General features: G+C 38.1%; 7 protein-coding genes and 3 long non-coding RNA genes across 11 annotated transcripts; all 10 read left to right on the forward strand.

The window, feature by feature from the left end:
- Positions 1-1,230: 1,230 nt before the first annotated feature.
- Positions 1,231-3,341, forward strand: LOC124265565 (MFS-type transporter clz9-like). The gene has a single exon (XM_046700352.1). It carries the CDS (start codon positions 1,625-1,627, stop codon positions 3,317-3,319), a length of 1,695 nt encoding a protein of 564 aa, XP_046556308.1. The 5' UTR covers positions 1,231-1,624; the 3' UTR covers positions 3,320-3,341.
- Positions 3,342-4,973: 1,632 nt separating this feature from the next.
- LOC124265568 lies at positions 4,974-5,704 on the forward strand. Its single transcript, XR_006895484.1, has 2 exons — positions 4,974-5,213; positions 5,534-5,704. It is a non-coding gene; the product is annotated as an uncharacterized LOC124265568 (long non-coding RNA).
- Positions 5,705-10,383: 4,679 nt separating this feature from the next.
- LOC124265564 lies at positions 10,384-11,474 on the forward strand. The gene is made up of 2 exons (XM_046700351.1): positions 10,384-10,939; positions 11,292-11,474. Exons 1-2 carry the CDS (start codon positions 10,472-10,474, stop codon positions 11,472-11,474), a joined length of 651 nt encoding a protein of 216 aa, XP_046556307.1. The 5' UTR covers positions 10,384-10,471.
- Positions 11,475-11,734: 260 nt separating this feature from the next.
- LOC124265570 lies at positions 11,735-13,798 on the forward strand. The gene is made up of 3 exons (XR_006895486.1): positions 11,735-11,829; positions 12,179-12,233; positions 13,745-13,798. It is a non-coding gene; the product is annotated as an uncharacterized LOC124265570 (long non-coding RNA).
- A 7,397-nt stretch (positions 13,799-21,195) lies between these two features.
- On the forward strand, positions 21,196-22,882 carry LOC124265569. The gene is made up of 3 exons (XR_006895485.1): positions 21,196-21,318; positions 21,545-21,692; positions 22,760-22,882. It is a non-coding gene; the product is annotated as an uncharacterized LOC124265569 (long non-coding RNA).
- Positions 22,883-37,238: 14,356 nt separating this feature from the next.
- Positions 37,239-66,525, forward strand: LOC124265567. The gene is made up of 7 exons (XM_046700354.1): positions 37,239-37,755; positions 38,089-38,266; positions 38,535-38,627; positions 39,024-39,078; positions 40,611-40,687; positions 41,998-42,052; positions 65,339-66,525. The coding sequence occupies exons 1-6, from the start codon at positions 37,288-37,290 to the stop codon at positions 42,048-42,050; spliced, it is 924 nt and encodes a 307-aa protein (XP_046556310.1). The 5' UTR covers positions 37,239-37,287; the 3' UTR covers positions 42,051-42,052; positions 65,339-66,525.
- On the forward strand, positions 55,310-66,525 carry LOC124265566 (cephalotocin receptor 1-like). 2 transcript variants are annotated; one of them, XR_006895483.1, is made up of 6 exons: positions 55,310-55,843; positions 56,144-56,315; positions 56,810-56,893; positions 57,529-57,580; positions 59,399-59,774; positions 65,274-66,525. XR_006895483.1 is itself a non-coding variant. In XM_046700353.1 (6 exons), exons 1-6 carry the CDS (start codon positions 55,343-55,345, stop codon positions 65,324-65,326), a joined length of 939 nt encoding a protein of 312 aa, XP_046556309.1. In that variant the 5' UTR covers positions 55,310-55,342; the 3' UTR covers positions 65,327-66,525. The 2 variants fall into 2 exon arrangements, 1 of the variants encoding a protein (XP_046556309.1); XM_046700353.1 differs by having other exon boundaries at positions 59,698-59,774.
- An 8,291-nt stretch (positions 66,526-74,816) lies between these two features.
- On the forward strand, positions 74,817-79,744 carry LOC124265577 (adipokinetic hormone/corazonin-related peptide receptor variant I-like). The gene is made up of 6 exons (XM_046700364.1): positions 74,817-75,318; positions 75,773-75,944; positions 76,203-76,295; positions 77,647-77,698; positions 78,432-78,508; positions 79,048-79,744. The coding sequence occupies exons 1-6, from the start codon at positions 74,908-74,910 to the stop codon at positions 79,143-79,145; spliced, it is 903 nt and encodes a 300-aa protein (XP_046556320.1). The 5' UTR covers positions 74,817-74,907; the 3' UTR covers positions 79,146-79,744.
- Positions 79,745-81,450: 1,706 nt separating this feature from the next.
- On the forward strand, positions 81,451-86,365 carry LOC124265576 (adipokinetic hormone/corazonin-related peptide receptor variant I-like). Its single transcript, XM_046700363.1, has 6 exons — positions 81,451-81,992; positions 82,772-82,943; positions 83,265-83,357; positions 83,847-83,898; positions 85,262-85,338; positions 86,299-86,365. The coding sequence occupies exons 1-6, from the start codon at positions 81,525-81,527 to the stop codon at positions 86,349-86,351; spliced, it is 915 nt and encodes a 304-aa protein (XP_046556319.1). The 5' UTR covers positions 81,451-81,524; the 3' UTR covers positions 86,352-86,365.
- Positions 86,366-90,332: 3,967 nt separating this feature from the next.
- Positions 90,333-97,763, forward strand: LOC124265578 (apelin receptor-like). Its single transcript, XM_046700365.1, has 6 exons — positions 90,333-90,849; positions 91,644-91,836; positions 92,417-92,509; positions 94,071-94,131; positions 96,485-96,579; positions 97,446-97,763. Exons 2-6 carry the CDS (start codon positions 91,764-91,766, stop codon positions 97,535-97,537), a joined length of 414 nt encoding a protein of 137 aa, XP_046556321.1. The 5' UTR covers positions 90,333-90,849; positions 91,644-91,763; the 3' UTR covers positions 97,538-97,763.
- The last annotated feature ends 5,587 nt before the right edge of the window (positions 97,764-103,350 follow it).

The raw sequence follows: 103,350 nt of genomic DNA on the forward strand, positions 1-103,350 counted from the left end.
CCTTTGCCTTTTTGGCAAACGCAACCATCACTTGTTCGGTTTGTGTATTTGAAACTAGTGTTGCTGCAATGGTTGATTTGAACGTTTTACTTTGTAAGCCGTTATTACTGGTGAGTGATCTCTAACTATGTTAAATATCACTGACAGAAATGAGTATACCGAATGTTATGTTATGTTTAGATTTTCTGTCTCGTTTCATTTCAGTTCTACTTTTACCAGCTAAGATCCATGGGACACAGTAACGAGGCATATTATTGCGGTTCTGGTTCAGCATTTGGCTATGCGTTATTACCATTGGTGGACATGGCGGCCTATTTCTTACTTCCATTTCTAATGATGTTACTTTTGGGCTCCCCATCTTTGTTTGTATGGTGCTGTAAAAAGGTAAACAATAAGGAAATACAGTTTGAACTTTTCGCGTCTTTCAAAATTACTTTTCTTTGAGTTTAGTACAGTACTGTTTTGTCACATAACTTAAATCTGTAGAGGATATTCAGAGTGCATAGTTTTGCTGTTTCACGATATTGCATGATTATGGAATTGGTAGACCATATAGAAGTCAATCCTTAAAAGATCTTTGATATCTCGATACGTCGTTTAAGATGGTGTGAAGTCTAGTCTAGGTTCATGGAATAATGTTTGACAGATTGAGTGTTGATCTTTCTTCAGGAACACTCAGCTATGAGAAGATGACAAGTGATGATGACTCCTCCACAGACGTTCAGTTCATTGGCAGAGATATTGGAATAGTTTTGGCATACGGTATGGATGACTGACCTTGTTAACACAAACTAAAAATCAGGTTTTCCGTTGGTTTTACTACAACCCTAACCTTCTTGAAAATGTTGGTGATGAGGCTGGACACAGAATACGTCAAACATAAAGATATCTGGCATCGCTGTACTTTGTGCATTTGAATATAGTGAGGAGCGGAGTCTTGCATGGCTAGGTTCAGAGTAACATAAACAACACTAAAAATCAGTTGTTCCTTCGTTACAACTATAGTCCCCTTTGAAAGTGTTGGTGATGAAGCTAACACAGTTCAATATCACTGTGAAGAGTATTGCAGTTATCCCACCGTCATATGTTTTCGTTCGGAATCGGTTTTCGGTCAGCCATTTTGTATAAGTTTTTTCACGATACGCTACGAGATTTCGCGACATCAGGCAGATACATTCAGCCGAGAGTCGGAATTTTATCGCTCGACTACGAAAAATGCTTCGTGTCAAGTTCAGCAAGGTAAATATCAATAAATAGATGTGAAACTCCTATTTTACGACTGAGATTACTAATGTAAAAAAGTGACTTGCAAATAAATGCTACATCTTGATAAATCATAGCTTGTAAATTACACAGTAACTCGTCGTCTGCTTGTTTACATCTTGTCATCATTTTGTCACATGATATATCACGTGACATTGCCATCGTAAAAAAAATCTATGGAAGATGGGAAGGGTCATCTCTTATCGTTTTTCGAAAAACAGCAAATCGTTGTTTCTGAACAGAGATTAATAGCATATATTTTGTTTAGGTTTTGACGAATGGCCAGTATACTGGAAGGGGACAATACCGCCAATATTCATCTGAGGCTTTGGAAAATGCTTATGAAGCCGTTATTGACGGAATGTCTGTTAGGAAAGCTGCTAAAAACTTTTCTGTTCCCTTTGCTACTCTCCGTGACCGTACTAGTGGGAATATTGGAGTGGAGTGTTTAAAGTCTGGTCCTGAGCCTTTGTTGTCAATCGAAGAGGAGAGAAATCTTGTTGTTCATATTCAAGCAATGGCCGATTTTGGCTTTGGATATACACGTTCTGAAGTTGCCGACCTTGCTACTGATTTAGCAATTCATCTGGGGAAGAAATCCAAAACCGACAAACCACTGTCTATGCAATGGTTTTATAATTTCTTGTCGCGTTGGCCTGATCTCAAAGTCCAAAAACCAAGATCACTTGAGTTACAGCGTGCGAAGGCTACGTCCAAGGAAACGGTCGGACACTACTTCAAAGAACTTGGACAGATTCTTGACAAGTACAACTTGAAGGATAACCCACATCGGATATACAACATTGATGAGAAGGGAATTGTGGAAAACCACACTCCTCCGTCTGTGGTATCGTCAAGTCAGGCCACCCCATATGCTGTCACCTGTCCGAGATCTAGCACTACTACGATTATAGGGTGCGGTAGTGCTTCAGGCGCCGTAATACCCCCGTATTTTGTTTTCAAGGGGAAAAGAATGCGTGAAGAAAACATGACAGGATCGACACCAGGAGCAGCCGGAACCGTTTCTGATTCTGGATGGTCGAATTCCGAAATATTTCGTCAATATCTTGAACACCATTTCCTGAAGAATTCCGTCACAGCGTCTGTTGATCGTCCCTTGCTTATTCTCTATGATGGACATAGATCGCATGTGTCATTATCACTGATAACCTGGGCTCGTGAACACAACATTATATTGTTTGTTTTACCGGCGCACACGTCACATGTCTTACAACCTTTGGACGTCTGCTGTTTTGGACCTTTTTCCAAGATTTACAACAATCTCCGACATAAATTCATGAGGAACAATTCCATCGTTGCTGTTGCAAAACATTCCGTTTGTGAACTGGCATGTAAAGCGTACTCCTTGGCATTAACTCCATCCAATCTACAGTCATCGTTCAAGACGTGTGGGATTTATCCATTTGATAACAGTACTGTAAGTCGCATTAACTTTGCCCCTTCAACTGTTTTTCACACCCCATGTGAAGACGCTGATAGATCCGAACGTGTCGACAATTCTAACGACAAAACAACAACATCGTCTGTCAAGAACTTTCTTTTTTCAAAACAAAGCGTTTTGACTGATAAATCACAGTCTACAAAGAAGAGGAAAGTTCTTAGTGCGGTCGTCGGTGGCAAGGCCATTACAGAGGATTCAATTATGGAGAAAGTTAGAGAACATCAAGTTAGCAATCCCCCTGTGAAGAAAAGAAAATCTGCAAATAAAACACCAAAATCGAGACAAAACATCATGACAGATAAATCATCGTCTCCTCAGCCAGGTACATCAGGCATTTACTCCCGTAGAATCGATCCCGTCGTTGATTCTTCTGACGAAGAAAATGAGATCACAGATGATGAACTTTGCTGTCAGTGTCACAGATTTACACCACAGGAACTCGAAGGATGCCAGAGCATCGTGTTTGTCTCATGGGCAGAATGCACACACCCATCGTGCAAACACTGGGTTCACCTGAAAGTATGCACACCCGTAAGAGTTGTTCGTGCCACGTCAGAATTCTGGTGTCCGTGTCATGATGAGAAGGAGGAATAACTTGTGAAGATTATTTATCATGCCAGTGATGTACATGGACTTTTCTTGTGAAATATTTTTGAATTATTCTTTTCGTTTCTGTGTGCGACGAATGTTAACTTGTATAGATATGGCTGAGACTTTTGATTGACACCAGCATCCTATAAAATTATGTCCCTGCCACACCGCTATACCGCCTCCTGTAAACCTTTTAAAACAGCCGACCAATCATTTGAACGAAAACTGATGACGTCACTTCAATGCAGCGATGTTTGGACAGCAAAGTTAGCGGCCGACAGAAGTGTTGAAACACGAGGTAATCTTATCGTATTTATTTATGTTGTCAATAAATAACCACTTTCAAGGGTAAGATAGACAATATCAAGATTTATTATGCATCGTCTGAAATACGCGGCGGGATTTTTTATGTGACCGAAAACCGATTATACGAGGATATACTTGTTTATCTGAATACAATTGGAAGATCACTTCCTGTTACTTAGATATACAAGAAAAACTGACCAATAGTGGTACCTTAACGTACTGATCTTTAGTAACCCGTGTTTGTCGTAAGACGTGACGAAGGGGTTCGGGTAGAAACATCAAACAACCGTCAATATACATTCCAGCTCGACGTTTTGTGATGCTTGATTCTGATTGGCTGAGAGCTCACCAAAACGTACTTAATTGGCAGTTAAGGACCGCTAATTAAAGTAACCGATTGTCCGCGTATGAGTACAATGAACTCGTTGACCCTTTTGTTTGTAAGCAAACATGTCGAGACATCGGCGCTTTCACCACCGTTACGCTGGGGTTGAAGCAAGGGAAATAGTTCAGATTACTTGGCACAGGACTGAAAACTGCCAGAATTTGTCATCATATAACACTGATTCGTCAGCAGCGCAAACGCGGCTGTATTCCGCCATACTTCAAACCGGGTTTAGATCTAGTGGGCATGACATCGACAACACACGTCATAACCTTTCCGCTTCCGTACCAGCCGTAATGCAGAGGGATTCCACTTCCACTGTCCATCCTTCCCACATAAAAGCTGGCATGTCAGTTTTTTCCAAATTGGGAATAGTAGCGTTATCAACAATCACTGCAGTGCCACAGTCACACACCTTCGAATAAGAGAGTTGGGCATTTAACTCATGCAAGTTGTGTGACGACTGTGGTACAGCTTACACAGGAGGAAATTCCGAAGTATTGCATCTCCTGTCTGAAGGTTGACCCTCGAATACTAAAATCTGTTCATGTTAGCAGAAGGTAACGTTAGATTAGAGCGAGTTTGGTGTGAAGCCAAATTTAACTAAAACAAGTTGTATCAAATTCTTAGAGGAACTACTGCCAAAAAGTGACGCATGTCTCAGTCGTTGATAACTGCTACAAAAACATGAGCAGGTATAAGGCTCTGACAAACCTTCGTCTGAAGGAGGACCCTTGAATTCCTAAAGCTTTTCATGTTAGAAGAAGATAGCGATGTTCGGTAACAGCTTTGGCATTTTTAAAACCTCATTAATAAAACGTATAGGACCGACACATAATTCACTATATGTTGTTTTCATCCAAAGTGTGATTTTTAATGTGACATGTTAATATGTATTTTTTCTTTTCCGCACCACAGACAGTCTTAGCCTCACCTGGAGACTGCAAACCCCTGTCTTAACCCTTCGTCATGGCTTTACATACGATGATATACGATCATGTACAATTAGAAATATGAATTGCTCGGTAACAGCTTTAGCAGTTTTTAAACCACATTAATAAAACGTATACGACCGACACACAGTTCGTCATATGACGTGACTTGTTAATATCTATTTTCTACTCCACAGATGGCATACAATAACCGTCTTCACAATCTTAGGCTACCTGTGGGTAGTAAACCCCTGTGTTAACCCCTTCATATATGGTAAGTAACATAAGGGGTATTTTTAACACAATATTATCTATTTTCTTGTCCTTAATCGCCAAAGGGATACACGCAGTTTAAATATATCTTTAGAGAAAATATTTATTTTCAGTCACGTTTTCGCCTGAAAAACATTTGGGAAATTCAATATTGTCCCCACAGTAACAAACAAGCATTTGTTTTCACCCTACAAACTGCATTACGAAGATGTTTTTTTGGTTACAATAAGTATGGTAGTTACATTGGGTATTTATAAATGTTTGACAAATTAATCTGGGTTTTGCATCTCCAAATTATTTTATGAATTCTTGTATTTTCAGCCATATTCAACTGCATTGGCAGACGGAGGAAAAAACGTCTCCTGGACTGTAAAAGTCAGAATAGTCAGAATCCCAAATAATGACCGGAACGAAATGACGACCGATGTTTACATCTCAAATCTCTTTTCTCTTTGTGGAGCTTCTTCTATAACCCTGATATATATTCATTCCGATAGAACATTACCTACTGGAAGCTTTGTACATACATGAGTATCTTTTGTATCAATGAAGACGTTTGTGCTTCACCGAAAGCATCCTCCAAAGATGTAACACCGCACACAAAATCCCAGCCATATGTAAAACGTCGAGTCCTGACTAGATACTCCAATGAGCTACGATGTCAAGCTTCATCCAAGTCAGATTACCCGATCCCGTTTGTGATCTCTTATTGAATGGCTAACGGCCTATTCTAACACGGATTTGTACAAGCTTCGACGATATACAACTACAACTACAATACCCATATTCCCATGGAATTCTTAGTGTGTTAGACCCGTGAAGGTCCGGGTTCGAATGTTGATATTCAGCAACCCATGCTTGTCGAAAGAGGCGACTAACGGGATCGGGTGGTCAGCTCTCGCTGACTTGGTTGACACATGCCATCGGTTCCTAATTGCGGATGCTGTCGATCACTGGATTGTCTGGTCCAGACTCGATTATTTACAGACCGCCGCCATATAGCTGGAATATTGAGTGCGGCGTAAAAGTTAACTCACTCACTTAGTGTGGTACGACACACAAAAATATTTTATTTGCATTGTGATAGAAACACCGTTTCTTTTATGGCAACATGTTCGCCTCAAACAGATGTTCATATGTTTTTATTTTACTTTTCCTATGACTATCTGTGCTGTGTGTTGATGAAAGATGGTGGAAATGTTGACAAGTGCATCCTGGGCCAACTTACACAAAAAGGGCTACTTCTATGATATTTGCCCCACCTTGATATGCCCCATATGTGTAAAGTTTTCTTGACGTATACATGACATGCCCCTCACTCGCAATGTTCTGTATACTGAAAGACCTGCTCTGTGTCAACATAGTATGATACCACGATAACGTCTCCATGGAACCATAAGACAAACGGTTGTATACATGTATAGTTACTACTTTCACTTTAACGTCTCTTACAGCCTTTCTTAGCAATAGATCTGCATACTCTCTGTTTCCTGGCCTGGATTACGTATATTTACGCTCTTTCAAATCAATAAAACAATCAATTAATGAAATAGAATTATAGTTTCACTGCTGAAATAACATACAACATACACGTCAGTTGTGACCACTTGTAGCGTACAGATCATGTCAAATCTGTTCATTGTATTCCTTTTCAGCTGGCCTGTCAATTAGATTTTATGTTTGCATTGATAGCTATACATTCTTCAAAGTTTTGTCCTATTTTGTATTCATGATTACTTTTACTCATGCTATATTACAACAGCTAAATTATTCTCCTTCTTATTGTACTTTTTATTGTTTCAACTTCTCCACAGAAATAAACATACATAGTTGCACACTGCGTTTTCATATTTCACAGAATATCTTCTCCATGTTTGGAATATTGCTGAGTGTGGCGTAAAACAAAACTCACTCACCTCATGTTTGATGGCCTATATAAGCGTCTAAATCACATACAATTTTGTGTTTGAAGACAACCAATTTTCGGTGCGTCTAGACTAATCAGTTGGTTACTATACTATACTCAAAGGTAACCTAACACCATGTGCACTAAACAACTCGAAAAACAAGCGTGTTTCTGTTAATGGTGGATTTTGAAGAACGAAACTGAAACTAGAAGCGCCAGTAATGCTGTAAAGTGAGTGAGAAGTGGTAGGGGTGGGCACTACTGACTGTGTGTTATTTTACTAAAGGAGAAGGAAATAGTGATAGTTCACATGTTTGGTGAAACCACGTTTATAGGTACTATGTCGAAAAAATCAAGGATTATAATCAGGGCTAATGATCCATCGAACAAAACATTATATAGAATACGCTAATGAGCTCAACGCAGGATGCCCCATACATATGTTCTGGACTGAAATTATTCCTAATTCATTGAATATCAGAAAATACTTTTAATCTTCTTTGAATGACGAATATAATTGTATGACAATATATTATATACTCTCGTTTACATGCACATATACAAGACGTACAAACCATATTCGCGTTGGTTCATTTCCGCAAAATGGAGACATCTCCCGATTGAATACACCACACCTGTACTAAGCAGCGTGTTGCTGTGAAAACATGGACGTCCAACATCAGTTCTTCATTCCCAGTCCTTGCATTGCCGACTTCCTTTACCTTGTCTTCACTTTGGTATCTATATTGCATGGGCAGCGACGTTCGCGTGGACTTTTGGAATGTGGGTTGCATCGATATGCATGTTCCCGATGTTTGGGGAAGACATGGCTCACTACTTGGGAATCATTTAATGTCAACAACGCCGTCACCATATGCTGTTATAAGTCGTCGAATCCTGTTTGTTGTCTTCATCTTTGCTGCTCTGTGTGCATTTATCTCAGAGGTCAACACTGGAAAATGTTTCTGTTAAAGTGAACATTTCACTTTATGTTTGCAACAGCGTTAGAAACAAATAACTCCTGCTTGCTCAAACCATACATTTAGAGTTCTGGCTGTTTAGCAATCTACTTAGATGAACGTTAAAGAAATATATAGCGGTTCATCATGTGCTGTATCAACCGTCTGACGTTTAGATATTCCTAATCCATTTGAAGTTATCCTCAAAATGGGGTGGGTGGGTTACGGTACTGTAAATTATTTGTCCCCCGAGAGGGGTAATGTAAGTCCCAAACCATTCAAGTTAATTAAAACGTTCCACTTTTTAATCGTAGAATACGTGTCTTTTTAATATATGGCTAGATTGCTGAATTGCTAAGGGCTGAAGGGACGGTGTAAATCCAGCTAGGGTCCATGCAGGAAGCAAATGTACTGTAAGTCCCCATGGTACCTAGTATGGTTATCTACATTCAGTTGTTGGCAATATATAGCCTGTTTTATATTGTATTGTCATGTATAGTTCAATATTTTAGATTTAATTACTAGTTTTAAAGTTATATCTGTGATAACCTAGTTGTCTACTGTCCTGCATGTTATAATTCATTTTAAATTGTGAATATATTTACAACTTGATTTAGTCATAATATGGCTGAAATACTGCCGATGTGACTTAAAATCTTAACTCACTCACTCACTCACCACTCACCCTATTTGAAGTTTATATGAAAGGAGGAGTTAATATTTAACGTCACATCGGTAATATATCAGCCATATCGTGACGAAAACAATTTATACAATCAAAAAGTGAAAACCTCTTGATTAAAACCTGTCGACGATGAACAGTAAATATACTAGAGAATCACATATATGAATATAAAACTAGCGAGTAAAACTAAAACAGTTTGATTAAATAAGACAATACAGTATGAAACAGGGTTATAGATCGCCAACAACTGAAGGTAGATCACAATGCTAGGAACCATGGGGACTTACATTACTTTTGCTACTTGCATGGACCGTAGCTGGATTTTACACCATCCCTTCAGCCACTGGCGATTGTAGGAAAATTTAGCCGACTACGTTTAACATACTACGTTTAAAAATGTGGTAAGTTTATTTTTTACTTCAAAAGTTTTGGGGACTTACGTACCCTCTCAGGAGGACAATAATTTTACGATACTTTAACGTCATTTGAAAATTAACCGTGGTAAACAGATCCTTAACTGTTTTCAAATTGAAATATTTATCCCTTATGATCGAAAGTTTATATGGAGCAACAGAATTCGTTCTGAAGGACATTATGCACATGGAGGTGCTGTGTGTTATGTTGCAGAGCAAAACATGATGCAATAATGACGCTTTGAAATCTCAGTGGAAGGCGCGTGTGTGATGGAACCTCAACGTTGTGAAGCGTAGAGACCAAAAGCCGTCGGAATATTGCTCGACATAAAGGCAAAATTGCCTCTGTATATCAGTCGAGTAGTTTTGGAACAATGTTGTTATCATGTTATTTCTAGCTCTGATCAACGTTTGAACAAGGTTCATGGGACGTCCTTTGAAATCTCTCTGAAAAACGTGTGCGATTGTACTGTTTCGTCCACAGGTAAGTGTTTATGACTCACTGTCATATAGTGATGACACCGACTGGTGATCGCGAACATGTCAGCTTATCCTGACCCACCAGTCGCATCCGTCACAAACATATGTAAAGGCACGGTACAAGAACATGCTTAGCAGGTCAAAATAGGGAGATCCACAAGCATACTTTTGCCACTAATTAGTCAAATTGTTGATTTTCTCTTTTATCATGCTCTACAGGTGCATAACTTACATGTTATAAGGTATCGTCACTAGAAAATCAGTGAAACCGGCTTCAGTGTTAATTGATAACGATGCAACTAAACTGATGTCCTACACTTTCGTCCAACCGTGTAGCGGGCACGGGTGGCTCATTTGCCCCTTGAGCATGCAAGATGCATCGCCACTGTGGTCAAATCCCCATTTATGCTTCTAAGTCTGTCAGCGAAATATTCCAGCTCCAGATTTCAGCAAATTGGTAAACGTCTTAGATCTGCATCAGGTTTAACTTTCCTGCGACATAATACTCATACGCCAATTCAAGGAAGAATTGAACCCAGTTCACTCTCTATATAATTCTATATTCTATTCTAGAAGCATGCGATGATAACCTTTCACACTGCAATGTAACTGTGTCGACGTCTTTGAAATGCCAAGCAAATAATTATTACCATGGCCAAAATTATGTCGTGTTTAACCCACCCAAGTATCCTGCCAACCTTAATGATCTACAATTACCTCTTGTATTTGTTAGTCATCCAGTTTGTTGAACACATTCCACACCAGAAGCGTTGAACGTTAAGAACTGCGTGACGGATATTCGTCTCGTGCTTAAACATGGATATGGAATTTGCCAACTCAAGTAACTACACATACGATTATGATTACGACAGTATTATACAGACAACAACATACACGACGGAAATTGTGGTGAACAGCGTTCTACTATACATTGGAGTCTGTACCAACATATGGATGATCTGGTCTCTCTACAAATCATGGAAGACAGGCAGCAGGATGCATTTCTATCTCCTTGCCATTTGTGTTGCTGACGTGCTGGGTTTGTGCATCCGATGCGGTGGCAACATCGGGATGTTTGCGACCGTTGTATGGAGGGGTGGATATTACGGATGTAAAATATTTTCAGGTCTTCAGATGTTTGGAGCTACTATGTCCCACCTCGTCCTAGCTGGATTCAATATCGATAATCTTTTCACCATCGCCTGCAGTCGCATCATCAAGGCGTTGCGTATCGTCTTCCTACTGTTATCCTTTGTAACTGCCTTCATTATGAGTGGCGTTAAGGTAAGAAAAATTGGAGAATGATATCGTGAAATGTATTTTCATTGCCCTATGTTGTATACAATCCATAACCCTGCGAGGTTGGGGAAAGAACAGGATTTTGACTTTGTATCCCCTAATGAGAATTGAAGCATTATTTGCAGTGTTATGGAGCGGACCTTTTGATCATTTGGCAAAAGCAACCATCACTTGATTTGTTTTGTCTATTTGAAACTGGTATTACAGTTGATTTGAACGTTTAATTACGTATACAGTATTACTGGTGAGAGCTCTCTAAGTATTTTGAATATCAATGACAGAATGAAAAGTACACCGAATGCTTCTTGAGTTGACTTTCAGTCTCGTTTCATTTCAGTTCTACTTCTACCAGCTGAAAGCCATGGGACATAGTAACGAGGCATATGATTGTGATTTGGATTCAGTAGTGATCTATGTGGTACTACCATTGGTGGACATGGTGATCTATTTCTTACTCCCATTACTAATGATGTTACTTTTGGGCTACCATCTTTGTTTGTATGGTGCTGTAAAAAGGTAAAACAATAAGGACATTTTAGCTTTTCGTGTTTGTAAAAAAAATTTTCTTGGAGTTTAGTACAGTATTGTTATGCTCCATATCTTAAATCTGTAGAGGATATTCAGAATGCATAGCTTTTGCTGTTTCACGATATTGCACGATTAAAGAATTGGTCTATCATGTAGAAGTCAATCGATAATCGATCTCCGATATCTCGTCGTTTAAGATGGTGTAATGTTGTGAAGTCAAGGTTCAAGACAGACTGTCTGGTGATCTTTCTCAGGAACACTCAGCTATGAGAAGACGATTAGTGATGATGACGCCTCCACAGACGTTCAGTTCATTGGCAGAGATATTGGAATAGTTTTGGCATACGGTATGGATGACTGACCTTGTTAACGCAAACTAAAACCAGGTTTTCCGTTGGTTTTATTACAACCGTAACCTTCTTGAAAGTGAAAGAAAGTTAAGATAACTGGCATCGCCTTAAATTTGTGTACTTGAGTATAGTGAGGGAGGAGTTATTGAGTTAAATGCCACTGTGAAGAGTATTGCAGTTATACCATGGCTTAGTTCAGAGTAACAATAGTAAAAATGATTTTATGGTATGATATGCAATCATTTTAATGTATTTGCAAGAACACGCAACTAGATCGGATTATAACATACAGATGTTGTTTTGTTGATGCTCGAGAATCTAAAGAACATGCAAATATATTTTTCAGATGTGGTATTCCTCCTCTGCATTGGCCCCTTCATTGTGTATTATTGGTTCTTTGGGTAATGTGGCGTTTTATTTATCTGAAAACATTTGGAACATAACTACCTATTACTTTGATATATAATTTAATTGACAAATAAAGATACTTTTTAGAAGTGATCTATTGCAACCCCTGCAACCCGACGTACAGCATCGGATAGTCTGAACCTCGGGTATCATGTTATCGTAACCCAATTCCGTAGATCAAGTAGATAGTTTGGTCTAGATTCGATTATCTAACTGTCTAAACTCTCTGATGAAGATCTGGGTAAAATGATCGCTAGCGAAGGTTCGAAGGTTTATATTTTCTCAACTTCCACCGACGGTGGTACATGAGTGAAGTGAAAAACGTTATATACACATATACACCAAGATGGCATCGGAGAGATATAATTGAGGTAGGATAATGCACAATACAATATACATGTACATACATATTCAAATGTACAAGGGTGTCATTAGAGAATGATACAACATTCAATTACATGTATTTATTTCTAACCTTCTATTGATACATTTAATAAATTTTGACAATTCTTTAACATATTAAGCTTTCTTTGAACAAAGTAATCATTTGAGTGTATAAAGGTTGGGCCAGGTATTGACATACTGAGTATGTACAGCTGCCGCTGTTGGTGAAGAGTTTGGCACCTGAAACGATAGTGAAACTCATCACCGACAGCGGGTGAGTTACACAATGGTCAACCCACGGTTGTCTTGACACGCGACTACCGCGATCAGGTAATCAGGCCATCGGATACAGGCTACAACGGTAACTGTGGTAACGTGCAGTAAACTTGGACAAAGTACTGTGACTATATGGCTGCATGAGTTGTGTGATCCCCAGGGAGTTGAGATTGAAAATACGATGCGCTGTTGAGATTGACATCCATTGCTCGAGGAAAACAAAGCGCCTTTGAGCAGATGAGCTGGATGTTGGTGCTATACAAATATTACTATGTGTGTGTGTGTGTGTGTGTGTGTGTGTGTGTGTGAGAGAGAGAGAGAGAGAGAGAGAGAGAGAGAGAGAGAGAGAGAGAGAGAGAGAGAGAGAGAGAGAGAGAGAGAGAGAGACAGAGAGAGAGAGAGAGAGAGAGAGAATAAGTTATATTTATGGAAAAAACAAACACCTTCCAATAGGCGATTTGTGTGTGATGCCGCATTTAACTTATGTGCATCTTCACGGGTTTCAATCTCAAAGAGGAAGGGATGCCAGAGGTGACGAATGTCTGTCGTTGATCACTGTGGTACAAACGGTGAGCACGTGTATGGCCCCTAAGTTTGTCTGAAGGAGAAGCCATGAATTCCTAAATCGTTTCATGTTAGAAGAAGATCGCGATGAATATAGTCATGGCTTAATATACGATCATATATAGTAGGAAATATTAACTGTTTGGTAAGAGCATGGGTAGTTTTAAACTTCAATAATAAAACGTATGCGACCGACACATAATTAATCATATGTTGTTTTCATCCAAAGGGTGAATTTTAATGTGACATGTTAATATGTATTTTCTATTCGGCACCACAGATTGCTTTCAATAACCGCCTTTACAGTCTTAGCCTGCCTGGAGACTGCAACCCCTATCTTAACCCCTTCATATATGGTACGTAACATAAGGAGTATGTTTTGTAACACAGTATTATCTATTTTCGTGTCCTTATTCGCCAGTGGGATGCATGCATTTTTAATATATCTTAAGAGGAAATATTTAGGTTAAGTCAATTGTTCGCCTGAAAATAAGTTTGAAAAAACAAGTTTGGAAGCTTCACTTAGGCCTTGCATGTTATAATCTTGATGAGTCAGAGTCAAAGTCGTGTGGCACTCTGATTAATACTATATCTATACCCACCATGTTAATCCTTAAGCAATCTCATTGAGATGGTCCCTAGTGTGGTGATCTACCTTCAGTTGTTGGCAATATATGGCCTGTTTTACCTTGTATTGTCATCTATAGTTAAACTGTTTTAGATCTACTTTACTAGTTTTAAATTCAAATCTGTGATAATCTAGTTATTTTACTGTCCTTCGTTGACAGGTTTTTACAACTTGCCATTAATTAATATGTATAAAAATAATTCTTCTCGTCACGACATGGCTGGAAATATTGCCGATGTGACGATACATTTTAACTCACTCACTCACTCATTGACCATGAGATGGTGTTAATAAGATACGGCCGCCATACAGCTGGATTATTGCTGAGTGCGGCGTAAAACTGAACTCACTCACTCACTTACTCACTAAGAGATCACTTAGGGCATTGACCATCAATGGATAAAGTGGTGCCTTATGCTCGTTAGAAACATACATGGAAACAGTTGACCACTTGAGTTGATCACTTTGATCCAAAGTTCCCCAATAACTACATGCAACAATTTATAGTTAGTCTCCCCCTGTACAAAGTGTGATCATAAATACGAAATGGTCTTTGACTTGTAATATGTGAATGGCGGAGAGCACTCATTTGCAACCCAAAGGTTGCAGGGGATAATAATGTGGACAGTACATTTGAACACAGTTCTGTCAATCTCTTGTTTGCAGTGAAAACGTACCGTTGAATTTCACTTTAAACAAAAATGTAAATCGAATACAGTGAATTTAGATTAGAATCCTCATAATTCTACCTTGCCAATTCAAAATTATCTTAGATTTTTTTTCAACTTAGAAAGTTGTTTAACAAACAATCATTGTTTCAAATCGCTTATATTGGTTTGTATTACAAGGGGTAAGCGCAGTAGTTGGAACAGTGAAACAAATGCACGTGTGGTACGTGATGAGCGTTAACTTAGACCAACCCTCCTTGTTCTCGGTGTTTCATTTAATGTGCATAACCCTTGTAATGCAAACCAATAATACCGATTTGAAACTATGATCGTTTGTTAAACAACTTTTTATCCTAAGTTGAATAAAAATCTGAGATTTAGATTTGAAATGGCAAGGTAAAATTATGAGGATTCGCAATCTTAATTTCTCTTTATTTGATTTACATTTTGTTTAAAGTGAATTTCATCGGTACGTTTTCACTGCAAACAGACTATAACTACTCTATGAAGATATTTTCTGGCAATAATAAATATGGTAGTAATATTGAATATTTATGAAGCGTTGACATACTAATCTGTGTTTTACATCTTTAATGTATTTCATGAATTGTTTTGTATTTTCAGCCATATTCAACTGCATTGGAAGACGGAGGGAAAGAACTTCTGGACTGTAAAGGTCAGAATGGTCACAATCCCAAACAATGACCGGAACAAAATAAAGACCGATGTTTACGTGTCAAATCTTTTTCTCATAGTGGAACTTCTTCTATAACCATGATATATATTTATTTCGCATGGACATTACCTACTGAGATTTCTCACGGAATGGCCAATGGCCTATTCTAACACACTCTAATACTGGCTTCAATGATATACGACTATTAACTCAGTATTCACAATCCCATGGAATTCTCAATGTGTTATGAAACAAACAATAAATTGTACTTTACATTGTGACAGAAACATGATTTGTGTCTTCCTACACATCTGCCTAACACATATCTTCATATGTTTACCCTTTCAAACTATCTGCAGTGTTTGTTGATGAAACATGGTGGAGATACTGGCCTGTGGATCCTAGGCCAACTTGCACCAACACGGCTGCTTTTATTGAAGCTGCCCAATCGTAACAGGTCGCATGAGTAAGTGTTTTGACGTATACATGACATGTCCCTCGCTCTCTGTATAGTGTCTGTATAGAGAAACATCTGCTGGTATGCATACATATACATGTCCACCCTGTTGATTGTATTCCGTGTCAGTAAGACTGTCAATTAGATTTTATGTTTGCATTGATTGATAGTATATATTCTTCAAAGTTTCGTGTCCGCCCGGAGAGCGGAAGGTCGCGGGTTCGATCCCCGACCGCGTCATACCAAACGACGTTAAAATATGGTACTTGTTGGTCCCTGCCTGGTGCACGGCATTAATTGGTACAACAAGGACTGGTCGGCTCGGAGACGTATAATGTGTCTGAGTGGGGTATTCATGCTTCACTGCGGCACGGTATTTAAGTGGGCTAGCACTATAAAACCAGCTTCAGTCTGGGCTAGTACAAGCAGCCGCATATACACATACACACGCATGCACGTCGTCATATGAGCGAAATATTTTCAACCATGACGTAAAACCCAATTTCACCTCACCTCACCTCACCTCACCTCACCTCACCTTCAAAGTTTCGTCCCATATTGTATTCATGATTAGTAATATTTTGTTACAAAGCTGGGGCGGTGGGGTAGTCTAGTGGTTAAAGCGTTGGCTCGTCACGCCGAAGACCCGGGTTCGAATCCCCACATGGGTACAATGAGTGAAGCCCATTTCTGTTGTCCCCGCAGTGATATTCTTTTGAATATTGCTAAAAGCGGCGTAAAACCAAACTCAGTCAGTCAGTCAGTTGTTACAAAAGCTAAATTATTCATCTTTCTATTGTACTTTTTATTGTCTCAACTTCTCAAAAATAAACATACACAATTGCACACTGCGTTTTCATATTTCACAGAATATCTTCTCCATGTTGGGAATACTCACCATATTTGATGGCCTCTGTAAACGTGTAAATTACATACAAATTTGCGTTTCAAGACAACCAATTTTCGGTGAAATGGGCCTTCTTCATGGCTAAGACTAATCAGTTGGTTACTATACTGAACTCAAAGGTAACCACCTTTCACCTAATACCACGTGTACTAGAAAACACGCGTGTTTCTGTAAATGGTGGATTTGAAGAAAGAAAATGAAACTAGAAGCGCAAGTAATGCTGTAGAGTGAGTGAGGAGTGGAAGGGGATGGGCACTGCTGACGGTGTGTCATTTTACTGAAGGAGAAGGAAATGTTGATAGCTCACGATTGATGAAATTAACGTTTATAGGTACTATGTCGAAAAATCAAGGATTATAAGCAGGGCTAATGATCTATCTAACAAAACGCTATGAAGAAGACGCTAATGAGCTCAGCGCAGGATGCCCCAGACATATGTTGTAAATACTTTTAATCATCATTGAATGACGAATAAAACTGTATGACAATATATTCTCTACTCTCGTTTATATGTACAGATAATTTCCAAATCATATCCGCGTTGGTTCATTTCAACAAAATGGAGACACTTCCTACTCAATACACCACGCTTTAGGATAAACATCAACGCCTGTACTATCAATCGTTGCAGTACTCGTGTCGTTACTGAAAACATGAACGCCGAAACGTTGTGTGTGGACTGTTCAGGATGTGGGTTGCTCGACATGCTTGTTCACGATATTATTTGGGGAAGACATGGCTCACTACTTGGAATCGTTTAACGTCAAAGACGCCGTCACCATATGCTGTTATAAGTCGCCGAAGGTGGCCAGGATCCTGTTTGGTGTCGTCTTCATTTTTGCTGCTCTGTGTGCATTTATCTCAGAGGTAAACACCGGGAAAAGATTAAGCCAGTATAGACAAAAAATGCCAAGACTGACAGAAGCTCAACGACACAACGCCATCGGCCTTTCACAAGGAGGGGCATCACAGCATATGATGGCAAGGCACTTCCTCCAGACAGACCATCTCAAACCTATGGACCCGATACAACATTACTGGGAGTGTTATTGACAGACTCAGGTCATGTCGGCCAAGAGTTACCACCGCCGCCCAGGATCGCTACATCCGGTTGAAATATCTTCGTTCACGCACCACGACCGCAACATCCACAGCAACCCAAATCCCTGGACTGCGCCGAATCTGCGACCAGATAGTGCGCAATCGGCTACGGGAAGGCGGACTTTTTTGCCAGAAGACCAGTTCGACGTAACGTCTTGACACACAGTGCACAATGGTGCAGACAACGAGTGACATGGACGCGGCCAAGATGGAGGACAATTTTGTTCTCAAATGAGTCTTGGTTTCTTCTCAGACGTGCTGATGGTCGTTCACGTGTATACAGACAGACTGAACGAACGTTACTCCGATAACTGTGTATAGCAGATCGATAGATTTGGTAGTGAAAGTGTCATGGTGTGGGCAGGTATCCATACTAATGGCCGGACAGCTCTTGTGCACGTGGCAGGTGCATTGAACGGGGTTCTCCATAGAGACGAGATTTTGGAACGTCACGTCGTTCCCTTTATCAACGTGGATCTTACCAGCATGCCAATGCTCGACCTCACGCTGAACGTGTTTACCAGGACCACGCGTACGTGTTTGCCTCCAGCAAAACAACATTCAGGTGTTGCCATGAAATTCTCTATCACCCGATTTGTCCCCCACGCAGCACTTTAGCAAGAGTATCAAAACATTCCCGAAGACAGCATTCGACGTTTCCTTTCTTCTATGGGCCGCCGCTGCCAAGTTGTTATCGATGCTCATGGTGGTCTCACCAGATACTGACATTTTACTTTAATAGCCCTGGGTGGTTTCACATAACACTTTCTGGATAATCATGTTTTGAAAACTTGTAAAGGGATGATTTTACTGAAATTGAGTGATGATTTCATGTTTGCACTCAGTAAATAAACTCCAAAACAGCATGTCAAGTTACTCTTTTAGCAGAGTATATGTAAGCACATGTGCAAGAGTAAAGGAAAGATGACTATTAGGAAGTTCAAATTATCCGTATTGTCATACAGCCTTGTTGAGAGTTTATTTTTTGTCTGAATCTCGGCATCTTTATGCATATACAATTATGTAAATATGAAACAGTTGGGGCAGTCTCACTTATCTCCTTAATTTCAAGTTCGGGTAGATAAATATGTTTTCTTATGCACCACAGCATTTGTTAAATTATTAGCGAAATCCGAAGTATCTGTTTTGCTCTTCTTTATAAGTGCCATGTGTTTTGCTGATAGCTGAAGTGTTGGCCAGTCATGCCGAAGGCCCGGTTTAGATTCCATTACAAAGTTTGCAGCCCTTTGTTTGTTGGCCCCATCGTGATTATTGTTAAAACGGCTTAAGCCTTCGCTCTCACACGCTCACACACTGATCTTTCGCTTGTTATCTAAAAATCAGCTTGGCGAAACATACACTTCTCCCTCGCGGCGAACAGCTGATGCAAAATTGCTGACGCGGTATTCAGGAGCATTCACTCCCTATTATGGGCCGTATCAAATACTTGTTTAACGACAGAATAGTTTTTATTCTGATCTACTCAACTGTAAAGCACTGCATTTATGCATGCATCATGGATATGCTCATTTTGTCCAGCTGCAGTCATAGAGTCTAGTGATCAAAACGTAACCTTGACTGAGGTTTCATTACTCAGAATATGAGTAGTACTACAATGAATTAGGCTCATTGTTGGTGTACCCTTTCGAAACGTTGGTAGAAGAATGTTAAAGCAGCTTACAGCAACATATACGAGTACTTTCTTTTTTGTGACCATTTGTCGGGAAAATCCGAATAGCGATATTTTTGTTGATGACCATGTCTTCAATTTGGGTCTGTTTACGTTCAGGTGCAAAAGGGCAAAGCGAAACACTCTCACCTTGTGGATGCTAATCAGCATGGTGACTGTTAATTTGGTGTGGCTGTAAATACTAACTATACTTATAAATAGAGGATACTAAACTCGCTTCCATGTAATACCATTATATTAAATGAGTTAATGATTTGGCATCAAAAGAGCGAAAGCGAGTTTGATGCTAAATCTTCACGAATTTAATACAAATATTATTTCACTGAAGCGAGTTTAGTATTATTTAATACTCTCCAACATAAATTGATAGAAACCGCCTACAGTGTGTGATGACTCTCAGCTTTCCGTGAGTGAAGCAAGGTCTAATACCATTGTGACAGAGGTATTATTATTGTGACGTCATAACTAAAGCATTATCATGTCATACGTTCAGCGGTTTTACACTCGTGTAATATTGCCGTGAAATTGTTACACTGCTGTATATTCCACGGGCGAATAATAAACAAATATATTAAGGAAGGACTAATTTAATGAACACACATTCGTATTCATAGTTCCGACTTCCGAGCCAAGCTCCGCCCACCTTGGTTACTGTTGCTACGTCCCCCAAGCTTTGTGATGCCGAGCTGTCAAAATGGCGGATACACTGTCAGGCACCGTTTGTCTGTTGACAGTTCCCGACACAATATCTGTTGCATTTTTGCCAGATCATCCTACTTTGACGCAGCATCGGAAGAGAAAGGCTTAAACTATTTTTTTCACGGGGTTATATCCATGAGATACGAGTTTATAGCCGTGACAACACCTCTGACACTGATGCCATGTTCTGGCGGTCAATGTCGAAATATTGGAGCCCGCACACCCTCCATTTGAGGATTGACACACGCGCCGAGAACATTGTTCACAGCTACTATTGTAATTGTTCTTGTAAAGCTGGGTAAGTATGTCATTGATAAGAAATCGGTTAATCCTCATATAAATCACTTGAAATCAGAGTCGATAGATTAAGAGATTGTCATTTCAATGGTGCATTGACCGCTCATTTGCTCTCGTCAGGTTATGACTGGTGTCTTGATTTATTTCTAGTCCTATCGAAGTTTGGCAGCAAAACATGACGAATGTTTACACTTTTGTATTTATTGTACATCAGGTTTACATATACTATCGGAAAAAAATGAAACAGAATATTTATCCATTCAGTAATTAAAATGAACCGTAAAATTCACTTGTTCAGTTTTCGATCAGCCTCCAAATGTTACACATAGGGCTAGTAATATACGGTTTCAAAATAAACTTATTAATGAAACACCATGCCTAGCACAGAATGTACTATAAATAGATTTTAATGAAATTAAAAGTTAGAATCTACTGAAAATAAAATTTAGACTATTTGTGATTTCACAATATATGTTCATTTTGATACATTTAAAAATAAGTAACATGATTTTGGGTTACATGTTTTTCCTGATGCAATGGTATTTCATTTTGATAAAAAAAATATTTAGATTTTCTTTGCTCAACAGAGTTGCACCAGCTTCCAGCAACAGTGGCAGATTCACAGGGGCAACAAGATCAGCCCAGTGCCTATCAACCAAGTGATTGTGGCTCAACCTCTTGCCCAGTCTAGAAAAAGGAAGCCAATCATTTGTCAAGTTGAATGACACAAGGTATGGATGTTTTGAAAATAGTTTTAGATTTTTCAAAATTGTCACTTTTGCATTTTAATTGGTGAAAACTGTTTTGCACATAATCACTAAAACAGGTGCAGGTTTAAAGTTGGTCTTAATGGTCTATAAAAAGAGTATATACGCATAATGAAGTAAGGATATATATTTTTAAAATTTTCAGAAACTGTGTGTCAAATGAATAAAATGTAGATGAATATTGTTAGAGACTTCCACATGTTAGTGACGCTGACGTCAATGAGGTACAGGATCTTAAGGATACCCCACTGCAGTATGTGCTACAGACAGAAACACCCCGGTGACTGTAAACACTCTGCTCGGAGACGTCCAGCTTGGGATCAGTCTTGTCATATCAGGTAATGCTTTAATCTATAGGGACGTGGATCCTGTTCTTCAAAAAAGTTAAACATAACAATCAGTAAATCTTTTTTTCAGTAACAAGACTAACATTTCATGTAAATGAAATTATGTTTATTTCATAGAGACTAGTATCACATTCATATCACAGGATGCAACAACATAGATCTATTCTTGTACCTGCCTCGTACAGCATCATAAAATCCTGATTGATCAGTTAAGGCTTTATCTGAAATTGAACCTGTAAACAATTCAGAAACAAATGCCAATGAACCACAATGGGCACAACATACAAGACACTTTAAGGTAGTACTTGACTTATAGTCACTGTATAGCTGAGATAGTAACCCTAAAGCACAGGGTACTTGAGTCTTCAGTTCTGTCCCATCACTAATGATCAGTGATGAATTATATTCCTTTCTAAATTTTGCAGGCATAATTTGAAGTATTTTATACTTTTATGTGGCCATATACTTAACTGGCTCATTTTCAAGTACATGTGTTCAATCCAGGTATTGAATATTACACCACTTGATTGCAATGACAGTCCAAAACGCATAGCGAGGTATATTAATCCAAAACTGTGGCACAGTCGACATAGAGTCAGGAACAAGCAATCTTTAGTAGATAAGGATCTAATGTCACGGCGACCTTTCTCATAATGCAAACATGATGCATCATCACCTGGCAGAAGGAAGGCCAATAACTGAATAAGGGAAGAAACCTGACATAAGTAATGCCTGTGTAGTATTTAAACAGGCCCTTGAGTTTCCCTGATCTCTCTAAGGCACTGGTCACATTAAATCTTTGACATTTCTTAAGTTCCTCCTTCGACTTTACAATTTCCTTGTCTTTTTCCTTTAAAATGTTCTTCATGTCCTTGATCTGTTGCCCTTGATCTTCTACCTGGCATCTCAGATTATGAATTTGGACTGTCTGGCGTTGCTCAAGTGGAGTGATGACTGAAAAATAACAGGCTAAATTTTTAATTTGGAATGAAATACATAAAAAGAATGTGTCAGGGCTTAAAGTAATTATTTCGAATGATTTAATTTCTTATTTTCAGACTGAAAATCACCTGCAGTATCAACTACGTCCGCCCCCATCAAGTTTTCGAAAGTGTCACCTGTACAACTCGCTCCTGGGTATGAAGATCTTAATGCCCAGTATCAACTTACAGATCCTGGAAAAGATATAAGATCTAATCGTCTTTGAGCTTCCAACTTTGGAAAGGTTATGAACAGAAAGAAGAATCCTACACTATCTTTTCTCAACAGTCTATTTCCCAAGACTTCATTACATTCAGTATCTCTTTCCTATGGGAAGAACAATGAAGTACAGGCCAAGAAAAGATATTCAGAACACAAAATCTCAAACCATCTACATGAGAGTGGACTAGTAATCAACAATAATTTCAGTTTCCTTGGAGCCACTCCTGATGGCAAGATATGTTGTCCTGAACAGGAGAACAGGATTATTGAAATTGAATGCCTGAACTCAGCTCGACACTTTACACTTGAAGAAGCATGGGAAAAGATAACAAATTTATTTTTGCAGAAGGAGGAAATTGCCATTCTAAAACTATCCAAAAGACATGCTCATTATGCCCAAGTCCAGGGACAGTTAATGGTAACTAGGGCTTAGTTCTGTGAATTTGTGGTTAACACCAAAAACTTGTACATGAGCGTATTTTCCCAGACATTGAACACATGACATGTATAATACATGTCATGTATTCAATGTCTGGGAAAATACGCTCATGTACAAGTCTTTTTTGGTGTTAACCACAAATTCATTATGCTAGAAAAGCTTTGTACATTCTTTAGAGAACATGCAAAGCCATTTCTTGACATGTAAATTGTACAATAATTGATGGTGTTAACTATCAAGTGCTTTTGGATATTCATTGTTCACTATCCTATATCAGGAAAAACACTGTCTCCTTCTTGTTATGAAAGATCTTGAAATTGGCTTTACAACTTAAAATGTTTTAAATTGATTTAATGGCCCAATGGTTTTGATTTCCTAATACGATCAACTTCAACTGAAAAATATGCAATGAAGATTTTGCCTTAAGTGCCATAACTGTTGGCCCCCAACTGAGCTTTCCATGTTATACTTACACGATTCATCAGTCTGTGTACCTTGATTCTGTTCTACAGACACTTCCTGGGGTCATTTTCTCTATCTCTTTGAAACAGTTCTCTGAAATAACAATTTTTTAGAAAAAAGTTATTTGTAGTAATATGTGCCAATATTGTAATATATTTTTTGTAAATCTAAATTAGGTAATTTTATGAGAGTAAGTAATTTACCCTTATAGCCTGTTGTCACTTTACTTTGATATAATTTTCTTTATATTCATATATTTTCTATATATTCATCTCCATGTATAGATCTCATTTAGTTTTGACAGATTATTCATCTTACACAATGGTTTAATCTTTTTCTTTTGTTATTTTAGATTTGTTAGTTTTATTTACGGGTATATTTTGTTATCGCACTAGTCTTCTTTACATGCATCAAATTATGAATAATTTATCATAATTACACAACTTTGAGGTCAACCACTTCAGGTGTACTTCATATCAGTCACAATTAAGTTTTGTGTTGATATTTTTATGCTTGTCATGTTATATTTATATGTTGTTGTTATCGCTCTTGTTTCATAATAACATGGTTATAAGTTTTGGGGATGCATCAAATAAGTTTATAATATTTCTTCATTCACCAAATTTTGGGGTTAAATAAAATCATAATACACTGAAAAGAGAGGAGATAAATAAATAAATAAATGAGGTACTATTCTTTCGTTGTGTTGTTTCTTACGTACCGATGTTTGTGACATTGACAAACTCTTTTTTAAATAATTATAGTAAAGTTTGCAATATAAGCACAAAAACATGAAAACAACTCTTAATGGTGTAGGCATTGTATTCTTTAAATGTTAAACTGTTATATACACTTCTTTCTTTTTTTTTAAAAAATAATTTAGAGATGAATCACAGGTATCCAGACAGATCCTCTTTCTTGGTGGTAGCCCGGCTGGTGTCGCCTTTCCCCAATAGCAATCGGGTATGGGAACTCTGCTGTTGGTCTTGAAATGCTGTCAAAACAGTACATTGATTATCAAATTCTACTTTGCAGGGTCAAATGTCCTGACAACCGAAAGCTTGGGGGACTTAATGGCGCCTTAGCAACAAGCTATCCCGCGGTAACGGAAAGACGCCATCTGATTGGTTGAAGGGCGATCGGTCGGAACCATGCATTCTCACTCGTTTTAGCGATTTACATTCATCGACTGAGAGACGAGCATTTTGGCAGATTTTGCAGGAATCGGGGATATCAATGCGCTGAAACAATAGTTGTTTATAACAAACTGAACTAACGATGAGCACAGTTCTTGTAACATTTTTTTTTTGACAACTTCTCAGTTTCATAGAATAAGGACCATTGACATAATTGTATTCTGTTTTTGGCAGACTACCGTTTTACTATGCGTTAGCTTACCCACACCTACGTGTATGAACTTTACTCTGTGTGATAGGTCTATGTCGGATCGTACAAAAATATCTTTTCGTGGAGTATGCGTACGATTATCGAAGAGTTATATTATCGTCTGTATACATGTATAAACAGTAACTGTGATTAATAGGTTCATATCGACTTCCAACTACAGCGGGTGGCCAATATATTATGTACACTGTCCATATTTTTTAGTAAGTTTAGAAATTTATCTTCCTTTGAAACTATCGTGTTTGAAAACTACCACTGTAAACATAACCAAACTTAGCAAAATAGTAGAACCGAACACGCCCTATCGTCACGTGACACTCACGTGACTGACAAAGTCGTCTGCTCGCTTCCGTCTGCTAGTTTTGTCGACATGGGAAAATCCAAGACTTGCCTTCAGCCGTTAAAACTATTATTGTAGAACGATATCAAGATGGCCATTATTGTTCAGCTATTGCAAAACAATTGGGCTTGCCCAGAAGTACTGTTTATTTTTGTGTAAACCGTTTTCAACGAAGAAGCTCGATAGAAAATCGCCATCGAACAGGTCGTGTAGCCAAGGTGTCACAGAGAGGTAGGAGACAGTTGTTTCGGATCGTGAAAGACAATCGCACCGTACCTTTACATGAAATTACCAACATTTTTAATAGGGGTAGGAATTCCCCTGTCCCAAAGAGGACAATTAGAAGGGTTTTACATGAGAATACATTTCACAGGCGTATCGTTAGAAAATACGAATTCGAGAGAACAACAGCAGAAAACGTCTCGCATGGGCAAGGGAGCAAAGGTACAAAACTGTAGATAATTACTGGAATAGAGTAATATTCAGTGATGCATGCAAGGTTATTCTTGGAGTAAATAATAGTGTCTATATTTGGAGACAGCCCGGCGAAGAGTACCTACCCGAATGCATGTACCCAGGTCGGCAGCCTCGACTGAGTTTGATGATATGGGCCTGCATTACTTGGCATGGTGTCGGGACAATATAAATGCCCAGAGATATATAGACATAATTGATTCTCACCTCTGGCCTGTTGTAGCAGGTCATTTTCCTGGAAATAATTATATCTTCCAAGACGATAATGCCCCTGTGCATCGGGCCCGAATTGTACGAACCTATAGACATAAATGGCATGGTATGGCCTGCACATCACCGGATGCCAATATAATTGAAAATTGTTGGTTGATGTTGAAAAACAAGTTGGAATAAGTTGGAAATGTATTCAGTCGGCAGCTGATCTCGAGAGAGAAATCAGGGATATCTGGCAAAACACGCCGGTTAACTACATACACAATTTGTACAGATCAATTCCACAGAGAATGGTGAAAATTCTGAGGAACAAGGGTCATATGACCAAGTATTGAGGTAAGTCACCCTTTGTTTCATGCTCTATCACCATTTGAATAAACGGCCGCCATCAGTGTACGTAATATTGTGGCCACCCGCTGTATGTTGTTTAGAGTTTATGGTAGCACTACATCTCTATAATGGCATCAGATATTCGCAAACACATGCAAAAGGCACATGGGGGAAGGAGTCAAGATAAGGATCTCAAACAAACATTTTTCTCTCCAATTTGACAAATTTCGGAATTTCGAAATCTCTTCCATGACATTTCTTGAAAGCTTCATAAAGGTAAGTACTATTTTAACTCTGATTGAACAACTGTTGTGCAAATCTCATATGACGGTCTTTGAAATCTGCGTACAAGACGTGTGCGTGATTGAACTTCAAAACTTGTCAAAACTAGGTAGGAGCTGTGGGAATATTCCTTGCATAAATGCAAATAGCCTTTGTTTATAAGTCGAACTGTTTATAAGAAATGTTGCTCTCACGTTATAATATTAACTTCTTTCATGATATCATAGCGTTATAGAGTGTAATGATGTTCATTTAAAGATATGTATCTGTATATATAGGTTTTGCTTAGGGTCATCCCGTCTAATGACTCCATATGGTAGACTACTGCGTTAATAATTTTGTATACGGTATGTTTGTTTCGCATATGGTTGGTTTACTACTGGTTAATTTTCCGTTATCTTAAATCAATACCTCGTCACGTCATCTTCTTACGTTTCTATAAACACATTGTGTATTTCCTTTACATATACTCACACCCATAAGAAACGTTAGTTTTTTTTATCCAAATAGGAGACAAACTCACAGAACCCTAAACAGATATGTTTTTGGCATATAGTGAAGTCTGATGGTGTTATCAATAAGTTTTGTTTTGTAATACCCGAGTAAAAACACATCAAAAGAAGGAATCCCCAAAACGCACCATGCCAATAAACATGTGGGTATCATGCACACATTTCCCTTGCAATACACTAATTGTCACCACCATTACTAGGTATAAGACTGTCCACAAAAACTGGGCCTATTACTCCTTGTTCAACAATGCCACGCTTAACTCAAATAGAGAGAAATCAGGCGTTTGGAAGCTGGAGATTCTGTCGTGCATGTCCCCCGTCATTTCAACGTAAAAATTACACGATCAACCGTCTCCAGCATCGATACAACGCAACACAGACCACAGACGACCTTCCCTCCAGGATTCAGTCCTGATTTAAACCCCATTGTGGGATGAGATTAAAAGACGTCTGTAGTATGTGCGACCAGCCCCTACAACTGCCGATGAACTTCGCACAGCTGCTTTCGTTGTGTGCAGAAGGATCCCTAGGGCCTATACAAATCGTCTGATCCACTCAGTGGTCAATGCTAATGGTGGTCACACTAGGTATTGACTGACATGTTGGCTATTGGCGAGAACCTGTGTAACCCCTTTACCTTTCGAAAACTTAATGATGTCATCAGGCTTTTCAGCCAATGAAATGTTTTCACTCAAATGTCTGGCTATCTGACCCTGTTGGTGTATTTAATGCTGAAAATTACATACAATGTATACGTAATACTCGATTTGCCTTGCTTTTGCGTGTGAGTATATGTCCTTTCTCCATACTCCACAGGCGAACGCAAACCCAAGTGCATAGAGAGATACCGTCGCTTGATCCTGAGTGAGCACTGATGTAATTGTTGTTATTGGTTATTCTATGACTAAACGATCTCATACACAGCCGTCAAACCATGCAAGGAGCATGGATAGCTCATTCGTCCATGAACAAAACAGCAACTTCATCATGGATTTCAAATCCTGGTGTGTTTCTAGGTCTGTCAGCAACATTTTCCCATGAAACGCATGAAACTAACACGCCAGGCTATGAAAGCGTTTTACCACTTACTTAATCAAACCATATTCATATAACCAATTCTAACATCAAGACAAATGCAACACGTGCAATGACGACCTTTCACGTTGCAATTTAACTATGTGAGTGGAATGCCAAGCAAGTAATTATTAGTATTCCTGCTAACCTTTATGATCTACAGTTAGCTCGTGTATTTGGTTAGCCATCCATTTTCCTGAACACACTTCCACACGAGAAGAGCTCAACGTGTAAGGACTGCGTGGAGGACATGGACAAGGACATGGACATGGACATGGACATGGACATGGAAATGGTCATTGCCAACATAAGTCACTACATATACGATTATGATTACGACAGTATTATACAGACAACATCATACACGACGGAAATTGTGGTAAACAGCGTTCTACTATACATTGGAGTCTGTACCAACATATGGATGATCTGGTGTCTCTACAAATCATGGAAGACAGGCAGCAGGATGCATTTCTACCTCCTTGCCATTTGTGTTGCTGATTTGCTGGGCATGTGCATCCGAAGCGGTGTCACCATCGGGGTGTATGCAACCGTTGTATGGAGAGGCGGATATTACGGATGTAAACTTTTTACAGGTTTTCAGATGTTTGGAACTACAATGTCCCATCTCATACTTGCGGGATTCAATATCGATAACCTTTTCACCATGATCTTCAGGCGCTCCATCAAGGCGTTGCGTATCGTCTTCCTACTGTTATCCTTTGTAACTACCTTCATTCGGTATCGAAACTGTATTTTCCAGTGTGACGAGCGTACTATTTTTGCTATAGAAAGATTTGCCTTGAGTTTGGACATTTAAATGTTTCGAAAATACACAGGCAGAACTATTGACCGGTGTCTCTAACTATTTTGAATATCAATAACAGAATGCATGTATGCATTTTGAGTTGTGTTCAGACGTTCTACGTCTGAATCTCATTTCAGGTCTACTTCTCCCGTTTGGTGACCTTGGGATACAAACACGAGGCCTATTAATGCTGCATTGTATCAGGTTTTGAATCACTGCCACTGGTGGACACGGCGGTGTATTTCCTACTTCCACTTCTCATAATGTTACTTTTTTGGTCTCCCATCATTTTTGTGTGGTGCTGTAGAAAAGGTAAATGTAAAGAAATAATATACAAGCTGTTCTTGTACTTTTATGTGTGTATACAAAATGAATTTTGTCATTGTCAGTAAGTTTAACAGAATGCCGTTATGTTCCATGTAATCATAAGAATATATTCAAATTGAATAGATTTTGCTCTTTCTTGATAGCGCACAATTTTAAAATTGAGCAATTGTATTGGACTTAATCATTAAAAGAGGTCTGATCTGATAAGTTCGTGGAAGTGAAAGGTAAACATATGTACGACATTGTTGACTATTTTACAATGTTCAATGTTTCAGTGTTATTCTTTCTCCAGGAACACTCAGCTATGAAAAGATGACAAGTGACAATGACTCCCCTTTACAGGTCTTCAGTTCATTGGCAGAGAAATTGGAATAGTGTTGGCTTACGGTATGGATAAGCTAACCTCGATATGAATATTTGTGCGCAAGTAACGAGCATGCTTGAATCGAACTGATGGATATGGCTATTCTTTGTGAATTTCAGTCAAAATATTTATACCAAAAGCATGGTTAAGACAAATAAACTATTTGCTCTCTTTATTACGATATCACGTAAGGTAGTTTAATGTTTGGAAGTGTTGGTGATGTGACTGACACAATACTTGAACGATAAAGATTTCAGGCATCACTCTAAATCTCTGCATTTGAGTTTTGTGAGTGAATGTGTGAGTGACTTCTTGAACACTATTGCAATTAATTAAAATATAATTACAAACATGTTTCAGTGTCAAAGGATGAAATGTATTAAAAGATAACGCAACTATACCCAGAATATAACATATCGTTTATGTTTTGTTAATGCACGAGAATCTAATAAGTATACAAATATATTTTTCAGATGTAGTTTTCTTCCTTTGCTGGGCTCCGTTCTTTGTATATTGGATCTGTGGGTAATGTTACGTTTTCTTCATCTGAATACATTTGGAATATCAGTACCTATTACTTAGATTATTTGTCATTGACAAGAAAAACTGACCAATGAAATATTTTTAAAATTGATCTATTCCGACCCGTGCAACCCGACGAAAGGTATCGAGTAGTCTGGTCATTGGGTATCATGTTATCCTAACCCAATTCCGTAAGATCAATTCCCATGATGTCAGTCACTAGATTGTTTGGTGCAGAGTCCGCCATTTACAGACCGCCATCATGGAGCTGGAATGTTGCTGTGAGTGGTGTTGAAAATACAAGAAAAAGATGATCATATCATCTATATTTGTTGAGTACAAAAATGTATATTATAGAATCAAGAATAAATTACATTTGGTGTAGAAACGTAAGGACGCATATTCTGTAAAGAAGCATATACTAGCCGTTAATGTAAATAAGATTCTGTGACAAACACAAAATTTCATTGAAAGTATCGTTTTACAGGAATGTAGTGTGAATGGAAGTTTAGAGGGAAAATATTTTACTGATGCGTTTGTTTCAGAGATATTAGGGAAATTTTCGGATCTCACGCGAAGGTTTTAATTCTGGAAACATCAGCGTATTATATTTCACGACATCAATTCATACATTATAAGTGAATTTAAAACAAACGGAAAAAGTTCAGTAACATGTCACTGTTGCCACTGTCATATATGCCAAACAAACGAGTTAGTGAGTTGATGTACTGTCACATTTGTCGTGACAGCTTACACAGAGCAGAAAACCTGGATGTGATGCAGGCTAGCTATTTTTCGGAACGTTCGTAGCCCTACGAACTTATTATTAAGCCCACTCTTAACACATTAACTACGATCAAAGTTAAGATTTCTTAGGGCTACGAACGTTTCGAGACTAAGGATCCAGAGCCTAGATTTTTTTCGAAGCTCTCTTGAAGCGCTAAGATAGTCGTAAGTTAAGGTTAATGTATGGCACTTACGACTATCTTAGCAGCTAAAGAAGAACTTCGAAAATCTAGGCCCAGGTCTCAAACGTTTATTATTGTGGTAAAATCCACAGTTTGGTTCCTGAATACTTCTACAATATGTAAGAGGGAGATAGCGACAGATTATAGCCATGGTTTTATATACACGATTAGATATATGAATTGTTCGGTAACAACTTTTGGAGTTTTTCTGTAAACCTCAGTAATTATACGGTCGATTCTAAATCCATCATATGTAGTTTGCATCCAAATATGATTTTGATATGTCATAAAATAGCTGTTTTCTATTGTGTACAACAGATGGGAGTCAATAATCGTCTTCACAGTTTTAGTTTTCCTGGAGACTGCAAACCCTGTGTTAACCCCTTCATATATGGTAAGTAACATATATTGAGTAATCTTTCTCCACAACAGCAATATCTATTTAAGTGCCCCAATTCACAAGTGGGATACACGCATTTTAAATATTTCTTGAAGGAAAGATATCAGCAGCTGCTGAAACAAAAGTGACAAAACCATTTCCATATTCAAAACATTCTGTTCTTGCATGCAGACACAGCTAGTACGAATGCATGTGTGATCTTTATCTCTTTCTACTCACAAACACACACATTGTCACAAGTTCCGGATATTTTCTGCCCAAGGTTTCACACAGAACTGAACCCCTTCTTAACACTCATATCCCAACCAATGGCTTGTGCCTGTGGGTGCTCTTAAACAAATAAGACTGGCTTGGATTTATTCTAAATGGTCAAAAACATATAATTAAAGTTGCAATGGCACCTTTAGCAATTTCAGATGATGATGATTGCGAAGGGAGGATTACTTGGAACATTGGCCATCACTGAATATAATGAAGGTTTTCTTCTCGTTATATTATAATTAAAACAGCTGGTCACTTTGAAGAGTAGGTAAGGAAATACATTCAGAATTTGATAGGATGGGATCTGATGTAATGAAAACCTTAAAGAAAGGTCCAAAGGTCATCAATATCTGCTGGCTCCCCTGATTTACGGACAAGTCTTCCCTCTGTGCAAAGTTTGATCAAGAAATATTGAATGGACTTCCCTACACTTGTAATATTTGATTAACGGAAAGCTCCCATTTGTAACTCCCAAGGTTGTAGGGAATAATAATTTTGACAGCCCATTTGAGCTAAATTCAACTGTTCCGTTCAACAGAATGATAAACGTTTGCCTTCATACATGAAGGTACCCATGTGTGATTTTGCAAGACATGTATAAAGAAACACCTTTATATAAGACGTGCTCGTATTGTGTACGTATATATACTCGAACCACAAAAAGAAACGTCGCCTTTCAAAATCAAATGGAAAATTTTGTTCTTACAAGGTGGTGTTTGTCTTATGATTGTACCGTTTTGTTAACAAGTTTTTCTAATCCAAATTGACAGTTATTACCAACATCAGTGTGTTTTCTGATTAAAAAAGCATATCGACCAAACGCACCGAAAAAGGCAGACATGGTACAAGGTTCCGTATGGCATTCGTGAAAAATGAAAATGCATGCATATCGTGACAACCCTACCAATCAAATCGAGTCCCAAACTCGCCTGAAATCATTTTTAGTTTTGACACAATTTCCATGCCACGACTTACGAGAGATCAGAGGGAACCAGGTCTGGGTACGATTGCATGCTACCATATAGCAGGGTAGCCAATCATATTAATGTTCATGTTAGGACAATCTACTGACAGCAGGAGTGGTATCAGGTCACTAACAGCATCCAAGACCGTCCACGCAGGGCGACCTTCAGTAACATCACAACGTCAGGACCGACAGACTGTGCGCAAACATCTGCAGGATCGCTTCCCCAGAGCGACGGAAACAGCACGCCAGACCATTGCGACTCACAACAGACCCATCCGTGCTGATACAGTGCGTCGGTGTTTACGCGGAAGAAACCTCTGTTGTCACAGATCATATCGCAATCCTGTCATCACCGTTCATCACTGCCGAAACCGACCAAAATGGGCAACTCATTCTCGAAATTGGCGTTATCGACAATTGAGAACTGGGCTTTTATCTCATGAAAGTCGGTATTGTGTTTCGACAGTCGATGGCAGAATGAAAGTATTGTGAAGGCGTTAGAACTGTTTCCAACTCGTGGGTGGTCCAAGCATCATGGTGTTGCGTAAAATCGGTCTGAACCAGTTAGTCGACATCGTGGTGTTCCAGAATCTTGGCCCAAGATGAGGAAATGACGTGACAGGTGTTCGCTATGTTGAGCAAGTCACAAGACCCTACGTTGTACCACATTTTGGATGTTCCAGAAATCACCAGCAAATCTTACAGCAAGACAACGCACATGGCCACACAACCAGAGCAACATTGGACTTCCTGAGACAACATGGTATCCAAAACCTACAATAACCTGCACACACTCCGGATTTAAGTTCAATAGAACACCTTTGGGATCAAAAAATGAATGACCTCCAACCAAGGCCGACAACTGCGGCAGGACTCGATCAGGCATTTCACCCGTGTATGGACCCAAGTGCCTATGGCCTTCATCAACCGGCTTATTCATTCCATGTACAGACGATGCAACGCCTTCATCGATGCCCATGGAGGTCACACACAATACTGACTTTGGGGTATCCTAATAGTACTATTTCTGGTGATTTTGCTTGTGTGATCTCTAAATGTGTTTCCAGAAAAATGTGTTAACCATAAGTGTCAAGTTTGAACTAAATCCTCCGTTTTGATTGTTAAATAGAGTGCATAAAAAGTGTGTGCTTTAAGAAACTGCTATCGATGTGACATTTCTTTTTGTGGTTCAGTATATAATTGAATTACACAAATTCACGTCCAGTGTATGTATTTGTCCGTTTTCTTTCTAAAACCAACAGAATACAAATTATGCTTTGAAATTACATATTTTGAAATTCCATCAGCTCCATCAAATACACTAAAAGGATTTCAGTTTCGACATTACAAATAATAAATATCAACCATCAACAACAACAAGCAACAAATAGCTGTCTCTTATTAACAATAGGTATGGTAATGATTTTGAGTATTTAGGAATTGTTGACACACTAATCTCTGATTTACATCTTCAATGTATTTTATTAATTCTTTTGTATTTTCAGCCATATTTAACTGCATTGGTAGACGGAGGGAAAGAACTACTCCTGGACTGTAAAAGTCAGAATAGTCACAATCCCAAACAATGACCGGAACGAAAAGACGACCCATGTTTACATCTCAAATCTCTTTTCTTTTCGAAATATTTTCGTTCTGCATGGACATTACCTGTTGAAGCTTTGTGCATACATGTGTATATGTTTGTATCTATGAAGAAGTGTGTGTGTCACAGAAAAGCCGTCAATGTATAGTCACAGTCCAACCATTTATATACCGGGGGTCTGTAAAAAGTCGAGTCTTCACTAGATAATCCAATGAGGAATAGGGTCAACCATATCAAGCTTAATCGACTTAGACCACTCACTAATGCAATCTCTTATGAAATGGCTAATGGACATTTCTAACATGTTGTTTTACGGTTTTAACTATATTGAATATATACACAGTAATCACATTCCCATGGAATTTCTCAGTGTGTTATATAAACAAACAATGAATTGTACTTTGCATTGTTTGGTTCCTTCCACACATTCGAGCTTACACAAATGTGAATATGTTTGTAATCTACTGTTTCTCTGACTGTCTGTACCTTTAACCTTGTTGATGAAAGATGGGAGAGATGTTGGCTAGTCCACCCTAAGCCAACCTGCACAAACCAGCTACTTTCATTGTAACTGCCCCACCTTTATATGTCCCATGTAAGCTGATTTGACGTATACATGACATGCCCCTAGCTCTGTAGACTGAATAATCAGCTGTACACTACTAAAATGTCTCCCTGGAACCTTACGACAAACGGGTGTATGTTCTGATTCCATTTTACAGTCTCCAACAACCGGTCTTGCAATATATCTGCCCACTTTCTGTTTCCTCGCCTAATTTTGGTATACTTACACTATATGAATTTAATAAAATGATATCCATTAATAAAACGTATTATAGTTACACTGTTGACAATACATACGTAAGTAGCGACCATGCGTAGAACACAGATGCATGTCGAAAATACATACAATACATACGTAAGTAGCGACCATGCGTAGAACACAGATGCATGTCGAACTTCATATAGCCTTTTATCTTTGCATGGATAGGTAATATATATTCTTCAATGTTTTGTCATTTTCCGAAAGTCATGATTATGTTTTGTTGCAACTATGAATGTCATTTTACTAAAGATTTCTGAAGTGATTACCTCTTGTTTTATTTTAACTTTTCAGAAGTAAACATACATAGCGGCACTACGCGTTTTCATATTTCAGAGAATATCTTCTCCATGTCTGATGGTCTATATAAGAGGCTAAATCATATACAATCGTTTTGTTACTGAACCGTCTGCATAAACCTTCTTGATTTTTTAGATATACCCATTCAATGTGTGTTTAGAGCAACAGAATTGTTCGACAATTTGCACATACCGGTGGTGTCTGGTATGATGCAGAGCAAATCATGACTCAATAATGACTCTTTGAAATCTCTAGAAATAAACGTGTGCGATTGTAAGATTCTGTCCCTATTATAGGCAAGTGTTTACAATCACTGTCAAAAGTGATATAACACGTACATGTAAAAGGCAGGGTTCAAGAACATGGTTAGCCATAGACAATAAGGAAATCTAAAAACATATTTTTGCCACTATTGTTGAACTATCAGTCAAATTGTTGAATTTCTCTCAGATATCCAGCATGACACTTCTTAAAAAATCATTTCAAAGGTATTGAATGGTGTAACTCTGATCGAACAAGTTTTGAAGAAAGTTCACAGGAGACCCTTTGAAATCTCTTTGGAAGAAGCTTTGCATGTTTCCACCTCCAAATTGGTGACACCGAGAAACCAGAGGCTTGAGGTGCAGGAATATTGCAGACATCATAGAGGCAAAATTGCCTCTGTTCATAAATCGAACTTAAAACAATATAAACAATGTCGCTCTCATGTTTTAATGCTAACTTCTTTCATGATATCACAGCATTCGTTTTGTATTGGACATTGTTCTAATGATGTTTATATGTATATATAGATTGGCAGAGGACTGTTGCATCTAATGACTCTGTATCGTAAACCAGCGGGCTTATAACTTTGGATACGGTATGTATGCTTTGCACATGACTGGTTTACTAATGCACGTCTAGTTATCTTAAATCAATGTCTTCTTACGTCTTATGAACTTTTACTTCTCTCTCCATTCAGAAGAAAGTTTACTCGTCGCTAGACAATATTGACTAATGGCGTGTTGTCATTGATAATCATATACCTAAAACGTTTTGCTACACTCTCTTCAAGCTGTGTAGCGGGCACGAATGGCCCATTCATGATGTTCAAATCCCCTTTATGGTGCCATGTCTGTCAGCGAAATATTCCAGCTCCCTGATTTCAACTAAGTGGTAAACGTCTGAGATCTGCATCAGGTTGAACATTGCTCCGACAGAATACTGACACGCCAAATCAAGGAAGCATTGAATCCAACTCACTCACCATACAATTCTAACATCAAGACGCATGCGATGGTGACCTTTATGTTGCAGCTGGTGATGTAAGGGTGTCAGCGGAATGCCAGTCACGTAATTATTACCATGACCAAAATTAGGTAATGTTTAACCCGCCCAAGTATCCTGCCAACCTTAATGATCTACAATTACTCTTGTATTTGTTAGTAATCCATTTTGCTGAACACATTCCACACCAGAAGCCTTGAACGTGTTGGGACTGCGTGGACGGATATCCGTCTCGTGCTTAAACATGGATATGGAGTCTGCCAACTCAAGTAACTACATATACGATTATGACTACGACAGTATTATACAGACAACATCATACACGACGGAAATTGTGGTAAACAGCGTTCTACTATACATTGGAGTCTGTACCAACATATGGATGATCTGGTCTCTCTACAAATCATGGAAGACAGGCAGCAGGATGCATTTCTACCTCCTTGCCATTTGTGTTGCTGATTTGCTGGGCATGTGCATCCGAAGCGGTGTCACCATCGGGGTGTATGCAACCGTTGTATGGAGAGGCGGATATTACGGATGTAAACTTTTTACAGGTTTTCAGATGTTTGGAACTACAATGTCCCATCTCATACTTGCGGGATTCAATATCGATAACCTTTTCACCATGATCTTCAGGCGCTCCATCAAGGCGTTGCGTATCGTCTTCCTACTGTTATCCTTTGTAACTACCTTCATTATCAGTGGCGTTAAGGTAAGCACGATTTGAGAATGATATCGTGAAATGTATCTAATTTGCCCTATGCTGTATACAGTGCATAACCCTACGAGGTTGGGAACAGAATAGGAGTTTGACTTTGCACTCTTAAAGATAATTGAAGCATTATTTGCAGTGTTACTAGCGAACCGTTTGAACATTTGGCAAAAGCAACCATCACTTGTTTCGTTTTGTTTTTTTGAAACACGTTGGTTGATTTGAACGTTTAATTACATGTACAATATTAATGGCGAGTGCTCTAAAAGTAATTTTAATATCACCAAATGTTTCTTGAGCTATGTTCAGACTTTCTATCTCGCTTCATTTCAGGCTTACTTCTACCAGCTTATATCTTTGGGGCACAGTAACGAGGCATATTATTGTCATTTGCATTCAGCAGTTACTTATGTGTTAGTACCACTGGCGGATGCGGTCTATTTCTTACTCCCATGTCTAATGATGTTAGTTTTTGGGCTCCCATCTTTGTTTGTGTGGTGCTGTAAAAAAGGTAAACAAAACGGAAATACATTTTTATTCGTGTCTTTCAAAAAAATATTTTCTATGAGTTTGGTACAGTATTGTTATGTTCCATATCTCAAATCTGTAGAGGTATTCAGAATGCATATGGTTATGCTGTTTCACGATATTGCACGGTTATAGAATTGGTCGATCATATAGAAGTTAAACGATCTCTGATATCTCGATACGTCGTTTAAGATAGTGTGATGGTGTGAAGTCAAGATTCACGACAGACTGAGTGGTGTTCTTTTTTTCAGGAACAGTCAGTGTTGAGAATATGACAAGTGATGATGACTCCTCCACCGACGTTCAGTTCATTGGCAGAGATATTGGAATAGTTTTGGCATACGGTATGGATGACTGACCTTGATAAAACAAACTAAAAAGAAGTGGCCTCTTTGGTTTTGTTACTACCGTAACCTTCTTGAAAGTGTTGGTGATAAGGCTGACACAGAATGCGTCCAACATAAAGATATCTGGCATCGCTGTAATTTGTGTATTTCAGTATAGTGAGGGACGGAGTTAGTGAGTATAATGCCACTGTGAAAATCTTGGAGTTATAGCATGGCTAGGTTCAGAGTAACCATTATGGGAGTGGTTTTATGTTTCAATATACATGTATTTATGTTATAGTATGCAAAAATTTAAATGTATTTGAAAGAACACGCAACTAGACAGGATTATAACATACAGATTTTGTTTTGTTACTGCTCGACAGTCTAAAGAACATGCAAATATATTTTCAGATGTGGTATTCCTCCTCTGCAATGCTCCGTTCATTGTGAATTATTGGGTCTTTGGGTAATGTGACGTTTTATTTATCTGAAAACTACTACCTATTACGTAGATATATAATTATCATTTATAAGGAAAACTGTCTGATGAAGATCCGGGTAAAACCTGATCAACAGCAACCCATGCTTGTCTTAAGTCGCGAGTAACAGGGTCAGGTAATCAGGTGATCGGGTATCATGTTTTCGTATCCCTAGTAATTAGATCGATACTCGTGCTGTCTCGACGCGATTATTTACTACAGTCATAGAGGTAAAATGTTGCTGTGTAAAAATTTAATAGACACTCTAGGATAAACAGTATCATGTATATTGGTTGAATGTATGATAGAACCAAGAATAAGTTACATTTATAGAAGAAACAGCAGGTCTTTGGTCTGAAAGAAAACTTTAAAAACAACCGTCAATGTATATCGTCATTGTTGATGAAGAAAAACACATAATTTAGTTGGATTTATCGTTATAAGAGACACAAGATTCGGTGATGTCAAGGAAAATATTCTGATGTAACGGCAAACGTACGAGATATAAATCTGAAAATATCAAAGTCAATGATGCCTATTTCAAAACCTACGTAAACACGTTTAGTAACATGCTACAGTGCCAAAGTCACACATCTTCGAATAAGAGAGTTAGTGAGATGGGCAACCTGTGTGACGACTGAGGTACAGCTGCTTACAGAGGGAGGAAATCCCGAAGTATGGCAAACCTTTTTCTGAAGGTGGACCCTTGAATACTAAAATCTGTTCATGTTAGAGGAAGGTAGCGTTAGATGACAGCGAGTTGGGTGTGATGCCAAATATAACTCATGCAGGTTGTATCAAGCTCATAGAGGAAGGAATGCCAGAAGTGGCACAAACCAGTGATCAACAGCATGAGCATCGATCTACGCAATTGGGATACGATATAAGTTGTAACATTGTAACGGGGTTTTATGCGTAAAACTAACGAGAGACGCTTACAACACCTTATACCCCGAATCATAATGCTACAATCTCTCATTATGTAAATATAACATCAAAACAAACTGATATGCAATCATATCTTTTACTAACTGCGTACATGAGGTAGGATAATGACATGTGTCAACCTAGTCAGCAAGCCTGACCACCTTATCCCGCTAGTCGCCTTTTACGACAAGCATGGGTTGCTGAAGACCAATTCTAACCCGGTTCTTCACGGGTTTCAAGCTCATAGAGGAAGGAATGCCAGAAGCGATGCATGCCTCAGTCGTTGATCACTGTGGTACAAAACATGAGCACGTGTATGCTCTGACAAACCTTCGTCTGAAGGAGGAACCTTGAATTCCTAAATCGTTTCATGTTAGAAGAAGATAGCGTTGAACATGTCATGGCTTTATATTCGATGATATACGATCATATACAACTTGAAATATGAATTGTTCGGTAACAGCTTTGGCATATTTAAAAACCTCATTAATATAACGTATACGACCAACACATAATTCATTATATGTTGTTTTCATCCAAAGTGTGATTTTAATGTGACATGTTAATATGTATTTTCCATTCCGCACCACAGATTCCATTCAATAATAGTCTATACAGTCTTAGCCTACCTGGAGACTGCAAACCCCTGTCTTAACCCCTTCATATATGGTACGTAACATAAGGAGTATGTTTTGTAACACAGTATTATCTATTTTCGTGTCCTTATTCGCCAGAGGGATACACGTATTTTAAAATATATCTTAAGAGAAAATATTTACGTTTAGTCAATTTTTCGCCTGAAATACATTCAAAAATTCAATGTAATCGACAAATTGCTTGACCGAAAGGATGTTACAAATCGAAACATTTAAACAAGTTGAAAGCTTCAAGGAGGCCTTGCATGAGTCAGAGTCGTGTGGCACTCTTATTATTACTATATCTATGCTCACCATGTTAATTATCCAATCCTTAAGTAATGTCACTGAGATGGTGTTACTGGGAGAGGATCACTTGGGGCATTGACCATCAGTGGAAAATATGGTGCTTTTATGTTCGTTAGAAGCATAATTAGAGTTGATCCAAAGTTCCCCAACAGCTACATGCACCAATTTATGCCTAATCTCCCCACTGTGCAAAGTTTGATCAAAGAATATGGACTGGTCTTTGACTTGTAATATACTACTCACACTTTGCTAAGGATCACAAAAAATCGCAACTTTAATTAAACATAGATAGGAAAACAGCCGCTTTAAGCTAACCGTATCCACCTGATACAGTAACCGTAAAAATGGTTTTCGTGGCACCAACCAACCATTTTGCAAATCATGGCACGGCTCATTGATAAGTACACAATACCTGTCAAAAGCAGGTAGGGGATCCACAAGATGCAGTGGCATACTGAAAGCTTGGATCCATGTTACAACAGGCTTAGATATTTAAACCAAATTTGACACCACATCATAGTTTTCTGCTGAACCAATGATTTGATCCTCAGCAAAGTGGCACCCGTGAAGAGCCACCTCCTCGTGGTGCGTGCTGGGTAACGCTAAGCGCTCTTCAACCTCTTGTTGTGGACCCGGGGGTATATTTGGTCCACCAACCCGTTTGCCGTTTGCCCTGTGTCAGTAGAGGACGGGGGTCTGGCGGTTGAGGGCACTGGTTCCAGGAACAGCGTTCCTTTGCCCAACACACTCCAACGCTCCTTACTTCACCTAGACGGGTGGTAGAACTGGCCCGGTTCTATCAATCAATTTTCTAACCATTCAAACAGAATGATTAGCGTAACAAACACATATACACAAGCACGCACGCACGCACACGTAGAATTTAGTTACAAAGGAGAATTTTTTCACTTCTTACGAAGATGTATTTTTGGCAACACTATATATGGTAGTAATATTGAATATTTATAAATCGTTGACACAATAATCTGTTATATACATCTTCAATGTATTTTATGAATTCTTTTGTATTTTCAGCCATATTCAGCTGCATTGGTAGACGGAGGGAAAGAACTTCTCCTGGACTGTAAAGGTCAGAATGGGCACAATCCCAAACAATGACCGGAACGAAATGACGACCGATGTTTACATCTCAAATCTCCTTTCTCTTTGTGGAACCTCTTGTATAGCCCTGATATATATATTCATTCCGATAGAACATTACCTATTGAGGCCTTGTACATACATGCGTATCTGTTTGTATCAATGAAGACGTTTGTGCTTCACAGAAAGCAGCCTCCAAAGATGTAACACCGCACAATATATCCCAGCCATATGTAAAAAAATCGAGTCCTGACTAGTTACTTCAATGAGCTACGATGACAAGCTTCATCCAAGTCAGATTACCCGATCCCGTTTGTGATCTCTTACTGAATGGCTAACGGCCGATTCCAACACGGATTTGTACGAGCTTCGATGATGTACAACTACAACTACAATACCCACCATCCCATGGAAGGCTTAGTGTATTAGATCCGTGAAGGTCCGGGTTCGAATATTGATCTTCAGTAACCCATGCTTGTAAGAGGCCGCTAACGGGATCGGGTGGTCAGGCTCACTGACTTGGTTGACACATGTCATCGGTTCCCAATTGCGCAGATTGATGCTCACGCTGTCGATCACTTGACTGTCTGGTCGAGACTCGATTATTTACAGACCGCCGAAATATAGCTGGAACATTGAGTGCGGCGTAAAAGTAAACTCACTCACTCACTTAGTGTGTTACGACACACACACACACAAATTTATTTGCATTGTGATAAAAACATAATTTCTTTTATGGCAACATGTTTGCCTCAAACAGATGTTCATATGTTTTTATTTCACTTTTCCTATCTGTGCTGTGTGTTGATGAAAGATGGTGAAGATGTTGACAAGTGCATCCTGGGCCAACTTACACAAAAAATAACGGCTACTTCTATGATATTTGCCCAAAATTTATATGCCCAACAGGTGTAAGTTTTCTTGACGTATACATGACATGCCCCTCACTTGCAATGTTCTGTATACTGAACGACTCTGTGTCAACATAGTATGATACCACGATAAGGTCTCCATGGAACATTACGACAAACGGTTGTATAAATGTAAACTGATTTCACTTCAACGTCTCTTACAGCTGTTCTTAGCAATATATCTGCATACTATCTGTTTCCTGGCCTTGATTTCGTATACTTACGCTCTATCAAATCAATAAAACAATTAATCAACGAAAAAGGATTACAGTTTTGCTTCTGAAATCACATACAGCATGCATGTCAGTTGTGACCACTTGTAGCGTAGAGATGCATGTTAAATCTGTTCATTCTATTCCTTTTCAGACTGTCAATTAGATTTTATCTTTGCATTGATAGCTATATATTCTTCAAAGATTTGTCCTATTTTGTATTCATGATTACTTTTAGTTATGCTTTGTTACAAAAGCGAGATTTTTCATCTTTGTGTTGCGCTGTTTCAACTTCTCAGAAATAAACATACATAGTTGCACACTGCGTTTTCATATTTCACCGAATGTCTTCTCCATGTTTGGAATATTGCTGGTTGGTTTCTATACTGAACTCAAAGGCAAGCACTTTTCACCTAACACCACGTGTACTAAAATACAACTTGATAAACAAATGTGTTTATGTTAATGGTGGATTGTAAAGTATGAAAATGAAACTAGAAGCACCATTAATGCTGTAGAGTGAGTGAGGAGTGGTAGGGGATGGGCACTACTGACGGTGTGTCATTTCACTGTAGGAGAAGGGAGCGGTGATAGTTCACATGATTGATGAAAACCACGTGTATAGGTAATATGTCGAAAAATTCAAGGTTTGTAATCAAGACTGATGACCCATCGAACAAACGAGCCCAAGGCAGGATGCCCCATACATATGTTTGGGACTTAAAGTATTCCTGATTCACAGAATATAAAAATACTTGTAATCATCATTGAATGACGAATATAACCGTATGACATCTGTATAACTGTATGAATCTAGAAATGTTAACTCATTTTCTATACCGTCGTGACATACGCTACGCATGTTACCCAACAGTTACCTCCCTTTGTTTATATTACAGGCTGGGTACTTCTGTGGTGTTCTTATTTACCCTACGGCTATTACATATTGATAACGCTTTGGTTACCATATTGGCCACGCTATATTTAAATGCGTAATTAAGGATGGTTGGTGTGTATAGTAATACCACTTTTACTTAAGTCGTTGTCTTTTTACAAATGTTTTTCATGTCCATATTTTGAAAAAAACTTTCTCTTCAATAGGTGTATATTTCTTACAACTGTATTGTCTGACTTTATCATGAATCAAATTAGCTATATCGTTTCAAACTCATTATGGCCAACCCAAATGTAATTTCTGCAAATTGCTAGCCCATAAAACAAAACCTAAAGAAGTTATCAAGTTGTGGCGAAAGAAACATTTTTTTCTGTTATATGCTTTCAAGATACACACATACAAACGGAAAATGATACAGATTATAGCAAACTAGTGAAAGAAATATTGGAAGAAACTAAAAAGGAATGTGCTCTGGATAATATTAATACAGGCAACAGTGATGATCTCAATCTAAAGCTAAGCATTTCTGCTGAACTTTTCCTTGAAATTTTTCTTAGGAAAGTAATAGGTAAATCAATTATCTCATATATATCATATTTAAAGAAAACACAAATTGCAAAAATAAATAAACTAGAAAAGGAAATCCAAATGTTAAAGGATGAAATTAGAGAAAACTTTCAAGGTGTAAATGAGGAAAAAATTGCAAAATTAACTAAAAACATGAGCGACCTTAAAATAATACAAGAAGAGGAAGAAAAAGGCAGACAAATAAGAAGCTGAATTCAATTGTATGAGGAGGGGAAAACCCAACCAATTACTTTTCTCATTTGGAAAACAGAAATTAGAAGCACAAGACACCCTCAACACTCCTTCACTTGATAGCTCTTTTGCAAATGATTTTGACAAACTAAGTGAAATAAAGGAGCTGTCTGAAACAGTTAAGGCCATGAAAAATAATAGATCTAGATGGTTTTCCTGTGGAATTTTTAAATAGTTTTGGACAGACCTCAAGTATTGGGTCTACAGATATGTTCAAGAAGTTTTTGATACAAATCAGCTATGTTTTACTATTAACAGAGGTGTCATAACTTGTATTCCAAAAACAAGATAAAGACATCAGATATATGAAAAATTGGCGATATATTTCTCTTTTAAATACCTTGTACAAAATTATATACTCCTGCTTTGCAAACAGACTGAAAAAGACATTAGATACACTGATACATTCTGATCAGACAGGATTTATACCAGGCAGATGCATAGGTAATAATGTGACACTAATGTATGATTTCATGTATGAACTGAAAAAGAAAAAGAAACCAGGCCTCTTGATTCTGATCGACCTCGAGAAAACTTTCGATACTGTCTCAAAAACATTTATTATGAAAGTTCTAAATATATTTGCCTTTGGGCCCAAAATGGAAAAAGTGGATAAATATACTGATGTGGAACGTGTCCTCATGTGTTATCCAAAACGGCTACCTCTCCTCTTTTTTTCCCCAATGATCAGGGTTGTAGACAGGGGGACCCAGTATCGCCATACCTTTATTGCAGAAATTCTAGGTATTATGATAAGAGACAATAAAGACATCAAAGGTATTAAACTCAATAAGGAAGAATATAAATTGGACAATATGCTGATGATACTCAATTATATATTTAGATGGATCTAACAAAAGCTATTTGGATAGGTTCCATGATTGGTAGCAAAGTAAAATTATGTGCAGAACATAGACTAGACTGGCATGAAGGTATGACTGGCATGACTTCAACATCCTTGGTATATATTTTAACCCCAAATTGGAGGATTTATGGGGTAATCAATGCTAGAAAAAGACTAGAAACAATTAATAGAATCCTTGCTATTTGGAAAAAGAGAAAACTAACCTCACATGGGAAAATTACAGTCTTTGGCAGTATCAAGTTTAGTACATATGTTTCTGTGTTACCATCACTCCCAAAGCGATGTCTCAATCAACTGAACAATATGGCAAGAAGGATAAAATCAAGAGAACAACTCTATGTAGAAAATATGAAGAAGGTGGATTAAGAATGACAGATATCAAATCCTTTATAAATGCCCTAAAGTTATCCCGCCTCAGAAGGTATGTGAATAAAACTCACAATCTCAGTTTATTTCCATTTAACAAAATATCTCTTCTTGGTGCACATATTCAGTCATGCAAGGATCGATAACCCATTTTGGAGTGATGTTTTATCTATTTGGAGTAAATATTATAAACAACAACATAAGATAAATACATGTCAGCCAGAAGAAATCTTGGCTGAATCTTTGTGGTTGAATCACCAATTTAGAAATGGTAATTTCTTGATTGAAGGTTGGTTTAACAGTGGTAACCATACAATTAGAGATATATGGGGTAAAAATGTTTTTTTTGTCTTTCAATGAAATATACTGACCCGCAATGAAAACGCATAACTGAATTTGATGTGGAACAAAGCGACAAAAAACAAAGGTTTAGATGCAAAATCATTTTCAGTTTATGACATGGGTAATAAGCAATGATTTTGGTTTGGAAAAAGTTGGATATCAGCAAATGTGAGTGGTACAGATAAAGTCAAACAAGGTCACCCCTGTAAACACTGTCAGTATCTTGTGTGTCCTCCATTCGCCCTGACGCAGGCATTGAGACGTTGGGGCAATGAGTCACAGGCGAGCAATGAAGTCCATGGGAATTTTCCTCCATTCTTGCTGCAAGGCCAGTGTGAGATCTGCGACGTTGGCTGGCGGTGGCTGACGGTGGCTGACGTCGATAAACACGTCTCCCCAGTTCATCCCAGAAATGCTCAATAGGGTTGAGATCTGGTGAATACGCTGGCCAGTCCATCATATTAATTCCAGCTTGCTGAATGAATGCTTGTGTCACCCTGGCGGCATAAGGACGGGCGTTGTCATGTTGGAATGTTAGTGGACGTCGAGGGCGTTGGTGACGGCGCAGCAAAGTGACCACAACGGGCCTCAGGACTTCATCCACATAACGCTGTGCTGTCAGATTACCTTGGATGACAAGTACTAACTATACTTATAAATAGAGGAACTCGCTTCCGTGTAATACCAGTTTAATATTAAATGAGTTAATGATTTGGCATCAAAAGAGCGAAAGCGAGTTTGATACTAAATCTTTCACGGAAGCGAATTTAGTATTTTGTTTATTACTCTCCAACATAAATTGAGCTCTCAGCTTTCCACGAGACAAGCAAGAGGTATGGTTATTGTCACGTCAGAACTAAACCATTATTCGTCATATGTCCAGTGGTATTACACTCGTGTAATATTGCCACAAAAATATATAATGTTTTTATCACTTTATTTCTTTTTGATCTGGGTACAGCATATCATGCACATTTAACAAGTCAGCATTTTTGTTGTTTTATATAGGAGTCAAATTACAAAGTCATTATCTATGTAAATAGATTGAGGCAAGACGACCAAAATGTAACCAAAGTGTCGTATTTGCAGTGAGAGTATGCATTAAATTTGTGTAAGTGGCAATTGTAATTCAATTTTGGTTTCAGACCAGCGAGAGAAGGTACAATGTTTGCTAACTTTCTAGAATATATGTACTCTTCAGTTAATATGAAAATGAAATTCAGTACATCATTTCTTCTCTCTTTGAATCCGAGAATAATGGTTTCTGCGTTTAATTTCAAATGGGTGTCTGTTTCATTTTCAGTCCATTCTAGTAGATCTTGCCACAACTTTTTGACATGTTTGCATTCATATAATAAATGAATGATATATTCTATTTCAACATCGCAAAATGTACATAAAGGTGATCCTATTAGTTTGTATTTATATAAATCTTTATTGGTTATAAGGATCCTATGGAGAATACGGTATTGAAGCCCTCTGTGACTAGCACTATATGATGCTCGAAATGGTATAGCATTATGTGTCTTCCATAGATTAAGAGTGATATTTATGTTCAATTCTTATTCCCACTTACTTTGATAAAGCAGTTTTTAGTTTAGAGCTTCCTTGTGAAGAAGCATGTTATAAAATATGCTAAATCCTTTCGTAGCTTTGAGTAGTATTTCCAAATTAGGAGGAATAAAAAGGTAAATCTTTCTGAATATTAATTTTGAACGAACTCTGTTTTGAATATGTTTTCAATGAAGATAATAATCCTGTATATTCAAGGAAATTTGTTTTAACCCCATGCAGTTCTGCGAATTCTTTATAAGAAAGGATTATTATTGTCATCTTTTAAGAAATCATTTATAAATTTTACATTTGACTGTAGGTAGTGGTCATATACTACTGGTTTTCTCCCTTTTGTTATCTTATCATTTGCCCATATTAACTGTCTGCGGAGATGGTCATTATCATATTTACTTTGTCCTTGTAATTCAGACCAGGCTTCAAATACGTCGTTTCAGAATGGGCTTATGAGTTTTGGAATATAATGTGTCTTCAGATACAATGGTCCCATTTCTATGGGGTTTAGTTTGCTCACTGGTTGTGAAGTATATAAAAGATTATTTAATTTCGAGTCATGTATGAATAATCTTCTAATCCATGATATTTTCTAGAACTTAATTGTTTAAAGTATAGCTGGTACTTTTAGACCACCTTCTTGGTATGTTTTTGTTATCAGACATCGTTTCATTCTATCAGGTCTACCTTTCCAAATAGAGGAGAAACATTTCTTTTGAAGGTTCACTATCGTTTCTAATTTAAGGTTTGCTAGCGAGGTGAAAAGATGATTAAGTGTTGGTAAAATCAAGCTCTTTAGAATAGTTATTCTTCCTAAAGGTGTAAGGTCTCTCAGAGTCCACATTTTCATTACTTTGTCAATTTTTAAAATTGTATCTTTATAATTCTTTCCACCATTTCTGCTTTATTATGTTCAAATAGAATGCCTAAGAGTACAAATGGCTTTTGAGTCCAGTCATGGTTGTATTCTCTGCAGTATTGCAAACTTGAATATTGTTTCGAACCTATCCAAATAACTTTAGTTTTGTCAATATTTATTTTAAGTCCAGAGAAGGATGCGTATGTTTCAAGTACTTGTAATGTTTCCCTAAATGAGCGCTCACACCCTTCTAAAATTATAGTTGTATCATCGGCAAATTGAGTTAGTAGGTATTCTAAATCAATCATCATTATTCCTTTTATCGTTTTGTTTTGTCGTAACATGTGGGCCAGGATTTCTGCTACTATGAGGAATATATACGGCGAGAGGGGATCACCTTGTCTACAACCCCGTGTAATTTGAAATAATTCTGATGGAAACCCGTTTACAAGAACACTAGAGTTTATGCTATTGTAGAATGTTTTTAGCCAAATTTTGATAGATGGTCCGAAATTAAAGAAGTCAAGACATTTCTCGATAAAGGACTATTCCACCGAATCGAATGCTTTTTCGAAGTCTATAAGTATGAAAAGTCCTGGTTTATTCGTATATTCTGTGTAATCCATAATGTCGTTAACCAGTCTTGTACATTCTCCAATGTATCTGCCTTTCATAAATCCCTTTTGGTCTTCACTTATTATATTAGGAAGTATGTTTTTAATGCTTCATTTAATGAATTGATTAGGTATTTATTGATGTCTTTTCAAAATAGTTTATAGAATTCAGCTGTAAAACCAGATGGACCAGGGCTTTTTTTCATTTTTCATATTTTTCAATGCCGAAAGCACTCCATCGTATTGTATTTCGCCTTCAAGAGAATGGGCGTCGTTGTCAGATATTCTAGGTATTTCACTATCTTTGAATAAGAATTTCAGATCGACATCTTTGGCATGTTTACTGGTATATACAGTTTCAAAATAGGTCTTTGCATGGTTGATAATATCCTTTGTTTCGCTTATTTGTCTGACATCAGTTTCTAGCTTAGTTATTGCTTTGTTTAAGAAATTCTGTTTTTCCATAGAAAAGAAGAATTTTGTTGGTTTTTCTCCTTTTTCATACCATTTTGCTTTTGATCTCAATATAATCCCTTCTGTTTTGTATTTATTTAATTAAAGTTGCTGATCTTTATTATATTAATTTCTTGTGTCAATTTCGACTTAGTCTGTTCACTGTCAGTACTGTCTAATTTTACTTCAAGACTTTCAAGTGTTTTATTGTATTCTTCTTCTAATGTTAGTCTTTCTATCTTTTTCTGGGATGAATGTGTTATTGTGTGGCCTCGAATATTGCACATGAGTACTTCATCTCCATCTTCGTCTCAAGTGTGATATTGATCTACAGTCTCGTTAATAATACCTTGGATTTCTCGTACATATTCTGGATCATGTAACAAACTGTTCTTAAATTTCCAAAAAACCTTTCCTTTCTCAAGAGATCGATGTAAATTCAATATGTAACAATATTACCGAGTGATCTGATCTGTTACTATGTTCTATTTTAGAGCTAACGATAGATTTTTCCATATTTCTACTAACGAGAAAGAAATCTAAACGTGCTTGTTTCAAGGGTTTGGGTTTTCTCCAAGTATATCTTTTTACATCTAAATTTAATTCCCGCCAGGGATCATAAAGGTTAAGTTCATCCATCATATCAAGTACAGCTTCTTTTGAATTGGGATTATTTATATGTAAATAATTGAAAGTATCTTTTCATTGATCTTGGACTAGATTAAAGTCACCACATATAATATTAGTTTCAGTTTCTGGACTTAGTATTTTATTTTTAATTTCCTGATAAAAGTCGGGCGTATCTTCATTTGGACCATAAACATTTGTAATGCTTAATATCTCTTTCTCTGTTTTTATTTTAAGTATCAACAAGCATTGTCACTAAGGTGACATAATCCCCCGCCGCAAATGATCAAATCAAACTTATAAAGTAATGAACGTTTAAGTTAAATGTCAACAAAAACATGACCAGTCAACCTCTCTTGATGTCTTGCTCTTGAGGTGTTCAAACACACATATTTTCAAGACTGACTTTGACATGAATGTCATAGTGTATGAAATATGCAAAAATAGTACTAAAGAAATTGCTTTTTGAAAAACATTTAAGGGAAGTCTTGAAAGTCTTTGAAGAAGATCCAGTTAACTGTTTTTGAAATATCTTGCTGACAATTCAGGTTAACATGCTCAAATCTTCAGTGTCTCTGTGACCTTGAAAATTAAGTGAAGGTCACCAAAATCGACTGGCCCCTGCGCCTTCCCTAGATAAACCTTTGTATTGAATATGAAGAAAATCCAGTAAACAGTTCTTGAGATAACTTAACATGCAGGTTTACATGCTGAAATCATCAAAGTGTCGCCATGACCTTGAAAATTATGTGAAGGTCACCAAAATAGACTGGGCCCTGCGCCTTCCCTAGATAAAGCTTTGTATTGAATATGAAGAAAATCGAGTGAACGGTTCTTGAGATGCAGGTAAAACGTTAAGTCCCCTTGTGACCTTGAAATTAAGGTCAAAGTCACCAAACTTGACTTGGACCTTTCTAATACTGTGATGAACCTAGGTACCAATTATGAAACGAATGTAGTGAACGTTTCTTAAGATATTCCAATTCGTACGTACGTACGTACGTACGTACGGACGGACGGACGGAGCCTAATACTATATCCACCGCTTCGCGCTAAACGCGCGGCGGGGGATAAAACGTTGCCACTATCACTTTCTTTAATTTCTTTGAGAATTTCAAATTCAAAGTTATCTCTAAATAAGATAACTACTCCTCTCGATTGACTGGTGTACGAACTAAACCGGGCTTCTGAAGAGCCCAATTCTAATTTGATTTTTTGTTCAATACTTTCAGTAAAATGTGTATCCTGGATACAATAAATGTTACCTTTTCGTTTTTTCATATTTTCGAACACATCAATCCTCTTTTTTTTTCATTATTCAAGCCTTGGCAATTTGCAGAGATGATGTCAAGTTTATGTGCCATATCGAGTCATTAATAGTTGAGTGGTAAGTAACCTAAATCTGATCAAAATAGGATGGCATGCCAATAGCTGACCCAACATCTTTTGAGAAATGAAAGTGAACATATATGATTTAACAACATAGATATAAAGAAATGAAAAAAGGACAAGCCATAAAAATATTACACTGCAGTATCTTCCACGGGCGAGTAATAAACATTTTTTAGGAAGGACTACTTTAATGAACATACATTCATATTCTCACTCGTTTTACCGAATTACATTCATCGACTGAGAGACGAGCGTGTTTGCAGGAATCGAGGACATCAATGTGCTGAAACAATAGTTGTTTTCAATAAACTGAACTAAAGATGCGCCCAGATTCCCACTTTTTTTTTATACAAAAATCAGTTTAATGGAATATGGAACGTTGACATATTATTTTTGTATTTTGTTTTTGGCAGACTACCTGTTTACTATGCGTGTGATCACTTTATTCTGTGTGATGGGTCTATGTCGGATAGTACAAAAAGCTCTTTTCGTAGAGTATTCGTATGATTATCGAAGAGTTATTTTATTGTCTGCTCATATGTATAAGCAGTAACTGTGATTAATGATTACATACAGGCAATAATCGTCGACTTCCAACCTTTGTTGTATAAGGTTTGTGGTAGCATTACATCTCTATAATGGTATCAAATATTCACAAACACATGCAAAAAGCACATGGGGGAAGGAGTAAAGATAAGGGTCTCAAGCAAACATTTTGTCTCCAATTTGACAAATTCCGAAATTTTATTGACATCTCTTCCATGACATTTCTTGAGGGCTTCATAAAGGTAAATACTATTTTAACTCTGATTGAACAACTGTTGTACAAATCTCATATGACGGTGTTTGAAATCTGCGTGCAAGGCATGTGCGTGATTGAACTACATAAGTTGTGAAGCGTGGGGATAAATATACTAAGCAGCAAAAGAAACGTTAGTTTGGAATTTTCCTTCGCAGAAACGGATAACTGTAAACTCATTAATGTTTTGATTGTATGTTTTTGACAACATCTGCAACTTTACCTGAGCAAAGACATTCCTTCCCAAACTCAGAATGGAAAACAGAAATGGTCTCAAAAACGCAACCTGATCTCGGAGATGGTACGGTGTTCCCCATGTTTTTCATGCAACTCATGCTGCACGTGCTGTTCACAAGGACCAGCCCTATAAATTGCACCCCCAAAACTGGTTGAAACATTCACATTACAACGTCAGCAGGATACTGCGACTCACGACAGCTCAGAGGAACCAGGCGCTAGGAAGACTTGAAGCTGGCCACACTGCACAAGGCGTTGCTAATTACTTCCAGGTCAACGTTCGGACCATCTACAGGCTGCAGCAGCGTTTCCGGGCCACCAACACCACAAATGATCGCCCCCGTACTGGCAGACCAAGGGTAACAACAAGACGACAAGGCCGCCATGTTGTGCGACAGCATGTACAGAATCCCTTCATGCAGGCATCCGAAACAGCACCCCGGACAGGGGGAACACACGGAAGACCAATCAGTAAGGAAACAGTACGCCGACGTCTTAACAGCGGGAACCTCAATTGCCGTAGACGATACCGTGGACCTATCCTCACCCCTCGTCATCGGCGTGAAAAGTCTACAGTTTGCCCTACAACACCAAAACTGGCGATAAAGGCAATGGAGAACTGTTCTGTTCACAAATGAGAGTCGGTACTATCAACTGCAGATGGCAGAACAAGAATATGGCGACGACGTGGCCAGTGTTACTCAGACCAATGTTTTATGGAAAGAGACTCATGGGGAGGTGCAAGCATCATGGTATGGGGTGGAATAGGCCTGAACCAGAGAGTGGGTTCTGTGGTGTTCCAGAACCTTGGTCCAGGGAGAGGAGACGGGATCACAGCGGTGTGCTGCATCGACCAAGCTCTCAGACCCCACGTCATACCACATTCGCACGTCACCGGAACAACATTTTCCAGCATGATAACGCCCAGGCCCGTACTGCCAGAGCTACACGTGTCTTCCTACAGCACAACGGTGTCAACATTATGTGGCCAGTTGCAGCCCTTAGTCCTGATTTAAACCCAATTGAACATCTTTGGGATGAAATTCAGAGGCGACTGAATAATGTCATACCAAGCCCGAACACAGCCGATTTATTGCGCCAGGCCTTTCTCAGAGTGTGGTTCCAGGTGCCAATGGCCTTCATCAATCGATTGGTGCACTCCATGCATAGATGTTGTGCTGCAGTTATTGCCGCTCGTGGTGATCACACTAGGTACTGAAGTCAAGAGTTTGAATGGACTGCAAACGTTCGCGTAATGTCTTGAAATTGTGCCGATATATTTATTGATGTGTCAAGATAATGTGCACAAAAAAGTTTTTGATCCGCTTATTATATCCATTTCTGTAATGATTTGATTACAGTGCCTATCTAATTTTGAATTCGTACTGACGTTTTTCTTGCTGCTGAGTATAGGTACGAGCTGTGGGAATATTGCTTGCATAAATGCAAACAGCCTCTGTTTATAAGTCGAACTGTTTATAAGAAATGTTGCTCTCACGTTATGATATTAGCTTCTTTCATAATATTATAGGGTTATAGAGTATAATGATGCTCATTTAAAGATGTGTATCTGTGTTTATAGGTTTTGCCGATGCCTGTTCCGTCTATTGACTCCACTGAGTTAATAATTTTGTATACGGTATGCATGTTTCGCACATGGCTGGTTTACTACTGTCTCGTTTTCCATTTTCTTAAATCAATATCTAGTCAGGTGGTATTATCTTCTTACGTTTCTATAAAGACATTGTGTATTTCCAATACATATGTACTTTCTCCATACGCCACTGACGAACGTAAACCCAGGTGCATGGTGAGGTAGAGTCGCTTGACCCTGAGTGAGCACGGATGTACTTCTTGTCATTGGTTATTCTATAGCTAATACGATTTCATACACAGCCGTCAAGGAGCATGGATAGCTCATTACCCCCGTGATCATAACAGCAACTTCATCATGGTTTTCAAATCCTGGTGTGTTTTTCCAGCATCACTCCAAGCTTACCTAACTCATGAAACTGACTCGCCAGGCTATGAAAGCGTTGCACCAACAGTCACCTACTTAATCAAACCATATTCATTTAACCACTTCTAAAACAAAGACAAATGCAACTCCAGCAATGGCGACCTTTCACGTTGCAATTTAACCGTGCCAGTGGAATATACATATGCCAAGCAAGTAATTATTAGCATTACTAAAAGTGTATGGTGTTTTATCCGGCTAACCTTTATGATCTACAATTACCTCGTGTATTTAGTTAGCCATCCAGTTTCCTGAGCACACTTCCACACGAGAAGAGCTGAACGTGTAAAGAATGCGTGAAGGACATGGACATGGACATGGACATGGACATGGACTTTGATAGGGACTTGCAAATAGTCAATCCCAACATAAGTCACGATTATGATTACGACAGTACGATACAGACAAAGCCATACACGATGGAAATTGTGGTAAACAGCGTCCTACTATACATTGGAGTCTGTACCAACATATGGATGATCAGATCTCTCTACAAATCATGGAAGACAGGCAGCAGGATGCATTTCTATCTCCTTGCGATTTGTGTTACTGACGTCCTGGGTTTGTGCATCCGATGCGGAGTCAGCATCGGGATGTATGCAACCATTGGATGGAGAGGCGGATATTACGTATGTAAAATATTTTCAGGCTTACATATGTTCGGAATAACTATGTCCCACCTTATCCTGGCTGGATTCAATATCGATAATCTTTTGACTATCACCTGCAGTCGCTCCATCAAGGCGTTGCGTATCGTCTTCCTACTGTTATCCTTCGTAACTACCTTCATTATCAGTGGCATTAAGGTAAGCACATGTTGAGAATGAGGTTGTGCAATTTATATCAGTTGCTCTATGCGGTGTACAAGCCATAACACTGTCGAATTGGAATTGAAACAGTATTTTCAGTGTGACGAGCGTACCTGTTGACCAATTGGCAAAAGCAACCAGCATTTACTTTTATGTTTTTATTTCAAACTGTTTTGCTATAAAAATATTGATTGATTTGGACAATTAAATTGTCGAAAATACACAGGCAGTTCTACCGGCCGGTGTCTCGAAATGTATGCATGCATTATGTTATGTTCTTAATCATTCTCATTTCAGGTCTACTTCGCAGATTTGGTGACCTGGGGATACAAACACGAGGTCAATTTATGCATTGTACGAGGTTTTGATTTACTGCCACTGTTGGACACGGCGGTGTATGTCCCACTTCCATTTCTGATAATGTTACTTTTCGGTCTCCCATCATTGTTTGTGTGGTGCTATAGAAACGGTTAATTTGATAGAAATGCATACAAGCTGTTCTTGTACTTTTATTTGTGTATACAAAATGCATTTTCTCATTGTTAGTCAGTGTTTAATACAGTGCTGTTAGGTTCTATGTAATCATAAGATAATATATTAAAAGTGGATAGAGTTTGCTCTTTCTTGACATCGCACGATATTAGAATTGGTCAATTGTATTGGATTTAATCATTAAAAGAGGTCTGATCTGATAAGATGGTGGGGAGTCAAGGAAAAAGCAATATTTATGACAAATATAAGTAAACACGTCACAATATATTTCTGGACATCCAAAAGTCCAGAAACACTCTGCACAGTGGCCACTCTCTGACAAAGGATTTGACACTATTAAACAAGCAGTTGAATATATGCTAAGCATGAAAAAATATACTCTGGGGTGTCCCAGAATTAAACTTTGACGTGTTAGCACGACAATCTTGACTATTTACAGTGTCCACTGTTTCGGTGTTATTCTTTCTCCAGGAACACTCAGCTGTGAGAAGATGACAAGTGACATTGACTCCCTTCAGTCCATTGGCAGAGAAATTGGAATAGTGCTGGCTTATGGTATGGATAGCTAACCTCGTAATGAATATTCGTACGCTAATAACGCTTGAATCGAACTGAATGTTGTAGCTGTTTCTTTGTGAATGTCAGTCAAAATATGTATACAAAAAAGGTTAAATGGTTAAAAATAGTTAAAACAAACTGAAATATGTGCTCGCTTTTACTTAGATATCGCGTAAGGTATTTTAATTTCTTTGATTGGCATTGTAGAAGTTGGGTAGATGAAGAATATGGATATATATCTTCTTTATGCTGTGTAGGCGACGTTCCGACATTGATTCTAATTCTAATGACACCACTTGCTTGACAACGACATTAGAATCTATGTCGAACACGACGCCTATACAGAATAAAGAAGTTGTATATCCATAAAAATAGTCCTCATTCTTCAGGTATTTTAATCTTTGAAAGTGTTGGTGATGAGGCTGACACACTACTTGAACGATAAAGAAGTCTGGCATCACTTTAACTTTCTGCATTTGAGTTTTGCGAGTGAAGGTTTGAGTGAGTTATGTTTTAAACAATATTGCAATTAATTAATAGTATAATTACAAACATGATTTAATGTACACAGAATTAAATTTATTAAAAGATAACGAAACTATACCGGTTCTAACACATCATTTATTTTTCAGATGTAGTTTTCTTCCTTCGCTGGGCTCCGTTCGTTGTATATGGGATGTTTGGGTAAGGTGACGGGTTGTCTCCCAAAATCCATACAACCCAGAACCCCTACAGTTAGTTAAAACACCACGCAGCATTTACCTGTCCGGCATAATGAACTGACCAAAAGGAGAGATTATGGGGTGGAGTATACAGTGTGCGAATAAGCTGCATAGAGTATATAGATGAGAAGATTGTGCTGTTGTTGGTAGGGTTTTAATTATTCATTTTAAATAATTGAGATGAATTAATTGTTGAACTAGTTTGTAGGCTTCCTGGTATACATAGTGAGTAGACAGATTTAGAAAATAGTAATAATATCAGTTGTAATAGTCTTGGAGATAGTAATGAGATAAATCAATTGAGATAACTTGGAGTGGTATTTGCAAGGGGCGTTCAGAAAGTAGTCAGCCTAACTATATTCTCGATGCCCAATGTTGGAAAAGCCTCCATTTGTTAAAGAAATTATAAGCAAAGCCATATTTTAATTTTCACATATGTCGGTAATGTGATTAACGAGATATTAGTCATCACAACATATTGGGGTATAGTATTATTCTATAAAATTGAGGAAAATGAAAATATGTCATTTGGTACCTGCTGAATAATGGTATGCCTTCAGATAATATCACATAAAATATGTTCAATATATTGGAGGACTACCCGTGATAATCAACATTCAAAGATCTGGATTGCTTGATGTACATTTAGACGGGGGATGTATTTCAAGGACACCCTCATTTTAATCTTTCAAAGACATTGTGTCCAGATATTCAAGCTAGCACTGTTTACAATATATTGAGAGCTGACACTTGTGTGACCATTCAGTATTTAGTTTGAACCCTTGGCATCATATATGAATAAGTGAAAACATAAGAATAAGTAATGTCCTTATGAGTACGTCATCTGAAAGGGGGGGGGGGGTGTGTGTTCCCGTAGTATCTCCAAAACAAGCGATGATAATTTCAAATTGTTTTTTTTTATGCACTTCAATTGCAAAGTTTGATTCTAAGTTTCAAATCATTCTCTTAATTTCTAAGTGTTGGGGCTGGTCCATTGTATGAAATAGGTAACAGGCAGGAGATAAGCAATACACTGGACCATGAACTTTGTTGTTATAAGCTGTAGGGGTTTTGGGAGGTTACCATGTGACGTTTTGTTTATCTGAATACTTTTGGAAGATCAGTACCTATTACTTAGATTATATGTCATTTACAAGAAAAAACTGACCAACGAAATACCTTTTAGAATTGATCTGCTGCAACCCGTGCAACCCGACGAATGGTATCGCGTAGTCTGGTCATCGGGTATCATGTTATCCTAACCCAATTCCGTAGATCAATTCCCATCATGTCAGCCACTAGATTGTTTGGTGCAGAGTTATATATTTACAGACCGCCATCATAGAGCTGGAATGTTGGTGTGAGTGGTGTTAAAAACACAAGAAATATTTGTTGAGTATGTTATAGAATCAAGAATAAATTACATTGTAGTAGAAACGTAAGGACGCATCTTCTGTAAACAAACATACACTAGACGTTAATTAACATATGATTTCGTTGAAAGTATCGTTTTACAGAATGTAGTGAGGTTTTAAGTTAAATTTAAATGGAACTTTAGTGGAATGAATAGTTTCTTGATTCGCTTGTTTCAGAGATGTCAGGGACATTTTTCGGATCTCACGCGAAGGTTTTAATTCTGGAAACCTCAGCACACTGTATTTCCTGATATCAATGTATACATCATAAGTGAAACCAATGTAGAAACTTCAGTAACATGTTACTGTGCCACAGTCATATGCCAAATAAACGAGTTGATGTACTGTTGCATCTGTCGTGACAGATTACAGAGAGAGAAATCCAGATGTGATGCAGGTCTCAGACGTTGTAAAATCCACAGTTTGGTTCCTGAAGGAGGACACTTGAATACTTCTTTGTTCCTGTTAGATGGAGATAGCGACAGATTAGCCATGGCTTTATGTACACGATTAGATATAGGAATTGTTCGGTAACAGGTTTGATACTTTTTTGTGTAAACCTCAGTAGTTATACGGCCGATTGCGTAATTCATCATATGTAGTTTTCTTCCAAATATCATTCTAATGTGTCATAAAAATAGCTGTTTTATATTATACAAAACAGAGGCCAGTCAACAACCGTCTACACAGTTTTAATCTTCCTGGAGACGGCAAACCCCTGTCTTAACCCGTTCATATATGGTAAGTAACATTAGGAGTAACAACATAAATATCTATCTAAGTGTCCTTATGGACAAGTGGAATACACGTATTTGAAATACATCTTAAAAGAAGAGATATATTCAGTTGCTGAAACAAAAAGCGACAAAACCATTTCCAGATTAAAAACATCCTGTATTGCCATGTAGACACAATTAGTACAAATGCATGTGTGATCTTTATTCCTTCCACTCACAAACTCTCACATTGTCAGAAGTTCCGGATATTCTCTGTTCTAAGCTTCACACAGGACCGCACCTTTTTTAACACTCACATCTCAACCAATGGCTTGTTCCGGTGGGTGTTCTTGAACAAACAAGACTGGCTTGGATTTGTTCTAAATGGTCAAAAACATATAATTATAGTTGCAATGGCACCTTTAGCAATTTCATTGAGATGGTGTTACTAAGAGACGATTACTTGGAACATTGGCCATCACTGAATATAATGGTGGTTTCTGCTTGTTAAAAATATACTTAAAACAGTTGATCTCTTGTGAAGTAAGTAAGGAATTACAGTCGAATTTGATACAATGGGAATTGATGTAATGAAAAACTTTAAGACGGTTAAAGTTCATCATAACACTGGAAAAAAGTCCATGTTTACGAGACATTTCCAATTTTGGAAAGATGATGTTTCCAAAGATTTACAATTTTGGAAATGTCCACAAGGGGAGATAACTGGTTGGTGATGGTAAATCATTGTTATTTGCACGCCCCGGGACCTAATCCCTTGTTGATTGATGAGTGAGTCACGGCAGTTAATAGTCACCAATTAACAAGGCCTACTGCCTTGTTAATTAACAAGTTTTATGCCTCTTAAAGAAGCCTCTGGAAGTAAGTTAAATCTTTGATGGGCATTAAGAAGTGGAATGCATTACTGTGATCTGATTTTCACCTGATGAAGGAGCAAGCATATGCTAGCATATTAGCAAATTAACATTTGATTATAGAGACAACGATAGGTCTACGTGTTGATAGAAGAGGATATTCCGGATTATGCGAATGAGAGCATTTAATCCAATGTTAATTTGCTAACAGACGGGCATCAACATTTCTGTTAACTCATCCGTTTGGATCAAAGGTCGATAGAGGGGAGTTTCCATGTATATTCTCACGCCGTTATCAAGATAAAAGTTACTACAACCAGGTGAATAGAGGTATATATCCACAGTGACAAGCAGCAAATTAACAACAGGTAATTCAGCAAGTAGCACGTCGTTGGGGCCAACAGGAGAGTAAGATCAACAAGTCTAAATCCACTCCATTCTCCAAGTGATGGAATCAATCAACATTCAATCAGCTTGTTTATCCTTGTTTATCCTGCAATAAACGTTGCAAATTAACAACAGGTAATTCACGTAGCACGTCGTTCGGGGCCAACAGGAGAGTAAGATCAACAAGTCTAAATCCACTCCATTCTCCAAGTGAATCAATCAACATTCCGCTGTTTAATGCTATGCAATAAACAGGGAGTTGTTATCACGTAAGTGGTATGTTTCGTTGTGTATCCCCATACTGTTTACTGCAGTATAAGTAAGATCTGCTTCACTTTGCGAATGACCAATCTTTTGAAGTTGATTTAAGTTCTACTTTAGTAAACTGCTACCTAACAGATTGATCTCAGATTAAAACATCTCATTCCAAATTCGTGTTTTCTACTTCAGGTACTAAGAAATACTGAATTTTTACGTATTAGATATACATCTATCGGTACCAGTTTGACGTGTCTGGTCATGAGTTAACTAACATAGTGATTATATATTTTTGACCATTACATGTGTCATTCAGACGTCATTTATGCCATGATAATGTTCTCTGATCCATTTCATCATACAGCATTTATTTCATTCAATGTTTTGAAGCTCATATGAAAACATGAAAAATGTTACTGTTCCAGTTCCTTTTGAAGAGTGAAAGTATTTTGTTCCTCAAGTCTTCCAACCAATATAGTCATTATGGTTACAAACGACCTGATTTTAATACCTATCAAGTTAGATGTTATACACGCGTGCATGCACACACACCCACACCCACACAAAACATCCGTAATTTGTGAATTCTGTTCGGACGATAAAGAAATATCTAATTTGATCAGAATCAGTATATGAATTATCTTCCCTTACTCTGAGAGAAGCATGGCATTATTCGTTCATTTTTAATAATTTTATCTGGTTAAAAGAAGGTATTATCAAAACTGTGAAACAAACTTGCGTATACTACCATATCACTAACATTGCGATATTGACCATGGAATAAATGTTAAGTTTAGTCTGTTTTCAATGTCATAATATGTGAGGTTCCTCATTCACACATACATACAAACTGACAGCATAACACAAAACAATATGCAACCAACCCAATGTAATACAATACAAGTTTCACCGCATGTGCATACCACACTGTTGACGAATCTCTCAGGTGTGTTAGAGCGATAATCACACCGCGACATGATTAACAAGCCTACAGCTCAGCAGATTTTAATAACTTACCTTTTTAATAAGAAAAGCAAGATTTATGGATGTCAACTTCTTTATTGTGAATAACACGAAGTTTCGGAGCATATGCTTGCTCCTTCATCATGTGAAAATCAGGTCACAGTAATGCATTCTACTTCTTAATGCCCATCAAAGATTTAACTTACTTCCAGAGGCTTCTTTAAAGGTCACATGCAACGTAAAACACAACTTTGCAGATTCTGATACCTTTCGGTATGGACTTACCGAAACAAATCATCAAAAATGCAAATTCAAGTTATAAAGTTGAAAAATAACGCGATGAAAAAAACCGCGCGAAATCTGATTTCAAACGATTCACTAATTTTCCCCCGAAAATTTCGGGGGAAAACGGGTTTCAACAGCTGGGCTGCGCTCATAGCATGTGCGCAGTGAAATAGGTTCGCGCAACCTGTCTGGTGAATACTCGGTGAAGGCTTTGGTGTGAGCTATTTTCATAATGTTATGTTGATATCTCACAGGCGCGAGCTTTTTATATGTTATGACAGTAAATAAACTGTTTATATAATTTCATATGTCTATTTCCCCACACGTTCTTCTTACCGAGTCACTTTCTTAGTTCGATACTTAAAAGCAATGTCATTATTTAGCGTTGACAGAATTTCTAACTGTGATATACTATGTAGATATGTCTTTGTCACAGACAAAACTCAATGTCTTGTTTTATTGACACCTGTGTGTCTGCCTGCCTGTCTGCTAATGACAATATTCAATACACAACTGCGAACACTGACCACATGCAATTTGAACTTAACACCAATCAGGCTATACACCATAAACAAAACGCATTGATTTATGGCCCGAGTTTGGTCTCTGTCACATTATGTAATTACACAGACAGGCAGGTGTGATACTTGAACACATGACATGTTATGATGTCTGTTGATTGCAAAATGTTATACACAAAAAATGAGCATGTATTTACAAAACCCAACATATCTATATATACACACACAATGAGCCGTGAGGGCATCTGCAAATGAACCAGCCGTTACACCAGCCCTGACTGGGTTCGGTATCCCGGCTGCTTCGTTTCGAGGGAGGTAAACCAAAGTACAAAATATTGCACTTTTGATTTGCAATTATACGCTTATTATTTTGTTTATTTGTTTTTTCATAACCAGCAATGCATATTATATGTCATAAAGAAGTGATAATTGTGATTTAATTATGTTTTCGATTTTTTGGTTGCATGTGACCTTTAAGAGGCATAATAACTTGTTAATTAACAAGGCAGTAGGCCTTGTTAATTGGTGACTATTAACTGCCGTGACTCACTCATCAATCAACAAGGGATTAGGTCCCGGGGCGTGCAAATAACAATGATTTACCATCACCCACCAGTTATCTCCCCTTGTGGACATTTCCAAAATAGTAAATCTTTGGAAACATCATCTTTCTTAAAATTGGAAATGTCTCGTAAACATGGACTTTTTTCCAGTGTAAGCTACTCGCAATAGAAATAGAAAACTCGTATCAAGTATTAAAACTGTAAGCAATAGTGCCTCAAAAGCAATGTATAGTTCAGTGAAAATGGTAGTTCCTATCTTGACCTATGGTGCAGATGTCTGGTCTTTCGAAAACCATGAAATTTTGGAGAAAATTCATTTAAAATTCTTAAGACTCATTGCAGGATAAAGAAATTCAACCTCTCGTTTTATGCTGTATGGGAAACTAAGAAGATTCCCTATTAGAATTATGATATATAAACGTTTATTAAACTTTTGGCATAAGTTAACTTACCAATAAGGTGCTTTTAAGCTTACGAACTTAATTTACAAGTATTTACCACTTCAAAGAACAATAAATAAAAAAGATAATCCCTGGCTCTCGCACGTTAAAAATATATTAGACAATACTGGACTTTCGTATGTTTTTGGAAAACCCTCAATTTGTACAACCCAGTGGCTGCTCTAAAAAATTGAATATATTCTTAAAGATCAATTTACCCAAATTTTCGCACAATGACATTATTTCTAGTCCCAAGGGAATACACTATCAGCACCTAAAGTCATTTCCTAATTTTGATGTATATCTCCTCCTTCCAAAACGCATTTCTTTACCATCATTGAGATTTAGAACATGTAACCATAGTTTAGCTATTGAGACGGGGTGCTGGTATAATATTCCAAGGGACGAGAGAACGTGTCAACTATGCACTTCTAAAAGCATCGCTAATGACTAACATTATATTTTTCATTGCAAAGCATTAGATACATTGAGGAAACAGTATTTACCCTCCCATCTAACCTCTTTGCCAATGAAACAAAGTTCACGAAAATATTAACTGTGAAAACATCTCGAGACAGTAAATCTATCAAAATATATCCTACATCTATCATCTCTTGTCCGAAAAATGTTAATATGTTGTTTACTGCCATCTTGAATTTGAATTTGTATTTGTATATATGTTTACGATATATGCTCTTGTACCACCAAGGTGGTTTATGAGAATAAAGAATTAATAATTGTAATACGCTATGGACGGATAGCACCCATTTGCATCTCCCAAGGTTGTTCTGTCAATGGTTAACAGAATGACAAACGTTTGCCTTCATACATGAAGTTACCCAAGTGTAATTTGCAAGACATGTATAAAGAAACACCTCTTATATAAGACGTACTCATATTGCCTGTGTATATATATCTGACTTACACAAATTCACGTCAACTGTAGTTTTTTGTCGAATTTCTTTCTAAGAACCAACAGAATACAACTTATGCTGTGAAATTACATAATTTCAAATTCGATCATCTCCAACAATTACAGTTAGAAAGATTTCAGTTTGGGCATTACTGTGATATGATGATAAATAACAACCACGACAAACAACAAACAACTAAATAGCTGTCTTCTAGCAGCAATGGGCATGGTGATTACTTTTTATTGAGTAATTGTTGACACACTAATCCGTGATTTACATCGTCAATGTACAATGTATTTTATGAATTCTTTGTACTTTCAGCCATATTCAACTGCATTGGCAGACGGAGAGAAAAAACTTCTTCTGGACTGTAAAAGTCAAAATAGTCACAATCCCAAACAATGACCGGAACGAAAAGACGACCGATGTTTACATCTCAAATCTATTTTCTCCTTGTGGAACGTCTTCTGTAACCATGATATATATTTATTTGGCATGGACATTACCTATTGAGATATTCTACACACATGTATATCTTTTTGTATCAATGAAGACGTTTGTGTTTTACAGAAAGCAGCCTTAAAAAATGTAAAACCGCACTCAATATTCCAGCCAAGTTGAATCCTCACTAGATAATCCAATGAGCTACGATGGCAAGCTTCATCCAAGTCAGATTACCCGATCCCATTTGTGATCTCTTACGGAATAGCTAATGGCCTATTCTAACACACTCTAATACTGGCTTCAATGATATTCGACTATTAACTCAGTATTCACAATCCCATGGAATTCTCAGTGTGTTATGAAACAAACAATAAATTGTACTTTGCATTGTGACAGAAACATGATTTGGTGTCTTCCTACAAATCTGCTTCACATAGATATTCATATGTTTACCCTTTCAAACTATCTGCAGTGTTTGTTGATGAAAGATGGCGGAGATACTGGCCTGTGGATCCTGGGCCATCTTGCACAAAAACGGCTGCTTTTATTGTAAATACCCGTTCGTAATAGGTCCCATGTGTGAGTGTTTTTGACGTATACATGACATGCCCCTTGCTCTCTGTATATTGTCTGTATACTGAAACATCTGCTGTATGTCAGCAACGTAAGATACTATTATAATGTCTCCATTCAACCTTACGACAAACAGTTATACATGTATGTTCTGATGCCATTTTACTGTCTCTAACAACCGTTCTTGGCAATACATCTACACGCTTTTGTTTCCTAGCCTAATTTTGGTATACATACCCTCTATGAACATATTCATCAATAAAAAGCAGTGTTACACTGTTGAAAACACATACAGTACATATGTTAGTAGCGACCACGTGTAGCATACAGATACTCGAAAATCGGTGATTGTATTTCGTTTCAGTTAGCCTGTCAAACAGATTTTATCTTTCCATTGATAGTTATATATTCTTCAAAGTTTTGTCATTTTCTTTAATTCAAGAATATGCATGGTCATGCTTTGTTGCAACTATGAATGCAGTTTTACAAAGGTGTCAGAATTATTTATTTCTTTATTTTGCTTCAAGTTCTTCTGAAAAATAAACATGCATAGTTACACTCTGCGTTTTCATATTTCTTCTTCACGTTTGATGTCCTATATAATATAAGGGTAATGCTATTTTTTTAGGGCAATATCATTTGCAGAAGCCCGAGGTCTTCCATTAACTGCCCGACGAAGGAGTGCAGTTGAAAAAGACCGAGGGCTTCTGCAAATGATATGAAGTTGTCCAGGGTATTTGCTGCTCTGTGTGCATATATGCCAGCAGTTTAATATCTGGAAACAAACAATATCTGCTTGCTCAAACTACACATTCGAAGTTCTTGTTGTTGAGAGACCAACTCACATGAACGTAATGTAAAATAGCAGTTTTAATACATTCACCTGGAGCTGCAAGATCCCTCTGGAATACATCAATATGTTTAATCCATTTACATGTTTATCGATGCAACAGAATTTGTTCTGAAGCACATTATACGCATGCAGTACCTGCTCAGTATGTTGCACAGCAATGATGAAAATAAGAAAATACGAATTTTAAGAGCAATATTTGACACCACTCAGGGACATGATCATTGTGATTAATAACGTTATTTCCATCTGGAGTTTTTAACTGATTTTACCCGTTTGTCGTCTGCTGGAGACAAACAACCTTTACTTTACTATACCTTTAATGTCCATGGCATCTTGTATATATATTATTCAGCTTGAAGTTACCTTTATGTCTTGTATAGTTTTGTGTTCAGTACCCATATTCATTCACTCTCCAGAAAACAAAAGCGACCAAACCCATTCCACATCCATAAGAAATCACTGTAAAAACAGAGTGAATTGGACAGTTCCGACTACGTGTATATGATGAACACGTTTCTGTGTATTTGTTTAACGCCGCATGCAGCAATATTACAGTTGTATGACAGCGTTCCGGAAACTGAACCACTACCCTGGATTGAACGTGTTTAAAGACAATGGCTCCTCTTAGTGTCATCATACAAACAGGAATACCTATATTTCATGGTGAGGTGAGGTGAGGTGAAATTGGGTTTAACGTCGTGCTTGAGAATATTTCGCTCATATGACGACGTGCATGCGTATGTATGTGTATGTGAGGCTGCTTGTACTAGCCCAGACTTAAGCTGGTTTTATAGTGCTAGCCCACTGAGATACCATGCCGCAGTGAATCATGACTACCCCACTCAGATACATTATACTGACTCCGAGCCGACCAGTCCTTGTTGTACCCATTAATGCCGAGCGCCAGACAGGGACCAACAAGTACCATATTTTAACGTCTTTTGGTATGACGCGGTCGGGGATCGAACCCGCGACCTTCCGCTCTCCGGGCGGACACTCTAACCACTACACCACGGAGGCGGTCTATATTTCATGCATTTGAGTGGCACGTAGATGATTTATAATGATTGCAAAAATAATGCTTCATGATTCATCAATATTTAACTAAATCTGAAACGGAAACCATTTTGTGTTAGCTTTTAAAACATATAATAACCTACCAAATATATTTATCCGAGGAAGATACTGTGTCGATCCTACAATACATAGCTTGAACACATTGCTGTCATCATGCAATGCTGAGACGAGAGAGACCGATTTGCACGTGGTTTGAAACCCATTGTTTGTTCCCAACTGTCGTGGTTATTGCGAACACAGCTTACAAACGTAACGTGTTAACGTATTTCGCTTTGTATCTCGCCAGTGTTAACTTCTCAAACATATAATAGCCTTCCAAATATACTGAAAGGCAAAAGAAACGTCTTAAAATTGGAAATGACATTTAAGTGCCAATGAGGTATTTGAACCTATTTTTTTAAAATATAGACCGGAAGTCAACTTTGAGGAAAACATGAATCGTGGTCGTAAAGCCTGTATTGCCCAATAAAGTATTGTTTGAGATTGAAGTTTGAAATGTTTTTGTTTGTGGAAGAGAAGAGTTCGCACAAACACAACATTGAAATCGAGATGCACGTGCATCATACATGCATGCATTCAGGCATAAATTGCCGTCTTGAATGGCAATCGTTTACTTGCTTTCTGAACACAGCAGCTCACAAACCTCACTCATATTAACGTAGTTTGCTTTGTATCCCGTCAGTTCTCCCGCAAATAGCTGATACAAAATTGCAGCCTCGGTATTCAGGAACATTCACTCACTGTTATACACCCTATCAAATCCATCCTTTTATACTTGCTTTATGACAGTATATTATATGATTTACTCAAACGTAAAATACTGCAGATTTGCATGCATCATAGATATATGCATTCTATACAGCTTGGATCAGGGAGTCTTGTGGTCCAAGCGGAACCTTGATTGAGGTTTAACTATCCAAAATATGAGTACAATAAATTATGTTGGGTTCATTGTTGGTTCACCTCTTTGAAACGTTGGTGGAATAATGTTAAAACAGTATACAACAACATATACCACTACTTTATCGTTCGTGGCCATTCGCGGAGAAAAAAATAGTAAACTGGGACGCTTTCTCCTGACCATTTCATCAAAATGGGTCAGTGAACATCTAGGTGCTAACAGGCAAGTCGGAACATAGTCACCTTGCGGAAGCAAATTCTCCGTGGTGAATGTTACGCCTTTATACAAAATATACATATAGTATTTAAGAGGGATTGTTTTTCCATTAAACATTTATACTATTATTCTAACTTGTTTGTTTTTTTCGTTTTTGCGTTTGATCGATATAGAGACGAGCGTTTATGTTTATATTGCAGACTGCCTTTTTACTGTGCGTTAACTGCAAAACAGCTATATGATGAGTTTTCGTTTTACACACACGTACGTTTTCAATGGCCTGATCAATCCATGTGTGCATGCACCTTACGATGTGTGATTGGCTTGTGCCTGATCGCACAGGAGAGATTTCGTCCGAATTGTGAAGCTCTATTTTATCGCCTGTTAACATGTGTAAACAGTAACAGTGCATAATACCTTCATATGGGCAGTAATCATAGATTTCCAACTTGTTACAATCCTGTAAATGTTTATTATTTTGTCGAAGCAAGGGACACGGTTTTTTGTGCGTAGAGTCCATTGCAACGACTTTATTATAGGCAAGTGTTTATGAATCTCCTTCACAGGTCCACAAACAAATGCCAAAGGCAACTTACATGGGGGAAAAAGTCAAAATAGGGAATTCAAGCTAACATTTTTGCCTCAAATTTGACAAATTTCGAAATTTTATCGACAACTCTTATGCATAGACATATCGTGACCTGAGAACCAGAGTGTTCTATCTCCACTTTTAAAAAAATGAGTTTTCTGGGTACTTCTCAAGGTGTATTCTATCTCCAAATACAATTTTGTAGCTGTATCTAGTGGGGCGGTGGGGTAGCCTAGTAGTTAAAGCGTTGGCTCGTCACGCCGAAGACCCGGGTTCGAATCCCCACATAGGTACAATGTGTGAAGCCCATTTCTGGTGTCTCCCGCCGTGATGTTGCTGGAATATTGCTAAAAGCGGCTTAAAACCAAAGTCAGTCAGTCAGTCAGTCAGCTGTATCTTGCTTAGAAAGTGTTTTTCAGACAATTAACATCAGTTCTATCTCCACAAATTAAAAAGGTTTTCAGTTCCATACTGTTCTATGTCCCTAACTAATCCAAACTGTCGATTTGGTCACATGACTTGGAGATAGGATAATCTGGACCTGAACTTTCGTCGGATGTCACATGGAAATGGTGAGTATTTATCTTCACTTTTTCATTGTAACTCTTGTTTTCTCGAATGGATAAAAGTGTGCAATAAGTGATAATTACCCCTTGGCATTCCAATATATTAATTTGCAATGTAACAACTGATATTTTGGAGTAAAGGCACTATATGAAGTTTGACATGGAGATAGAATACTCTGGTTCTAAGAGTATGTCATGTTTTCCTACTATGGTTGTTGGACATAGAACATTTTTCAACATCACATATTTTTCATCTTTTCAGTGTTCCTGATGCAGTGAAATGTTAACAAGGTTACCTGAGGAAATCATCATAGACATTCTAAGCTAAGTACCTTTGAAGGAACTACTATTGAATGTGTGCAGAGCGTGCCAATATCTGCATCACCTTATCCTGAATTCACCAAAGATTAGGAAAGACACAGAATTCTATGGCCTCAAATTGACATTTAAACAGCTGCATAGTCTACTGCCCTGGTCCCATTGCTTTTGGTGTTTACAGATATCTTTTACGGAAGTTGAAGGACCAGTGTCCGTCACTGATTATATTTTCATAACAGGATTTCTTCAAGCTGACAAACATAAGAGAGATGAACGTTTCTACTCTTGGATTTCTTGTTAGTTTGCCCAACCTTGAACTGTTCGTTGAACACTGCAAATATCTATGTGATGACAGTTTTATAATCATCAAAGCATGTGAAAAACTGGAATATCTAAATGTGAGCTTCACTCATGTGAGTCCGAAGACCTTGACAGAAATATTTCAAAAGACAAGGAGTTGTTTCAATTTGGAAGCATTTGGAGTCAAATTCAATTTGGATAACTGCATTGAATTTTTAAGCATTGCTTATTACTGTTCCCTGACATTTTTTTAGCCTGAGTCTGGACAATTCCTTCAATGAAGCGGACTTAATTACTATATTGAACAGGAATTTCTTGATTGCCAATACAGAATAGAAAACTGAGTCAAATTCTTGAACTGGATCAAGTTCTAGCGTAACAGAAAATGAAGATGATGATTCTGCTGATAATGATAATGTTTATGAGGTACAACCGGTTATTAATATGGGCAATGATGGCAATGCAGTGTCTTCTGATCAGACTACGAATACATGTAATCCATCAATCCAAACAACAGAAATTCACGTTTCTCAAATTGTTGAAATTTCAAATTCACACATAAATGAATCAAATTCCGCAGATCATAATCGATTCTAAATATCCTGGTTCAAGTTGATTGAGCCCTCAAGTTCCCGAAAACGTAAGAGACAACCAGCATCATGGAAAAAAAACAACAAAGGAAAATCCTCAGACGATCAGGCGGATGATATGTCTCCACTCGTGGATTACAAATTCTGAAACGCAAACAAAAAACAACAAAAGCCTGTAATGGAAAATGCAAATTCAAATGTGCCCAGAAAATTAGCACAGAAGAGAAGGCAGTCTTTTTCCGATGACCCAAAAAGTCATTTCTATAATAAAACTGCGGAAAGGTGTAAGAAAAAAACGAAAAAGAGGAGAATAGAAGATCGTATTGATATGAATACTATTTCTACATCAATTACAAAAATATACGTGTTTGTAAGGAGTTCTACCTCACCACCTTGCAAGTATCCCAGAGGCGAATGTCTTACTATTTTGAGACGAAACACATCTTTGAAACGGCAAATCCTTTATCTGATGATCAACGAGGAAAGCTGACAAAAGAATCAATTCTGATACCAAAGACTTTGTCAGAAACCATATAAAATCGCTTCCCACAATGGAATTTCATTACTGCAGGCAATCCAACAAGAAACTGTTCTTGGATAAAGATCTCTTATTAACACAAATGTACCGTCTCTATCTAGAAAAGTGTGAACAGGAAAAACAGAATCCTGTCAAAGAACACATGTATCGCCTAATATTCAACACAGAATTCAATTTGGACATCCATACCCCTAAAAAAAGATATACGTGATAGGTGTGAGGAATTTAGAATGAGGGACCAGAACCAGGCCACTCAAGCATTCAAGAAGTTGATAACATTCACAGTCACCTTGAAAAACAACTCAGTAATACTGACGTTTTCAGTCTTCTTGGAGTAATCAAGAGCTTTAAACGTGTAATGCGGAATCCAGTTGTGATAATTCAGAGGCAAAAGCATCATTTCAAAAGATATGCAGCAAGAACTCTAAACTGTAAGGACATCCCTTTCCCTAAGGTCAAACACATGATCTATAACACCAATGATCTTTTAGGGGTGACATATCGTACATCGTTTGAGGTGAATGCTGAACTCAATCGTGTCTCAGTGCGTCCTCGAGAACAGGATATGAGGAGGATGTCGTCTCCACCTAGAGGAGCTTGTGCTGAAACTTGGCCGACAGTCAAACCTTGTTCCACAAAACATGAACTGTCCAAGGAGAAAGCTGCAGACTTTAGATCTATGTTAAAATTCATGACCCCAACAGATAGACTTTTTATGAGTGGCTTGATCTCATAAGATAAACTCATTTAAGAACATGTTTGATGTTCATGGTTTAGGAACATCAATATATATGTGTCTGATATGTTTAGCGAGTTCATCTTGTAACTCAATGGTAAAGTATTTTAAAACTGTTCCAAGTTTTGAAGTTGTTTAAGAGATTGTTTGTTTTTGATTCCACAAAACTGATTGTCTTTCCTTAAACAATACAACAGTGATCCATGTTAAGGACATCAATCTTTGGCTGATGTGTTTAGTGAGTTCATTGTTCTAGTTCTCTAAGGCAATGTACTTTATACCTGTTCCAAGTTTTGAAACTTTTAAGAGATTGTTTGATGTTGATTCGTAGACTTTATTAGGGATATGCTCTTATAATGAACACATGGCTTCATCCAATTAATCCATAAGATGATAATCAGAACATCCAGTCTGAATTATACATCACAATGTAAGTTTGATTCTCAATATCAATATTTTAACTTTCCTGTACCAGTTCTTGTTCATAATTGTTTGACGTTTGCCAAATGTTCCCTCCGAGTTCTTATATATCCCCATATGTTTAAAGGAAATCACCATAAAATATAAATGACCAGCATACTTTTGGTTTGAAATAGCAAAATTACATGTTGGTTTCAAGCCTATGCACTCATGCATGGAAATCAGAAAAATAGCATTACTCAAAGTGTTGTTTTGAAAATCAAGGTATTTTCTTTACCATTTGTCTTATTCATGTTTTTTTCAAGTAAGGAAATTCAAAATATAAAGATGTACACGTACATTTTCAAACACTTTTTTGCTATTTATAGGTTAAATCTAATTTTTGAATAATTAAAACATGGTTCTCCAGTTTCAGAATTACAACATGCACCTACATGCAAAGTTTCAAACAGTTTCCTTTGCAAATATTCATTTTACATACACTTCAATCTTTGGGACTCCGTATCTCGAAACCAAGTTTTGGTGAGATAGAACGCTCTGGTTCTCAGGCGACGATATCTTGAAAGCTTCATAAAGGTATGTATTTAATAGTGTAACTCTGAATGAACAACACGTTTTATATAAAACTCTTTGAAATCCCCGTGCAAGGCGCGCGTGTGATTGAACATCAAAAGTTGTGAAGCATGGAGATAAAGAGTCATGATCTGTGGGAATATTGTTCGGCAAAATGCAAAACTGCCTCTGTTTTAATTGGAACTGTTTATTAGAAATGTTGCTCTCACGTTATAACATTCATTCATTCATGAGTGAGTGAGTTTTAGTTTTACGCCGCTTTTAGCAATATTCCAGCAATATCACGGCGGGGGACACCAGAAATGGGCTTAACACATTGTACCCACGTGGGGAATCGAACCCGGGTCTTCGTCGTGACGAGCGAACGCTTTAACCACTAGGATACCCCACCGCCCTTATGTCATTCATGACATCATAGTGTTAGAGAGTATTAGGACGTTGGCTTTGAGCTGCACATGCTTCTGTATGTAACGGTTTGGCAGGGGATTGTTCCGGGATAGGTTCTAACTTAACTGTTGTCTAATGTGGAAGTGTGCTAGTCCTTTTGTAAACAGTGTGTGTGTGTGTGTGCTTCTCATATTTCTGGCTTATTGCTGCATGTCTAGCTTTCTGTTATCGTAAAAACACCTCCTCGCCACGTGGTATTACGTCTCTCTAAAAACAATGTCTATTTCCAAATCATAGTTCCTTTCTTCATACTCCACAGAAGAAAGCAAGCCCGGGTGGGCTTAACACTGATAGGAGTGTTGTCATTGACAATAATATCACTACAACGATTTCACTACAAGCCATGCAAGGAGCATTGATAGCTTATTTGCTCCTAGAGGATACCAAAAGCTTCATTCTGGGTTTCAAATCCGGCTGTGTCTCTAGGTGTGGTCAAGAAACGTTTCGAGTGCTTCGTTTTTCAGCAAGGTGATCAACACAAGAGCTCTGCATCACATTGAACTGAAGTTCAAGGAACCCACTCAATCAAATTATACAATTTTAACATGCATGCAAAACCAACACTGACGACCTTTCACGTTGCACTTTATCCGTGCCAATCTAATGCCAAGCTATAAGTAATTATCAGCATGGCTAAAATTATACGTTTGACACGAGTATCCTGCCGACCTTAATGATCTACAATTACCTCGTGTATTTGTTAGTCATCCAGTTTGCTGAACACATTCTACACCAGGGGATCTAAACGTGAAGTAGATCCGTCTTGGAATATTTCAACTCAAGTGACTACACAACCGATTATCATTTCGACATTATGGCAGACACAGTACCATATACAACGGAATTCGTAGTAGACAGTGTTCTACTATACATTGGAGTCTGTACCAACATATGGATGATCAGGTCTCTCTACAAATCATGGAAGACAGGCAGCAGGATGCATTTTTACCTCCTTGTCATTTGTGTTGCTGATTTGCTGGGCTTGTGCATCCGCAGCGGTGTCCGCATCGGGCTTTATGCAACCGTTTTCTGGAAAGGCGGATATTACGGATGTAAAATATTTGCAGGTATCAAGTTGTTTGGAGGTACTATGTCCCATCTCATTCTGGCTGGATTCAATATTGATAATCTTTTCACCATCACCTGCCGTCGCTCCATCAAGGCGTTGCGTATCGTCTTCCTGCTGTTGTCCTTTGTAACTGCCTCCATTATCAGTGGCCTTAAGGTATGCACATGTTGAGAATAAGGTTATGAAATATACTGTATATAAGCCATAAGAATTGGAATTTTCTCAAATGGGAATCGAAAATGCATTTTCAATGTAATGAGCGCAGCTTTTGGGCATTTGGCAATAGGAACAAGCATATCTGTTGTTATTTTAAACAGAGTTACAGCGAAAATGTTTGATGGCTTCGAACGAATAATTGTTTCACAAATATCCAAACGGTACTACTGGCTAGTCCTCTCTAATTACAGGAACAACAAGACTTAGATCTTATCCCTCTAAGGGGAATCGGAACTGTACTTTCAGTGTGAGAAGCGACTCTTTCGACCAGGATTTGCTTTTCTGCATTTGCAGAAGACAGTGTTGTTTGCTAGTGCCTTTAAATATTTGGCTATCAGTAACAGAAGACAATATGAGTTATGTTCGGACGTTCTGCATCTGAATCTCATTTCAGTTCTACTTCTTCCGTCTGATGACCACTGGATACAATAACGAGGCCTATTTCTGCGCTGTAGAATGTTTAAATGTACTGCCAGGGGTGGAAATGGCGGTGTATTTCCTACCTCCATTTCTGATGATGTTTCTGTTTGGTCTCCCATCATTGTTTGTGTGGTGCTGTAGAAAAGGTAACTTTAATGGAAGTATATTTTAGCCTTTTTGAAGTACATATATGTGTGCATACCAAATGCATTTTCTCAGTTTTTGCCAATGTTTAATAGAGAATTGGTAGATTATATAATTCAGTGGGTAGAAAATCCATGATATATCGATATGTCGTTTACGAAGGTGTGACGTCAAGTTAAAAGCAATATTTGTGACACATGTGAGTACGACATTGTTGAGTATTTAGAATTTACAATGTACTGGTGTTGTTCTTTCTTAAGGAACACTCAGCTTTGAGATGATGACACGTGACGATGACTCCTCCACAGACCTTCAGTTCATTGGCAGAGATATTGGAATAGTTTTGGCTTACGGTATGCATGAACTGTCCTTGATAGGACTATTTGCATGCTTGTAACGGGTACGCTTGAAACGAACTGATGGATATAAATGTTACTCGGATCCAGCCCACTTACAGTATATTTTAGTCGAAATGCGTGTACCAAAATGTAAGGTTAAAACACAATTAATGATCCCCTTGATTTCAATATAAAGGTATTTCCACTTGTGAAAGTGTTGGTAATGAGACTGACACAGACTACGCAAAACACAAAGATTCCTGGTATCGCTTTGTGTATTTGACTTTAATGAGTGAAGGAGTCAGTGAGTGTGAACAGTATTAAAGGAAATATTGCATCTTCCAAAAGGAGTTCCAAATATTTTAGCTCGTGGTGAATTAGGCCGTTATTCACTGAAAGTAAATCAATTTGTAAGAATTATCAGTTTTTGGGAACGGTTGATTCAACAGAATGACGATATAATCTGATCAAATGCTTATCTTTACCAATATAGACTAGCAGAAATTGAAATACCTTGTTTGGCGTTACAAGTAAAACAGCTATTAGACAATTGTGGTTTTGGATATGTATGGAAAAACCGACTAGACTTTGACCTTTCATCTTTTATAGGAACCTTTAGAAATAGATGTATTGATATAGATACACAAACTTGGTTTACACGTATTCATTCTTATCCTAAACAGAATTCATATTTTGTCATGAAACTTTCTTTTGAGAGAGAGGTGTATTTAACTTGTCTGGATGTACCAGCTTATCGTAAGGCTCTGAGTATATTTCGGTGTTCGGGCCATCAGTTAATGATAGAGTCTTGAAGAAAATCTGGTCTGACAAGAAATTCTAGAATATGTCCATTTTGTGTTATACCTGTACTTGAGACAGAATATCACATGTGCTTGGAATGTCCTTTTTACTATAATCTCAGACATACAACTTTGCCTGAGTTCTATTGTACTCATCCTTCTTATGATAAACTTGTATTACTCTGCACATCACATGATTCAGGTATTTTAAATCGTTTAGCGACGTTTTTGTTTCTTGCATTCAAACAACGTAACACTTACCTTAACAAAACTTGTACAACCCATTAAGTGTATGTTTATTGACCTTGTACAGTGTTATGGCGCTCCAGATTTCCACTTTCGTGATATGACTTATGTAACTGTATAATGGGCCTGTTAAACCAATTATTATACTTGAGTATTGCAGTTTTACTACGGCTCGTTTAAGAATATAAATACAAACATGTTTTAATATAGATAGATTCAGATATATTGAAAGTACGCGCAACGGGACCGGATTATATTACACATAGTTTATATAGTGTTGGTGCACAAGAATCTAATGAATACACAAATATATTTTTCAGACGTTGTGTTCCTCTTCTGTTGTGCTCCCTTCGTTGTATTTTGGATCTGTGGGTAATGTGACGTTTTGTTTTTCTATATACTACAAAACGAACTGATCTTTAGTAACCCATGCTTGTCATAAGACGTGGCGAACGGTTTCGGGTAGTCAGACCATCAGGTATCATGCTACCTAATGCCACTAACGTTGATCGATGCTCATCATTTCCATCACTAGATTCTTTGGTCCAGGCTCGATTATTACAGACCCCCGTCATATAGCTGTAATGTTTCTTTGTGTGGTGTTAGAAATATTATAAGAAAAAATATATCATTTGGAAAATATCTATAATATCTCATTTATAAGCAATACTGGCCAAAGAAGATCCGGGTAAGCGGAAATATTATTATTCGACTCGGCCGTTTCAGAGATGTCAGGGAAAGTATTCATATATAAAGAGAAAGTATGAGGTTTTAAATCTGGAAATATCGTGGCACTATGTATTACAAGTGAATGATGCGAATTTCAAAACCAATGTAAAAACGTTCCTACACATGCTACTGTGCCACAGTCACACACCCTCGAGTTAGTGAGTTGAGCATTTAACTGAACCCTTGAATACTAAAGTCAGTTCATGTTAGAAGAAGATAGCGTTCGATATAGTCACGGCTTTACATATGATCATATACAATAAGAAATATGAATTGATTGTTCAGAATTTTGGTATTTTGTTTGGTGTAAAATCATTAAAAACTATACAAAAAATTGGAAATCATATTAATGTCTGGTTTGTGTTACGCACCACAGATGGCCGTCAGTAATCGTCTACACAGCTTTAACCTTCTTGGAGGCCGCAAATCCTTGTCTTAACCCGATCATATATGGTAAGAAGCTTAAGTAGTAATCTTTCATTAACACAGTAATATCTGTTTCAGTGTCCATATTCACCATTGGGATATATGCATTTTAAATATATCAAGATTCAGTTGCACAACAACAACACCTAAAAGCAACAAAACTATTTCCATATCCACAATTCATGTCCTCTAAAACCGAAATTGCACTATTTTCAACTGTATTATTACACATGACTTTTCTGATTATGTAGAACTTTCAAAATAGTGATGTTAACGTACCACAAAAACTTATGAAAGCTGTACTGAGGCCTTGGGTGTAACCTTGAACGAACAACGTCTGAGTCAGAATCGTTACTAATCGTTACAGTTACTACTATCTATGCTCACTACATTAATTATCCAACGCCCAAAGGCTCAATAGTTTTCTTTGGGAGTCGTGCAGGATTACTGAGATAATAATATCTTGTAATGTAAAAATCTCTTTCTGTTTCGGGTACAAGTAGATCAGAGCAAACTCCTAATGAGTTACATTCTAAATGTGTTTGATAAATACTTTGTCTTTTCAGCCATATTTAGCTGCATTAGAAGACGAAGAGACAGAACTCCTCCTGGACTGAAGAATCGTCACAATCCTAAACAAAGACCGGAACAAAATGACAACTGATGCTCTGTGTCTCAGATCTCTTTTCACTTCATGGACCTTCTTCTTTCACACCGATATATATTTATTCCGCATGGACATCACCTATCCATTTAATGTATACATATATGTGTTTTATTCTGATTGTATGATATCATACCGTACGTTTTATTCAGTACTATTCAGGTGCAAGTAGTTTAAAGTACAGCAAATATGGTGTTTTTGTATGGATTAACAGAAGTGCATGTAATCAAAGTTTTAGTGTTTTGGTAGGCACGAATCAAATACTTTGCTGTATTGTTCTTGAAAGTAGACTATTGTGAAGACAGCAGCACAAAGCTGGTGGAATAATGTTAGAGCAGCATACAACAAGATATACCATTATTTTTTTGTTCGTGACCATTCGCGGAGACAAAAGTGAATTGCCACACTTTCTCCAGACCATTTCATTAAAATGGGTCAGTGAACGTGTGGGCGCTAACGGGCAAGTCGGAACATAGTCACCTTGTTGAAGCAGATCCTCCGTGATTACTGTTACGCTGATATGGCGGTAAATACAAAATATACATATAAACACATGAATTAAGGAAGGGCTGTGTTGCCAATAAACATTCTGACTTGTTTGTCATGTGTTTGCGTTTAACATTGATGGATAGAGAGACGAGTGCTCCTGTTTGCATTGCAGACTGCCTTTTGTACTCTGCGTTAGCTGCCAAACAGCTTTATGAAGATTTTTCTTTTTACACGCACGCACGTTTTCAATGGTCTGATCAATACAGACAGACAGACAGACAGACAGTTTTATTCAGTAAAAGGCCACTGGCCCATAATACCGTCAAATGCGTGATCACACATCACATGAATGGTACACAATGATTTATAAAAATGTTCTGCTCTTCATTCTAATTTGTACATTATATAAGAATAAAGAAACATTCTTAATCATATCGACATTTGCAGATTGCATAATATGGATAAAGTTGTTTATCGTCGGCGGCTAACTTAAATATTTCCCAATATATTTCCCTCGAATATCAGAGAAACATTCACAAATATACAAAATATGCCACTCAACTTCAACAATATTAATACCTTTGGATTTACAAAATAAACAAAATCTTTCATTAGAAGCAATATTTTCATATCTCCCAGTCTCTATTGCTAGATTAAAGTTTCCGCATCTAAATTTTGAAAGGGCAGATCTCAAATTTAAATAAATATTACAATTTAAGTATTTTTCTACATCTAACAGAGTCTTATACTGACAATAATAAACAATTTTATGTGAATTTTCAATGGAAGAATACCAGGATTGCTTTAAAATATCGGTCAGTCTTTGTTTAAAAGAAACATAACATACTTGACATTACCAATATCCTGACTGACCCATGCATAGCCAAAACCATAAGTAAATAAAATATGTTCAATGGTCTGATCAATACACGTGTGCATGAACCTTACTGAGTGTGATGGTCTTGTGCCTGGTCGTACAGGAGAGATTGCGTCTGATTAGCAAAGTGCTATTTTATCGCCTGTTAACTTGTACAAACAGTAACTGTCATTGTACATGTTTACCATTTAGTCGAACCGAGGGACACACTCTATTTTGTGTAGTGTCCATTGAAGCGTAACGTCTCTATTATAGGCATGTAGATCCACAAACAAATGCAAAAGGCAAATTACGTATGGAAAATGTAAAAATGGGGAATTAAAGCAAACACCTTTGCCTCAAAATTGAAATTTTATCAACAACTCTTATATAACATTTCTTGGAAGCTCCGTGGAGGTATTTATTTAATAGTGTAGCTCTGAATGAACAACTGATGAACACGTTTTCTTGTGAAGAGTCATGAGCTGCAAGTGGGACTACTGCTCGGCATAAATGCAAAACTGCCTCTGAGCGGAGTCTGTTTTAATTCGAACTGTTTACAAGAAATGTTGCTCTCATGATTTCTTACACACCATCGTACACACACATTTCGTACAATCCATGCAAGAAGCACAGATAGCTCATTCACCCCTTCAAAATACCATCACCATGGTCTGGTCAGCAAACGCTTCGAGATCTGGATTTCAGCAAAGTGATAAGCGTATGAGCTCTGCATCACATTAAACAGACACGGAAGTTTTAGGAAGCGTTGTACTAAACTCACTCACTCAATCAAACTATACAATTCTAACATTGAGATGCATGCAAAACCATCGATGTCGACCTTTCACGTTGCAATTTATGCCAAGGCTAGCATGATTACAAATGGACGTTTGACATGAATGTCCTGCTGACCATAATGATCTATAATTACCTCGTGTATTTGTTAGTCATCCAGTTTGTTGAACACATTCCACACCAGAGGACCTGAACGTGTAAGGACTACGTGAAGGAGATTCGTCTCGTGCTTAAACATGGATATGGAGTCTGCCAACTCAAGTAACTACATATACGATTATGATTACGACAGTATTATACAGACAGCACCATACACGACGGAAATTGTGGTGAACAGCGTTCTACTGTACATTGGAGTCTGTACCAACATATGGATGATCAGGTCTCTCTACAAATCATGGAAGACAGGCAGCAGGATGCATTTCTACCTCCTTGCCATTTGTGTTGCTGATTTGCTGGGCTTGTGCATCAGTAGCGGTGTCAGCATCGGGCTTTTTGCAACCGTTGTATGGAGAGGCGGATATTACGGATGTAAAATATTTTCAGGTCTCCAGATGTTTGGAAATACAATGTCCCATCTTATCCTGGCTGGATTCAATATCGATAATCTTTTCACCATCACCTGCAGTCGCTCCATCAAGGCGTTGCGTATCGTCTTCCTGTTGTTGTCCTTTGCAGCTACCTTCATCATCAGTGGCGTTAAGGTAAGCACATGTTGAGAATAAGGTTATAAAATATGTGGTATATAAGCCATATCATCCCGAGGTAGGGGAAGAATAGGAATTTTACTTTGTATTCCAAATGGAAATCGAAAATGTACTTTCAGTGTGATGAGCATACCCTTTGAGTGTTTGCAACACCAAGCAACATACTTTTATGCTTTTATTTTAACCTGTTTTTACAGCAAAAAGCTTTGATTAATTTTAATGTTCAAATGTTTCACAAATACATAAACAGTACTATTAGCTAGCCCTCAAATTTACGTACAGGAAGAACAGGAATTCTTCCTCAAAGGGGAATCGAAACTGTACTTTCAGTGTGAGAAGCGACCCTTTTGACTCAGGATTTGCTTTGTTTGCAAGTTTAGCTGATTCTGTCACACATACAAACACAGTACTGTTGGTTAGTGCCTCTAAATATTTTGAATATATGTAACAGAGTGAGTGAGTGAGTGAGTGAAAAGTTAAAGTCAAATCGGCAGTATTTCAGCCATATCGTGACTATGAGTAAAAAATAAACTCATGCAATATAAATACCTGTCCACGAAGGACAGTAAAATATCAAGATTATCACAGATGTAAACTTAAAACTAGCATGCAATCATAAAACAATAATTCTACAGAACAATACAATATAAAATGGTCTTAAGATCGCCAACAACTGAAGGTAGATCACCATACAAGCGACCATGATCAGTAACAGAAGTCAATATGGGCATATGAGGAGAAATGCTCCGTTACTCTACATCTGCATCTCATTTCAGTTCTACTTCTACCGTCTGATGAGCTTGGGATACAATAACGAGGCCTATTTCTGCGCTGTAGAAGGTTTTCAGTTACTGCCATTGTTGCACACGGCGTGTTATTTCCTACTTCCATTTCTGATGATGTTGCTTTTTGGTCTTCCATCATTGTTTGTGTGGTGCTGTAGAAAAGGTAAAACTAATAGAATACATTTAAGCTGTTTTAAAACATATATGTGTGCATACACAATGAATTGTCTCAGTGTTTGTCAACGTTTAATACAGTGTTGTTATGGTCTATATGATCTTACGATGATAGTCAAAATGCTTATATTTCGCTCTTTCGTGATATTGCACAATTTTAGATTGGTCGATTATAAAATTCAATGCATAAATAATCCCTGATATCTCGATACGTCGTTTGCGAAGGTGTGAAGTCATGTTTTTACACATATAAGTGCAACACTGTTGAGTATCTAGAATTTACAATGAGTTACTATTGTTCTTTCTAAAGGAACACTCAGCTTTGGGAAGATGACACGTGACGATGACTCCTCCACAGACCTTCAGTTCATTGGCAGAGATATTGGAATAGTTTTGGCTTACGGTATGCATTAACTGTCCTTGACATGACAATTTGTATGCTTGTAACGAGTACACTTGAAACAAACTGACGAATATAACTGTTTCTCGGGTCCAGGCCACTTGCTGTGTTTTTCAGTTGGAATACGTAAACCAGTAAGTATGGTCAGAACAAACTAAAATTAAAGGTCGCTTTGAACATAACCGAAGACACTTCCACTTTTGAAAGTGTTGGTAATGAGGTTGACACAGATTATGCAAAAACAAAGATTTCTGGCATCTCTTTGTGTGTTGCGTTTAAAGAGTGAAAGAGTGAGTGAGTTGGATGTTATGCCGTTTTGAACAGTATTGCAATTTTAACCATGGCCAGTTTAAGACTATAATTACAGACATGTTTTAATATACAGCGATTTATATATATTAAAAGAACACACAAAAGTCTGGATTATTTTACATATAGTTTATGTATTGTTAGTGCACGAGCATCTAATGAATAAATTAATATATTTTTCAGACGTCGTATTCTTCCTCTGCTGTGCTCCATTCTTTGCATTGCAGATATCTGGGTAATGTGACGATTTGTTTATCTGGATACAATTAGAAGATCACTTCCTGTTACTTAGATGTATATGATTTACAAGAAAGACTGACCATTAAAGATACTTTAGTGAACTGATCTATAGCAACCCGTGCTTGTCGCAAGTGAGTGAGTGAGTGAGTATGGCTTTACGCCGCTTTTAGCAATTTTCCAGCGATATCACGGCGGGGGACACTAGAAATGGGCTTCACGAATTGTACACATGTTGGGAATCGAACCCGGGTCTTCGACGTGACGAGCGAACGCTTTAACCACTAGGCTACCCACCGCCCCTTCTTGTCGTAGGACGAACGGGTTCGGGTAGTCTGGCCATCAGGTATCAAGTTATCGTATCCCAATCCAGGAGATAATTGCTCATGATATCAGGCACTATATTGTCTGGTCCAAGCTCGATTATTTACAGACCACCGCCATATAGCTGTAATGTCTCTTTGTGTTGTGTTAAAAATAAAATAAAAACATTATATTATTTGAAGATCACTTCCTGTTAGTTGGATAAGTATCATTTATCAGTTATAAGAAATACCGGCCAATGCAGACTTGGGTCAGAATTTACCTGTAGCAAACCGTCCTTGTCGTAAGACGTGACGAATGGAAACGGGTACCATGTGATTGTATCCCGATTCCGTAGGTCGATGTTCATAAATAAATAAAATAAATAAAATAAAAAAAACCCCCCAAAAACCCCAAAACATATAAAGAAAAACTATATCGTGCAGATTTGTTGTATATATATGTATTACAATTTTTAAAAGTTACAATTCCAGTAGAAACGCTGGGAAGAGCGTTCTGTAAACAAACATGTACTAACGGTCAAAGTAACTTGTATTACAGAATGTAATGTGGTTGTGTAAGCGGAAATATTTTTATTCGTGAAAGGATGGGTTTTAAATCTGGAAACATCGTGGCACTGTATTTCGAGATACCATGTCATACATTACAAGTGAATGATGCGAATTTCAAAACCAATGTAAATACGTTCAGTAACATGTTACTGTGCCAGAGACACACAACCTCATAGAAGGAGGAAATCCCGAAGTATGGCAGGTCTTAGTCGTTGTTCAATGTGGTGAAAGCCACGACCACCGGCATGGTGAAGACAAACCTTTGTCTGAAGGTTGACTCTTCAAATACTAAAATCGGTTCATGTTTGAACGTTTAGCGATAGATATGGTCATGGCTTGACATTTGATTATATACGATAAGGAATATGATTTTTTATGAGTTTTTTTAGTTTTTGCAAAATCATTTTAAAGATATGTATGTAGTGTTCTGCCAATAATGATTTTTAATGAGTCATATTAATATCGTGTTTCTGTTACGTAACACAGATCTCAGTCAGCAATAGTCTTCACAGCTTTAACCTTCCTTGAGGCAGCAAACCCTTGCATTAACCCCGTCATATATGGTAAGAAGCATAAATAGTAACCGTCGTTTAACACAGTAATATCTGTTTCAGTGTCGATATTCACCATTGATATATGACATGTTCATAAGTAATGTTCTTTAAAACCACAATCGATTGCACAATTTCGACTATATTAGGGATCGTTCATAATTTATGGCTAGGGGGTGGGGGCGGGGCGGGGTGGTGATGATGATTTTAAGGGGTCACCCACTTTGTTCTGGGGAGCTAGGGGGTCATCAATTTTGTACACACGTACTAGAGGGTCAGCAATTTTGTTGCAATGTTTAAAATTGTGCTTAGAAATTATGGGAAGGGAGGGGTCATTGATTTTGTACATGGCATGCAGGGGGTGTCACTTATCTTGTACACAAATTTTAGGGGGGGGGGTCATTCACATTGTACAATCACATGCTTGTCCATAAAAATCATCATCACCCTCCCTAGCAATAAATTATGAACGGTCCCTTATGAAGCAAGTGTTTATGATTTACTTTCATAATAGTGATGACAGCTCGCAAAGCATATACACAGACTAAAAGGATGTCAAAATATATACGGATGAACAACCTACAAAGACTAGTCAATTGTTCACCTGAAAAAATCGGAAACTATAATATAATCGACGAATTGCACAATCGAAAGTGAATTTAAATTACGCCACATGTATACCACAAAACCTTTTTGAAAGTTGTACTGAGGCCTTGGATGTAACCTTGATCAAACAACTTCCGTGTCCGAGTCGTGTGACGCTCTTATTTTTACTATATATGTATGCTCACCACGTTAATTATCCATCATTGAATCATAATTTTCTTTGAGTGTCGTATAGGGTTACTGAGAGAATAATGTCTTGTAATGTATATCTCCTTCTGTTTCGTGTACAAGCAGGCCCCAGCAAACTCTCGTTGACATGTTAATCAGTGCGTTACATCTTAAATGTATTTGATAAATATTTTTCAGCCATATTTAGCTGCATTGGAAGACGAAGGGACAGAACGTCTCCTGGACTGTAGAATCGTCACAAGCCCGAACACTGACCGGAACGAAACGACAACCAATGTTCTGTGTCTCAGATCTGTTTTCTCTTCGTGGAACGTCTTCAATCGCCCCGATATTTATTCACTCTGCACGGATATCACTTATTTATTTACTGTATGCATGTATGTGTTCGTTCTGTATCTGTGATATGATATGATATCATACGTTTTATTCAGTACTGTTAATATACCGAAAAATTCGATCTCAACGTTCTATGAGCTAAACCGAAAACGAGACAATGTGTTCCTTAGTATGTCTACCGTGTCTGACCTTGTTCATTATACAAAAGACACTGCCACTACCCATTTCAAAACAGCAAGCAACTGAATAGAATATCTACCCCAATCGCCTAACACACTATCATTTCAATTTGATAACTTTGCAGTTATAACCGTCTTATGTTCATACAAGTGAACTATTTCTAATGGTTCTATGTCACCATTCCTGCCCCGTATAAAAGAATCGGTGTCATTATTACATGAAATAATTTGAAGTTAAAGTGCACTGCTCAACAAGACCATGAGCACCTATCTTGCCTGAATTGCAGTAGTATTCAAAGCTTTTGACCTCAAAGTACAAACCATGATAAAAGTATCCGCTAACTTACTCCCCCCTTGTCCATCATAATACCATTATTCGGAACAGGATTAACTGAAACAGAAACGGACAAACCATACACCCTTGCCTTACCCCTATGAGACAATCAAAAGAACCAGACACTGCTGTTTGATCGAACATTAGACTTTACGTTCCTGTATTTTGACTGTAGTAGTCAAACCATGTTTGTAGAAGAGCTACCAAGGATGATGATAATGAGTAGCATAGAAAAATTGAAAATCGATAAATGCCACATAAAATGTATTCTCTTTACCTGAAAGATAACATCGAACGATAGCATTAACAAATGTCATTAGTCAAATATTCTTTTCTAAACCCTAACTGACATTCGAATAATTTGTTAAGAGCTGCAGCCTAATATGCTGTTTTAAAAAAAGCCCCTGATGTTAAACGCTTACTAAGAATATCCAAGAGGCTCACGGGCCCAAAAGTGTCAGGAGCAGAGGAGTCTCCTTTCGTATGCAAAATAATATTTATCTATATCTATAGACGTTTTTGTGTCACATAAATTATCCTCCAACAATGTTAGTTTGATTGTTGTTTAAACCCGCCCTTCAATATTTCAGCAATATTCCAGCGGAGTCTGTAAAAAATCCAGTCTTCACAAGACAATCAAGTGAATAACATCAGGAGCAAAAGAGTTTTGATGACAATCGTAGTCTAAGTCAGCGAACCAGACCACTCGTTCCTATCAGTGGCCCCTTACAGCATACGTGGCCAATTCATATACTCACCCTCAAGGGGTTCAATGATGTAAAAGGTGACCATAAACACAGAGCTATAAATCACATGTAGACCTTCATATGTTCCGACACAAACAATTTAGTTTCAATCGATCAATCTTTATTTGGTACTTAAAGGTCACAGGCCTATCTGGTTTAGTTTGTGAAACAAACATATTCTTCCTGTAAGTTTTATGACGATGTTGATAATTATTGTTTTGGTGATTGTTGATGAAAGATGTTAAGAAAGAGTTTAGAACATATACGTGGAATGGCACTCGCTCTGTTAATGTTGCATGTGCACGGAAAGATCTACCTTGAAGGACTGGATAATCCAAGCGTCTAGGGGTTGCAGGTGACTTGTTGTTGTCGGTAGCAGGAAGTGTATTGGCACATGTGTTATCCTATCTGGGATTGCAAGACTACTTAAATGCGTTTGGTCAATTAATTTGAGTCATGTCAGTTAACCAATTAAGGTATGTACACAGCATGCTGCCAGTGCCACTGACATTATTACCAGGCGATAATGACTTTTTTCCCCCAAAACCAATGACATATGGTATTATATCCAATTTGGCATTTTACCGAGGGTATTATATAGGCAGGAAATCCGTTCTGGCAAATACATGGCATTATATCCAGGGTGGCATTATAACCAGGGTGCACTGTATTATAATTGCTGTTGTGTTGTAATATTGTAAATGTAATATTTTATGACCGTTAAATGCCCCAGAGCTCTTATGAATGTAAACCAAACTTCCTCCGTGGATAATACAGTCTTGTCTTATCTTATCTTAATTGCATGTATTGTCATATACATAACAATATACATAATATTTCGTCCATGTGTTTTGCTCTTGTGTACATTCGATTATTGATAATGCACTTTCTTTTTTTTTTTCGACTGAGAATGACCTCATTAAAATTTTACTATCGTTCTCTTATTGTGTGGTGTATTATTCGAACTTCTCCTTGAAATAAACATAATTAACGGCACATTGCGTTTTAACAGAATATCTTTATGCTTGATATCACCTGATGAAGGAGTAAGGATATACTCCGAAACGTTGTTTTCCTCATAATAAAGTTGACATCTGTAAAAACTCTCTTCCTTATGTGTATCATCGTTCTAAATATGTATCAAATGTCATTCAAAGAACCAATTTTGCCAAATCAGCGGTTTTGAATTTGCCAAATTCTAAATGATCCACATGAAAAAAGCGATCCGAAAAGATGTGGGCATAAAAGATGCCCATGGGGATGCCTATTTCTTGTCTAAATGTTTTACACCAAATAGATCCTAAGGGGGTCCAGCGTTTCCCAGCATGTTTTCTCAATAACTATACTTGCTTTCATTTTGGCCGTAACCTCTGAAAATGTACGATGTGTATGGAAACGATATACTCACAGGGATCATAAGCAGGGTTAATGCTGGATAGCAACTGACAATTAATGGATCAAACCATTGGTCAGATTCCATTCTGCAAAGCGTTTGGCAGCGGCTAGGATGACGAAGGCCATAAAGCTCTTCTCTTTCCAGTTCCTCTTCCTCCTGTCAGATTCATAACACCAGACAAAACTATATCTTGTGTGGAAATAAGAGTACAAAATACGACGCAATATCTGTTGCGTAATATTAACCAGATTATTTTCGTATGCCTAAAGGCAGGCAAAAAAGACTTTTTCATGATCACAGAATATTTCTCCTTTAAGCAAACTACGACTACTTTTTGAGGGATTGTTCATGAATCACTATCATTTAGTGGTGATTTCATGTGTTCGCAAACAGTAATACGTAACACATTCTAGAACTTTATCTCGATGTTTTCAGAATTTTACGCGGAATTAAAATCTTCAAGCGTAATGTTGTGACGGGGTCATAAGGGTTTTGGTTGTTGAAAGTACTCAGCTTTATGTGTCAGGACACAGAAACTTACACAAGTCGTAAGCGTTCACAAATCAGGTGATTCCAAAATGACGAATGAAGTGCTTACAAAACATTGGTCATAACCAGGATGTTAACCTTGTCAAGCTGGTTGGTTTGTTGCACCTAGCAATATTCCAGCTATATGGCGGCGGTCTGTAAATAGTCGAGTCTGGGCCAGACAATCCAGTTTTCATCAACATGAGCATCCATATACGCAATTGGGAAACGGTAACATATGTCAACCAAGTCAGCCAACCTGACCACCAGATCCCGTTAGTAACTTCATACGACAAGCATGTGTTGCTGAGGATCAATTCTAAACCGGATCATCACGAGGTAGTCTTGTCTAGGAACGTCAGAGACTGGAAGCTCCATACTTTCTTTTAGATTCCTACTTCACAACATATGCCACTAACTCTTATCACCAAATAAGGCATAACACTAATAGTATGAATATATGTCCGTATTATCGTTTATATGTCTGCCAGGCATGACCTAAGCACGACATAAACATACCACAATGTTATTTCCATACGCCTATACACACACCAAAATAATGATGCAAAATACGGCAAATTGACATGACATTTATATCAAATTATCCTTTTACAGCTGTGTGAATGTCACTGCTGTTATTGTCACAATTATCGTAATTAAGAAGCTTGCAAGCATCATTTCCATGAGAACAAGCAGCGTTGCAACGCGTTGATAGCCAACCTGTCCATATGTAAGTACCAAAACGCATTTGCTGTCACTACTTCCTCAAAATGAACACGTCGGAGACTTCCCCAAATGAATTCAGCATTCCCGAGGATAAACATAACCGACTGGTAACAAGCAGCGTGTTGCTGTACATTGGTGTCTGTGCCAACATTGCAGTACTCGTGTCGTTACTGAAAACATGGAAGCCCAACAGCAGAGTACAGTTCTTCCTCCTCTGTCTTTGCATTGCCGACTTCCTTGGCCTTTGTCTTCGTCTTGGTATCGATATTGGATGGATGGCGACGTACGTATGGACTGCTGGAAATGTGGGTTGCAAGATATGCATGTTCCTGATATTGTTTGGGCAAATCATGGCTCACTACTTCCTGGCATCGTTTAACGTCGACAACGCCGTCACCATATGCTGTTATAAGTCCTCGAAGGTGGCCAGGATCCTGTTGATTGTCGTCTCCGTCGTTGCTGCCGTGTGCCAGTATCCCGCAGGTAAACTCTTTCATTGTTCACCTCCAGAGAAATTATGAACTTTTCAGTCTAAACATCAAAAAGTGATAAAAACACCCCAAAAAAAACCCAAACATATCCCGGGTGTGAATACATTCACATGGTGTAGTGAGTGAGTGAGTTTAGTTTTACGCCGCACTCCGCAATATTCCAGCTATAACATGGTGTAGTATATAAAACCTGGATTAGATATATTTGCAATCCATACATACAAATGTACGTCCATACGAAGCAACCGAATTCATTTTGAAAGACCGTATGTATATATAAGTGATGGTTGCTGCTTGATGTTTTTGATGTAGTAAGCAAAACATATATACAGGATAAAGGCAACAGGGACAATGAGGCGAGTCTTAAGGGCAAGATCTGACACCACAGAGGGGCATGGTCAATGTGTGTGATAACAGCATTACCCATTTGCGACTGAATGTGCATTCGTTTTTATTTTGAGTAAAATGATTCTTGTCTCTTTTCTAAACAACTAAACTCACTCACTCACTTAGCAAAGGGCCAGATAAGGTAAAGTTTGATAGTTTAACGCCGCACTCAGCAATATTACAGCTTTATGACATGGTCTGTAAATAACCGAGTCTGGACCGGACAACCCAGTGATCAACAACATGAGCATCGATCTACGCAAACCAAGTCAGCGAGCCTGACAAGCATGGGTTACTGAAGATGTATAATTTTAACCCGGATCTTCACGGGTCCCTTTTTGTGACTACACTATCTTTTATATGCATGTTTGGAATTGAAGACACGTTTTTATCTTGTAGGCATTTTTGTACCGTACCCATATTCATCCACACTACCCGGAGCTCATCCAGTGCGCCAGATTTGACTTCTTTAAAGACAAGGCCTCTGAAACACTTTACCTCGTTACGTACAGCGTTTCGATGTTTTGGTTTCCACTTCTTTTCATCATATTGACAGGAATACCTGCCATCATTTCATGGATTGGAAAGAAAGGTAAGTACATAAAAGTACCATTTAAATAACAATTAACGCCAAACTTTTCAAGCTAATTGACGGTGGTCTGTAATTGATCGAGGTTAGGCCAGACAATCCTAAGATTGACACCATGAGCATCAATCTACGCAGTTGGAATATTATGGCATGCATCAACCCAGTCAGCGAGTCTGTCGCCTCTTCTGACAAGCATGGGTTTCTGGAGACCAAATCTAAACTGTGTGGAGCTGACTGGCCAAATAATCATTTGACCGATGGCCTATAAATATTCATCAGCAACACAATATGGAATGAGACACATACTTACGTTGCCTATATAGGTTATAATGCTTCTTTCATGATTTTATATTCCCTACCCAAGCCTCTTCCAACAAACTGGCTAATCTTAGCTATACCTAGAGAGAGGTTTAGCTGAATTGCTGAATTGAATGGTGATAAGACATCTGTGCACAAAACGACCTCGGATCTCGAAATGCTGTCCGAAACAAAACCACCATTCATTTCACATATTTAACGTATACTTTAGAGGCAAATTAGATTTTATGTTGATGTATATTTAATTGTTGCAACCTGTTTAAAGGAACTCAGGAGTTCGAAGAAGCAAAGAAGACGACTCCAGATGAAAGCGACCTTAATACATTTGGCTGGGACCTAGCAATGGTATCAGCATTTAGTAAGTCAGTGAGTGAGTGAGTGAGAATATTTTACGCCGCTTTTAGCAATATTCCAGCAATATCACAGCAGGGAACACCGGAAATGGGCGTCACACTTAGTACCCATATGAGGAATCGAACCTGCGTCTTCGGCGTGACGAGCGAACGCTTTAACCACTAGGCTACCCCACCGACCAATTTAGTAAGTCAATCTGAGAGACACATAAGTATACATATTAACGTGATCCCATATTATATGTGATTGTTACTCAATGGCACTGGTAGATAGTTAGTAACTGTAAGTAACTGTTAATGAATATAGCAGTAGCGGGAGTTATAGGAGAGGATTTGGCTGTTTGTATATTCTGTAAACGACTGCATGCAACTGCATTTCAGTGGGTATGAATATATACATTACATTGGGACTGTACAATGACTGCACAAACTGGTGTGTAATGGTCACAGGTATATGACTGCGACTGGATGGGACTGTGTTTTTCCCGAGACTGTATAACCATGTATGTACCTCAAAGATTACATGTACCTGTGCACTTTGTAACGTCATACTACCAAACATGTCAGAATGACGATATGACCATCAGTTAGCATGACAATATGTACGTCTCTATGATGTATTATACAGTTGATAGTAATAGTTTCGCAGTATATGCCTCTATATGAGTGAGTGAGATTAGTTTTACGCCGCACTCAGCAATATTCCAGCTATATGGCGGCGGTCTGTAAATAATCGAGGATGGACCAGACAATCCAGTTATCAACAACATGAGCATCGATCTACGCAATTGGGAACCGATGACACGTGTCAACCAAGTCAGCGAGCCTGACCATCCAATCCCATTAGTCGCCTCTTACGACAAGCAAGGGTTACTGAAGATCAATATTCTAACCCGGACCTTCAGGGGTAGCCTCTATATAATATATGTATATATTTTATAGTTATAGTTTACAATATATGCCTCTTTATGATATATGTATATAGCTGATGAATAGTCTTACAATGCCATCTATATGATATATTTATATAGTTAATAGTAATAGTCTTACAGTACATACCTCTATATGATATATGTGTATAGATTATAGTTATAGTTTACAATATATGCCTCAATATGATACAATGTATATGTATATAGCTGATAAATAGTCTTACAATGCCATCTATATGATATATGTATATAGCTGATAGTTATAGCCTTACAGTATTTGCCTCTATATGATATATGTATATAGTTTATAGTTATAGTTTTACAGTAAATGCCTCTATACGACATATTTATGTAGTTAATTGTTTTAGTTTTAGTTACGCCCCACAATACATTATATGAAATCTAGAGACAAATAGTTCTACCTGTTTACCCATTAGCAAAACTAGACTGTGTGGAGGCTTGCACAATTACCATATAAAGTAGGGATGCTGTCGGATTTATAAACTGTTATTGACAGAAACAGAAACAGAAGTTTATTGTACTTCGGGGCCAGGAGGCCTAGAGTACGGTGTAAGATTTCATTTAGGATATACATAAAAAACTGTTATTTCATTGTATGGTTTTGTGTTTGTAGATGTAGCTTTCTTCTTGTGCTGGACGCCGATCAGTGTTTTGCTTCTAATTGACAGATTCGGGTGAGTCACCAACATTATATCTCGGTGTTTTTGTCTATTTTGTACATGTGGAATTGTGATACAACTTAAATGAGAACGATAAAAGGGAGATAACTACATGTATGTAAACGAATGGAGTCTGCTCAGGTTTACATCAGCCTCTCAGCTGGCTTCCTTCGCAAATCATTAACTCGAAAACAGTGATGCAGAATATGAGAATCTGGGTAGTACTATCAATATAGTTACATGTATGTTGTACAATATGTTCCGGATCCGAACACAGCTGCAGTTGTCAAAACACCGCAGCATCAGTAGGTACATTCCAGCTCCCAAACGTCATCTATAAATCAGTGGAATACGATAGTGAAATCATTTGGTAAAGATATTCAAACGGTAATATCTATCCAAAATACTTGTATAAAAACACAACGTATTACAACAATAAAGTTGGTCCACCCCTGGATGGTAACCACGTGATCAAAATTGTTTATCGCGAGCAAAATAAACATTGTCCAAAAAACGCATTTTTCAGTTTGTGTTAATTCTTAACGTGATATTCCTTCACGTCGTTACGCTAGTTTTGACAATAAAACTCTCTTCGTTAATTATGAATCGCGATATCGTGTGATTTTATTTCAGTTAGGAGAACTGTTGGATGAAAACAATCGGCTAAACAACTGAACACTTAAGTCCCGAAACACAACTGCCGTATGACTCCTTCAACTATCATTCCTTGTTCCGTTTTTAAGCATGGGTGTAAACTTTCTTTTGAAAAACAGTTTATATTAGAGTTTTACACATTACATAAACTTTAGTGGAAGAAAGCATCACATGTTCACACTGTTGAAATCATTTAAGGCCACTGTACATGTGAAAATATTATCAGAATGTCACCAATCATAGTACAGTACCCACTGACGACGATGTATATGTCATGGTAGAGATTGCAATCTAGTAGAATCGGAGATTCTACCAGTAGAGATTGCAATCGGAATCTCTACTGGTAGACTGACTGACTGACTGAGTTTGGTTTTACGCCGCTTTTAGCAATATTCCAGCAACATCACGGCGGGGGACACCAGAAATGGGCTTAACACATTGTGCCCATGTTGGGATTCGAACCCGGGTCTTCGGCGTGACGAGCCAACGCTTTAACCATTAGGCTACCCCACCGCCCCCTCTACTGGTAGAGGCTCTGATTATATGGAATAACGTTAACCTATACAATCACAATCGCTACCAACAGATGCTCCAATCTGATTGTACCAGCAGAGACTCCGATTACAATCTCTACTGGCAGAACCTTCGATAAGATCGCAGTCTCTACCCTGACATATTTGCTAAGAGTACCATAGACAACCTCATGATTGCCTGGTTAATGGCTGCCGAAGCGGACGTAAAATATATTCACACATGCTCTATATTCATCCATGCTCTTGATTATCAGACATTATAAATGTCTCTGTCCATTTAGCCAAGGTTAATATCTGATTAGATTTGTTTTCAAAGCGACTTTTTCATGTTGGTATTTGTCATAAATAGACTCAAATGTATACAGCACCAATATAAAAAACCTTTGAACAAATTATCGAGACAAATCCCCCAATTCCGTTCCAAATATAAATAAAACACACTTTCAATGAATCCGTGTTTCGGTTTCCAGTGAACACTTTAACCATTTGGGTACCCCACCTCTCCTTGCGGATTTGAACTCTCATTAGACCATTTTGTGCAAAATCAAGCGATAGTTGTCATGACACCCAGTACTCTTCCAAAACCTAACAGTTTTTTAATTTTTGTTTTGTCAATTTGACATTTGTTTTCATCATCACGAAAAGGAATGTTCATGCAATCGAAGTTAAGTTCATCTCGGAAACAGTAAACCTACCACGCATCTTTACTGACATTATATTCTCAAAATAAAGTCATCTTATCTAAACATAAATGCAGTTGTATTTAAAAGTTGAACATAAAATATGTATCTACAAAACATTCCAAAATGTTCTTGTCCATACAATTTGTAATAACATTTCCCTAAGGTCTAGGAGCGAGCGATAGTACAGCAGTATCAATGCCGGGGATACCAAAATTGTCTTCACTCATATGTGAAATCGAGACCGTGTCTTCTGGGTGAAGAGTGACGTTTTAACCCCCGAGGGATCTAGGAGACCTCGTACACTGCATGCATAAAGATAGACACCTGTACACAACACTTTGGTTTTATGGAATATATGATCTCTTGTAATGTAAACATTAGTGGCGGCAATGTCTTTATATTAACGAACGTGTCCCGCTTTAAGAAGGAACTTTGAATATCCTTGGTGTAATGGAGATGGTTTCATTTATTGTTTGGTGTCATTGTTTTATTTTTCAGAACTTTCAACCTCACTTATGACAGTTTGGAAGTTTTGTGGTTGGCCCTCAACTATATCTGTATAATAAACAGCTGCCTTAATCCTATTATATACGGTGAGTGCGTGCTGTAGCCCTATAAATCATAGTTCTGATGAAGAACCGGATGAGAATAGGTCTCAAACTTTTTGTTTGTTTGCTGTTTAACAATAAAATAACTCAGCAATATTGCGGCGGTCTATAAATAATCAAGTCTGGACCAGACAACCCAGTTATCAACAGCATGAGCATCGATGTACGTAATTGATGACATGTGTGAACCATATCAGCGAGCCCGACCACCCGATCCCGTTAGTGGCCGCTTACGACAAGCATGTGTTGCTGAAGACCGATTCTCACCCGCAACCCAAGCTTGTTGTGACCACTGTGCTTTTCGTAAGAGGCCACCAATACAATCGGGTGATCAGGTCGATAGATGTCATCGTATCCCATGGTGTCAATCATTCGATTGTAAGGTCCAGATCCGAGTATTTAGAGACCAGCGTTATATTGCGTAAACAAAACAAACACACAAAAATAAAACAACAACAAATTCCAGTCCAATCTCCAACGTAGAAATCGAACATCTGCTCAGATCGCAACACCAAATAATTATAAACCTTAGCGATTGCAGCAATTCATTCAACTGCAATTATGTTTATTACTTGTTTGTAATCATTTGCGATCATTGAGTATGTTCTTCATGCTTGGCATTATACTCTTCTGACTCTTCTGTTGACAATAGTTAACCACACAGTTTATCATAGGCAGTGATTAAAAGCCTTTATCTTTTAGAGGCTGGGCAACAAAGTCATCGTTATAAGTTTATATCCGGAACGGTTCAGTGAAATATATTTCAAGAAAACACTAAAGAATCATCAGCTTAAACTGACAACATCAATGCAGACACGTATTATGTTAAAACCTATGTGTTGTTACTTCAGGGATCTTCACCTGCCTGAAACGTAAAAGCGACCCCCGGTCCGGCCTGGAACCAAGCCCGACGTGTGCAGACAACAAGGCATTCGTCGAATAAATACCACATGTCTCATTCACAATGTGCCTGTGAAAACCGACTCGACGTCCTATCTGAAATGCGAGAAAGAAATTGAATTCATGATTTTTATGCTCTCAATAAAGTCCAAAACGTTTACAAAACATCTTCAGCCCATTGGAATATTGACACATTTGAAATCTTAAAAGAAACAGTGACTTTCGTCTTCTGAAATACAGGAGAATAAAAATCCTTTGCGTGAAATTTTGCCGCTAGTCTCACTTACACTTCAATGACTGAAGCAACTGGAGATATACAAAGCAACACTAACAAACTCATATTGTTTGGTAAAATGCAACAATATGCAGGATAGAGTTAACTCCCTTGCATGGCATATGACTCTGCGTCACCATCACCACTTTGGGCTGTACGTGGACAGCGGAATGGGATATGAACGTCACAAAGAGTAGGAAACTAAACAATTGCAATGCTTGAACACCAATTCATTGGAATTAACTTACGTTTCTGAATACATCGCCGTTAATGATAAGGAAGATCTAAGGGCTAAACGTAAGGCTTAATGTCGTCAACACTATCCAGATACATGAAGGCGCCTTGTACATAATCCGGTCTGAGACTGATACTATAGACAATACATTGACTTGTTCAAGACTTCCTGGTTGCAATCAGAACAGCTGACTGTAGACCGATTGCACCCGGATTCAGATCAGAGCTCTATTGAAATAGATCAAGGAAATGCATGTGACTGACATAGCATTGTGCATTAATGTCCTCGATCTGACCCCAGTTGATCAATTCAGGTCCTTTTAGCCAAAGGTGAAAGTAAAGGTGTTTGAAAACATTACTGAGGGAAAACAGCGGGATGCGTACTTTTTTTACTAGTGAGTTTTATGCCACCTTGCCACATGGGTACAATATGTGAAGGCAACTTCTGGAGAAGTTGTGATATTTGCTGGAATTTTGCTAAAAGCGGCCCAAACTCAAATCACTCACTACTGCCGCGTTGACCGTTAGTTTGGATTTATCGACACCAGGCAGCTTATCGTGGGAGGATGCAGGCTTACCAGCTTGGTGAAACTCACAAGAATGCCGATGGCACAGACAAACCAAAACCCACAATGTTCAACGTGGAATCATGCACAAGAACCCAATAGGAACAGGATCATGGTATGTAGGGCAAGCGAATTGTGAATGCACATGCAATTAACACCTATATGCTTTGAAATATTACATAAAACTACATCTGCGCACTGGAAGACATAGGTGACAGATGGATGGCCAGTACTCAGTTTGTATCCCACCCCTACCCTGACTGTTCGTTTCAGGGTCAGCAACCCTGATTTTTTGTCGAGCACTCAACTTGTCTTGCTTGTGGTGTCTCCGACACAATTAACACTATTCGAAGTTTGTCCATGTATCCACAGTACCCGATAGGATGAACGCTTTTATCAACTTACCTGCCGCTTGGATGGTATACTCCTAGCTACACTAGAATACACTGTGATATTAAATTGTTAAAGATTACATCGATAATGATGTACAGAGGGTTTGGCGTTCGACCTACACAACGAACTCTCAATTGAAGTTAGATAGACATGCAGACTAATATGTTTTGAGTACAAGAAGCTAACGTCTGTGTGAGTGTATTGTTTCACGTATAATTTGCTTCTTGTTTAACGCCGCACTCAGCAATATTCCAGCTATCTGCTATATATGGCGGCGGTCTGTAAATAATCAAGTCTGGACCAGGCAATCCAGTGATCAACAGCATGAGCATCGATCTACGCAAATAGGATACGATGACATGTATCAACCAAGTCAGCGAGCCTGACCACCCGATCCTGTTAGTCGCCTCTTACGACAAGCATGGGTTGCTGAAGACACAGGTACCTAACACTTAAGCCATCATTAACTACATTGCTAACATAACTTGGCAAATGTACACAATGCATATATGTTACACTGACCTGTGTCCATTCTTTTCTTTAAATCCTGCTTTCAAATTGTGGTCAGACTGTGTTCGATGAAGATATTTTATGACTGCTGCACAGTACACACAATTCTACTTGACGTTGACTTAAAATCCAAAACCTGTTCATACTTTCCAATATCGACCACTGTTAATTTGTTTTTAACAGAAAAGAGAAAGAATATTTGCTCCAGGAGTTCACAGTTCATTTCACGACATTTACGCCATGCCAACTGACGTGGTTTGTCCCCTGACTGTGATGTATACTAAGCAGCAAAAGAAACGTCAGTTTGGAATTTTCCGTCGCAGAAACGGATAACTGTGAACTCATTTAATGTTTTGATTGTATATTTTTGACAACATCTCCAACTTTACCTGAGCAAAGACATTCTTTCCCAAACTCAGAATGGAACCAAGGAAATGGTCTCAAAAACGCAACCTGATCTCGGAGATGGTACAATGTTCTCATGCTGCACGTGCTGTTCACAAGGACCAGCCCTATAAAATGCAACCCCCAAACCTGGTTGAAACATTCACATTACAACGTCAGCAGGATGCCGCGAATCACGACAGCTCAGAGGAACCAGGCGCTAGGAAGTCTTGAAGCTGGCCACACTGCACAAGCCGTTGCCAATCACTTCCAGGTCAACGTTCGGACCATCTACAGGCTGCAGCAACGTTTCCGGGCCACCAACACCACAAATGATCACCCCCGTACTGGCAGACCAAGGGTGACCACAAGACGACAAGGCCGCCATGTTGTGCGACAGCATGTACAGAATCCCTTCATGCAGGCATCCGAAACAGCACGCCAGACAGTGGGAACACACGGAAGACCAATCAGTACTGATACAGTCTTAACAGCGGGAACCTCAATTGCCGTATCCTCACCCCTCGTCATCGGCGTGAACGTCTACAGTTTGCCCTACAACACCAAAACTGGCGATACAGGCAATGGAGAACTGTTCTGTTCACAGATGAGAGTCGGTACTGCGTATCAACTGCAGATGGCAGAATAAGAATATGGCGACGACGTGGCCAGCGTTACTCAGACCAATGTGTTATGGAAAGAGACTCATTGGGAGGTGCAAGCATCATGGTAAGGGGTGGAACAGGCCTGAACCAGAAAGTGGGTCCCGTGGTGTTCCAGAACCTTGGTCCAGGGAGAGGAGGCGGCATCACAGCGGTGCGCTACATCGACCAAGCTCTCAGACCCCACGTCATACCACATACCACATTTCGCACGTCACCGGAACATTTTCCAGCATGATAACGCCCGGGCCCATACTGCCAGAGCTTCGCGGGACTACCTACAGCAGAACGGTGTCAACATTATGCAGTGGCCAGCCCTTAGTCCTGATTTAAACCCAATCCCAATTGAACATCTTTGGGATGAAATTCAGAGGAGACAGAATAATGCCATACCAAGGCCGAACACAGCCGATGTAATGCGCCAGGCCTTTCTCAGAGTGTGGTTTCAGGTGCCAATGGCCTTAATCAATCGATTGGCGCACTCCATGCATAGAAGCTGCGCTGCAGTTATTGCCGCTCGTGGTGGTCACACTAGATACTGAAGTCAAGAGTCTGAATGGACTGCAAATGTTCACATAATGTCTTGAAATTGTGCTGAGTTATTCATTGATGTGTCAAGATATTGTACACAAAAAATGTTTTGATCCGCTTATTATGTCCTTTTCTGTAACGATTTTATTACAGTGCCTATCTAATTTTGAATTCGTACTGACGTTTTCTTTGCTGCTGAGTATATATCAGAATATGTAAGTAGAAGGTTCTTTAGTTGCCTTGTTTTCTACAGAGGCAATGCTATGTCTGCCTAAATAATTGTCATGTCTTTGATTGAGTAATGCGAATATAAAATGCAGGCCTTCCCCAAATGATTCACGATATATATATTTACATATTCATTATAATCATGTAAAGAGTGTCATCGTATCCCAGTTGATCGTATCCCGTAGATCGATGCTCATGCTATTGATCACTGGAATGTCTGTTCCAGACTCTAATATTTATACGCATTGAATATTTCTGAGTGTGGCTTAAAACAACCAACCAACCAATCATGTAAAGAGTGAACCAGAGAGCTAACAAGACAGTTCAACACTTCCAAATTCGGGATAAAGTCACTTAACAGCGCTCCGAACTGCGGACCCGTGAAGGTCCGGGTTGGAAATGAACCTTCAGTAACCCATGCTTGTCGTAAGAGGCGACTAACGGGATTGGGTGGTCAGGCTCGCTGGCTTGGTTGACACATGTCATCGGTTCCCAGTTGCGCAGGATTGTCTGGTCTAGACTCGATTATGTACAGAACGCCGCCATATAGCTGGAATAGTGCTGAGTGCGACGTAAAACTAAACTCATTCACTCACTCCGAACTGCGGGGACATGAGAAACACAACCAACTCCGGACAACTGAATATGACACCAACAATTGTCACAGATGCGCCTTTATTCTCTGCCGGACAAACAAATCACACACACAAACACACAGATACTGGTGGTTCATTTGGATGACAGTCTCCCATGAATAAATAAGCCATAAGTATTAACCTTACTCCTCAAAGGACAAACAAGGGTTGCTGAAGACGAATTCTAACCCGGATCTTCACAGGTTTTTTCATGTACGAAAGTTTAGTACTACGTTGAACATTGACTTGAGCTTTTCCTTTTTTTCGAGCCATTAAATCACAGAATAGACGTATAATATTTACTAATTTTAATATCGCCAGAATCTAGCACCGTTAATATATTTTCAAAGTTGAAGATGCTGTTTTACTTTTTACGAGTTGTATTATTATTAGAGTTTTATTTAATATAAGTCTCTGATTAAATAATAACTTTTATCATGTCTATACATGGCTATGTACATAACTTATTTCATCGTTGGATATCCTTTTTACGTTTGATGATCGTCTACATTGTATTACAGTCTACGCTACGACCAGCTGGCTCCTAGAATCAGTTTAATCCCCATTATCTGGAGGTGTACGCTCTGCCCCAACCACACCTACAACCACTACCTATAAGTTCACTGTAAACAGCTTTACAACATTCATCATTGTCATCACTTACTATTCAACTACTAAATACGGACACCACTACACTTGCAGCATCATATGACCTTTAACATGCATTTAACGAAGCCGCGTAGTTCACCGTTTCTGTAAATTTCTAGTCCTCGTCGTATTCCTCTCCATAGTTCATAGTTCATAGTCACAGTCACAAGCAGAACCGCATCAATGGCTGGACATAGGGAGAGCCACGGCAAAGTTGATAGAAGGTATGTGTTGTACGTTTAGGGACATATGAGCATAACTATGCAATTGTACTGCTGGATATATTCTCCTCAAACATGCAACGAAACTTGATGGGAACCTTCACTGATTTCTATAAATTTGCCACCAAAGAGGATTTTGGTAAATTTAAATGTAGACACGAACATTCTTTTCAAACCGAAACATGAGTCTCATGAACCAATTCAGACAATGATCTACTTTTCAGCTGATCCGAATTTTCTTGTGTGAAAGTGGAAAGAGACACTACAAACAACTATGGTTACACAAAATTTCAATTCCTTGTTTCATCAGAAAATGGTATTTACAAATGAAGATTTATTTTAAACTTTACAAAAATCGTATTTCTATATTTTGTGGCGAGGTGTAGGCAGGAAGACGTTAACTAAGACGTCACAGATGGCCCTGTTTGAAGAAGTCGTAAAATGATTCACATTTCATGTTGCTCACTGGTTACACGTATTATGTGTTCTTTTTGCTTAGAAAGTGTGTTTTGGTAACGTACAATGTGATTGATATAGTATCAAGGCCGTACAAGACCGCCAGACTTTTGT

The sequence above is a fragment of the Haliotis rubra genome, unplaced genomic scaffold (assembly GCF_003918875.1).
Source record: "Haliotis rubra isolate DU_JTF1 unplaced genomic scaffold, ASM391887v1 Scf985, whole genome shotgun sequence".
In the NCBI taxonomy this organism is placed as follows: Eukaryota; Metazoa; Mollusca; class Gastropoda; order Lepetellida; family Haliotidae; genus Haliotis; species Haliotis rubra.

What these genes read in the sequence shown, in the direction of transcription:
- LOC124265577 (XM_046700364.1), top strand. Translation starts at nt 74,908, where the DNA reads ATGGCAGACACAGTACCATATACAACGGAATTCGTAGTAGACAGTGTT. An exon ending in CCATTATCAGTGGCCTTAAG is followed by an intron (nt 75,319 to 75,772) that starts GTATGCACATGT and finishes ATCTCATTTCAG; the next exon opens with TTCTACTTCTTCCGTCTGAT. An exon ending in GTTGTATTTTGGATCTGTGG is followed by an intron (nt 77,699 to 78,431) that starts GTAATGTGACGT and finishes TACGCACCACAG; the next exon opens with ATGGCCGTCAGTAATCGTCT.
- LOC124265567 (XM_046700354.1), top strand. Translation starts at nt 37,288, where the DNA reads ATGGATATGGAGTCTGCCAACTCAAGTAACTACATATACGATTATGAC. An exon ending in TCATTATCAGTGGCGTTAAG is followed by an intron (nt 37,756 to 38,088) that starts GTAAGCACGATT and finishes GCTTCATTTCAG; the next exon opens with GCTTACTTCTACCAGCTTAT. An exon ending in GTGAATTATTGGGTCTTTGG is followed by an intron (nt 39,079 to 40,610) that starts GTAATGTGACGT and finishes TCCGCACCACAG; the next exon opens with ATTCCATTCAATAATAGTCT.
- LOC124265565 (XM_046700352.1), top strand. Translation starts at nt 1,625, where the DNA reads ATGTCTGTTAGGAAAGCTGCTAAAAACTTTTCTGTTCCCTTTGCTACT.
- LOC124265564 (XM_046700351.1), top strand. Translation starts at nt 10,472, where the DNA reads ATGGATATGGAATTTGCCAACTCAAGTAACTACACATACGATTATGAT. An exon ending in TCATTATGAGTGGCGTTAAG is followed by an intron (nt 10,940 to 11,291) that starts GTAAGAAAAATT and finishes GTTTCATTTCAG; the next exon opens with TTCTACTTCTACCAGCTGAA.
- LOC124265578 (XM_046700365.1), top strand. Translation starts at nt 91,764, where the DNA reads ATGTTTTGGTTTCCACTTCTTTTCATCATATTGACAGGAATACCTGCC. An exon ending in TTCATGGATTGGAAAGAAAG is followed by an intron (nt 91,837 to 92,416) that starts GTAAGTACATAA and finishes ACCTGTTTAAAG; the next exon opens with GAACTCAGGAGTTCGAAGAA. An exon ending in CCTTAATCCTATTATATACG is followed by an intron (nt 96,580 to 97,445) that starts GTGAGTGCGTGC and finishes TTGTTACTTCAG; the next exon opens with GGATCTTCACCTGCCTGAAA.
- LOC124265566 (XM_046700353.1), top strand. Translation starts at nt 55,343, where the DNA reads ATGGACATGGACATGGACATGGACATGGACTTTGATAGGGACTTGCAA. An exon ending in TGTGTGGTGCTATAGAAACG is followed by an intron (nt 56,316 to 56,809) that starts GTTAATTTGATA and finishes TTCTTTCTCCAG; the next exon opens with GAACACTCAGCTGTGAGAAG. An exon ending in GTTGTATATGGGATGTTTGG is followed by an intron (nt 57,581 to 59,697) that starts GTAAGGTGACGG and finishes TATACAAAACAG; the next exon opens with AGGCCAGTCAACAACCGTCT.
- LOC124265576 (XM_046700363.1), top strand. Translation starts at nt 81,525, where the DNA reads ATGGATATGGAGTCTGCCAACTCAAGTAACTACATATACGATTATGAT. An exon ending in TCATCATCAGTGGCGTTAAG is followed by an intron (nt 81,993 to 82,771) that starts GTAAGCACATGT and finishes ATCTCATTTCAG; the next exon opens with TTCTACTTCTACCGTCTGAT. An exon ending in TGGAATAGTTTTGGCTTACG is followed by an intron (nt 83,358 to 83,846) that starts GTATGCATTAAC and finishes TATATTTTTCAG; the next exon opens with ACGTCGTATTCTTCCTCTGC.